The sequence below is a fragment of the Ranitomeya variabilis genome, chromosome 4 (genome assembly GCF_051348905.1).
Source record: "Ranitomeya variabilis isolate aRanVar5 chromosome 4, aRanVar5.hap1, whole genome shotgun sequence".
Lineage (NCBI taxonomy): Eukaryota > Metazoa > Chordata > Amphibia > Anura > Dendrobatidae > Ranitomeya > Ranitomeya variabilis.
In genome coordinates, this window is record NC_135235.1 from 215,928,265 (window position 1) to 216,072,443 (window position 144,179).

Here is a 144,179-nt window from a genome sequence, read left to right on the forward strand (position 1 = left end):
TGTATAGCAGAGCTGGGTGTGAGAGGCCGTGTGTGTGCGCATGTGTATAGCAGAGCTGGGTGTGAGAGGCCGTGTGTGTGCGCATGTGTATAGCAGAGCTGGGTGTGAGAGGCTGTGTATAGCAGAGCTGGGTGTGAGAGGCCGTGTGTGTGCATGTGTATAGCAGAGCTGGGTGTGAGAGCCAGTGTGTGTGCGCATGTGTATAGCAGAGCTGGGTGTGAGAGCCAGTGTGAGTGTGTGCGCATGTGTATAGCAGAGCTGGGTGTGAGAGCCAGTGTGTTTGTGTATCTAGCAGCACTAGATGTGATGCGAGCATCCATGTGCTGTGTGAGAGCGTCCGTGTGTTTTAATCACCAGTAGTATTTTTCCATCTACTGGTATATAACCCTTGGATGCAGAAAGTGGACAACCCCTTAAAACTACATTTTATGAAAAAAAATCAGATTAATACTGCAGGAGATGTGCTGTGTAACTTTGAGCCAGGTGATTTTCATTCATGCAGACTAGATATAAGCGATCTGCTGCCTCATACACATCTTTACAAAAAAATAAATAAATGATAAATTGAACAATAGCAACAAAGTCGAATCACTCAGTAAATCTCATGCTGCAGAATTAATCAGATTTTTCTAAAAAATAATTTTAAAATTCCAATTTTTGTCAAGATCGATATTCTTATGCCTTTATTTTTTTTTTATTGTTTCTTACATCTCCATTGATTTATTTCAGAGTAGCCGTCGTTTTACTTAAATTTCATAAATCAATAAATAGTGAAAATAAGAAATTTTGTAATTTTAGGAGAAATCTGCTTATTTCTCCTCCTGGACTGATCTTTCATTAGCAAATCACAGGTGAAACGTGTCCTCCGTGAATGCAGATGTTTCCATTACGGAGATAAGAGACGACAGTTGGTGCTCATAAAGTTCTATGGAGAACTGTGGCTCCTCCCACTTTCCATAGAATCTCATGAGCACCAACTGTCATCCCTGAACATAAATTTTACCCAAGAATTGAGAATGATCGATCCAGAAGATGAAAGAAGCAAATTTCTCTATTCAAAACCACACAAGGAACTTTCTAATAGATCTCAGGAAATAAAAATGTAAACAAACGTTTCTCCAAGTTAATAGTCAATTAATTATTATTTTCTTTTAAAAGGGAATATAGGAGGTAAGCAATCCTGTGTCTATGATTTTTTTAAACTCCTTTTCTGCCAGAAACATCATAAAATCCTAACAAAAAAAAAAAAAAAAAGACTGAACATTGTAAAATAAAAATAAATAAAAAAATTTAAAAAAAATTTATAAAATGGGCAAAAAGCAAATTTCTGCATAGGGCCAGGTATATTAAGACTAGTAGTGATGCAGCCTGCAGGTCATCTCTATAAGGCACATTTGTGTAGGTCTGATTGTGACGTCAAGGCGCGGGGCACGCCTCGGAAAGGTTACCATGTTTTATATATTTAAAATTATAGAAAAAAAAAAAAAAGGGGGGGGGGGGGGGGAATTTAATTAAAAAAATTCCAGTAAGCCATGTTAGTTTTTTAGTGGCCGATATCCTGCAGTGAAAACCATGGAAGAGATTATATTTATACATATATATTTTTCATTTTATTGAAGGGGCGATACATAAAACACACCACTATATATTTTTTTTAATCTTCTTGCTTTTAAAAAAAAAAAAAAAAAAATTATTAGCAGAAGGGCTAAGGGTAGAAAAGTATATATATATATATATATATATATATATATATATATATATATATATATATATATATATATATATATATATATATATATATATATATATATATATATATATATATATATATATATATATAAACTTTTTTTTGTTTTTTACAATATTATCTAAAAACGCAAAATTTGTAAGGCAACCCTCATGAATATTAATGTGTCAGATTAACCGTCTCCCTGTCGGGTAGGGGCATTGCGGGGAAGATCAGTTCCTCGGTGACACGGTTAAAAGATTAAATGATCCTGATGGCAAAAGATGGTAGCGAAAATGCCCAGGGTGAAGTGAGGGGGTGCTGCACCCCTAAAAAACCTGAGAAAGCACCAGTCTTTAGCTGGCAAAGGGCAGGGCCTGGGCATAAATAAGGAAATACCGTTTCCTTTGGATTTTTCCCACTTGTAAAATAAAAAAATAAAATTAAAAAAAAGGCGCTTTGTTTGACGTCCCAGCTTTAAGCCATGCAGATCAGGAAGCGATATTTACATATGTAAGAAATTATGGGAGTTTTTTTTTTTTTTCAGCATGAGCCACAAAATTGAGAGCGAGATCAATTAAAGCAATTTTTCTTATGTTAAAAAAATAAAAGCATTTCTACAGCGAAACCAGTAAATTAATTTTCATATCTTTTTCTCTCTTTTTCTGTCCTCACCTCCCCCCGTCAAAATAAAAAAATGATAAAATATGGGATTATAAAAAAGAAAAATGTCCTCACATCCAGGGAATTTAAGGAGTTTTTTTTTTTGTCTTGGGTCGGGGGAGGGGATTAAATTCCGCTGGATCATGATCCCGCAGAGGGAATCAATCTGCATAAAGGCGCCTAGGCTTCGCTTGGTGGGCCCAGTAAGTCCTCCATTAGGAATCTCTGCTTTCCAGTGACAGTTCTTCTGTGGCTCGCTGGAGGTCGGTACTGACCCTTCTACAGGGTGGTCCACCCGGCTGTGGGGGAAGTTTTGACTCCTCCTGATTACTTTTCACTTTTTTGTCCGACTCCTCCGCTCCTCCCTCAGCCTCCAGACGTTGATCCTCACTCCAACGGCGCTTAAAACGCAACTTAAGGGGGATACAACGGCCACTTTCGCTTCCCGCGTTGACTGTTTCTTCTTCCTTTCCAGGCGGAATAGGTGGAGGAGCTTTTTGCTCTGGTGCTGTGGGTGCCTTAAACACCTCCTCATCTTCTTCTTCTTCGCTGATGTCAGTCACCTCCACCATCAGCTCCTCCTCATCATCGGAGATGGGCTCCACTTTGATTTGTGGCACACCAGAAGAAGAAGAAGAAGAGGAGGAGGAGGTAGATGAACTGGGTTCCAAGGGTCGTTCCCGCTGCTTTTTGCCCAAAGGAGGAGGCTGGAGTTTAAATTTGAAGGGTGACTCGTCAGGAGGCAAATGGAGAGGTTTTTCGGGGCGCTGTGGTTGAGGAACCACAATACTGGGGTAGTGCAGAAATGCCCGTGGGCTGAGGTGGTAATTATACACGCTCTGCGTGTGTGCCTGAAGGTAACGCTTCATGTCTTCAGGGTTGAATGAAAAATGACTACCTCCTGGGTACATGGGACTAAGAGTGGGCGATGGGGTATAGTTCATATGATTAGGGGTCATTGGTAAGGCAGGCGAGAGCTGTGGAGGCAATAGACCAGCCGGAGCACCCATAGGTGACACTGGGAATGGGCTAAGGGGTTCTGGCACCCGTGGACGAGGGTAGACTCTGAAAATGCCCTCATGAGACAGTCGAGGAAGTGGAGGCCCTCTGAAAGCTGGGATATCAGGCCCCGGGCCTCGTCGGTGCTGCTCTTCGCTCAGGCTCTCTTCTACTTCAGAGTTAGCCGAAGTGCCATCGCTGCAGTCACTGACTGATCCACGGGCCAGACGTCGTGCCACGGAGGAGAAGAGGGTTGGTGAACGGAGCTCCTCGGTAGGAGACAACACATCTGAAGGGGTGCATGGTGGGAAACGGAAATGCGTTCCTCCGGATGGTACAGGTGGGGCACTCTGGGGTACCGGCCCTCCTAGAGAAAAAAAAAAAAAAAGGGACAAAAAGGAAGAAACATTAGTGGCAAATCACACACAACTTCAAAAACATCTAGAAATCAAGCACAGTGTTCGTCAGAATTATACTGGATGGTGCAGGTTCAGGTGTTTTCTGACTGTGGGTCTTTGTTTTTGGCACATTATTGCCTGGGAGGCAGTTAGGATTACTACAGGTACCGGGAAAACTCGCCAAACAAATAATCATCATGTAGAAGACCAAGGCCACCATGGCATTTCCTCAGCATTCAGGTCAATGACTGTCCATGGAAAACCATGTACAGCTTCATAACACCAGAACTTGAGACTACAACACATAGGCGGACCCACTGAGCAGGATCAAAACTGGAGATAGCACCATCTTGGGTCAGAGGAGTCGGAGGTTTGGCTTACCGACTCCACAGCCCTGGTAGTCGGAAGAAATAACGGTAAGTGAAAAGCGTTCAGCCGGAAGTTACTGTGTTAAGAGTCTAAGACATGCCCCCCGGGGATGGACCATCACAGGTCTCAGCAATTGGGTCTCGTGTGCAAACGGCTCTGCACAAGAAGAGGGTCTTGTCAAGTGTTCCTCTTTTCTCCTGTGGCCATCTCACATGACATGGGAACGTGCGCCTCAAACTTTCTAAAGCTCTTCCGATGGGACAGCAGTGGTGAAAAGGGTCAAAATGCCAGCGAAGACTTACCTGTCATGCCCATGTCTATGAAGGGGTAATTGACCAACACCAGCTTGTTGAAGTTAAACTTGTAGGTAAAGCGTTTGCCTTTGGTTTTGTGAAGGATTCTTTTGTTGTAGTAATACCTAAAAGAAAAAAAAAAAAGAAAAAAATCACGGTTACCGATAGAAATTAGTGTCGTCCATGATCTAGCAATTTCCTAGGGGGAAATCATCTATGTACCGACGATAGGCTGGTGCGGCAGACGGCTACTGAACTGTGCAAGAATTGATGAGTTCCCTGCAAGCATTTGGCCTATTACATACCTCCGGTCACCTCAGAGTGTTCTTCACCCTGACTTCCAGGTGTTTTCCAACAGGAAAACATTATAATCATTTGCAGATTTGGGAATTCTGGGTAATAATTGCTTTTTTCATTGGCAGTCCCTCAGAAGTTTGCTTGTCCTTCTAGTTGCAGCCCTGTTCTTTCGCATTGGGTATATTTTGCTGGCTGGAACCCAGTAATTACCCCTTTGCTTTTCAAAACACCCAGGTGTAGCAAAGACACGAGGACCTTATAATTAGATCTCGGCTCCTGCCTTCCACCCTAGGTATGAAAAGTAAATAGGCGAGGGCAGAATCGCGTCCTGCCAGCCTGTAACCCCTTCTTAGTTGGGACATAGGTAACATCAACAGTATAAAAGTGTATTCCAGGAAGAATTTATGCCCCCTAGGATGAGATTTAAAGATATTAAAACTAACAATGCTATGAGTTGCAGGGCACATAAACCTCCATTCCTTTTATTTCTGTAAAGCAGATTCTTGCTAGAAGCAATTACGGTACAGTAATTAATACTGGAACCATTGGTGGGGCAATAAATATGGATGCCACTGTAAATGTGTTATTACATAAGCATATGGCTCTTTAAAAAAGGGTTATCCCCCAGATGAAGCCGATCAGGCGAAACACTAGCGTGTTGTGTTTTACCTACATCTTGTGATTACAATAAATACATTGACCAAATGTCATCAAGTTGTTGTCCCACGCAACCGGTGGGATAAGCTATCGAAGTCCAGCACCTTGGAGCCAACTATTGACACCGTAAGGGACACCAAAGGGGAAGAGCTTAACCTTGCATCATGTTACCTTCCTCCCAGGGATTAGATGGATTCTCATCATTCAAATAACACAGTGGACAAAACAGCTATGCTATTAATGTATGCTGGGGAAAGTACCACTTGCGTGCCTCAAACAAGGGTTTTCTCTTTGTTTAGAAATTTATTTTGATGAGGCTTTTTTTATTTTTTTAAATAAAAACACAAGTCCCAAACTTAGACTGAGATGGATGAGGTACTTCGAGAACTGTCGAAATTATGTTAAGTTTTATATGTGTGCTGAAGAGTATTGGCTGCTTCTTCCAACATACAAATTTAAAAATACATTGAGATATTGAAGTGGACATGCTTCAGATGAAGCCAATTGGGCGAAACTCAAGTCAGAAAAGCAGAAAGCACTGTTTTTTCATTAAAATAAGATAAAAAAAAAAAAATTTAATAAAAAAGGTGATAAACCAGATCTTAAGAAGTTGGAAACCACTTACACCTACAGAAAGTCATGAGATTTTGGGAACCCTGACGCTCATAAGAACAATCTACATCATAGAAAACACATCACTATTAGAATCTGCCATATTGAAACGGAAACCAAAACACATCCATCCAGTGAGGTCTTTCGAGGGAAACCACATTGGACAAGGTTTTGTTGCACTAGCTAAGAAGTCCACAAAAGAGAATATATCTTACCTGAGTGCTCGGCTCAGCTTGTCATAGTTCATTTGAGGTTTGCACTTGCGCACGCCCCATAACCGCGCCACCTCATCGGGGTCCTTGATGACAAATTCTCCATAGTCTCCTTGCCAGGCGATGACATCATGATATTCCTCCTTTCTCAGAAGCTCCAGAATAAAGTGCCAGAGCTGGATCTGTCTGGAGCCAGGGCTGGACTCCGGCTTATAGGCCCAGTCAGGAAAGGCAAACCCTGGAACAAGAAGAGAATGGAATTAAAGTTACTGGACTCTAACTTTAAAAAAACAGCAAAAAAAAAAAAAAAAGTTGTACAAGGAGAAAACTGCCACCATCCATATATATTACTCAAAGAGACCATTTGGGCGCTGCATACAGGGCAGGACACGCACTGCTGGGAGGCACAAACGCTCAAGAGGGCACGCTCCTGTGGGGGGGGCACAAAAGCTCAGGCGGGCACGCTCCTGTTGGGGGGGCACAAAAGCTCAAGCGGGAACGCTCCTGTGGGGGGGGGGGCACGAAAGCTCAAGGGGCACGCTCCTGTGGGGGGGGGGGGGGGGGCACAAATACTCAAGCGGGAACGCTCCTGTGGGGGGGCACAAAAGCTCAAGGGGAACGCTCCTGGGGGGGGGGGGGGGTACAAAAGCAAGTGGGAACGCTCCTGTGGGCGGGACAAAAGTTCAAGCGGGCGCGCCCCTGTGGGAGGCACTAAAGCTCGGTGGGCATGCTACCCAGTTTCCATACCTCATTCCCTATAATGACTGAGAATGCGTGATTACTTAATTCCCACATTTTTAGGATTGGTTGTTTAGAACATTTCCCGCTGATATATAACTGAGGGATGGAGGCATGTACCGCTTGGGACATACCGCTGCAGTGGGAATTTGAGCACAGGGTACATAGGGTCCGCAGTGACTACAATATCACAGAGGGGTCCGCCGGTACATTGTACAGTGCTGACTGGGTGGCAGTAAACGGACAGGACTTCCCATGCAGGATGGGTCTGTGTGCTGCGAAACCACGTGAACTCGCTCCAAACATGTGAGGCAGTGGTGTGTGGCGCTGCCTGCCAGCTCACTGCTCCCTCCATCCACGGCGGGCGCACACCAAATAGCTCCCATCTGAGGTCACATCATCCCCACACAAAGGCCCTTTTCTTATAAGGGCAGAGAGCGGCCCGTCTCCTGCACATTCCTTCCAGGAGTACAGAAGTAAGAGGGGGCGGCGGGCACTGGTGTAAGGGGGGGCTTGTCCCATCGTCTCCACCCGCACAGCACCCATGTACTCCTGTCTCCATCGCTGGTACCAAGTCCTACCATGATGCCAAGTAACAATACTAAAGCGACAAGGAAACCAAGTCTTATCATACTACAGATACAGTGGTCCACAACCACTCGGGGGTCTTGTAATGCAATCTATATTCTGGTTCTAAAAAGTAAATAAACGATTCACCCCTTCTGGCCAATTTTATTCTTTTTGCCCACTCATTTTTTCCCACTTTTCTTCCAGGAGCCATAACTTTTTGGCTTGAGTTACTGTACTTTAGTTTTTACATTTTTCCCATAAAATTTACAGAAAATCTTTTTTTTTTTTAGTGGGGTAAAATGGCAAATTAAAAAAAAAGGATCCGATAATTCCTGAATTAATTTGATTTTCGTTTTTATGGCATTCAATATGCGGTAAAAGAACAACATTCTTCAGGTCAACTGAATTATGGAGATACCAAAACTTTTTTTATTATCACAAAAAAAAAAAAAAAAAAATTATACATATATATCCCTACATATACACCTATAAATATATACACCTATAGATAAAGAGTGTGTGTTTTTGCATGTACATATATATACACACATATACATACATATACACATACATATATACATATGCACATATACACATACATATGCACATATACACATACATATATACATATATGCATATATACATACACACATTATATAATATATAATACGTTAGCCGACATTTTCTGAGACCCATAACTTATTTTTCCGTTAATGGAGCTGTAGTTTTTATGGATATCATTTTGGGACACATGACGTTTATTGCAGATTTCGGCCATTTTGTAAAAACACTGTTGCCTATAGCCACCAATCACAGCGCAGCTTTCATTTCAAATTCTGCTTCTGGGAAGTGAAAGTTGCACTGTGATTGGTGGCTATGGGCAACCATAACAGATTCTTTTACTCGCTTTCTTAAATCTCCCAGGCTTATTAGAAAATGTACAGATCAGAGGTGGCGATTTATTGCACTGACCACCTCTCATTAGCCAAAAATGGCTGATAACGGGGAACAATACCCTGCATTTACAAGGAACAGCACATGTAGACGTACATCAGAAGGACAAAATCCAGTCCTTAAAGGGTTATCTCAAGAACGACTGAAAATATTAAATACTTTAACATCTTACCCAAGCACCCGCGCTCAACACTACTTAGAAACTATCACAGCAGTGGTGGTCGGTCTCCTAGGCAACGAGCTGTATAGATGAGTGTTAATATCTCGAGAACAGGAAACTGGAAAAGTGCATCATCTAGGGAGGTGGGAAAAACCCTTTAAAATCCACCATAAATGGATGTGCATACGGGGATTAACCTGGGTCTAAAGTAGGGGTGTACTCTATTCTCTATGGGACTGCTGGCGCTGCGCTACTCAGACACCACTGCTGATCCATTCAGAAGTGGGATGGCAGTGCAATTGTTGGATCAGTCGGGACCCTCTGCCATCCCCCGCGGTGACATGACCAATGCACCACTATACACCCGCCGATCTGTAGTCATTTCCTCGCCTGATTAGACAGAACAATCAGAATTTTAAGGGATGGATGGTTCACATGGAATATCACCCTCATCGGGAATCACGTCTTGCGATAATGGCGATTTTAATGCCAACATGAACAATCCGATAAACGAGTAAAGTGACTGCGATAGGTTTACTGGTGATTGTTGGATCGTCTAAATGGATCCTCATGCAAAAAACAAAAAAAAACAGCTGTTCATCCATTATTATTGTAATATTATAGGATAGTCCAGTGATCACTCATTGATCAGTAAATCAGACACCAATCAGCAGAATGGGGAATTTTTCATTAATCCTGGTTACAAAATGGAGCGGACGTGCAACCACCTACTACACCATTCATTCTCTATGGGGGTTGCTGGAAAAAGCAGAAGGCAGCACTCGGCAACCGCATGGAGTGCACTGCCACTCCATTCTAATGGGAATAAGTGCCCCGTTCTGTCTATCAGTGCGGGTCCCAGCAGTAGGACCCCCACTGGGCAACAGGTTATCACGTATCCTGTGGAGAGATAACACCTTTAAAAGCCGGATGCAGCACTCAGCAGCCCCCATGGAGTGCACTGTCACTCAATGACAACACCTTTAAAAACAGGTTGCAGCACTCAGGAGGCCGCATGGAGTGCACTGTCACTCCATTCCAAAGGAAATATGTGCCCCATCGTGTCGATCAGTAGTGATCCCAGCAGTAGGACCCCACCAGGCAAGAACTTTTCAACTATCCTGCTGACAGATGATAACACCTTTAAAAGACGGAAGCAACACTCAGGAGACCCCATGGAGTGCACGGCCACTCCATTCTAACGGGAATATAAGGGCCCCCATTGTGTTGATCAGTGCTGATCCCAGCAGTAGGACCCCACTGGGCCACAACTTATCACCTATCCAGCGGACAGGTGACAATTCCATTAAAAGGGAATATTGCAGATTTTATGTACCAACTAATAATTCGAGGCTCTCGTTATAGGCAAAAATATTTTTAGAGAGCAAGAAATAAGTAGAGTAGATAGAATAAACTTGAAAAAAAATCCCTTTCTTGAAGGATAATGTAGTTTCTCAGGTGGCAGCAGACTCTGCTCCCTCATCCTTCCTGTTCTCCATTTTACTGGGCGAGATCTATTGACCTGCCGGAAGAATGCAAAGAATAAAAGAAAAAATAAAATAACGCCACCGTCCACCACCTGGCAGTTCCGTTTCTCAGAGGGAAAACAAAATCCTTCCTGACTCCAGTAAATATCCTTGTCCTTCCCGATCAATAGATGAGCCCACAAGTACCTTCATCTACAGCAGAGTGCTAGGCACTTGCCAACTTTTGAAAGGGCACAAGACTGGCTGCATGATCACAACATTTTAGAATTTAGTTGAGTCTCGCCCATTAGGGTAATCAATGATAATCATACATATAGCATTACTGTGCTACAATGCCGAGACTTCTAGATCATGCAGTGCTCCCCTGGGAATTAATGGGGGAGATAAGTTAAGATACTACTTCCAAACACCTTATCTCTACTGAAAATTGGGCATTTAGACCAGGGCTGTAGAGTCTGAGTTGGTGTCCTGGAAATTGAGTCATGGGAGGTTTGGCTTCCCAACTCCACACGCCATCTTTATGTTTTTTTCAGAAGGCCAACAGTTTGCCGATCTTGCAAACTGTAGATGGTCACCTAAAGGGCTCATGCACATGGTAATCATAGCAAGGTGCATGGAGCCCAACTACTCCACCCCTAGTAGTCAACAAAGCCATTTTGTACCCTCTAGATGCTTCTAATTTCAGCATTGGCATACTCAAATGCTACATTGACCTTGTGTAACGCGGAAGCAATTCATTGTGAGCACAAGTCCGAAACCAAAAAGTCAAGTTTGGAGAAGTTCTAAACTTCATCCATGATGTAGATCTGCACTAATGTCAACACCTTGGCTTAGGGTACCGTCACACATTGAAATTTCCATCGCTACGACGTTACGATTCGTGACGTTCTAGCGATATCGTTACGATATCGCTGTGTCTGACACGCTACTGCGATCAGACACCCTGCTGAGAATCGTACGTCGTAGCAGATCGTTTGAAACTTTCTTTCGTCGCTTGATCACCCGCTGACATCGCTGGATCGTTGTGTGTGACAGCGATCCAGCGATGTCTTCGCTTGTAACCAGGGTAAACATCGGGTAACTAAGCGCGGGGCCGCGCTTAGTAACCCGATGTTTACCCTGGTTACAAGCGTAAACGTAAAAAAACAAACCGTACATACTCACCCGTCGGTGTCCTTCAGGTCCCTTGCCGTCTGCTTCCTGCTCTGAGTGCCGGCCGGAAAGTGAGAGCAGAGCGCAGCGGTGCTGCGCTCTGCTCTCACTGTACGGCTGCACTCAGAGCAGGAAGCAGACGGCAAGGGACCTGAAGGACACCGACGGGTGAGTATGTACTGTTTGTTTTTTTACGTTTACGCTGCCAGGGTAAACATCGGGTTACTAAGCGCGGCCCCGCGCTTAGTTACCCGATGTTTACCCTGGTTTACCCGGGGACTTCGGCATCGCTCCAGCGCCGTGATTGCAACGTGTGACCGCAGTCTACGACGCTGGAGCGATGATCATACGACGCTGCGACGTCACGAATCGTGCCGTCGCAGCGATGAAAATTTCAATGTGTGACGGTACCCTTATATAGCAAAGCAGATTGGGCGTGTGACATACCATTGGGCAGTCACACAGGGGACCAAGAGATAGAGGGGAGCCCACTTGCACAGTTTGATTTAATTTTGAGGTCGATGACAAACTATTGGGAGGGCATATTGTTCCTGCATAGGATCCCTCTTCTGTTCACTTGTGGTGTAATGGAAGTTGCCCTAATAGAAAGACCATCTTATCTTCTCAATAAAAGGACAATAAAATTGATTTCTAAGTATTGGATGACAAAAAAAACCATTTCCTAACTGATTTGAATTCTAATTATGGAATATCCTACATTCTTTAACGGTAACATTTTAGAGAATTGTCCCGCGAAGGAAAGTGATTAGGTCATAAGTACAAAAGAATGAGAAGAACTCCTCAGCGTAGCAAGAGACCAGGTGGCCAGATAAAAATATATATAACTAGTGTAAAACATATCCAACATTCTAGCACTAAAGGCCCTGGTCTTTTTAAGACTCATGGTTCAAGACTTCAAGTTGAGAACCTTCTCAACGTTCTAGAAAAATGACAAATCTAAAAAATTTGATCCAAGTTAATTCTCCGCCATTTATAAGGATTCTCTAGAAATATTTATCCAAAGCTTTATATCTAGAGTTCATGATTGCACAAGCCGGGTCATGTGCTTGCAGTCACATAACATGGCACGAGGTGTGCACCGACCCACACAACACACAAAGGAGTCTTTTCTTCGAAGCCTTCACTAGTCATGGTCTGCTTGAAGTTCTTCGGCTGGAAGTGGAAGGGAAGGCACTGGGTTAACGTTCCCACTTTTGTAAAGGGCTGAATTATAGGCAATAAAATGTGTACAGATGTGGCGTAGTCTACAGCTTGGGGGAGAAGAACTGGAAAATTACATCTGTGGCTGAAAATCCAAAAGTCCACTTGGCCAAAGGCAGACAAGAGGAACCACGCTCCAGCACAGCATGGATTAAACATCAACTGGACCCCTCAATGTGAGTCAACAGGAAGTGTCCAAATGCAAAGTCAGCTGTAGACACTTCATCGGCTCATAAACCCTCAGGAGAATTGTCAAGTCCATCAAGATAATTTACAGAGGTTGAAAGAATTATCAACCAACAAGGAGGGGGTGGATGGATGGTTGTGCAGTCAAATAAAATACGAGACACTCGGCCATTAGGTAATCTGGTCACAGAAGTCCAAGATCCTACCTCAGTTCAGTTATCCATTCTTGTAAAACAAGTTTGGGTTTGTAAATTTTCGACTCATTTGCTGGCAATTGGCTCTTGAGTGCCATCTTCTATTCTTTGCCCCCAGAATGTTTTTTTTTTTACCCCCTTTAAAAAAGGGTGAAAAAAGACAAACAAAAACGATATAAGGAACTCCTGAACATCCATTGAGTTCAGACGATTTAAGTCTTCCAGAAGTTGAATTGCATTACCGATCTGGTGGATGAGGAGGGTTTCAAATTGTCCAGATCACTTCCATCCTCCTGAATTGATGATTGATGATAAATTTTCTGATTACTTTGGATCAGAAATCCCCCTCAAAAACTTAGCTCTGGATTTCATCGCTTCACTCATTGTCTTCAGACAATGAATAAAGTGATTGCATTCTACAGCCTCATTTTCCAGATTGAAGGGGTGGTGGGATCCCAAGTCACCTAGCATTCTGTGATGTGGACTTTCATTCTCAGGATTGATGAGGATCCCAAAATTCAGACCCTCAAGTCAAAGTGATGGCATACCCTCAGTTTTTTTTTTTTTTTTTTAAGATGGGGATATTCCTAAGGACTATGCAGACTCCTGAAACACCCATGCTCTTGAGGAGTGTTTGGAAGCCATTCTCCACTCTCCCCATTGGAATAGTCAAAAGAGATGGCCACAACCAAAACTTAAAAAGGTTTGACCCAACGCACTAGAAGTGTTGAGGATAAATTTGTCAGATCTAACACTACGCAAGCCAAAAGGGCGGCCACATTAGCCATCATCCACTTTTTTGGGGGATAAATGTTTCCGATGACATCTTTTTTTCCCTATGATCCTTTAAGTGAAGCTCCGTGTAGGGGGAAACAAGATGAGAGAACGTACAGCAAACAATGACACACGCTCATCTATACAGATCTGGAAATAGAGCGATAAGCACATGAGTCAATCGCCGCACATGGAGGAGTGTGGAAGTGACTAATCCGCTCAATATGAGCTCACGTTTATTTATTAAGGTGGAATAATATATAGAGAGGCATTATGCGTCACCGCCAATCCTGACATAACGACTTCCAACCGGGCGACAATTTACAGTCCCTGGAACGCTTTTTAAAGTCATTACTAAATAATGACTCCGTACAAAGGCTCCGATAAGTACGTCAACGGGAGAGCTGCACCGGTCAGCGGTGCGAACAATCAGGTGCGCTAGTCAGAGAATACCGCCTCTAAAAGAACTACAGAGCCCAGCTAGGTTTGCACTGACACTAATGGACGTCTACATACAGCCATGTTTTTGGTCAGAATCGGCTTATAGAATTCCTATAGATATTCTGGTCCTACTTAAGACGTTCGAGAAACACCAAGGTTACTTACCGGTAGCCATTTTTTCCGGAACCCATGACAGCACCTGTATATTAGGTGTGCTGTCATGAGTGAAGGGAAAAACACGGTCCAAGTACAGAACGCAACGTCATGGACTGGCTGCGGGTCTCCTCACCCGTACCCGGCTCTTGCGTTCGTACAAGGAGATCCGTGGCCGGTCTACATACTAGATAGATCAGCCAAAAGGGCACAGAAGCTCCTACATACAAAGTTCAACGAGAGGTGGCATCACATGTAGGCAATAGTCATTCAACCCAAGTTGGACACTTCATTATAAAAACTTTTTTCCTCTCTACAGATGGCGCATGAACACCATGGTGACCCATGCACCTTCCAAACCACATCCCGTGCCCAAACACAGACTATTCACAACATGTCCGGACAGGACAGGGCTATTGTTACCCATGTGTAGGTGCCTGCGAGCGTAAGGCGAGAACACACTTGTACTGAGCGGTGACCTCTAATATGCCCTGTTTACGACTGCGGTCAGCAAAAAAAAAAAAAAAAAAAAAACACTTTGTCCACAGGATATTCTTAAAACCAATAACGACCCCCCCATCCCAAATCTATAACTTCCAGCATCTCCCGATGTTTCCCCGAGATGCTTCCTATCTCCGATCATTATGAAGGAGGAGGAGCAGCTCTGTGGTTCTGCCATTTCCCCAAACCCCAAACAAATCAGGAGGCATCAATAATTTAACGTCCCTGTAATGGACGCCAGGGAGCAAGACAAGACAGAAGCCAAGGACGCAGGGAAAGGCATTAAGAGGGTGAGGTCATTCGCTGGCAAGGAGGAAGGGCTCAGAGGCAGCTTCCTTAAATTATAAAGATCAAAAACCCACCATAGTAGGAAAGAAGGACAGGAGTAGCGGGAAGTGAAGGAATATATACAACTCTCATCGAGAAAGTATATTATAAAATATAAAAATTATATATTATATATACACACTATATATATATATATATATATTTATGAATGTGTAATGTATACGCACGTGCAATGTATGTGTGTGAGTGCACACGTGAGCTATATACAGCCATACGGGCAACCAGGACATTTTTAAAAAGGGACCATTCATAGAAACATTAAGTACTGCAATCAGCTGCACGTAGTCAAAATTTTAGGAAAAATATTTAGATTATTATTTTTTTTTAATTTCAAAAAGGCATGGATGGATTGATTAAAATTATAAATGGTGTGCATGCACCTTCCAGCACAAGCCACACCGTCGGTTTACACCGCTGCACCGGTGCCTGTTGATGCTGCAATGGTCAGGTGATGTTTCGCCACTGCCATACTCTTCTAATCACCCAACTACTACTAAATGATTACAAAAAGTGGAGAAAACCAGAATAAAGTCTCTTGCAGAAACTTGTCAATGTATTGAACATGTCCTTCAAGGGTTGTTTTACCCATCTTCATATATGGGTATTTTCAGATAGAGCTTGTAAATATGAGCAATTTTGCAATTTACTGCGTACTAAAATTTTCAGCCGTTCTTGAGATATCAACACTTTTCTTTTTGCTGACACCTCATCGCCTTGGATGCTGACCACCGCTGCTAGATGTTGCAGAACGTTTCCAGTCTTTACAATCTGTTCTATTAAAGCTTGGTCAGCACAGTTTTTAAGCTGTCCAAAAATCTCTTATCTCCTAGTCCCTTGCCAGCTTCAGCGCATCGCTTACAAGCTAGACAGCAGCGGTGGTCGGTTTCCTAGGCAACAAGCTGTAAAGAAAAGAAACGTGTTAATATCTCGAGAACGGCTGAAAATTTTAATAAGCACTAAATTGGAAATGTGCTTGTTTTTACAAGAACTATAAGACAATGATCATATCTGAAGATGGGGGAAAAAAACCCTTTAAGGAAAAAAAAAAAATGGAAAATTGGTTTCAGTCTTAACATTTTGTGCTTAAGGATCCAAATCAAGAAGGTGACGGAGAAAGTGTATGGTGCATGATTGAAAAATTCAAGAGGCATGGGCACAAGGCAAAAAGTGTTTGTTTTTCATTTGTTTTTGTTTCCCCCCACCCTCCCAATTTAGAGGGTCAAACATTTCACGCCTATGGGGCAGCGACCATCAGGACCCAAGGCTATCTGGACATGGGACGCCTCTCGATCACAATCGTTTACCGACCCTCACCAGAAAGGCACCCGTCGGGCCCCGTCGCCAGCAAAGAAAGGGTGCAAAGCAAATGTAAATGGGAGGCAGCAGCCATCAGAACCGGGAGGAAAAAGAGAAACGAGTGCCGGTCTCCAAGCAACGGGAAATACAGAGAAAGAAAGAGTGAAAGCCAGGCTAAAAATAAGCTACTTCAAGAATAAGAAGAAGCAAAATACACCCAGATCTATAACGGCACCAAATATACAGCGCGGATCCACGCTTAACCCCTCGCAAGCCTGCGCTCTTCATCAGTGCAATCTCCAGAAAGTTGAAAAAAAAAAATTTAAAATATTTCACCCACGCTGTAAAAAATAAAAAATAAAAATTAGATTACACCTCCCATTACGTCAATTTATACAATACAGGCGGAAAAAAAAAAAGTTTCATGCAGATTGCAAAAGTAGGCAAAACAACTGGTGACACAGAAAAAAAATTAAATAGTTGCCATTCATGTCAAGGAGATCCTACGCAGTTGCAGCGATACCTGTTGCAGCACGACCGCGGACGTATCGGCAGACAGAGCGTCGTAGCTGGAGTTTTCAGAATGAAAACCGTGTGCATGGCAACAGAACCAAAGCTGGGGAAAAAAAAAAAAAATTTTTCTTTTGCAACTTCAATGGGTCTCCTGTTGCTGTGACTTAAGCTTGTGCCGTTACCGTATTTTTATTTGAATTAAAAAAAAAAAATTATAAAAAATAATGGATGATTCGTAGCTCTTCGGAAAGAAGCAAATCTATTATTAAAACAGTTGCGGAATAAAAGCCTCGCAGACTGATTTATCGCGCCAAGGAGCTTCGCGTCCAACGGGAAGATTTATGGACGCCACAAAGGAAGAAATATGTAAATCCGTAGGCGCGTTAGAGAACACCAAAAAAAAAAATATGGAGGAGGAATTTTTTTGTGGTTCTTTATATAATAATAAAAAAAAAATTACTTTTATTTAAGGTTCCTTAAATCCCCAATTTCAGGCCATCCAGTATCACCTCTAAGACATTGAATCCTGCCGCCGCTCAACACCCAGAAGGGTTAAGCTGCCGGCCGCCCACTGGCTTGTTTGGCTCGGTGCCCGGGTGAAAACGCTCTTCGTGTCTGACCTTTTCATCTCTTTCCTCTTTAGGTTTCCTGTACGCACTGGGCCGGACAGGTGCCAAGACTCCATTACACCCCTTGTACCGTAGGACTTTATCCCCGACTGCCCTGCCGCCCAATGTTTGCTTCCAGGCTCCGCCTTCTGCGCCATTTTTTTTCTTTCTTCGGACCGCAGGGAATTTTCACAGTGGGGTAAATAGGTTATCACTACCAAATCAATAGAGATTTTTTCTTTTGCCAATGATGTACGTATGTAGTCCATTACCATAATACGCAGCCAGTAAAAGTCACAGCTGGACTTGATTAACATTTGTCCATTTCCCCCCCCCGCCCCAACTGTATTCAACTATTTTTTTTTTATTATTTTTATTTGCGCCGACATATTCCAAAAAACAGCGCCACTTCTATCCAAAGGATGTGTCTGGTACTGCATTCCTTGGGTACAAGTTTCATCCGAGACAAACGGACATCTGAAGGACCTACCAAACTATACCCCAGACAGGAGGCCAACTTATAACTGCTCCATGTAATCCCCCCAAAAAAACAAACAAAACACTTTTTGGGGTTCACGGAAGTTGCATGTGGCACATTGGAGTTATCGGTTGGGTGATATCAAAGGCAAACACCTGGCCTGTGTAGAAAAATGAAACGTGAACATAATCTAACTGTCCATTTAGACTGGCAGACCCACCACCGGTAAACGACCGAGGATCTTCTAAACACATGTCAACCAGTGGTTGTCTAGAACCACTCCAGGATCAAGATGTCCTTCTTTTGTTAACTTTATTAGTAAAGAAAAACAACGTTCCAGCAGCGCAGGGCCTTTATCAAGCCATACAAAAATATAGCTGCAACGCTCTTTTTTTTTATGGCTTGATAAAGGTCCTATGCGGCTGAAACGTTGGGAATTTTTAGCATTAATAAAGTTACCAAAAAAAGGGCGTCTGGTTCCTGGATTTCTGTCTATTACTACAACCTTATGGAAAGTTGCCCAGAAGAGTGGCGGGCGCTGGCTACACAGTGGCGGGTGCCACTCATCTATTGCAAGGATCAGTGCTCGTCTAATAGCCGGTTTAGACAGTCCAACCGCACTTCCATGAGCACAAAAATCGTTCTGGACGCAGCATAGAATATCATTGTTCTCGGCAGCACATGTTTGCACTGGACGACGAGCTGCCAAGAACGATCATATTGAGTCTGCTTCATCATTTCACCCGACGAACAAGCATATTGTTAATTCGACAGACAATTGGCCGCCTATTTGGAAACAAGTGTGAACAGTCGGTAACATGATTGTCGGACGTTGGGGAACACTCTTTGAAAGCCAAGGACATTTATCTGTAACATAAAAGGAGTAGAATCCAAAGCTGGGAGCTGTAGTTCTCCCCCCAGACACGTTCACCGGTCACGCAGCCCAGGTGCCGATTTCTTAAGACTCCGCTTGGAGTTGGCTGTGCCGAGCACACGAGTCCAGCTGGAGAAAGCACGGCCCATGGGGGGGGGGGGGGGGGTTGGGGGGTGTGACCGTATACAATGGGGCTATTGATGGGAGAACTGGCTTGGACCACTCTACTGGGGCACTTAACCCCTGGCCACCAGTCACCGTAACCTTTAACTCCTGGTGTTTACGTGGACGCTGACGATGTCGCCGGATCACGGAGACCCAAAGCATAATAAGAGGATGGAGTGATGCTAACCACGTGTGTCGTGGGATAATTCCGAATTGCGGGGGTATGCTCCCCTCACCTGGCACAGACTGGGTTAAGTGTACGGGTGGGCCACGTGTTTCATATCTGCCATGCCTGTGTGTGGCAGGCGTCCAGAAATGAGCCCCCACATCTCCTGGTGAATCACTGCGCTCTGCAGCTCGTGCTCTTCTCCCCCCCAACCTTCCTCTTGCAAAGCCCCCATCCCAAACAAGCCTCCCTCCCCCCCCTTTAGTCTGACTCAGGCACACAGTCCAGCCTGTTCTCCCTAATTAAAGGGAAAAGTTACCAGCCTCTGACATCACAGTCTGAATGTATCCTAAGAGCCGACTTCAATGGGGCTCTGTGTGCAAGACGGCGCTGCGGCACGGCACCCACGAGCGGGCGAGCGCGGGGTGGGCATCCAGCTACACAATGAGCTAATTACTAACTTTGCAGAAATGGAAAGAGAAGGGAGAGAGCGGACGGGGGGCAAAGCCCTACAATGACCACACCTTACACCCTCCGCGGGCACAGCACATCAAACAGAAGAACGAGTAATTGTGGAGACGCTGGCAGTGCCAGGATGCCCATGGGGGATGCACGTTACACTCAACTGACGGCAGCCAATGCCAAAAGCATCACATGAGCCCAGACACAAAACAACAAAAAAAAGTCCAGAAAAGGAACGAAAAACTAAACAGACCCGACTTGCCGCAGTGTTGGTGGGTGCAGCACGGTACCTATCCGTTGCGCACACCTTCAACTTATGCCTTAATTCTCTACTTCTGACAGAATGCAAAAAAAAAAAAAAAGTTTGCCTAGGCTTATGTATATAAAAAAACAAAACATTGTCTTATGATGGGCGTAGCAGCTATTAAGACAATGGCATGAATAACAAGAGGGCTTAGCAATTAAAGCGAACATTCAAGACGGCTGAATAGTGCTAATGAACAATTGAAGGACTTTAAAAACTTTACTTTTTTCTTTTTAAATAAGTGTTGGTGGTGGTGGGGGGGAATTTTCTCCGAAGAGGCGCCACTTCAGAGCATTTATAACCTGGTATTGTAGGTCAGTAGCGTCTTATTCCCAGCCTTTATTTGGATGAAACGGTCAATATTTCTTGAAAAAATTAAATAAAAAAAAAATTAAATTTTAAAATTCTTGTAAATGTATGGCTTATTAATATTGCAAAAATGAGCAACTCCTTTAAGAGTATACAGAATTAAAAGGGGTTGCCCGGGACTTTAACATTGATGGCGTATGAAGGAGCGACACTCCCGCCGATCAGCTGGCTGGAACCGCTCAGTTGTGGAGCTCCACAGTGGCCACGGCCGGGTACTGCACATCGGCCTCCTATTCAAATCAACAGGAGGTGCAGTATCAGGCCGCGGCCACTGGTCCATCGAAGGAGTGGTGCAGCTCTGGACGTTGGCATCAGGAATAGCTGATTGGCGGTGGTGCTGGATGTCACACTGCCACCAGACAATGATGACCTATCCTAAAGGCTAGGTCATCAATGTTAAAGACCCAGACAACCCTTTAAATCCATTTGAGATGACAGATTAGTCAAAGATGACATTGGTATCAGAACAGCTACTTTTTACACAAAAATATCACACTGTGGTCTATAATTGGGCGACAAAAAATAAACCTAGCCCCTCCAAATAAAAAGTGTGCCCCCATTTTTCTTCCCCCATAAGGGAATTATCATACATTAAAATATCTGGAAGTTAGTTCAAATCACATTGCCTGAAGGCAAAACACAACACGTAGACGGATGTGGAGGAGATATTGGTTTTCCGCACATCAAGGTCAAAGCAAAGACCCGAAACTAGTGCTCGGAGGCAGCCCCCGGAGAGCGACTGCAGACACAAACTAACCACACTGCGCCACTTGGCACTGCCCTGTAATCACCCACCACAAGGGCAGGGGGATAGAGTTACTGATCAATACGCAACGTCTTTCTGAAAATGCTAAGCCAAATGTGCGAGCGCTATGACCTCACCACTATCACCACCAAGGTCGACGGGGTTGGATTGTTCTGCGAAGATAAAAAGGAGGGAGGGAAAGAAAAAGGCACACAAGAAGAGTCTTCAATATGTCATAGATGTCACCAAAATGGAGAACTGGCATTCAGTGGGATATAGTAATGGTACGATAAACCAAAATATGGTACCAGTTCAACTTGATCTGTGGGTATCAAGAGTCCATCTGGTACAAACGGTCAAGACGATTTTGGCTTATCCATGGTTAAACACATGGAATAGTCAGCTGAAAGAGCAGTAGACCGTAGACTCCACTCCACCAGACCTTTCTCATCTCACCCAAGAACAAAGAATGCTGACAAGTCCGATAGAAGAAAGCACTAACTTTTGTTTTCAGGGGGTACAGTCTTGAAATTACCATACACAAGACTGTTGGTTGATCTTTTGGATACTGGCAAACTTCTCTCTCTTGGGTTTGGCCAGCATGGTTCTCCACAACTGGTCACACAAAACCGAACCAGATGATTTCGACAGGACTAGCTGACCAACTAATGTGTGCAACATTCAGCAGACAACGTTTATTTGTATAAAAACTTTAAAAAAAAAATTGGCCATGCCGAATTTCAACATGTTTGATTTTTTGTGGTCAGGGACTTACTCCATTTCCACGGAGAACAAACCTGAGAGTGCACGAGCAGGTCAGGAGGAACATATGCAGGTATGGCCACCTCGAAAACAGACATAGGATTCTTAAAAAGGACAGACTTTTAATTTTTGTTTCTTATAACATTCTCAATCCATAAAAAAATATTGTCCATGACCCATCATAAAAAGGATCATTTACATCTTCGTGCCAAATATTCTCAAAGTGGAGAAAAACCACCATCGATCGATGCTCATATTGGGCTGAAAAATCTACTCGTAAAAGACGACCCTGAGGAAGCGTTGACTAGCTGTTCATGACTCCATTGGGGGATTCTATCTGAACCCCCAAAAATGAGGATTCAAAAAACATACGCCAAACCATTTATTTTAATAAGACGAAAAAGTCCAAATTGTAAGACTTTGGCCTACTCTTTAGTGGTGTCTATCTTTTATGCCAAATTTAACCAGCAGATTATGCCTTTGTGATCACTAGAGTGAGCGAAAGTTTCATATTTTGGACTCTCGTTAGCTTTACTCAAGTCAATGGCTCCAGTGAATCATCGGAGTCTAGTTTTTCGGGGATTCAAAAAGAAGCTGCTTGATGAAGCCATGATTGGGAAGGAAATCACAGCTTGAGCATAGCCGCAGCTAACGATTTTCTTTGATCCCAGAAGAAAAGTCCTCCAGTGTCAAACATTTCTACTGTTTTTAGCCATTAATTTTTCCATGTTGAATCAACCATGCCCAGTCCCTAAAACACAATTACCATAACTGGGTGATAAATTTACGAAAAGAGCGGAACACAAAAGGGTCGGAGATCAGTTGATAACATGTGTAGGGAAATGATGTGGACCATGAGCGATGGCGCTCCGTTTTGCAACAGACACTGTCACAAATAATATCAATGTGCTCATTGTAGAAGCAGTTGCACAAATTTAGTTCTATGAGTCATCCAAGTCATCAGAAAATCAGGTGTGGCCAGATGTAATTTTTTTTTTTTTTTAAGGACTTTAATAAAAAATAAAAACAACTTAAAAACACACACTGCCTTTCAGATTAGGTCAAGTGAACCATTATTAAACTATATACTTTTCCATAATGGAAGAATTTTTAAATTTTTTTGTAGAAGAATAAATGTCAGCAAAACATACATATTTTGTATTTCAAAGACGTCATGCTACGTTGGAAATATTTTTTTTTTTTTTTTTTTAATGGGTTTCATGTCAGATCCAAGAACTCCTGGACAGAGTGAGATTATGGAAAATTAGAAAAGAAAAAAAAGAAAGCCTAGACAGGAAGACAAATGTTGAACCAGTTGAAGGAGGGTGCATTCTGGCACAGAGGCACTTTTGAGAAGGTATGGGTCATTCTCCCCCTCCACAAGTCATCAAGAAGTTGATAAGCAACAGCACACACTGTACGCAGCCTGAAGCAACCACAAGAACCTGAAACTTTTGGGACACCTGTACTAACAAGTCCAAACAGGTGTGTTATTGGAAACTGGTGGTCGACATCTTGATGGTTCTTCAGCTGTTGTGAAACTACAGCTCCCGGTGAGCTGACAACAGCTGAAGAACTAAGGGATGACCATCAGTGGCCTTCACCATCAAGACAACCAAACTTGCACATTAAAAAGAGACGAAGGAGCGGAATGTGTTACAATAGCTGGTCACGCCTCAAGGATGGTATCCTCTTGCCTCTATGTAGAGGGATCATCCTTATTCTCATTTGCACATGGAACCATGAGAATCAATGGAATGAAACCAAAAAGGAGAAGATACAGATTAGATATTAGAAAAAAATGTTTTGATGGTGAGAATGATTAAAGAGTGAAACAGGCGGCAACGAAAGGTGGCAAGTTCTCCTTCAATGGAAGTCTTCAAATAGAAGTTGGACAGACATCTGTCTGAGATGGTTAGTGGATCTTGCATTGAGCAGAGGGGTTGGACACGATGACCCTGAAGGTCCCTTCCAACGCTAACATTCGAGGATTCCATGTTCCAACCTACAACTATTTTTGTTTTATACTTGAGAGGGAGTATACGAGCAATGAAACTAAAATCCACATGGCAGTTAGGGCATTGCATAAAGGAACGTTAAACATTTTCCTCCCTTATTCGGGACCCCAAACAAATATTGCTTTGTTAAAGGCCATTTCTTCCTGGCCGCACGCCCCAAAAACCCACCCTTGGGTGTGACAATCCTTGAACAAAGCTCGGCTTGTCATCCCTGGTTAAGTTACAGAAGGCAGGAGCTGGCGTGTGTGGGTGTAATACCTGCAATGGGTCATTAACGCTTCTTCTGCCAGCCAGGTGCTCCTTGGCAGCATACAGGTTAAGTCTAGGATGATGTACTTTTGGATGTCAACAGCCAGAAATCTCAACAGCACATCTATTTCAGTCAAGGATTTCCCAGTAGGTTGCCCCTCGTGTTCCAAAGGGAATAACCCAAAGCAAGTGTGTGCAAGAGTCAAGCACATTTGGCATCGATTGTGTTAAAGGCGGATCGCACGATGAGAATGCAAACCTGATCAAGAAGAGCGAGTAAACAGCGCAAACAAACCCAAATGAAATGGGCACAGATATGGGAGGTAATCAGGGAGCAGCATGGCGTGTGCGGGCAGGCTGGGCATAAGTGCGGAGGAGGGATGCAGAGGGCTCAGCAGTGCAAACACAGCAGAAGCCAAACACACCAATGCAAACTCAGAAAAAGAAAAAAAAGTTTGTTGGAAACTTAAAAAGAATAATAATAAAAAAAAAAAGATATAAACTTTAAGTTTAAAGCCATGTGCACACGTTCAGTATTTTTCGCTTTTTTTGCTATAAAAAACGTGATAAAAACGCGAAAATAACGCTTACATATGCCTCCCATTATTTTCAGTGTTTTCCACATTTCTTGTGCAAATGTTGCATTTTTTTCCGCGAAAAAAATCGCATCGAAAAAAAAAGCAACATGTTCATTAAATTTGCAGAATTGCGGGGATTCCGCACACTTAGGAAAGCATTGATCTGCTTACTTTCCGCATGTGGCTATGCCCACCATGCGGGAAGTAAGCAGATCATTTGCAGTTGGTACCCAGGGTGGAGGAGAGGAGACTCTCCTCCACGGACTGGGCACCATATAATTGGTAAAAAAAAAAAAAGAATTAAAATAAAAAAAATAGTGATATACTCACCTTCGATGGCCCCCGGAGTCTTCCCGCCTCTCAGCGGTGCATGCTGCCGCTTCCGTTCCTATAGATGGTGTGTGTGAAGGACCTGCGATGACGTCGCAGTCACGTGACCGCGACGTCATCGAAGGTCCTGCAGACACCATCTATAGGAACGGAAGCCGCTGAGGAGATCGGCTGTCTGCAGGTGAGTATAACCATTTTTTATTTTTTTTTATTATTTTTAAACATTCTATCTTTTACTATTGATGCTGCATAGGCTGCATCTATAGTAAAAAGTTGGTCACACTTGTCAAACACTATGTTTGACAAGTGTGACCAACCTGTCAATCAGTTTTCCAAGCGATGCTACAGATCACTTGGAAAACTTTAGCATTCTGCAAGCTAATTACGCTTGCAAAATGCTAAAAAAAAAAAAAAAAAACGGGAAAAAAAAACGCAAAAAAAAAAAAAGCGGATTTCTTGCAGAAAATTTCCGGTTTTCTTCAGGAAATTTCTGCAAGAAATCCTGACGTGTGCACATACCCTTATGGGCAAGGCAAGGTTCCAAAAAGGTCTCCACACCGGGAATGAACAATGCAGGTTTTTTTTTTTTGTCAACTCTTGGAAGATGTGAAGCCACCCCATTTGTTTCAAGCTGGGAGGGCGTCTAAAGGAAGAGATGGAAACAGCAGGCAAGAATGTAAACAAGAAAACAACTTGTCAATGTAATTATCCTCCCAGGGTAGGGTCACTCCCCCCTTGAAGATGGAGAGATTAGTCATTAGGACCTTTAAACCATAATGTCTGGGATGTAGATCAAAGGGGGCACAGACTACCTACAAAGAGATGGGCGGGAAGAGATATTTCTAAACAGAGTGTGAGGGTCCTCCATACACAATGTTAGCTGAAGGAAGATCCACTTTGTACAAGCTTAGATGGATCTACACCATTATCTTGATAGTATCAAACCATTGGGTTTCTGTCTTCCTCTTGGCCAAAGGAACCCCATACACAATAGATCACTGTCAGCTGAAGGAAGATCCACCAAGGTCTTCACCATTATCTTGATAGCATTAAGCTAGAGGGTTGTTGGTTTTCCTCTTGGCCAAGGGAACCCCATACACAATAGATCACTGTCGGCTGAAGGAAGATCCACCAAGGTCTTCACCATTATCTTGATAGCATTAAGCTAGAGGGTTGTTGGTTTTCCTCTTGGCCAAGGGAACCCCATACACAATAGATCACTGTCAGCTGAAGGAAGATCCACCTGGTACAAGCCTAGATAGGTCTACCAGGGTCTTCACGATTATCTTGATAGTATCAAGCCAACGGGTTTGTTGGTCTTCCTCTTGGCCAAGGGACCGCCATATACAATAGATCACTGTTGGCTGAAGGAAGAGCCACCTTGTACAAGCCTGGTCAAGCAGGGTCTTCTCCACTGTTATCTTGATAGTATCAAGCCATCGGGTTGCTGGTCTTCCTATTGGCCATGCTCCTTCTATTGGAGGCTTTTCTTGCAGAGATACATGAAGGAAGACCTTACAAGTGCGAGACAAGTAATGACCGACAGTCTGCTCTTTTGATCTACATATAACGCCCCCTTTGAACAAGCCCTAGAGGCAAATTCTCTGGAAGATCTATGTCCGGCCCAGAGATCTTAACAGCTCATAAACATATTAAGAAAAACGTGGATTTCTCTAGAATAAAACATCGAATCGCAGATATCAAGGTGTCAATTTATTCAGCTTCCTATGACCAGCGTGTCCATATAGACGTCTAGGGGACTGATCCTACAGACAGACTCCCTTCTCTGTGACCAAGCTAAGACAAGGTGCATTGACCGGAGAGATGGAGATGTTTGAGATTCCAAGAACGGAGTTCACTTTGTGTATGGAAGAACATACATACGGAATCCGCACCAATTATGGATAATAAGGAGGCAAAACAGATCTGGTTTACAATAGGAGGAGGAACACGAGAGCAATTCGTTACCATATGGCAAAGGGAACAGAACACGCAGCGCTAATTGCCTGATTAATGGGGGACAAACGAGAATTGATCATACACAACTGTATATAGAAAACCACTTTTTCTACGAGTCAGCGGATCCCCGATTTCCAGTTATAACATTAGAGAAGTTACCCAGGAATTTAATTTGATAAAACAATTATTACGCTAGAGTTCAACCCCTGGCCGTAATGGTGACGTAGGGCCCAGATATAGCCGCAACTAGTGAACCCCTTTAGCGACAGCCCCAATTTCATTACAAAATCAGTTGTTTTTTAAGCATTTTTGTCCTTGGATTTCACAATATTACATAGATCTTTAGACCAGATGAGGCTGATGTACTTACTTTGAAAATCAATTTAAAACTTTAAGGAGGAGCATTTTACGTACCAAGCCAAAGCTCTGTTAGGCAGTGAAACTGTCACGTCCCATTCAGACAGGTACTCAAAAGTAAGTAAGCCAGCCTCATCAGGTCCAAGAAATCTATTGAACTTATGCACTTTGTGTTGGGGAATCCGGTGACCGATCTACTTCAACCGCACCTCTTCAAGAGGATTAAGCCCAAAAGAGTCAAGTCATTAGCACTTGCAGAGTCACTCCACCGCAACACCAGTCTGCATGTTCATACCTGATGCGACCGCGTACGTCAGCATGTATACGGCAGCAGCACACCACACAAGTGCAGTGACCTGTAAAGTTACAGTTCAGAACTACAGTGCCCGGGTACAAATTCCAATATTATCTCCCTTTCTTCACATTCCTGCTTTCTTCTTATCCTTATGCATTTAAAGGGACGGGAAGCAAATACGAGATACCAAAGCTTCGAATCAACCTCTGAAGACACAATAAATGCAAAGTGACGTATGGAAAAATGTTACATGGGATCCCTGCGCATTGTAATGGCACATTGTAAACCTGACAGTGTATTACTCGCGGGCCAGCCCCGGGGGGCGCTCCCTCTCTCCCCGGGGGGCGCTCCCCCTCTCGCTCTCCCCGGGGACCAGCCCCAGGGGGCGCTCCCCCTCTCGCTCTCCCCGGGGACCAGCCCCAGGGGGCGCTCCCCCTCTCACTCACCCCGGGGACCAGCCCCAGGGGGCGCTCCCCCTCTCACTCACCCCGGGGACCAGCCCCAGGGGGCGCTCCCCCTCTCACTCACCCCGGGGACCAGCCCCCACGTTCTGCTTTATAGAACCTAAAGGGTTCCCATTTTCATTCAGGAGATTTACAGTCTGGTCCGCGTGTTGCCACTGTCATTCAGATCCTATAATATACATGATATTTGGATTCAATCTGGTCATAAAAAAGGGAAAAAATAAAAATCTCCCGGCATCGGGTGCAGTCTCATACCGCTGGGAGTTAACCTGCCTGGCATACATACATGGCAGCAGTGGAGGTAGACGGGCCTGTCATAGTCCATGTAGGGGTAGGAACATTTCAGGCCTGCTGTCTGAGTTTGATTTAATTACCTTTGTATAAATAGGATTTCAGTGACTGTAATTAGCCGCATGTTCTGCAAAGCAAAAATGCGAGTTCGAACTGCGAGTGCAAGTAGCCGAGGACAAGAGGGCGCTGCGCAACGGGTAAAGCGCAATGTCAAGGTCTTACGAGTGAGGGAACGTTTATGATTGTTCTTCCGGTAGAAGGACGGTGACAGATCATCCCAAACGTACAGCGAGCCTCCGACGTCACGGCCTTTGGGGGACACATTGGATGGCCCCTTATTCTCCTGACTTCCTTAATCATGTCGGCGGCATCATGGTCGCAAAGTGTGAACAGCGCCTTAGAAAAGTGACGAACTCCAAAGACCGGGAGTCAACAGGGTTGCCGACATGTCATACCCACCCACCCGGCCGGCCGGCCCCGGCAGATAGACATTTGTCAAAGAGCCTATAAATCAAGATGGGTCTAGAATCCATTCCCGATCTGAATCATTTTTTCCTCTTTAAATCGAACATTTGCGGAAACTGTAAGAACACATTTGTTACGGGGGCCAGAAAGAAAAGATCTTTTCATGTGACGAGCCAACAACGTGAACGCCCCAGCCCTCTTCACCAGCCTTGTTCCAAGACTCCTCTCTCCCACATTCGATCACCCCCTCCATATCACAGCCTGAGATGTGGGGGCACACAACATGGATCCCACACAGCTCTCCTCCACACGAAGGGAGCGTGACTGCTGAAGAGCGGCCTCGGAATCCAGAGCGGATCCCACCACTGTCACCTGGACAAACTTAACCCCTGATGGACGAGGCGCGTTCGGCGGTGCCAAAGTGACGGGCGAAGCTTCAAAAGGGCCAACGGGGAAGTGCCTGCTCACATCGCAGCTGTCACATTCGGGGGGGGGTTTAGGGGAGGGGAGAGCCGCTAGCCAGTACCGAGGATTGTAAGTTTTTCGAGCACCTAATTCTTCCCTAAGGAAGACTCATAACAAAACGCAAGGCTAAGAAAAACCAGAAGTGTCTCGAGAACTGTCAGCTCAATCCATTTAAAGGGAATCTGTCTGGTAGTACACGAAGTCCCAAGTGTGGGCAGCAATGTATAGAGAAGAAACTGAGCAGAATGATATAGAGCATCAACAATGCAGTATATATGTAGCTTGCCTCTTTTGGCATGCTTGTCATCCTCAATTTTGTCTTTTCTTACATTAGGTGGTGTGCTTCCTGCACCATTCTATATTAGGCATTTAATGTGTTCCCCGCCAATGTGGTGGTTATACCATCGCAATAGGAGTTGCACACTAGCTCCATCTGGGTACAGCATGGAGGATGGCCTTTGTCACGACACATGCGCGCACATTGTATGTGTCGGTGCCCTCCTTTCTTAACATCATGTCTGTTGGCACTTAAAACCCAAAAGAACCGTATATATTTGACTTATTCGTTGTTGGTTCTGAGAGTGGTGAACTAAGCAACAGGGACTTGCACAATCTGTGTATGTTTTTTGCAATCGTATAATGGGGTCCGGGTGGTCCGCTGGATGTTCCTGTGCGCACGAACCTATTTACCATCTGTATTTACGCTGTACCGCCAGCGAGCCGCATCGTAACCTTGTGTGGTCTCAGAAGCTGTTTGAACAGCGATGGGTCTTGTTATACCTTAGCGCATGCGCCTACTGTGTTCCTTAAGACTCAGCACTGTGTTCATTTAGGCTGTGTATGGGCTCAGAAGCTGTCTGAACAGCGATGGGTCCTGTCATACCCTAGCGCATGCGCATATTGCGATCTTCCAGACTTAGTACTTTGATCATTCAGGCGCTTGCGCAGTGGGATCCGGCTGATGCTGGATACCTGTGTGCGCAGGCGCACATCTAATCTTTTCGCCAAACCGGATATACAACCGGCCGAACACATGGGGAGATGATCTCACACGCCGCAGCACCCTCACAGGTGACTATTATTGTATTCATTAGCTTTGTATATAAAGGGGCTTCGTTAGGACTGTTTTCTCACACTTCCCCTGATGAAGACGCTCTAGCAGCGTCGATACGCGTGGGGCCCTGATCCCCCCAGGATTTTTGGTAACCCTTTATGCATTTAGCACTTCCAGTGCAGCATGAAGCAACTACCGGCTAAGGGATGATCTAGGGATTTGCTGATACCCTTTTATTTATCTGACCTAAGGCTGGGTTCACACTGCGTTAGCAGGAGCCCGTTCAGCACATACGCTAACGGGCTGCTGTTAACGCAAGTGCCGAAGTTATATAGCGCTAGCGCAGATAGAGCATCTGCTAGCTCTATCTGCGCTAGCAGTGACGGACCCGGAAACGCTGCAGCCCGCGTCTCAGGGTCCGTCACTCGATGACGGCACATGGCTAGCGCACGCCCATTGTGGGCGTGCGCTAGCGATACGTCAGACATTTAATTCAATAGCGGCGTTAACAGACTACGTTACACCGCGTTATGCCGCGGTGTAACGTAGTCCGTCTAACGGACGCCAAGAACGCAATGTGAACCTAGCCTAATACATTATAAACTTTTCTAGGTCCAGACTATTTGGTCAACCACTTTGTATTATATGTTTATTGGCTGTGGCAGGGCCTGGGTTAGTGTACACTATTCTGACAATTGATATTTTGTTACTTTGGTTATCCATGCATGTTACTAAGGCCTCTTTCACACTTCAATTGTTTGGCGTCAGTCTAAATCCGACATTTTCCTCAAAAAACGGATCCGTTTTTTTTTCCGACGGATCCGTTTTTTCCCCATAGACTTGCATTAGCGACGGATTGTGACGGATGGTCGTCCGTTCCATCCGTCATGCGACGGATCCGTCAAAATTTGGCGGACGTCATCTAGACATTGACAGTCATTGCAACGTTTTTTGTCTGCGATGAAATGGCGGATCGCGACGAATCTGTCACGTCCGTCATTTCATAGAATGGCCACCTATGGGCGACGGATCCGTCGCGACCGTCATTTTGGCGGATCCGTCGCCCCAATCCGTTTTTTCAATTTTTTTCAATTGCGCATGCTCCAAAAAGTATATACAACCCCCGAGTAACGGATCCGTCAAAAAAACGGATCCGTTACATCCGTTTTTTCAACTATTGTGACGGCTCCGTCGATCCGTCATTATGTCGGAAGTGACTGACGCCAAAAAACTGAAGTGTGAAAGAAGCCTAAGGGGTTACCTATTTGTGTATGGGCTGGTGGCATGGGATTGAGGTCAGCTGGCAGCACAGGACATTAGTATGTATAATGCAACCTATTTATTTTGATGTGTGTTAGCCTGCTCATTGTATTCACTGCCAGATTTGCTTGTACTTAAATCTGTATATACCAATTTTTTTCCTGGGGGATCTTCGTTGGTTCATTCGGCCCTTTTTGGCCGTTTTAAATTGTGTGTTCTTTTCTTAGCTCCTGTTTTTGTACTGTCATTCAAAATAAAGAATATTATGGTTGGTTGATCCCACTAGTGTGCATATCTTTCTTCTCTCTTGTATTGAATGATATAGAGGCTTCTTGGAAAAAGATTATACTTACGTCATCGAGATCTCTGATGTTAGTACAAACAGAAGTCCAGTGGGCGGGGCTACTAGTGAGTGACAGGTATCCCGACATGCAGTCAGACTACGAAGACCGTTAATCTCTGAATAATAACAGTGATAGACTGATCGAATCAGCTACCCCTGCCTGCAGATCAGATCCCATTATGATTGTCATAATAAATATAAATATATATATATATATATATATACACACACACACACACACATCTCAAGTGTTGCTCCATAAAGTTTTTTGGAGCGTGACAGAACCCTGTACCCTTCCTTGAGCATAAGCAAAGTTCATGAAAGTTAGTGGCATCACAAAAACGGCAGCTGCAGTGTGAACGCAGCCCTATCGCCCCATCCACCTTTATGGAAACGTGTTTTATTTTGCAGGCCGAGTGGAAGCTTCCAAAGACACAGCCTGTATCGCGCTGGCGATGGCATGCATGGTGGCGCAGTGGATAGCACAGCAGCCTTGCAGCGCTGGAGTCCTGGGTTCTAATCCCACCTTGGACAACATCTGCAAAGAGTTTTTATGTTCTCTCCGTGTTTGCGTGGGTTTCCTCCGGGTTCTCCGGTTTCCTCCCACATTCCAAAGACATACTGATAGGGTATTTAGATTGTGAGCCCCATCGGGGACAGCGATGATAATGTGTGCAAAAAATGTAAAGCGCTGCGGAATATGTTAGCGCTATATAAAAATAAAGATTATTATTATGTAACAGATAAGACGGTTTCCATCCACAATCCTGAACTTCCACTTTCTATCTAAACTAGAAGGATTTTTTTTTTCTTTACCAAAACTTATTTAAAGGGCCCTACTCAGAAATGCACACTACCCCTTTATAATGCGGCACTGGAAGTTTTGTTGTAGGTCAAACTGTATAACAATCATACCTTAGGGGTATTTTTTCCCCCAACAGGAGGCAGCACATGCTTATGTGCATATTATCACCAACTGGATCTTCTAGTGTTAATACCAGAGCACCTTTTTGTGTTTATTTAAAAGGGGGGGGGGAATGGAGCTGGTAATAAAGGGACATAAAAAGAGGGAATTTACAATTGGGAAAGCCCTCTTCACCTTCTGTACAATCTGCATATCTAAAGCACACAAACAGGCCACTCACTCTATATACTGCCCTTTGTCTAGCACAGTCTGACAGGCACCAACCCCCCCCCCCCCCCCCACTACGGTCCCCTTCCAGGTCCCGTAACACCACAAGATAACTCTTTAATGCAAGTCCTTGTGACTTCCCAGACAAGGAAGCAAAGCTTTGGAAAAATATAAACCCATAACTACACAGCACAAGTTGTTCCTGGAAGCAACTCTGATGTTGCTATCTCTTTAAATGCACCCCCTCCCTTCAACTATCCCTCCCTCTTCCCCATCCCAAACCACACCACCCTCTCTAATCCCTTGAGCCAAAAGCTAAAAGGCTGGAATTCAATCTCTGTTTCAAAAAACCAACATTACATCACTCCTGATTCCAGGACAGCTTTAAAGACACAGAGACCTCAGGAGCAGCGCTCACTCACACACTCCACATTTATACATTTAAACAGTGGAAAGTTTACAAGGAATTTCCATCTGTCTGGGCCTGCAAGTTAACGCAAGGTCTTAACTCCTTACGCACTGGTGAGACAGAACAATTTTATGTTTCGGGAGTTAATTGGTAAGGAAGAAGAATAATAATCAGACGGGCGTGCAATTTTCTTGCCAACGGAAAGGGTTAAGAATTTGAAACTTAAAAAAATGCCAAGTTATTGTCCATTGATCTAATATGTATCTGGGCATTAAAAAAAATTAAGGAATATATTTCAAAAAGCCTCATACCCCGCAAATTGGTAATTGGGACTTAGCTCAGCAAAAAAGAATAATAATAATTAAAAAAAAAAAAAAAAAAATGAATATTTCAGGAGCCTCACAATTAGGGACAAGTCTTAACAGAAGCAGAGTAGAGTTTAGGAAGAGAGAAGAGGAGGAGGGGGAAAGGCTTCAAATTCCAAAAGACAGACAATCAGGCTGCCCAAGGGAGGGGGGTGGGTTTAAGGTGGCGCCAAATAAAAAGGAAAGGGGGGATACTAAACAACATTTACAAAAGAGGAGAAAAAAAAATAAAGGAGGGAGATCGGACACCAGAAATGACAGCTTGTGTCTTAAGGAGTAGGACACCTGGAAACAGTTTGGTTGGGGTCCAAACTGACCGAAACTCCAAAGAAACAGGCCAAATTAAAGAGCGATGATTAGATTAATACATCTTATAAGTGATCACTGATTTGCTGTATGTAATTGGATATCAGATTGATTTTTTTAAAAAATTTTCAATGGTTCGCATAATAAAAACTGATCATATTGACTGAAGAAAAGTAAATAAAAAAACTACATAAATGAAAAAAAATATATATATATATAATATAAAATAAAAAAATATAGAATATAATAAAAAAATATATAAAATAAAAAATTTATAATAATAATACAAAAAAAAGTTATATAGGCACCATTTTAGAAAATATGAAAACATTACAGCATTACCTCCTGGATTAATCTGACATAATATTGGGGGGTACAAGCACTAAATGCCAATGGGGCCAAGTGAGGTGACAAGCAGTTCTCCCAACACCATCACTCCAGGAGCTTTTATCAAGACAAGGAAGTAAACTAATCAAAGAAGTAACAGATATATATATATATATATATATATATATATATATATATATATATATATATATTATATTATATGATTGAGCTGACCATATCCCATGTGCTGCAGCCACCCAGGGGTTAATCCGGGGAGCAGGCTGAGCTCATGGAAAGTAAATTGCCATTAGCAGCTTCTGGACAAAGTTTAGAGCTTTAACCCCTGCACTCCCGGCCACCTTAAGAGCACGTTGTGAGCAAGAAACAAAAAAAAAAAACGAAGTTCCATTTGGAACGTTGAGAATCGGATACATTGTATCCGCCCGGGGAAAGGGGGGAGCTAGAAACCGAGCGGTGTTAAGGATCCCCCCTCACGTCGGGTGACAGATCCACAGTGCACATGACCGACAACCCGCCCCGCTGTATAACGCGATCTCCCAACTAAACTACAGGGACAGAACCGGGGGCTGAGCGCGCTACATAAAGTCTCCAGTGAGAGGACACAAAGTACCGAACCAGCAGCAGTGACACCGGCGGCGCAATCACAGCCCGGACAAAGTTGTGCAGCAACAAGTGCGCTGTGGTGCGGCGGGCGGGCGCCATGTGGCCGGGGCTCACACTTGGCGGAGTTGTTGTTCTCCTCACCTGGCTCGCCGGCCGGGGTCTTCATGGCTGTGTCCCGCTGACTGCTGCTCTCCTCTCGGTGCCTGGCTCCGGTGTGAGAAGCGTCTCCACCTCCCGCTCGGGCCCCGGGCTCTCCTCCTACCTCCCCCCCCCCGCGCTCACATTACACCCGCGGGACGCCCACGCCGTGGGGAGCCGCCCCCTCATGACGTCACGCAGCACACAGCGTCGCTATGGAGACCGACCCCCTCCTGAACGACGCGCGGTACACGTCCTGGTGACGGGGAACTGTGAGTTGTGTGTAGTGCAGGCAGCGGGTGTGAGGGGTGACATGTTATATATGTGTAGTACAGGCAGCAGGTGTGAGGGCTGACATGTTATATGTGTGTAGTACAGGCAGCGGGTGTGAGGGGTGACATGTTATATATGTGTAGTACAGGCAGCGGGTGTGAGGGGTGACATGTTATATATGTGTAGTGCAGGCAGAGGGTGTGAGGGGTGACATGTTATATATGTGTAGTACAGGCAGCGGGTGTGAGGGGTGACATGTTATATATGTGTAGTACAGGCAGCGGGTGTGAGGGGTGACATGTTATATATGTGTAGTACAGGCAGCGGGTGTGAGGGGTGACATGTTATATGTGTGTAGTACAGGCAGCGGGTGTGAGGGGTGACATGTTATATATGTGTAGTACAGGCAGCGGGTGTGAGGGGTGACATGTTATATATGTGTAGTACAGGCAGCGGGTGTGAGGGCTGACATGTTATATGTGTGTAGTACAGGCAGCGGGTGTGAGGGGTGACATGTTATATATGTGTAGTACAGGCAGCGGGTGTGAGGGGTGACATGTTATATATGTGTAGTGCAGGCAGAGGGTGTGAGGGGTGACATGTTATATATGTGTAGTACAGGCAGCGGGTGTGAGGGGTGACATGTTATATATGTGTAGTACAGGCAGCGGGTGTGAGGGGTGACATGTTATATATGTGTAGTACAGGCAGCGGGTGTGAGGGGTGACATGTTATATGTGTGTAGTACAGGCAGCGGGTGTGAGGGGTGACATGTTATATATGTGTAGTACAGGCAGCGGGTGTGAGGGGTGACATGTTATATATGTGTAGTACAGGCAGCGGGTGTGAGGGGTGACATGTTATATATGTGTAGTACAGGCAGAGGGTGTGAGGGCTGACATGTTATATATGTGTAGTACAGGCAGCAGGTGTGAGGGGTGACATGTTATATGTGTGTAGTACAGGCAGCGGGTGTGAGGGGTGACATGTTATATATGTGTAGTACAGGCAGCGGGTGTGAGGGGTGACATGTTATATATGTGTAGTACAGGCAGCGGGTGTGAGGGGTGACATGTTATATATGTGTAGTGCAGGCAGCGGGTGTGAGGGGTGACATGTTATATATGTGTAGTACAGGCAGCAGGTGTGAGGGCTGACATGTTATATGTGTGTAGTACAGGCAGCGGGTGTGAGGGGTGACATGTTATATATGTGTAGTACAGGCAGCGGGTGTGAGGGGTGACATGTTATATATGTGTAGTACAGGCAGAGGGTGTGAGGGCTGACATGTTATATATGTGTAGTACAGGCAGCAGGTGTGAGGGCTGACATGTTATATGTGTGTAGTACAGGCAGCGGGTGTGAGGGGTGACATGTTATATATGTGTAGTACAGGCAGCGGGTGTGAGGGGTGACATGTTATATGTGTGTAGTGCAGGCAGCGGGTGTGAGGGGTGACATGTTATATATGTGTAGTGCAGGCAGCGGGTGTGAGGGGTGACATGTTATATGTGTGTAGTACAGGCAGCGGGTGTGAGGGGTGACATGTTATATATGTGTAGTGCAGGCAGCGGGTGTGAGGGGTGACATGTTATATATGTGTAGTACAGGCAGCGGGTGTGGGGGGTGACATGTTATATGTGTGTAGTACAGGCAGCGGGTGTGAGGGGTGACATGTTATATGTGTGTAGTACAGGCAGCGGGTGTGAGGGGTGACATGTTATATATGTGTAGTACAGGCAGAGGGTGTGAGGGGTGACATGTTATATATGTGTAGTGCAGGCAGCGGGTGTGAGGGGTGACATGTTATATGTGTGTAGTACAGGCAGCGGGTGTGAGGGGTGACATGTTATATATGTGTAGTACAGGCAGCGGGTGTGAGGGGTGACATGTTATATGTGTGTAGTACAGGCAGCGGGTGTGAGGGGTGACATGTTATATATGTGTGTAGTACAGGCAGCGGGTGTGAGGGGTGACATGTTATATGTGTGTAGTACAGGCAGCGGGTGTGAGGGGTGACATATTATATATGTGTAGTACAGGCAGCGGGTGTGAGGGGTGACATGTTATATATGTGTAGTACAGGCAGCGGGTGTGAGGGGTGACATGTTATATATGTGTAGTACAGGCAGCGGGTGTGAGGGGTGACATGTTATATATGTGTAGTGCAGGCAGCGGGTGTGAGGGGTGACATGTTATATGTGTGTAGTACAGGCAGCGGGTGTGAGGGGTGACATGTTATATATGTGTAGTACAGGCATCGGGTGTGAGGGGTGACATGTTATATATGTGTAGCACAGGCAGCGGGTGTGAGGGGTGACATGTTATATATGTGTAGTGCAGGCAGCGGGTGTGAGGGGTGACATGTTATATATGTGTAGTACAGGCAGCGGGTGTGAGGGGTGACGTTATATATGTGTAGTACAGGCAGCGGGTGTGAGGGGTGACATGTTATATGTGTGTAGTACAGGCAGAGGGTGTGAGGGGTGACATGTTATATATGTGTAGTGCAGGCAGCGGGTGTGAGGGGTGACATGTTATATATGTGTAGTACAGGCAGCGGGTGTGAGGGGTGACATGTTATATATGTGTAGTGCAGGCAGCGGGTGTGAGGGGTGACATGTTATATGTGTGTAGTGCAGGCAGCGGCTGTGAGGGGTGACATGTTATATATGTGTAACACAGGCAGAGGGTGTGAGGGGTGACATGTTATATGTGTGTAGTGCAGGCAGCGGGTGTGAGGGGTGACATGTTATATATGTGTAGTACAGGCAGCGGGTGTGAGGGGTGACATGTTATATATGTGTAGTACAGGCAGAGGGTGTGAGGGGTGACATGTTATATGTGTGTAGTACAGGCAGCGGGTGTGAGGGGTGACATGTTATATATGTGTAGTACAGGCAGCAGGTGTGAGGGATGACATGTTATATATGTGTAGTACAGGCAGCGGGTGTGAGGGGTGACATGTTATATATGTGTAGTACAGGCAGCGGGTGTGAGGGGTGACATGTTATATATGTGTAGTGCAGGCAGCGGGTGTGAGGGGTGACATGTTATATATGTGTAGTACAGGCAGAGGGTGTGAGGGCTGACATGTTATATATGTGTAGTACAGGCAGCGGGTGTGAGGGGTGACATGTTATATGTGTGTAGTACAGGCAGCGGGTGTGAGGGGTGACATGTTATATATGTGTAGTACAGGCAGCGGGTGTGAGGGGTGACATGTTATATATGTGTAGTACAGGCAGAGGGTGTGAGGGCTGACATGTTATATATGTGTAGTACAGGCAGCAGGTGTGAGGGGTGACATGTTATATGTGTGTAGTACAGGCAGCGGGTGTGAGGGGTGACATGTTATATATGTGTAGTACAGGCAGCGGGTGTGAGGGGTGACATGTTATATATGTGTAGTACAGGCAGCGGGTGTGAGGGGTGACATGTTATATATGTGTAGTGCAGGCAGCGGGTGTGAGGGGTGACATGTTATATATGTGTAGTACAGGCAGCAGGTGTGAGGGCTGACATGTTATATGTGTGTAGTACAGGCAGCGGGTGTGAGGGGTGACATGTTATATATGTGTAGTACAGGCAGCGGGTGTGAGGGGTGACATGTTATATATGTGTAGTACAGGCAGAGGGTGTGAGGGCTGACATGTTATATATGTGTAGTACAGGCAGCAGGTGTGAGGGCTGACATGTTATATGTGTGTAGTACAGGCAGCGGGTGTGAGGGGTGACATGTTATATATGTGTAGTACAGGCAGCGGGTGTGAGGGGTGACATGTTATATGTGTGTAGTACAGGCAGCGGGTGTGAGGGGTGACATGTTATATATGTGTAGTACAGGCAGCGGGTGTGAGGGGTGACATGTTATATATGTGTAGTACAGGCAGCGGGTGTGAGGGGTGACATGTTATATGTGTGTAGTACAGGCAGCGGGTGTGAGGGGTGACATGTTATATATGTGTAGTACAGGCAGCGGGTGTGAGGGGTGACATGTTATATATGTGTAGTACAGGCAGCGGGTGTGAGGGGTGACATGTTATATGTGTGTAGTGCAGGCAGCGGGTGTGAGGGGTGACCTGTTATATATGTGTAGTACAGGCAGCGGGTGTGAAGGGTGACATGTTATATATGTGTAGTACAGGCAGCGGGTGTGAGGGGTGACATGTTATATATGTGTAGTACAGGCAGCGGGTGTGAGGGGTGACATGTTATATATGTGTAGTACAGGCAGTGGGTGTGAGGGGTGACATGTTATATATGTGTAGTGCAGGCAGTGGGTGTGAAGGGTGACATGTTATATATGTGTAGTACAGGCAGCGGGTGTGAGCGGTGACATGTTATATATGTGTAGTGCAGGCAGCGGGTGTGAGGGGTGACATGTTATATGTGTGTAGTGCAGGCAGCGGGTGTGAGGGGTGACATGTTATATATGTGTAGTGCAGGCAGCGGGTGTGAGGGGTGACATGTTATATATGTGTAGTGCAGGCAGCGAGTGTGAGGGGTGACATGTTATATGTGTGTAGTGCAGGCAGCGGGTGTGAGGGGTGACATGTTATATATGTGTAGTGCAGGCAGCGGGTGTGAGGGGTGACATGTTATATGTGTGTAGTGCAGGCAGCGGGTGTGAGGGGTGACATGTTATATGTGTGTAGTACAGGCAGCGGGTGTGAGGGGTGACATGTTATATATGTGTAGTACAGGCAGCGGGTGTGAGGGGTGACATGTTATATATGTGTAGTGCAGGCAGCGGGTGTGAGGGGTGACATGTTATATATGTGTAGTGCAGGCAGCGGGTGTGAGGGGTGACATGTTATATATGTGTAGTACAGGCAGAGGGTGTGAGGGGTGACATGTTATATATGTGTAGTACAGGCAGCGGGTGTGAGGGGTGACATGTTATATGTGTGTAGTGCAGGCATCGGGTGTGAGGGGTGACATGTTATATGTGTAGTACAGGCAGCGGGTGTGAGGGGTGACATGTTATATGTGTAGTACAGGCAGCGGGTGTGAGGGGTGACATGTTATATATGTGTAGTACAGGCAGCGGGTGTGAGGGGTGACATGTTATATGTGTAGTACAGGCAGCGGGTGTGAGGGGTGACATGTTATATATGTGTAGTACAGGCAGCGGGTGTGAGGGGTGACATGTTATATATGTGTGTAGTACAGGCAGCGGGTGTGAGGGGTGACATGTTTTATATGTGTAGTACAGGCAGCGGGTGTGAGGGGTGACATGTTATATATGTGTGTAGTGCAGGCAGCGGGTGTGAGGGGTGACATGTTATATATGTGTAGTGCAGGCAGCGAGTGTGAGGGGTGACATGTTATATATGTGTAGTACAGGCAGCGGGTGTGAGGGATGACATGTTATATATGTGTAGTACAGGCATCGGGTGTGAGGGGTGACATATTATATATGTGTAGTGCAGGCAGCGGGTGTGAGGAGTGACATGTTATATATGTGTAGTACAGGCAGCGGGTGTGAGGGGTGACATGTTATATATGTGTAGTGCAGGCAGCGGGTGTGAGGGGTGACATGTTATATATGTGTAGTACAGGCAGCGGGTGTGAGGGGTGACATGTTATATATGTTAAGTACAGGCAGCGGGTGTGAGGGGTGACATGTTATATATGTGTGTAGTACAGGCAGCGGGTGTGAGGGGTGACATGTTTTATATGTGTAGTACAGGCAGCGGGTGTGAGGGGTGACATGTTATATATGTGTGTAGTGCAGGCAGCGGGTGTGAGGGGTGACATGTTATATATATGTGTAGAACAGGCATCGGGTGTAAGGGGTGACATGTTATATATGTGTAGTACAGGCAGCGGGTGTGAGGGGTGACATGTTATATATGTGTGTAGTGCAGGCAGTGGGTGTGAGGGGTGACATGTTATATATGTGTAGTACAGGCAGCGGGTGTGAGGGATGACATGTTATATATGTGTAGTACAGGCATCGGGTGTGAGGGGCGACATGTTATATATGTGTGTAGTGCAGGCATCGGGTGTGAGGGGTGACATGTTATATATGTGTAGTACAGGCAGCGGGTGTGAGGGATGACATGTTATATATGTGTAGTACAGGCATCGGGTGTGAGGGGTGACATGTTATATATGTTAAGTACAGGCAGCGGGTGTGAGGGGTGACATGTTATATATGTGTGTAGTACAGGCAGCGGGTGTGAGGGGTGACATGTTTTATATGTGTAGTACAGGCAGCGGGTGTGAGGGGTGACATGTTATATATGTGTGTAGTGCAGGCATCGGGTGTGAGGGGTGACATGTTATATATGTGTAGTACAGGCAGCGGGTGTGAGGGGTGACATGTTATATATGTGTAGTACAGGCAGCGGGTGTGAGGGGTGACATGTTATATATGTGTAGTACAGGCAGCGGCTGTGAGGGATGACATGTTATATATGTGTAGTACAGGCATCGGGTGTGAGGGGTGACATGTTATATATGTGTAGTACAGGCAGCGGGTGTGAGGGGTGACATGTTATATATGTGTAGTACAGGCAGCGGGTGTGAGGGGTGACATGTTATATATGTGTGTAGTACAGGCAGCGGGTGTGAGGGGTGACATGTTTTATATGTGTAGTACAGGCAGCGGGTGTGAGGGATGACATGTTATATATGTGTGTAGTGCAGGCATCGGGTGTGAGGGGTGACATGTTATATATGTGTAGTACAGGCAGCGGGTGTGAGGGGTGACATGTTATATATGTGTGTAGTGCAGGCAGTGGGTGTGAGGGGTGACATGTTATATATGTGTAGTGCAGGCAGCGGGTGTGAGGGGTGACATGTTATATATGTGTAGTACAGGCAGCGGGTGTGAGGGGTGACATGTTATATATGTGTAGTGCAGGCAGCGGGTGTGAGGAGTGACATGTTATATATGTGTAGTACAGGCAGCGGGTGTGAGGGGTGACATGTTATATATGTGTAGTGCAGGCAGCGGGTGTGAGGGGTGACATGTTATATATGTGTAGTACAGGCAGCGGCTGTGAGGGATGACATGTTATATATGTGTAGTACAGGCATCGGGTTTGAGGGGTGACATGTTATATATGTGTAGTACAGGCAGCGGGTGTGAGGGGTGACATGTTATATATGTGTAGTACAGGCAGCGGGTGTGAGGGGTGACATGTTATATGTGTGTAGTACAGGCAGCGGGTGTGAGGGGTGACATGTTATATATATATGTGTAGTACAGGCAGCGTGTGTGAAGGGTGACATGTTATATATATGTGTAGTACAGGCAGCGGGTGTGAGGGGTGACATGTTATATATGTGTAGTGCAGGCAGCGGGTGTGAGGGGTGACATGTTATATATATGTGTAGTACAGGCATCGGGTGTGAGGGGTGACATGTTATATATGTGTAGTGCAGGCAGCAGGTGTGAGGGGTGACATGTTATATATATGTGTAGTACAGGCAGCGGGTGTGAGGGGTGACATGTTATATATATGTGTAGTACAGGCAGCGGGTGTGAGGGGTGACATGTTATATATATGTGTAGTGCAGGCAGCGGGTGTGAGGGGTGACATGTTATATATATGTGTAGTGCAGGCAGCGGGTGTGAGGGGTGACATGTTATATATATGTGTAGTACAGGCAGCGGGTGTGAGGGATGACATGTTATATATGTGTGTAGTGCAGGCAGCGGGTGTGAGGGGTGACATGTTATATATGTGTAGTACAGGCAGCGGGTGTGAGGGGTGACATGTTATATGTGTGTAGTACAGGCAGCGGGTGTGAGGGGTGACATGTTATATATGTGTAGTACAGGCAGCGGGTGTGAGGGGTGACATGTAATATATGTGTGTAGTGCAGGCAGTGGGTGTGAGGGGTGACATGTTATATATATGTGTAGTACAGGCAGCGGGTGTGAGGGGTGACATGTTATATATGTGTGTAGTGCAGGCAGTGGGTGTGAGGGGTGACATGTTATATATGTGTAGTACAGGCAGCGGGTGTGAGGGGTGACATGTTATATGTGTGTAGTACAGGCAGCGGGTGTGAGGGGTGACATGTTATATATGTGTGTAGTACAGGCAGCGGGTGTGAGGGGTGACATGTTATATGTGTGTAGTACAGGCAGCGGGTGTGAGGGGTGACATGTTATATATGTGTAGTACAGGCAGCGGGTGTGAGGGGTGACATGTAATATATGTGTAGTACAGGCAGCAGGTGTGAGGGGTGACATGTTATATATGTGTAGTACAGGCAGCGGGTGTGAGGGGTGACATGTTATATATGTGTAGTACAGGCAGCGGGTGTGGGGGGTGACATGTTATATATGTGTAGTACAGGCAGCGGGTGTGAGGGGTGACATGTTATATATGTGTAGTGCAGGCAGCGGGTGTGAGGGGTGACATGTTATATATGTGTAGTACAGGCAGCGGGTGTGAGGGGTGACATGTTATATGTGTGTAGTACAGGCAGCGGGTGCGAGGGGTGACATGTTATATATGTGTAGTACAGGCAGCGGGTGTGAGGGGTGACATGTTATATATATGTGTAGTACAGGCAGCGGGTGTGAGGGGTGACATGTTATATATGTGTAGTACAGGCAGCGGGTGTGAGGGGTGACATGTTATATGTGTGTAGTACAGGCAGCGGGTGTGAGGGGTGACATGTTATATATGTGTAGTACAGGCAGCGGGTGTGGGGGGTGACATGTTATATATGTGTAGTACAGGCAGCGGCAGGGCCGGACTGGGACTAAAATTCAGCCCTGGCATTTGAAGTCACACAGGCCCACTTGTCACATGGTGACTGTATAATATCTTTGTACACTTGTAGGCTACAAGAAGTGAGGGGAGTGTAACACGACTATATAACATATAATTACAGCTGTATCCAGCATTATAGCTCAGCCCCCATAGAATGCAATACAGCACAGCCCCATAGAATGTAATACAGCCAGCCCCCATAGACTATAATACAGCACAGCCCCATAGAATGTAATGCTGCACAGCCCCCATAGAATGTAATACAGCACAGCCCCCATAGAATGTAATACAGCCAGCCCCCATAGACTATAATACAGCACAGCCCCATAGAATGTAATGCTGCACAGCCCCCATAGAATGTAATGCAGCACAGCCCCCATAGAATGTAATGCAGCACAGCCCCATAGAATGTAATACAGCCAGCCCCCATAGAATGTAATGCAGCACAGCCCCATAGAATGTAATGCAGCACAGCCCCATAGAATGTAATGCAGCACAGCCCCCATACAATATAATGCAGCACAGGCCCATAGAATGGAATGCAGCACAGCCCCATAGAATATAATGCAGCACAGGCCCATAGAATATAATGCAGCACAGGCCCATAGAATATAATGCAGCACAGGCCCATAGAATATAATGCAGCACAGCCCCATAGAATATAATGCAGCACAGGCCCATAGAATATAATGCAGCACAGGCCCATAGAATATAATGCAGCACAGGCCCATAGAATGGAATGCAGCACAGCCCCATAGAATATAATGCAGCACAGGCCCATAGAATATAATGCAGCACAGCCCCATATAATATAATGCAGCACAGGCCCATAGAATGGAATGCAGCACAGCCCGCCCCCCCCCCAGCTCCACAATCCAGTCATCACTCATTGATAAAAAAACAAACAAAAAAAAACACTCTACTCACCTTTCCTCCTGCCCCGCGCTGCTCTGGCTCTGGTCTCAGCAGTCGCAGTCTGCCCGCCCGGTCACACAGCAGGTGCGCGATATGACGTCATCGCGCACCCGCAGTGTCAGCGGCAGGCAGAGCGGGGAATGATGGGAGAGGAAGCGTCAGCAGACGCTCTCTCCTCCATCAGTGCATTCAACTGTACCGGCGTCTATGACGCCGGTATAGTTGAATGCGGGGCCGGGAGTGCGCCGACAGCGGGGAGAGTGTGCCGACAGCGGCACACTCGAGCGGCCCACTACTGCCACCGGCCCTTCTGGCATTTGCCAGAACTGCCCGATGGCCAGTCCGGCCCTGGGCAGCGGGTGTGAGGGGTGACATGTTATATATGTATAGTACAGGCAGCGGGTGTGAGGGCTGACATGTTATATGTGTGTAGTACAGGCAGTGGGTGTGAGGGGTGACATGTTATATATGTGTAGTACAGGCAGCGGGTGTGAGGGGTGACATGTTATATATGTGTAGTACAGGCAGCGGGTGTGAGGGGTGACATGTTATATATGTGTAGTACAGGCAGAGGGTGTGAGGGGTGACATGTTATATATGTGTAGTACAGGCAGCGGGTGTGAGGGATGACATGTTATATATGTGTAGTACAGGCAGCGGGTGTGAGGGGTGACATGTTATATATGTGTAGTGCAGGCAGCGGGTGTGAGGGATGACATGTTATATATGTGTAGTACAGGCAGTGGGTGTGAGGGGTGACATGTTATATATGTGTAGTACAGGCAGTGGGTGTGAAGGGTGACATGTTATATGTGTGTAGTACAGGCAGTGGGTGTGAGGGGTGACATGTTATATATATATGTGTAGTACAGGCAGCGGGTGTGAGGGGTGACATGTTATATATGTGTGTAGTGCAGGCATCGGGTGTGAGGGGTGACATGTCATATGTGTGTAGTACAGGCAGTGGGTGTGAGGGGTGACATGTTATATGTGTGTAGTACAGGCAGCGGGTGTGAGGGGTGACATGTTATATATGTGTAGTACAGGCAGCGGGTGTGAGGGGTGACATGTTATATATGTGTAGTGCAGGCAGCGGATGTGAGGGGTGACATGTTATATGTGTGTAGTACAGGTAGTGGGTGTGAGGGGTGACATGTTATATATGTGTAATACAGGCAGCGGGTGTGAGGGGTGACATGTTATATATGTGTAGGGCAGGCAGCGGGTGTGAGGGGTGACATGTCATATATGTGTAGTACAGGCAGTGGGTGTGAGGGGTGACATGTTATATGTGTGTAGTACAGGCAGCGGGTGTGAGGGGTGACATGTTATATATGTGTAGTACAGGCAGCGGGTGTGAGGGGTGACATGTTATATGTGTGTAGTACAGGCAGCGGGTGTGAGGGGTGACATATTATATGTGTGTAGTACAGGCAGCGGGTGTGAGGGGTGACATGTTATATGTGTGTAGTACAGGCAGCGGGTGTGAGGGGTGACATGTTATATATGTGTAGTACAGGCAGCGGGTGTGGGTGGTGACATGTTATATATGTGTAGTGCAGGCAGCGGGTGTGAGGGGTGACATGTTATATATGTGTAGTGCAGGTAGTGGGTGTGAGGGCTGACATGTTATATATGTGTAGTACAGGCAGCGGGTGTGAGGGGTGACGTTATATATGTGTAGTACAGGCAGCGGGTGTGAGGGGTGACATGTTATATATGTGTAGTGCAGGCAGCGGGTGTGAGGGGTGACATGTTATATATGTGTAGTGCAGGTAGTGGGTGTGAGGGGTGACATGTTATATATGTGTAGTACAGGCAGCGGGTGTGAGGGGTGACATGTTATATATGTGTAGTGCAGGCAGTGGGTGTGAGGGGTGACATGTTATATATATGTGTAGTACAGGCAGCGGGTGTGAGGGGTGACATGTTATATATGTGTAGTACAGGCAGTGGGTGTGAGGGGTGACATGTTATATATGTGTAGCACAGGCAGCGGGTGTGAGGGGTGACATGTTATATATGTGTAGCACAGGCAGCGGATGTGAGGGATGACATGTTATATATGTGTAGTGCAGGCAGAGGGTGTGAGGGGTGACATGTTATATATGTGTAGTACAGGCAGCAGGTGTGAGGGGTGACATGTTATATATGTGTAGTGCAGGCAGCGGGTGTGAGGGGTGACATGTTATATATGTGTAGTACAGGCAGCGGGTGTGAGGGGTGACATGTTATATATGTGTAGTGCAGGCAGCGGGTGTGAGGGATGACATGTTATATATGTGTAGTACAGGCAGTGGGTGTGAGGGGTGACATGTTATATATGTGTAGTACAGGCAGTGGGTGTGAAGGGTGACATGTTATATGTGTGTAGTACAGGCAGTGGGTGTGAGGGGTGACATGTTATATATATATGTGTAGTACAGGCAGCGGGTGTGAGGGGTGACATGTTATATATGTGTGTAGTGCAGGCATCGGGTGTGAGGGGTGACATGTCATATGTGTGTAGTACAGGCAGTGGGTGTGAGGGGTGACATGTTATATGTGTGTAGTACAGGCAGCGGGTGTGAGGGGTGACATGTTATATATGTGTAGTACAGGCAGCGGGTGTGAGGGGTGACATGTTATATATGTGTAGTGCAGGCAGCGGATGTGAGGGGTGACATGTTATATGTGTGTAGTACAGGTAGTGGGTGTGAGGGGTGACATGTTATATATGTGTAATACAGGCAGCGGGTGTGAGGGGTGACATGTTATATATGTGTAGTGCAGGCAGCGGGTGTGAGGGGTGACATGTCATATATGTGTAGTACAGGCAGTGGGTGTGAGGGGTGACATGTTATATGTGTGTAGTACAGGCAGCGGGTGTGAGGGGTGACATGTTATATATGTGTAGTACAGGCAGCGGGTGTGAGGGGTGACATGTTATATGTGTGTAGTACAGGCAGCGGGTGTGAGGGGTGACATATTATATGTGTGTAGTACAGGCAGCGGGTGTGAGGGGTGACATGTTATATGTGTGTAGTACAGGCAGCGGGTGTGAGGGGTGACATGTTATATATGTGTAGTGCAGGTAGTGGGTGTGAGGGCTGACATGTTATATATGTGTAGTACAGGCAGCGGGTGTGAGGGGTGACGTTATATATGTGTAGTACAGGCAGCGGGTGTGAGGGGTGACATGTTATATATGTGTAGTGCAGGCAGCGGGTGTGAGGGGTGACATGTTATATATGTGTAGTGCAGGTAGTGGGTGTGAGGGGTGACATGTTATATATGTGTAGTACAGGCAGCGGGTGTGAGGGGTGACATGTTATATATGTGTAGTGCAGGCAGTGGGTGTGAGGGGTGACATGTTATATATATGTGTAGTACAGGCAGCGGGTGTGAGGGGTGACATGTTATATATGTGTAGTACAGGCAGTGGGTGTGAGGGGTGACATGTTATATATGTGTAGCACAGGCAGCGGGTGTGAGGGGTGACATGTTATATATGTGTAGCACAGGCAGCGGATGTGAGGGATGACATGTTATATATGTGTAGTGCAGGCAGAGGGTGTGAGGGGTGACATGTTATATATGTGTAGTACAGGCAGCAGGTGTGAGGGGTGACATGTTATATATGTGTAGTGCAGGCAGCGGGTGTGAGGGGTGACATGTTATATGTGTGTAGTACAGGCAGCGGGTGTGAGGGGTGACATGTTATATATGTGTAGTACAGGCAGCGGGTGTGAGGGGTGACATGTTATATGTGTGTAGTACAGGCAGCGGGTGTGAGGGGTGACATGTTATATGTGTGTAGTGCAGGCAGCGGGTGTGAGGGGTGACATGTTATATGTGTGTAGTACAGGCAGCGGGTGTGAGGGGTGACATGTTATATGTGTGTAGTACAGGCAGCGGGTGTGAGGGGTGACATATATATGTGTAGTACAGGCAGCAGGTGTGAGGGGTGACATGTTATATATGTGTAGTGCAGGCAGCGGGTGTGAGGGGTGACATGTTATATATGTGTAGTACAGGCAGCGGGTGTGAGGGGTGACATGTTATATGTGTGTAGTACAGGCAGCGGGTGTGAGGGGTGACATGTTATATGTGTGTAGTACAGGCAGCGGGTGTGAGGGGTGACATGTTATATATGTGTAGTGCAGGCAGCGGGTGTGAGGGGTGACATGTTATATGTGTGTAGTACAGGCAGCGGGTGTGAGGGGTGACATGTTATATATGTGTAGTGCAGGCAGCGGGTGTGAGGGGTGACATGTTATATGTGTGTAGTACAGGCAGCGGGTGTGAGGGGTGACATGTTATATGTGTGTAGTACAGGCAGCAGGTGTGAGGGGTGACATGTTATATATGTATATTGTACAGGCTGCAGATATGATGGGTGACATCTTATGTGTGTGGTTCACCAACATTTACGGCTGCAGACCAAATTTTCACTTTCGGAAAGTAATGAATGGGGTTTCCCGCTGTGTCAGCAGTGCTCCACTGTGTTTATGAGGAGGGGGTTGATGTGCAATTTTTGATAGCATAGTTTATAGGAGATTACTATAGAGTATCACATAGTATACAGTTAAAACCAGAAGTTTCCATACACTCTATGTAAAAAGACACATCTGCAGGTTTTTCTCAATATCTGACATGAAATCAGAATAAACCCTTCCCGTTTTAGGTCAATTAGGATTACCATTATTATTAATATTTGCCAAATGCCAGAATAATGAGAGATAGAGAATGGTTTAAGGCATTTTTATTACTTACTGCAAAGTCAAAAGTTTCCATACATTAAGATTACTATGCCTTTAAAGGGAACCTGTCACCCCCCCCCCCCCCCCAGGCGTTTGAAACTAAAAGAGCCATCTCGTGCAGCAGTAATGCTGCATTCTGACAAGGTGGCTCTTTTAGTTCTGGGTGCTGTAACTGCAGAATTAATCCGTTTTGTAATTTGTCCCAAATACCTTTCTTCAGTCCTGGAGGCAGGCCTTTCCCCCCCTGCTGCAGACGCCACACAGCCGTCACTCAAATCCTCTTGGCACCGGGCGCCGCCGCCTCAGCCCTGTTTTGAAATGAGCCGGCGCCTGCGCTCTTTTCTCCTGCCTAGTGCAGGCGCAGTGAGCGCTGCCCGTCTGTCCTCATATGCAGTCTAGCTGACTGCGCCTGTGTGGCCGCCCTGCCTGTGAATCCCCGCCCCGCAGTGTCTTCTGATTTATTCACATTGCGGGGCTGGGATTCACAGGCAGGGCAGCCGCACAGGCGCAGTCAGCTGGACTGCATATGAGGACAGAGGACGGGCAACGCTCACTGCGCCTGCACCACGCATGAGAAAAGAGCGCAGGCGCTGGCTCATTTCAAAACAGCACTGAGGAGGCGGCGCCCGGCCCCAAGAGGATTTGAGTGACGGCTATGGGGCGTCTGCAGCAGGGAGGGAAAGGCCTGCCTCCTTGACTGAAGAAAGGTATTTGAGACAAATTACAAAACGGATTATTTCTGCAGTTACAGCACCAATAACTAAGAGCCCCCTTGTCAGAATGCAGCATTACTGCTGCACAAGGTGGCTCTTTTAGTTTAAAACGCCTGGAGGGGGTGACAGGTTCCCTTTAAACAATCCTGGACTGCCCATATGATGATGTCATGTGTTTGGAAGCGTCTGGTTTTTTTTACAACATCTGAGATAATTAGAGACACACGTGTGTGTATTTTAATGCACACCTGAAACACACCGCTTCTTTGTGTAGCATCATGGGAAAATCTCAAGAAATCATCCAAGATATCAGGAAGACAATTGTGGACTTGCACAAGTCTGGCTCATCCTTGAGTATAATTTCAAGATATCTGAAGGTGCCTCGTTCATCTGTACAACAATTATACACAAGTATAACCAAGATGGCAATGTCCGGTCATCATACCGCTCAGGAAGGAGATGGGTTATGTGTCCCAGAGATGAACATGCTTTGGTCCGACATTTGAATATCAACCCAAGGACAAAAGGAAAATACCTTGTGAAGACGATGGTGGAAGCTGGTAAGATTGTGTCACTATCCACAGTGAAACGAGTACTGTATCAACATGGGCTGAAAGGCCACTCTGCCAGCAAGAAGCCATTACTCCAAAAGAAACATAAAAAAGCCAGATTAACATTTCCAAATGCGCAGAGGAACAAAGACCTTAATTATTGGAGATATGTCCTGTGGTCTTATGAAACTAAAATTGAACTTTTTGGGCATAATGACCATCGTTACCTTTGGAAGAAAAATAAGGGAGAAGCTTGGAAGCCTAAGAACACCATCCCCACTGTGAAACATGGTGGTGGTAGCATCATGTTGTGGGGTTGTTTTCGTGCAGGAGGGATTGGTGCACTTCACAAAATAGATGGAATCATGAGAAAAGAAGATTTTGTGGCAATACTGAAGCTACATCTCAAGACATCAGCCGCGAGGATAAAGCTTGGGCTGAAATGGGTCTTCAAAATAGACAATAACCCGAAGCATACTGCCAAAATAGTAACAATGTGGCTTAAGGATAACAAAGTCAATGTTTTGGAGCGACCATCATAAAACCCTGATCTCAATCCTATTGAATATTTATGGGCAAAACTGAAAAGGCCGGTGTGAGCAAGGCGACCTACAAACCTGGATCGGTTACACCAGTTTTGTCAGGAGGAATGGGCCCAAATTCTGACCAACTATTGTGAGAAACTTGTGGAAGGAGATCCCATACATTTCAGCCAAGTCACTCAATTTAAGGGCAATGATAACTCTAATCCAGGTAGGTCAATCCCTGAGATACCTACATCCATAACGACTGGGCACCTATATGGTTAGAAGAAGGGAGTTTTTGCCAACTACAGGAACATATGTCAGTTATCGAATAAAAACCTTTTAGAAATGAAGCAACTGATCATTTCTTTCTGCCTCTCATTGGGAAACAGGATGTGTTAAAGGAATTCTCCTATTTGACGGTTTGCATGGAAGAGTTCCCAAGAGTATAAACTTTAGGAAATCCAGCGATTAGTTGTAATCTATGAAGAAATGTAGTAGTAGGTGTTATGTTTCCCCACAGCACAACCGCAGGGCAAATCAAGTATTACACTTTGCTTATTCATATTTAGTGTTCATCTGTATGGTAAAGGACAGGTCCTCCATAACGAGAGACACTCTTTGTAACCATTTTCCACTGGGACCATGAATTTAGGATCCAGAACTTCGTGCCCCCTCTATTCACTAAATGGGATTAAGCAATTATTCGGAGAGGAATCTTATCTATCAAAGTAGAAAAAAGGTAAAAGCCGTGTCTTTATCTGGAGGACCTGGCAGATCTGTGCATTACCTGCAATGCCTATTGCTCTGAATTGGACCGCTGTAATACTTCATTTCGCCTGCGGGGGTGCTGCAGAGAAAATAAACACATACTGAGTTCCCCGATCATTAGGGATTTCACCAGCAGGACCTGATCAGCTTATGGTTGGAGGATTCTTAAAAAAAAAAAAGCGATTTCCATACCCAAATATTCCCTAATTTACAAATACTATGAGATGAACTAGCCTCATATGGTTCCGTTAGATGGCAATTTACACCAATTTTTTTTTTTTGAGAGGGGGGGATATTTTTTAGGAGACTTCAGAGTCTTGCCAGGACTTGTGGCGCAGGGGTGTAAATCCCATGTCTGTGTGGGGGTCAGAGGTCCTGCACCAGGAAATGACCAGGCTCCAGTAACATTACCCAACAATAATAGCACATTCCACCACATTCCCTTCATGTGCAGACAGCTGGGGGGTAGGAAGGACTCCGACATGCTCAGAAACGAAAACTTTTATGTCCATCAACATCATGCATTAACCCTTTGCGCAGAGGATTAATGTAAATCACGGCTCTCATCCAAGCAAACCATAGGTGCATTGGCATTTCCCGACATTTGAGATTCTGGAATAGCCGGAGAGGGATGATAAAACGCAAAATAAACATATTCTGACGGTATAGAAATGGGGCAGTGGTCACATGAATGATGTAGGTGCCGTAATAGGTGCTGGACCATCTTTAAACCCTTCCAAAATCAGCCATATACAGTATGTATGGTGGATGTGGGCTGCACATGCTCCATACACAACGGATGCCTGCTGCGTAATACAGCCAGCAACTGCCTCTAACAGCAGCAAGCTCTTAATGCATATACAGTAGATAACACAGGATCCACCATTCATAATAGATGTCACAGCTCACCTCCCCCTCCTGTACAATGACTGATAACACCTCTATATACAGTAGATAACACAGGATCCACCATTCACAATAGATTATATCACAGCTCACCTCCTCCCCTGTACAATGACTGATAACACCTCTATATACAGTAGATAACACAGGATCCACCATTCTTATAGATAATGTCACAGCTCACCTCATCCTCCTCCTGTACAATGACTGATAACACCTCTATATACAGTAGATAACAAAGGATCCACCATTCACAATAGGTGATGTCACAGCTCACCTCCTCCTCCTGTACAATGATTGATAACACCTCTATATACAGTAGATAACACAGGATCCACTATTCACAATAGGTGATGTCACAGCTCACCTCCTCCTCCTGTACAATGACTGATAACACCTCTATATACAGTAGATAACACAGGATCCACCATTCACAATATGTGATGTCACAGCTCACCTCCTCCTCCTCCTGTACAATGAACGATAACACCTCTATATTCAGTAGATAATACAGGATCCAGCATTCACAATAGGTGATGTCACAGCTCACCTCCTCCTCCTCCTATACAATGACTGATAACACCTCTATATACAGTAGATAACAAAGGATCCACCATTCACAATAGGTGATATCACAGCTCACCTCCTCCTCCTGTACAATGACTGATAACACCTCTATATACAGTAGATAACACAGGATCCACCATTCACAATAGGTGATGTCACAGCTCACCTCCTCCTCCTGTACAATGAATGATAACACCTCTATATACAGTAGATAATACAGGATCCACCATTCACAATAGGTGATGTCACAGCTCACCTCCTCCTCCTCCTGTACAATGACTGATAACACCTCTATATACAGTAGATAACAAAGGATCCACCATTCACAATAGGTGATGTCACAGCTCACCTCCTCCTCCTGTACAATGACTGATAACACCTCTATATACAGTAGATAACACAGGATCCACCATTCACAATAGGTGATGTCACAGCTCACCTCCTCCTCCTCCTGTACAATGAATGATAACACCTCTATATACAGTAGATAATACAGGATCCACCATTCACAATAGGTGATGTCACAGCTCACCTCCTCCTGTACAATGACTGATAACACCTCTATATTCAGTAGATAACACAGGATCCACCATTCACAATAGGTGATATCACAGCTCACCTCCTCCTCCTGTACAATGACTGATAACACCTCTATATACAGTAGATAACACAGGATCCACCATTCACAATAGGTGATGTCACAGCTCACCTCCTCCTCCTGTACAATGACTGATAACACCTATATACAGGAGATAACACAGGATCCATCAATCACCATAGGTGATGTCACAGCTCACCGCCTCCTCCTGTACAATGACTGATAACACTTCTATATACAGTAGATAACACAGGATCCACCATTCACAATAGGAGATGTCACAGCTCACCTCCTTCTCCTGTACAATGACTGATGATGCCTCTTTATACAGTAGATAACACAGGATCCACCATTCACAATAGGTGATATCACAGCTCACCTCCTCCTCCTGTACAATGACTGATAGCACCTCTATATGCAGTAGATAACAAAGGTTCCACCATTCACAATAGGTGATGTCACAGCCCACCTCCTCCTCCTGTACAATGACTGATAACAGCTCTATATACAGTAGATAACAAAGGTTCCACCATTCACAATAGGTGATGTCACAGCCCACCTCCTCCTCCTGTACAATGACTGATAGCACCTCTATATACAGTAGAAAGCACAGGATCCACCATTCACAATAGGTGATGTCACAGCTCACCTCCTCCTGTACAATGACTGATAACACCTCTATATACAGTAGATAACAAAGGTTCCACCATTCACAATAGGTGATGTCACAGCCCACCTCCTCCTCCTGTACAATGACTGATAACACCTCTATATACAGTAGATAACAAAGGTTCCACCATTCACAATAGGTGATGTCACAGCCCACCTCCTCCTCCTGTACAATGACTGATAACACCTCTATATACAGTAGATAACACAGGATCCACCATTCACAATAGGTGATGTCACAGCTCACCTCCTCCTGTACAATGACTGATAGCACCTCTATATACAGTAGATAACACAGGATCCACCATTCTCAATAGATGATGTCACAGCTCACCTCCTCCTCTATAATGACTAATAACACCTCTATATACAGTAGATAACATAACATCCACCAGGCACAATATGAGATGTCACAGCTCACCTTCCCTTCACAATGCCTTTTTCACACCCTCATTAGATGCTTCACAAAAGGTAGGGTCTGAGCCTATTCATTGCTGCTAATGTACATAAGTTGTTTCTTGAAACAACATAAAGTTAGAGTCTAAAAAAAAAAGCCCCGGTGGCCGGTGTGAGAATTGCAAGATTCATATTTTTTTATTTTAATACATATGGAATACAAATGGCAAAAATAAAACCTGATATAAAGAAGAAGTCATTTTGTGACGATTATTTCCATCTTTTTTGAGCGTGTGGTCTTTTATTGACGTCATTGTGTCCCTGCGGTTGCAGGTAGTAATTAATCACCAGCCCTATCCATTACTATAATTACCAGGCGGTATTAATCGTGATACGCTCTTGTTCACATGAGTAAAAGGTTACCGCAGACACCTGCAAGTTAGAGCGGTCAGTGACATTTATAATTTATAGGATTCCTGCATTATTCGTGTTTTAGAAATAGAAATCTGCTGAAATGTGGGATATGGAAGACACGGGAGGCTTCTCCATGAATTAGTCCTATGGCGCCTGTGCTTGAAATGCAGGAGGGTCTGATTCATAATTCTCAGGGTCCCTGGAACAGGAAAAAGTGGTTGAAAGTGATTAGAAAAAGGTTTTATCATTTTCTGGAAACAGCGCCACTCTTCTTCAGTGATTTCATCCGGTATTGCAGCTTATGTCTAATTATATTAATGGGAAGGATCTATAACTGACCATAGCAGGAGTGTTACTAGTCCGTATGGTGAACCTCCTGATAATGAAGCATCTGTCGTATATACTAAGCCATATTGCCTCCTTTTTTAATGAGGGCATATGTGATATTATCAGTTTGTTTTAGTTTCCAAGATATATGCTATCCAAATACAATGGCAGATGTGCCAGCAAAGTTACAATTGCTATTTAGACCCTCGAAGGACGCTACCTAGTTTGGACCCTAAAGGGACACTATCAACAGAAAATGACCTATCGTTTTAGGTCTTTATGTTAAACTAGATGGTGGCCCGATTCTAACGCATCGGGTATTCTAGAATATGTATGTCCACGTAGTATATTGCCCAGCCACGTAGTATATTGCCCAGTGACACATCATATTGATATTTCCAGCAAAACGATACCTCGGATTATAATACTATAGTCAAGTACACTAATCAGAAGGTGCTATAATGGTATCTAAATTAGTACTAATGGGAAACAGGTTCAACGTGAAAGCAGATATTTAAACATACAAAAAGACACGTATGCAAGAACAATGATAGAAAACTTTATTAATACATATAAAAAGTCAGTAAAATATTGTAGCCAATAGTGCTTAATGAGCCAAAAATAGCAACAAAAGGCGTCACCAACAGGAGGGCAAGATATTAACAAAAATAAATAAATAAACACATAGCAAGACCACAATGGGAAAAAAAACAAACAAAAAAAAAAAAACACAAGCCAAGTCCTAGTACCCAGGTACATAAAACCCAAATGTACAACTAAATCAATCAATGTGGTCAGCATAAATAAGTATGAATGAATCTTACCAGCACATGTGTGGAGACGCCGCAACCCCTATGCGCATTTCGGCAGAGTGCCTTCCTCAGGGGGAATGCTTTCCCCCTGAGGAAGGCACTCTGCCGAAATGCGCATAGGACTTGGCTTGTGTTTTTTTTTTGTTGTTTTTTTTTCCCCTAAGTCTTTACACTATGCACCTTTATTCTTACCCATGGTCCAGAATCCATTTCCATCATTCCTAACACTGGGGTATATATTTATACTTATTTATATTTATCTCTGGTAACTATTTTATACTAACCCTTTGTGTACGATCCCTTTTTTCCTATTCATCCCATTGTGGTCTTGCTATGTGTTTATTTATTTATTTTTGTTAATATCTTGCCCTCCTGTTGGTGACGCCTTTTGTTGCTATTTTTGGCTCATTAAGCACTATTGACTACAATATTTTACTGACTTTTTATATGTATTAATAAAGTTTTCTATCATTGTTCTTGCATACGTGTCTTTTTGTATGTTTAAATGCCCAGTGACGTAGTATATTGCCCAGCCACGTAGTATATTGCCCAGCGACGTAGTATATTGCCCAGCGACATAGTATAATGCCCAGCGACGTAGTATAATGCCCAGGGACGTAGTATATTGCCCAGCGACTTAGTATATTGCCCAGCGACGTAGTATATTGCCCAGCGACGTAGTATATTGCCCAGCGACTTAGTATATTGCCCAGCGACTTAGTATATTGCCCAGTGACGTAGTATATTGCCCAGTGACGTAGTATATTGCCCAGCGACGTAGTATATTGCCCAGCGACGTAGTATATTGCCCAGCGACGTAGTATATTGCCCAGTGACGTAGTATATTGCCCAGCGACGTAGTATATTGCCCAGCGACATAGTATAATGCCCAGCGACGTAGTATATTGCCCAGCGACATAGTATAATGCCCAGCGACGTAGTATATTGCCCAGCGATGTGGTATATTGCCCAGCGACGTAGTATATTGCCCAATGACGTAGTATATTGCCCAGTGACGTAGTATATTGCCCAGTGACGTAGTATACAGCACAGAGCCACGTAGTATATTGCCCAGTGACATAGTATACAGCACAGAGCCACGTAGTATATTGCCCAGTGACGTAGTATACAGCAAAGAGCCACGTAGTATATTGCCCAGCGACGTAGTATATTGCCCAGCGACGTAGTATATTGCCCAGCGATGTAGTATATTGCCCAGCGACGTAGTATATTGCCCAGTGACGTAGTATACAGCACAGAGCCACGTAGTATATTGCACAGCGACGTAGTATACAGCACAGAGCCACGTAGTATATTGCCCAGCCACGTAGTATATTGGGCAGCACGTAGTATATTGCCCAGCTACGTAGTATGTTGCCCAGCCACATATGTCACAGGTTAAAAAAATAAAAAATAAACATACTCACCTTCCGCAGGCGCGTTGTAGTTCTGTCGCCTGTGTGGGGTGCAGGCAGCAGCTTCTGGTCCCAGGGTGTGATGACGTCGCGGTCACATGACTGTGTCGCGTTCACACGACCGTGACGTTACGGCACGTCCTTCTCTCGCAGGTGCGCAGGACTTGTGATGACGTCGCGGTCACATGACCGTGACGTCATGACAGGTCCTTCTCCCAGACCATCCTTGCCACCGGAACGTGCCGCTTGCATGGACCGTCCGGAGCATCGCGAGGAGCGGGAAAGGCGGCGGAAGGTGAGTATCTAATGATTTTGTATTTTTTTTATTATTTTTAACATTAGATAATTTTACTATTGAGGCTGCATAGGCTGCGTCAATAGTAAAAACTTGGTCACACAGGGTTAATAGCGGCGGTAACGGAGTGCGTTACCCGCGTCATAACGCGGTCCGTTACCGCCGGCATTAACCCTGTGTGAGCGGTGACCGGAGGGGTGTATGCGGGCGCCGGGCACTGAGTGCGGGGAGTAAGGAGCGGCCATTTTCTTCCGGATTGTGCGCGTCGCTGATTGGTCGTGGCAATGGTCGTGGATGTTTTGCCACAAGCAATCAGCGACTTGGATTCCATGACAGACAGAGGCCGCGACCAATGAATATCCGTGGCAGACAGAAAGACAGACAGAAAGACGGAAGTGACCCTTAGACAATTATATAGTAGATGTATTAATTTATTATATTATTATCTATTTTAGTTCACAATCTGTATTTAACAACGCAAAATAAAAATCTTGTAATTCTCACATCGGCCACTGGGGCTGTTTTAGACTCTAACACCCTGTTGCATAAGGAAACAACACATGCACATTAGCAACAATGAACAGACTCCAATTCAATAGTTTATATTAAAGTGTCGAAAGATCGTGTGCAAAAGTCATTGTTAAGGAAGAAAGAGGAGGAGGATCCTGTGTTATCTACTGTATATAGAGGTGTTATCAGTCATTGTACAGGAGGAGGAGGTGAGCTGTGACATCACTTATTGTGAATGGTGGATCCTGTGTTATCTATTAAATATAGAGATGTTATCAGTCATTGTACAGGAGGAAGAGGAGGTGAGCTGTGACATCAGCTATTGTGAATGGTGGATCCTGTGTTATCTACTGTATATAGAGGTGTTATCAGTCATTGTACAGGAGGAGGAGGTGAGCTGTGACATCACCTATTGTGATTGTTGTTTCCTGTGTTATCTACTGTATATAGAGGTGTTATCAGTCATTGTACAGGAGGAGGAGGAGGTGAGCTGTGACATCACCTATTGTGAATGGTGGATACTGTGTTATATACTGTATATAGAGGTGTTATCAGTCATTGTACAGGAGGAGGAGGTGAGCTGTGGCATCACCTATTGTGAATGGTGCATCCTGTGTTATCTATTGAATATAGAGGTGTTATCAGTCATTGTACAGGAGGAGGAGGAGGTGAGCTGTGACATCACCTATTGTGAATGGTGGATCCTGTGTTATCTACTGTATATAGAGGTGTTATCAGTCATTGTACAGGAGGAGGAGGTGAGCTGTGGCATCACCTATTGTGAATGGTGCATTCTGTGTTATCTAATGTATATAGAGGTATCAGTCATTGTACAGGAGGAGGTGAGCTGTGACATCACCTATTGTAAATTGTGGATCCTGCGTTATCTACTGTATATAGAGGTGTTATCAGTCATTGTACAGGAGGAGGAGGAGGTGAGCTGTGACATCACCTATTGTGAATGGTGGATCCTGTGTTATCTACTGTATATAGAGGTGTTATCAGTCATTGTACAGGAGGAGGAGGTGAGCTGTGACATCACCTATTGTGAATGTTGAACCCTGTGTTATCTATTGAATATAGAGGTGTTATCAGTCATTGTACAGGAGGAGGAGGTGAGCTGTGACATCACCTATTGTGAATAGTGGATCCTGTGTTATCTACTGTATATAGAGGTGTTATCAGTCATTGTACAGGAGGAGGAGGTGACCTGTAACATTACCTATTGTGAATAGTGGATCCTGTGTTATCTACTGTATATAGAGGTGTTATCACTCATTGTACAGGAGGAGGAGGAGGTGAGCTGTGACATCACCTATTGTGAATGGTGGATACTGTGTTATCTACTGTATATAGAGGTGTTATCAGTCATTGTACAGGAGGAGGAGGTGAGCTGTGGCATCACCTATTGTGAATGGTGCATCCTGTGTTATCTATTGAATATAGAGGTGTTATCAGTCATTGTACAGGAGGAGGAGGAGGTGAGCTGTGACATCACCTATTGTGAATGGTGGATCCTGTGTTATCTACTGTATATAGAGGTGTTATCAGTCATTGTACAGGAGGAGGAGGTGAGCTGTGGCATCACCTATTGTGAATGGTGCATTCTGTGTTATCTAATGTATATAGAGGTGTTATCAGTCATTGTACAGGAGGAGGTGAGCTGTGACATCACCTATTGTAAATTGTGGATCCTGTGTTATCTACTGTATATAGAGGTGTTATCAGTCATTGTACAGGAGGAGGAGGAGGTGAGCTGTGACATCACCTATTGTGAATGGTGGATCCTGTGTTATGTACTGTATATAGAGGTGTTATCAGTCATTGTACAGGAGGAGGAGGAGGTGAGCTGTGACATCACCTATTGTGAATGTTGAACCCTGTGTTATCTATTGAATATAGAGGTGTTATCAGTCATTGTACAGGAGGAAGAGGTGAGCTGTGACATCACCTATTGTGAATAGTGGATCCTGTGTTATCTACTGTATATAGAGGTGTTATCAGTCATTGCACAGGAGGAGGAGGAGGTGAGCTGTGACATCACTTATTGTGAATTGTGGATCCTGTGTTATCTACTGTATATAGAGGTGTTATCAGTCATTGTACAGGAGAAGAAGGAGGTTAGCTGTGACATCATCTATTGTGATTGATGGATCCTGTGCTATCTACTGTATATAGAGGTGTTATCAGTCATTGCACAGGAGGAGGAGGAGGTGAGCTGTGACAGCACCTATTGGGAATGATGGATCCTGTGTTATCTACTGTATATAGAGATGTTATCAGTCATTGTGCAGGAGGAGGTGAGCTGTGACATCACCTATTGTGATTGTTGTTTCCTGTGTTATCTACTGTATATAGAAGTGTTATCAGTCATTGTACAGGAGGAGGTGAGCTGTGACATCACCTATTGTGAATCGTGGTTCTGTGTTATCTACTGTATATAGAAGTGTTACCAGTCATTGTACAGGAGGAGGAGGTGAACTGTGACATCACTTATTGTGAATGGTGGATCCTGTGTTGTCTCCTGTATATAGAGGTGTTATCAGTCATTGTACAGGAGGAGGAGGTGAGCTGTGACATCACCTATTGTGAATGGTGGATCCTGTGTTATCTACTGTATATAGAGGTGTTATCAGTCATTGTACAGGAGGAGGAGGTGAGCTGTGACATAATTTATTGTGAATGATGGATCCTGTGTTATCTACTGTATATAGAGGTGTTATCAGTCATTGTACAGGAGGAGGTGAGCTGTGACATCACCTATTGGGAATGGTGGATCCTGTGTTATCTCCTGTATATAGAGGTGTTATCAGTCATTGTACAGGAGGAGGAGGTGAGCTGTGACATCACCTATTGTGAATAGTGGATCCTGTGTTATCTACTGTATATAGAGGTGTTATCAGTCATTGCACAGGAGGAGGAGGAGGTGAGCTGTGACATCACTTATTGTGAATTGTGGATCCTGTGTTATCTACTGTATATAGAGGTGTTATCAGTCATTGTACAGGAGAAGAAGGAGGTTAGCTGTGACATCATCTATTGTGATTGATGGATCCTGTGCTATCTACTGTATATAGAGGTGTTATCAGTCATTGCACAGGAGGAGGAGGAGGTGAGCTGTGACAGCACCTATTGGGAATGATGGATCCTGTGTTATCTACTGTATATAGAGATGTTATCAGTCATTGTGCAGGAGGAGGTGAGCTGTGACATCACCTATTGTGATTGTTGTTTCCTGTGTTATCTACTGTATATAGAAGTGTTATCAGTCATTGTACAGGAGGAGGTGAGCTGTGACATCACCTATTGTGAATCGTGGTTCTGTGTTATCTACTGTATATAGAAGTGTTACCAGTCATTGTACAGGAGGAGGAGGTGAACTGTGACATCACTTATTGTGAATGGTGGATCCTGTGTTGTCTCCTGTATATAGAGGTGTTATCAGTCATTGTACAGGAGGAGGAGGTGAGCTGTGACATAATTTGTGAATGATGGATCCTGTGTTATCTACTGTATATAGAGGTGTTATCAGTCATTGTACAGGAGGAGGTGAGCTGTGACATCACCTATTGGGAATGGTGGATCCTGTGTTATCTCCTGTATATAGAGGTGTTATCAGTCATTGTACAGGAGGAGGAGGAGGAGGTGAGCTGTGACATCATCTATTGTGAATGATGGATCCTGTGTTATCTGCTATATATAGAGGTGTTATCAGTCATTGTACAGGAAGAAGAGGAGGTGAGCTGTGACATCGCGTATTGTGATTGTTGAATCCTGTGTAAAAAAAAGCAGAACTCCTCCAAAACAGCTATAGGAAAAAAAAATGCTCCAAAACCTACTAAAAAAGGAGAGATTTAAGTAGTTTCTGTTTGAAAATTGATGTTTTTTTTTAACTATTTAAAGTAAAGCCTCAGTGTGAATGTAGCCTAATGAGCTCCAGTCTTCCACCACGGAGGAAACTAACCGAGACGAGCTTACATGGATTTCCCCTACTTACTCCTTACGTTCAGTAAGTCTTGGGTTGCCGTGTCTCTGCTCTATTTGAGAAGGACTCATTCCTCAAATTCTTGTCATTCATCTGCTGAAACCACTTAAAAGATTTTCATTTCCCTTTAAGTTATGCTTAAGAAAATACTGCATATTAAGTAATGAGCATTTGTCCCAGCGTGCAGAAAAGAGACATGATAGCAGAAGAGCTGAGCGTCAATAGGAAATTTACATACTGGGGATTGTTTCCCTGATGGCACCCAAAAATTTGAGTATATTTCTGGCGATCTATTTAGGTATCCTTTAAATCACGGCATGGTGAATCCACCTTAAAGTGGATCTGTTGCCAGATCTAAAGTGACCAGTTATTGGTCATATTTTATTGCCGCTGATCCCCTTAGTATTCCTGTTTTTATTTCTTTCAAATCCGACATACGGTTCCAGAGATATGAGCCTTTTTACATAGTACTAATTTTGATGCCCTTTAAAAGAAGGCGTTGCTCATGATTCTCCATGGGCGTGTCTATGCATAATTACCTCATTAGAACCACGCCTTTTTTATGAAGATAGTAAAAATGTGCTTTTTACGATAAGGCTCCTATCTCTGGAACCGTGTGGCGGATTTGAAAAAAATAAAAAGCAGAATACTCAGGAGAGCGGCGGGATTAAAACAAGAGCAAAAATGGCCATTTATAACATGGTGACTGATCCCTCTTAAATTGAATGAAAATTTTGCTCTCGATTTTTTTTACACCTTTTTACTTCCCAGAATCAAATTTACTAGATGCTAAAGTTTGAGGTGGGAGAGTTTGGACACATTTAGGGGGATTCAAGACAGAACACTGAGGTGTAGTATCTTGGAATGGCCCCAAACCCAAGAAGATCCCAAACTGGATAGAAATGACAACTTTTAGGCTGGGCTTGTACAAACTCGTACCTCTTGACTAGGATAGCTCCACATTTTCGGGGATAGTATGCAAACTTTTGGTCCCCTATGGTCTCCAGGGCCTTTGTGAGACTTCCCCCGCTGCACCCCCTATGGGTATGTTTTTGTTCCTCGGTAATAGAGTATGTACTGGAACTGTAACTACTGGAACAACACGTCTACCTTGAACTGTCCTCCCATCTCTCTTCTTGCTCCCTCTTTGACCGCTTACAATATGGCTTCCGGTCACACCATTCCACTGAAACTGCCCTAACTAAGGTCACCAATGACCTCTTAACCGCCAAGAGCAAGCGACACTACTCCGTTCTCCTCCTCCTCTACCTGTCGGCTGCCTTTGACACAGTGGACCATTCCCTATTATTACAGACGCTCTCATCCCTTGGCATCACAGACTTGGCCCTATCCTGGATCTCCTCATACCTAATAGACCGGACATTCAGCGTCTCCCACTCACACACCACCTCCTCACCTCGCCCCCTATCTGTCGGAGTCCCACAAGGTTCAGTCCTTGGGCCCCTGCTCTTCTCCATTTACACCTTTGGCCTGGGACAGCTCATAGAATCTCATGGCTTTCAGTATCACCTCTATGCTGACGACACACAGATCTACATCTCTGGACCTGATATCACCTCCCTACTAACCAGAATCCCTCAATGTCTGTCCACTATTTCATCCTTCTTCTAGATTTCTCAAACTTAACATGGACAAAACAGAATTCATCATCTTTCCCCCATCTCACGCGACCCCCCCAACGAACCTATCCATTACAGTAAATGGCTGCCCACTCTCCCCAGTCCCACAAGCTCGCTGCCTCGGGGTAATCCTTGACGCTGATCTCTCCTTCAAACCACATATCCAAGCCCTTTCCACTTCCTGCCGCCTTCAACTCAAAAATATCTCACGAATCCGTTCATTCCTCAACCAAGAATCTGCAAAAACCCTAGTCCATGCCCTCATCATCTCTCGCCTCGACTACTGCAACCTCCTGCTCTGTGGCCTCCCCTCGAAAACTCTCGCACCCCTCCAATCTATTCTAAACTCTGCTGCCCGACTAATCCACCTGTCCCCCCGCTATTCTCCGGCCTCTCCCCTCTGTCAATCCCTTCACTGGCTCCCCATTACCCAGAGACTCCAGTACAAAACCCTAACGATGACATACAAAGCCATCCACAACCTGTCTCCTCCATACATCTGTGACCTCGTCTCCCGGTACTTACCTACACGCAACCTCCGATCCTCACAAGATCTCCTTCTCTACTCCCCTCTTATCTCCTCTTCCCACAATCGTATACAAGATTTCTCTCGCGTATCACCCCTACTCTGGAACCCTCTACCACAACACATCAGACTCTCACCTACCATCAGAATCTTCAAAAAGAGTCTGAAGACCCACCTCTTCCGACAAGCCTACAATCTGCAGTAACCACCGATCAACCAACCGCTGCATGACCAGCTCTATCCTCACCTACTGTATTCTCACCCATCCATTGTAGATTGTGAGCCTTCGCGGGCAGGGTCCTCTCTCCTCCTGTACCAGTTATGACTTGTATTGTTTAAGACTATTGTACTTGTTTTTATTATGTATACCCCTCCTCACTTGTAAAGCGCCATGGAATAAATGGCGCTATAACAATAAATAATAATAATAATAATAATAATGTACTGTATATATAATATGATCTATGTATATATATATATATATATATATATATATATATATATATTGCACATATGATACGTTTGTGCTTCTTACCTCGGCCAGAGATGACATGGTACCTTCTCTTTTCTCTGTGGCAGAACATGCTTCATTCTAAACCAGGAGAGTCAATTTTCAGTTATTCCAGAATTTTCTTACAATTTGTATTGTAATCAAAATATATATTTCTGCAGTGATAATTTAATTATACATGGAGCAGGGCTGCTGGATGTGAGGTTTCAGCACCCCAGAATGAACTATTGGATCGATGGTGATCAGTGCGACCATCGTGCCTTTGCAACGGGGCAGTGAGAAGCCTTGTTCTTGGGATCCCAAGCAATCGGCACATTATCACCTATCCTGTCGATAGGAGATACATAGTTGCTAACATTTCAGGGAAGGTTTAGCCCCCTCTGAGAATACCCCAATCTCACCTATTTAATATCGCCGTACAATGCCTATATAATACTGCCATACAATGCCTATATAATACCACTCAACAAGGCCCATATAATACCGTCAAACAAGGTCTATATAATATCGCCATACAATGCCTTTATAATATCACCAAATAAAGCATGAATAATGCCACCGTACAATGCCGTCAAGCAAGGTCAATCTAATGCTACCAAACGAGGCCTATATAATACTGCCATACAATGCCTATATAATACCGCCAAACAAGACCTATAATATTGTACCAAACAAGACCTATATAATACCATCAAACAAGGCCTATTTAATACCACCAAACAAGGCCTATATAATACAGCCAAATAAGTCCTATATAATACTGCCAAAAAAGGCCTATATAATACCGCCAAACATGGCTTATATAATACAGCCAAACAAGGCCTATATAATACAGCCAAATGATTCCTAGATAATACCACCAAACAAGGTCTATATTGTACTGCCAAGCAAGGCCTATATAATACCGCCAAACAAGGCCTATATAATACCGCCAAACAAGGCTTATATAATACCGCCAAACATGGCTTCTATAATACCGCCAAACAATGCTTATATAATACCGCCAAACAAGGCCTATATAATACCGCCAAACAATGCCTATATAATACCGCCAAACAATGCCTAAATAATACCTCTATGGACTGTTCACATAGCAGTATATATACAGTTTGCATAATAGTGCAATATGGTCCAAAGTCAACACTGCTACATATAACCTGTGCACAACTCTCACTTAAAGGGACCTTAACATAAAGGGGCTGTGTGAGAACTAAGTGAAATAAATCCTATCAGTGATTGGTCTATGTGCCGTCCATAGACATAAAGTATAGACCCACCGAAATCTATTGCATAGTTGCCAACTGTCCCCCATTTTCCCGGGACCCCTGGGATATGGCGAGGCTTGCACATCCCCAGCAATGTTGTCAGGCTCCAGGGGGCATCACTATGTTTTCCCTACAGCTGCTAATGACGGCACATTGTAGCCCCCCTATACGCCGCTATCTCCTGTCGCCGCAGACCAGGCGCATACATGGGCAGCATTTTTTTTCCTGAAATTGAGGGGAGAATAAAAGACTATATAATTGGGCCAATGGACGTGAGATCAATCGTTCCCGGCCGGAACACATACGCCGGCCACATGCTGCATTGCTCCTGCGCTCGTCACAGACATGCAGTATGCACAATATGGCGGTGTTACGTCCAATATCACGATATTCCAGGACCGGAGCCAGCGCATAGGATAACATGCAATGGAATGTGTCTCCAATTATCTCCCTAATAATTCTTGAAAGGGGATATGTAGGCCGCATGCTCGCAGTGATTGCACTTACTGGAACGCTGTGTGTGGCAGTCATTTAAGGAATCTGGAGAGAAACAGATGTGTGATATCCCAGCGGAGGCTCACCCCTGCACCCAGGACACATGGCGCGCCGACACACCAGGGACTGATCCCGCGACACGTCATGTCGCCACATCGGATAATACCACAGATATCAGTATAGCGATACAATTGTAACCGTGTTTCTCCATTGCTTCTAAAAATTCTGAAAATAGTATGTTGTAAAATAAGCTTCCGTTTTATGTTCACAGCTCCTACGCACATCCATGCATCTCTAAGGGCAATGACTACCTTCTGCAGGGTAAGTTACATAGTTACATAGGTTGAATAAAGATCAAAGTCCATCAAAGATAAGTGAACTCTGTCGATCTAGGCGGTAGAAAATTTTTCAGCAAGATGTGCCACACAATTTAGTCCTTAAAGGGTTTTTTCCCCGTTTTGATAAATTGATATTATTGGATAGAGCTTGTAAAAAGCAGAATTTTGCAATTTACTGCTTGTTAAAATTCTCATTCGTTCTTAAGATATTAATATTTTTCTTTTGTTTACAGTTCGTTGCCTTGGAGATTGACCACAGAACATGCTCAGTACTCACAAGATCTTTTCTATTGAGCTTGTAAGTACTGTATGACGCTGACGAGGATTGCTGGAGCACGTTGTTGCTTCCTAATCCCAGACAGTTTCAGCACAGTGCTTGCAAGCTATACAGCAACGGTGGTCGGTCTCCTCGGCAACAATATAAACAAAGGAAGAGTGTAATGAGCAGTAAATTGCAAAAGTGCTTGTTTTTATAAGCTCAGTCAGACAATAGCCATCTATATAGGAAAAAACCCTTAACCCCTTCACGACCTATGACATATAGGTACGTCATAGGTCGTAACCCCGCACCCCATGTGTTCTCTGGCGCTAAGCACACATGTTTTCCAGCATTCATTAGCTGACATGTGCTCCTAACAGCCGCAGGTGGAATCATGATCCACCCGCGGCTGTTAACATGTTAAATGCCGCTGTCATGATCTCAATGGCAAGAGATCATAGCATCAGCATATAAAGGAACTAGCTCTTGGAAGATGGGAACTGAGCTGACCATGAACTAAACCTAACGCACAACTAGCAGTGGCCGGGTAGCATGCCTACGTTGATTCTAGATGCCCAGCACCAGCCGGAGGACTAAATAATGCTAGCAGAGGAAAATATTAGTCCTAGCTCACCTCTAGAGAAATACCCCGAAAGGAGACAGAGGCCCCCCACATGTATTGGCGGTGAATTAAGATGAAATAACAAACGTAGTATGAAAATAGGTTTAGCAAATTTGAGGTCCACTTACTACATAGCAGAAGACAGAAAGGACACTTTCATGGTCAGCTGAAAACCCTATCAAAACACCATCCAGAAATTACTTTAAAACTCTGGCATTAACTCATAACACCAGAGTGGCAATTCCTGTTCACAAGAGCTTTCCAGACACAGTAACGAAACTACAGCTGTGAACTGGAACAAAAATGCAAAAACAAACATGGACAAGAGTCCAACTTATCTAGTAGTTGTCTAGGAGCAGGAACAAGCACAGAGAGGCTTCTGATAACATTGCTGACCGGCAAGCAACTAACAGAGCAGCAAGGTTATATAGCGACTCCCACATCTTGATGGGAACAGGTGAACAGAGAAGATGAAGACACCAGTTCAATTCCACCAGTAGCCACCGGGGGAGCCCAGAATCCAAATTCACAACAGTACCCCCCCCTCAAGGAGGGGGCACCGAACCCTCACCAGAACCACCAGGGCGATCAGGATGGGCCCTATGAAAGGCACGAACCAGATCAGAGGCATGAACATCAGATGCATTCACCCAAGAATTATCCTCCTGGCCGTATCCCTTCCACTTGACCAGATACTGGAGTCTCCGTCTGGAAACACGAGAGTCTAAGATTTTCTCCACAACGTACTCCAACTCACCCTCAACCAACACCGGAGCAGGAGGCTCAACGGAAGGCACAACCGGTACCTCATACCTGCGCAATAATGACCGATGAAAAACGTTATGAATAGAAAAGGATGCAGGGAGGTCCAAACGGAAGGAAACAGGGTTAAGAATCTCCAATATCTTATACGGGCCGATGAACCGAGGCTTAAACTTAGGAGAAGAGACCCTCATAGGGACAAAACGAGAAGACAACCACACCAAATCCCCAACACAAAGCCGAGGACCAACACGACGGTGGCGGTTGGCAAAAAGCTGAGTCTTCTCCTGGGACAACCTCAAATTGTCCACCACCTGCCCCCAGATCTGATGCAATCTCTCCACCACAGCATCCACTCCAGGACAATCCGAAGATTCCACCTGACCAGAGGAAAATCGAGGATGAAACCCCGAATTACAGAAAAACGGGGACACCAAAGTGGCAGAGCTGGCCCGATTATTGAGAGCGAACTCCGCCAATGGCAAAAAAGCAACCCAATCATCCTGGTCAGCAGACACAAAACACCTCAGATATGTCTCCAGGGTCTGATTAATCCGCTCGGTCTGGCCATTCGTCTGAGGATGGAAAGCGGACGAAAAAGATAAATCTATGCCCATCCTAGCACAGAATGCCCGCCAAAATCTAGACACGAATTGGGTCCCTCTGTCAGAAACGATATTCTCAGGAATACCATGCAAACGAACAACATTTTGAAAAAACAGAGGAACCAACTCGGAAGAAGAAGGCAACTTGGGCAGAGGAACCAAATGGACCATCTTAGAGAAACGGTCACACACCACCCAGATGACAGACATCTTCTGAGAAACAGGCAGATCTGAAATAAAATCCATCGAGATGTGCGTCCAAGGCCTCTTAGGAATAGGCAAGGGCAATAACAATCCACTAGCCCGAGAACAACAAGGCTTGGCCCGAGCACAAACGTCACAAGACTGCACAAAGCCTCGCACATCTCGTGACAGGGAAGGCCACCAGAAGGACCTTGCCACCAAATCCCTGGTACCAAAAATGCCAGGATGACCTGCCAACGCAGAAGAATGAACCTCAGAGATGACTCTACTGGTCCAATCATCAGGAACAAATAGTTTATCAGGTGGGCAACGATCAGGTCTATCCGCCTGAAACTCCTGCAAGGCCCGCCGCAGGTCTGGAGAAACGGCTGACAATACCACTCCATCCTTAAGGATACCTGTGGGCTCAGAGTTACCAGGCGAGTCAGGCTCAAAACTCCTAGAAAGGGCATCCGCCTTAACATTCTTAGAACCCGGTAGGTATGACACCACAAAATTAAACCGAGAGAAAAATAATGACCAGCGCGCCTGTCTAGGATTCAGGCGCCTGGCAGTCTCAAGATAAATCAAATTTTTGTGGTCAGTCAATACCACCACCTGATGTCTGGCCCCCTCAAGCCAATGGCGCCACTCCTCAAAAGCCCACTTCATGGCCAAAAGCTCCCGATTCCCAACATCATAATTCCGCTCAGCGGGCGAAAATTTACGGGAAAAGAAGGCACAAGGCCTCATCACGGAGCAGTCAGAACTTTTCTGCGACAACACTGCCCCAGCTCCGATCTCAGAAGCGTCGACCTCAACCTGAAAAGGTAGAGCAACATCAGGCTGACGCAACACAGGGGCAGAGGAAAAACGGCGCTTGAGCTCCCGAAAGGCCTCCACAGCATCAGGGGACCAATCGGCAACATCAGCACCCTTCTTAGTCAAATCGGTCAATGGCTTAGCAATATCCGAAAAACCAGCAATAAATCGACGATAAAAGTTAGCAAAGCCCAAAAATTTCTGAAGACTCTTAAGAGAAGAGGGCTGCGTCCAATCACAAATAGCTTGTACCTTGACAGGATCCATTTCAATGGAAGAGGGGGAAAAAATATATCCCAAAAAGGAAATCCTCTGTACCCCAAAAACACACTTAGAACCCTTCACACACAAAGAATTAGACCGCAAAACCTGAAAAACCCTCTTGACTTGCTGGACATGAGAGTCCCAGTCATCCGAAAAAATCAGAATATCATCCAGATACACAATCATAAATTTATCCAAATAATCGCGAAAAATATCATGCATAAAGGACTGGAAAACTGACGGAGCATTTGAAAGACCAAAAGGCATCACTAAATACTCAAAATGGCCCTCGGGCGTATTAAATGCGGTTTTCCACTCATCCCCCTGCCTGATTCGCACCAAATTATACGCCCCACGAAGGTCAATCTTAGAGAACCACTTGGCCCCCTTTATGCGAGCAAACAAATCAGTCAGCAACGGCAATGGGTATTGATATTTAACAGTGATTTTATTCAAAAGCCGATAATCAATACATGGTCTCAAAGAGCCGTCTTTTTTTGACACAAAGAAAAAACCGGCTCCTAAGGGAGATGACGATGGACGAATATGTCCCTTTTCCAAGGACTCCTTTATATATTCTCGCATAGCAGCATGTTCAGGCACAGACAGATTAAATAAACGACCCTTTGGGTATTTACTACCCGGGATTAAATCTATGGCACAATCGCACTCTCGGTGCGGAGGTAACGAACCAAGCTTGGATTCTTCAAAGACGTCACGATAGTCAGACAGGAACTCAGGAATTTCAGAGGGAATAGATGATGAAATGGAAACCACAGGTACATCCCCATGAGCCCCCTTACATCCCCAGCTCAACACAGACATAGCTCTCCAGTCGAGGACTGGGTTGTGAGATTGCAGCCAAGGCAATCCTAGCACCAAATCATCATGTAGATTACACAGCACCAGAAAGCGAATAATCTCCTGGTGATCCGGATTAATACGCATAGTTACTTGTGTCCAGTATTGTGGTTTATTATTAGCCAATGGGGTGGAGTCAATCCCCTTCAGAGGAATAGGAGTCTCCAAAGGCTCTAAATCATACCCACAGCGTTTGGCAAAGGACCAATCCATAAGACTCAAAGCGGCGCCAGAGTCGACATAGGCGTCCGTGGTAATAGATGACAAGGAGCAAATCAGGGTCACAGATAGAATAAACTTAGACGGTAAGGTGCAAATGGAAACAGATTTACCAAGCTTTTTAGTGCGCTTAGAGCATGCTGATATAACATGAGTAGAATCACCACAATAGAAACACAACCCATTTTTCCGTCTAAAATTCTGCCGCTCGCTTCGGGACAGAATTCTATCACACTGCATACTCTCTGGCGATTCCTCAGTGGACACCGCCAGATGGTGCACTGGTTTGCGCTCCCGCAAACGCCTATCGATCTGAATAGCCATTGTCATGGACTCATTCAGACCCGCAGGCACAGGGAACCCCACCATAACATCCTTAATGGCATCAGAGAGACCCTCTCTGAAAGTCGCCGCCAGGGCGCACTCATTCCACTGAGTAAGCACAGACCATTTACGGAATCTTTGGCAGTAAATTTCCGCTTCATCTTGCCCCTGAGATAGGGACATCAAAGTTTTTTCTGCCTGAAGCTCCAAATGAGGTTCGTCATAAAGCAACCCCAAGGCCAGAAAAAACGCATCCACATTGAGCAACGCAGGATCCCCTGGTGTCAATGAAAAAGCCCAGTCTTGAGGGTCGCCCCGGAGCAAGGAAATCACAATCCTGACCTGCTGTGCAGGGTCTCCGGCAGAGCGAGTTTTCAGGGACAAAAATAATTTGCAATTATTTCGAAAATTCTGAAACCCAGATCTATTCCCCGAGAAAAATTCCGGCAAAGGAATTCTCGGCTCAGATACAGGTGCATGACAAACAAAATCTTGCAAATTTTGTACCTTCGTGGCGAGATTATTCAAACCTGCAGTTACACTCTGAAGATCCATTACAAACAGGTGGACACAGAACCATTCAAAGATTAGAAGGAGAGAAAAAAAAAAAAAAATTTCAGCAGACTACTTATTTCTCTCCTTTCTCAGCCAAGGATTTTAACCCTTTAGTGGGCCGGTCAAACTGTCATGATCTCAATGGCAAGAGATCATAGCATCAGCATATAAAGGAACTAGCTCTTGGAAGATGGGAACTGAGCTGACCATGAACTAAACCTAACGCACAACTAGCAGTGGCCGGGTAGCATGCCTACGTTGATTCTAGATGCCCAGCACCAGCCGGAGGACTAAATAATGCTAGCAGAGGAAAATATTAGTCCTAGCTCACCTCTAGAGAAATACCCCGAAAGGAGACAGAGGCCCCCCACATGTATTGGCGGTGAATTAAGATGAAATAACAAACGTAGTATGAAAATAGGTTTAGCAAATTTGAGGTCCACTTACTACATAGCAGAAGACAGAAAGGACACTTTCATGGTCAGCTGAAAACCCTATCAAAACACCATCCAGAAATTACTTTAAAACTCTGGCATTAACTCATAACACCAGAGTGGCAATTCCTGTTCACAAGAGCTTTCCAGACACAGTAACGAAACTACAGCTGTGAACTGGAACAAAAATGCAAAAACAAACATGGACAAGAGTCCAACTTATCTAGTAGTTGTCTAGGAGCAGGAACAAGCACAGAGAGGCTTCTGATAACATTGCTGACCGGCAAGCAACTAACAGAGCAGCAAGGTTATATAGCGACTCCCACATCTTGATGGGAACAGGTGAACAGAGAAGATGAAGACACCAGTTCAATTCCACCAGTAGCCACCGGGGGAGCCCAGAATCCAAATTCACAACATGCCGCTGTCAATTTCTAACAGCGGAATTTAAAATGCTCGCACTAGATGCACGTCATAAACCCCGCCCATCGATGCCTGTGTCACGTGACCACGGGTCGCTGATGATTTGGCATGACAACCCGGGGTCTGTAGGAGACCCCTGTGGTTGTCATTACCAGAATGCTATGAGCACTGCCCTGTGGCCGGTGCTCACGCTAAGTTAGCATTTTAGCTACACAAAGTAGGGCTGAAGATCGCAGCTTCTATTGAAGCCAGTAAAAAAAAAAATGGTATATAGCCCTTGAAATGCAATAGTGAAGAACATAAAATTGCTTAGTCCTTAAAGAAAACCTGTCACTTTCCATAAATATGTATTTTTTTAATCTGGTATAATTGCCGCTGTTCTCTCGAGTCCGGTGTTGTTTTTCTTTTGTTCCTGAGACTTTCCATGCCTGAGATATGGCCTCCTCTTCCTTATATATAAATCTAGCCATATTATCCAAGTGGGTGTGGCCATGAGGATCCCATCCCCATTAGTAATGATACTAGATTTATATACAGGAAAAACAGGGCCATATCCCAGGAACGGAGAGTCGCAGCAGCAAAAGAAAAACAGCTCCGGATTCAGGGGTACCACAGGATTTACACCAGGTACAAACATTACATATTTATGACAAGTGACAGGTTACCTTTAACACCCAAAATAGGCCTTTCCTTAAAGGGGTTATGTATTAAAAAACATTTCTTACCTATTCATGGGATAGCTGATAAATGCATGATTACCAGGGGTCCCCACCAATCACAAGAACAAGGGGGTAGTGCATATGAATGACCAATGAGTGTTTAAGGGAGAGGTGGTCATGTATGCGCCCTAAGGCTCCATTCACACAGGGGATGTAGGATTCCTGCACGTCCTCTCACAGGGAATGTAGGACCCCCATTGCAGTACCTCACATGTCCTACGGGGAAGGGAGGCAGTGTTTCTGGGAATAAAGTCCCTTTTTATAACCCTTCTAAACTTTTGATAGAACCCCCAAAACATTGGAAGCCATGTACAGTGCTGCCACCCTGTAGCAGATGGAACTTTGGGCACCGCCATGGGCCTCATGCATCTCCCTCCTCTGCAGCCACTGCTCCATAATTCCTATGTGTAACTTTAGTGAAGACTTTTTCTCCAGTCTGACTGACATCCCTATCTTATTAGTCTGGGAAATGCGGGTAATCTCCCACTGGGACTTTGCATTTCTCCATCTGAGCTCTGAAGTCTCATTTGACACAAATACAAAAATCTGGAGAACATGTGCAGTGTCCTGAGTAATATGGATATTATGCTTCTCCCGCGGACCCCCATGCCGGCCTCAGACAGAAGAGGACTTGGTGAGGAGATGCTGGCTGCCGTTCTGTGTTTGTGCAGACATTACATCACGCAGTAGTATATACCCCGCAGATGTATTACATCGCGCTGGAAAACACCACGGTACACAGAGCAGCACAGACCCCATCGCTGTTTATTTCCCTAATCGTCAGAAAGCGACATCTGATTCCTGGAGTTTATATAATGATCATATTATATGTAAGAGTATAGGCGGCTTATTATTAAAGAATATCTCACATAGAAGTGCCGCTCACACCAGAGCTATAGATCTGCGGGACTGACAAATGCTATCAGTGGGACAACAATAGCCAAATAACGGAAACACCTGTCGAGGCCTGTCATATAAAGGGAACACTCCCACTAGACCTGTCATATACCAGGAACACCCCACAAGACCTGCCATATACCAGGAACACCCCACAAAACCTACCGTATACTGGGAACATCCAACAAGACCTACCGTATACCGGGAACACCCCACTAGACCTGCTGTATACCAGGAATACCACACAAGACCTGCCATGTACCGGGAACACCCCACAAGACCTGCCGTATACCGGGAACACCCCACAAGACCTGCCGTATACAGGGAACACCCCACAAGACCTGCCGTATACCGGAAAAACCCCACTAGACCTGCCATATACCAGGAACACCCCACAAGACCTGCCATGTACCGGGAACACCCCACAAGACCTGCCGTATACCGGGAACACCCCACAAGACCTGCAGTATATCAGGAACACCCCACTAGACCTGCCGTATACCGAGAACACCCCACAAGACCTGCCGTATAACGGGAACACCCCACTAGACCTGCCATCAACCAGTAACACCCCACAAGACCTGCCGTATACCGGGAACACCCCACAAGACCTGCCGTATACCGGAAACACCCCACTAGACCTGCCATATACCAGGAACACCCCACAAGACCTGCTGTATACCAGGAACACCCCACAAGACCTGTCATATACCGGGAACACCCCACAAGACCTGCCGTATATCAGGAACACCCCACAAGACCTGCCGTGTATCAGGAACACCCCACAAGACCTGCCGTATACTAGGAACAATAGCTGCTGTATACAGGGAACACCGCTCAAGACCTGTCGTATACCGGGAACACCCCACAAGACCTGCCATATATCAGGAACACTCCACAAGACCTGCCGTATACCGGGAACACCGCACAAGACCTGCCGTATACCAGGAACACCCCACAAGACCTGCCGTATACCGGGAACACCCCACAAGACCTGCCGTATATCAGGAACACCCCACAAGACCTGCCGTATACTAGGAACAAGAGCTGCTGTATACAGGGAACACCGCTCAAGACCTGTCGTATACCGGGAACACCCCACAAGACCTGCCATATATCAGGAACACTCCACAAGACCTGCCATATACCGGGAACACCGCACAAGACCTGCCGTATACCGGGAACACCCCACAAGACCTGCCGTATACCGGGAACACCCCACAAGACCTGCCGTATATCAGGAACACCCCACAAGAACGGCCATATACTGCGAACACTCCACAAGACCTGCCGTACACCGGGAACACCCCACAAGACCTGCTGTATACTGGGAACCCCCACAAGACCTGCCATACACCAGGAACACTCCACAAGACCTGCCGTATACTGAGAACACCCCACAAGACCTGCTGTATACTAGGAACATCCCACAAGACCTGCCGTATACCGGGAACATCCCACAAGACCTGCCGTATACCGGGAACACCCCACAAGACCTACCGTATACTGGGAACACTCCACAAGACCAGCTGTATACCGGGAACACCCCACAAGACCTGCCGTATACCAGGAACACACCACAAGACCTGCCGTATATCGGGAACACCCCACAAGACCTGCTGTATATCAGGAACACCCCACAAGACCTGCCGTATACTGCGAACACTCCACAAGACCTGCCGTATACCGGGAACACCCCACAAGACCTGCCGTAAACTGAGAACTCTCCACAAGACCTGCTGTATACCGGGAACATCCAACAAGACCTGCCGTATACCGAGAACACCCCACAAGACCTGCCGTATAACGGGAACACCCCACTAGACCTGCCATCAACCAGTAACACCCCACAAGACCTGCCGTATACCGGGAACACCCCACAAGACCTGCCGTATACCGGAAACACCCCACTAGACCTGCCATATACCAGGAACACCCCACAAGACCTGCTGTATACCAGGAACACCCCACAAGACCTGTCATATACCGGGAACACCCCACAAGACCTGCCGTATATCAGGAACACCCCACAAGACCTGCCGTGTATCAGGAACACCCCACAAGACCTGCCGTATACTAGGAACAATAGCTGCTGTATACAGGGAACACCGCTCAAGACCTGTCGTATACCGGGAACACCCCACAAGACCTGCCATATATCAGGAACACTCCACAAGACCTGCCATATACCGGGAACACCGCACAAGACCTGCCGTATACCGGGAACACCCCACAAGACCTGCCGTATACCGGGAACACCCCACAAGACCTGCCGTATATCAGGAACACCCCACAAGAACGGCCATATACTGCGAACACTCCACAAGACCTGCCGTACACCGGGAACACCCCACAAGACCTGCTGTATACTGGGAACCCCCACAAGACCTGCCATACACCAGGAACACTCCACAAGACCTGCCGTATACTGAGAACACCCCACAAGACCTGCTGTATACTAGGAACATCCCACAAGACCTGCCGTATACCGGGAACATCCCACAAGACCTGCCGTATACCGGGAACACCCCACAAGACCTACCGTATACTGGGAACACTCCACAAGACCAGCTGTATACCGGGAACACCCCACAAGACCTGCCGTATACCAGGAACACACCACAAGACCTGCCGTATATCGGGAACACCCCACAAGACCTGCTGTATATCAGGAACACCCCACAAGACCTGCCGTATACTGCGAACACTCCACAAGACCTGCCGTATACCGGGAACACCCCACAAGACCTGCCGTAAACTGAGAACTCTCCACAAGACCTGCTGTATACCGGGAACATCCAACAAGACCTGACGTATATCAGGAACACCCCACAAGACCTGCTGTATACTAGGAACAAGAGCTGCTGTATACAGGGAACACTCCACAAGACCTGCTGTATACCGGGAACACCCCACAAGACCTGCCATATATCAGGAACACTCCACAAGACCTGCCGTATACCGGGAACACCGCACAAGACCTGCCGTATACCGGGAACACCCCACAAGACCTGGCGTATACCGGGAACACCCCACAAGACCTGGCGTATATCAGGAACACCCCACAAGACCTGCCATATACCGGGAACACCCCACAAGACCTGCCGTATACCAGGAACACCCCACAAGACCTGCCGTATAACGGGAACACCCCACTAGACCTGCCATATACCAGTAACACCCCACAAGACCTGTCATGTACCGGGAACACCCCACAAGACCTGCCGTATACCGGGAACACCCCACAAGACCTGCCGTATACCGGGAACACTCCACAAAACCTGCCATATACTGGGAACACCCACAAGACCTGTCATATACTGGGAACACCCCCACAAGACCTGTTGTATAACGGGAACACCCCACTAGACCTGCCATATACCAGTAACACCCCACAAGACCTGCCATGTACCGGGAACACCCCACAAGACCTGCCGTATACCGGGAACACCCCACAAGACCTGCCGTATACCGGAAACACCCCACTAGACCTGCCATATACCAGGAACACCCCACAAGACCTGCTGTATACCAGGAACACCCCACAAGACCTGTCGTATACCGGGAACACCCCACAAGACCTGCCGTATATCAGGAACACCCCACAAGACCTGCCGTATACTGGGAACAAGAGCTGCTGTATACAGGGAACACCGCTCAAGACCTGTCGTATACTGGGAACACCCCACAAGACCTGCCGTATATCAGGAACACCCCACAAGACCTGCCGTATATCAGGAGCACTCCAGAAGACCTGCCGTATACCGGGAACACCCCACAAGACCTGCCGTATACCGGGAACACTCCACAAAACCTGCCATATACTGGGAACACCCCAACAAGACCTGTCATATACAGGGAACACCCCCACAAGACATGCCGTATATCAGGAACACCCCACAAGACCTGCCGTATATCAGGAATACCCCACAAGAACAGCCGTATACTGCGAACACTCCACAAGACCCGCCATACACCGGGAACACCCCACAAGACCTGCCGTATACTGGGAACCCCCACAAGACCTGCCATACACCAGGAACACTCCACAAGACCTGCCGTATATTGAGAACACCCCACAAGACCTGCTGTATACTAGGAACATCCCACAAGACCTGCCGTATACCGGGAACATCCCACAAGACCTGCCGTATAACGGGAACACCCCACAAGACCTACCGTATACTGGGAACACTCCACAAGACCAGCTGTATACCGGGAACACCCCACAAGACCTGCCGTATACCGGGAACACACCACAAGACCTGCTGTATATCAGGAACACCCCACAAGACCTGCCGTATACTGCGAACACTCCACAAGACCTGCCGTATACCGGGAACACCCCACAAGACCTGCCGTATACTGCGAACACCCCACAAGACCTGCCGTAAACTGAGAACTCTCCACAAGACCTGCTGTATACCGGGAACATCCAACAAGACCTGACGTATATCAGGAACACCCCACAAGACCTGCCGTATACTGGGAACACCCCACAAGACCTGCCGTATACTGGGAACACTCCACAAGACCTGCTGTATACTGGGAACACCCCACAAGACCTGCCGTATACTGGGAACAGCCCACAAGACCTTACGTATACTGGGAACACCCCACAAGACCTGCCGTATACTGGGAACACCCCACAAGACCTGCCGTATACTGAGAACACCCCACAAGACCTGCCGTATATCAGGAACACCCCACAAGAGACCTGCTGTATACCGGGAACACCCCACAAGACCTGCCGTATACGGGGAACACCCCACAAGACTTGTCGTATACCGGGAAGATCCCACAAGACCAGCCGTATACTGGGAACACCCCACAAGACCTCGTACATATCAAGCCTCCATTATTAACTGAATCTCTACATTCCTCGTGAAATACCAGTTTAGGAGTACCTTACCTTATAACTCAGTGCTGTTCCTCTGTTATTCCTCCAGGAAATGCATAAATAAACAATGTGGCATTACAATATGTCTCGTTAATGGGGCTTGTTCCTATGGGGTCTGACATTGTTAGCATTGATTGGACGGTATCTGACAAGGGAAATAGAAATACTGAGTTATCAATCCAACTGTACATTTCCAGGAGGAGTAACAGAGGGCCGCACAGTGCAGCATTGGGAAAGATACTTGTTATTTTATGAGCAATGGCGATGCAGACACGTGACGTCAGGCTCCTCACTCCCCTTGTATGATTCGGACCCCCTAATGACATGATGCCGTGTGACTGCTCCAGAAAAGCGTAAAACATCCCTTTAATCATCGGCAGTGGGTATTGTGTGTAGCGCTGGCGCGATATGTATGTGGTGTAATATATACGGTATATATATGTGTGTGTACTGGAGCAGATGGGATGTCAGGACTCACGCCAGGGTCTGATGAATTTCGTTAGGAAGTTCTTAATTAGAAGACATTGTCACACTAACAAGCTGAAAATTGCTGTGAGTTGGAGATAAAATCTCCCGAGGCCAAAAATTAGAGCGGCAGCGGAGGAATGCGAGGATGATGAGGATTATTCCTGGTTACGGACTGGAAGGTGATTGCAGTCACAGGTTGCAGACACATGGAAAGATTACAGACGTGTCAGATTTTGTGGGTTCACTATCACATGTCTGATGTTCACAGTCCGAGCATGAAGCGTGACATCTGGACTGGTCGTAGGGTTCCGGTCTCGAACTTACCGGTTTCGTAGACACATATGAGGCTGTTGGCAACACCGCGGACCATCAATGTCAGATGTGTACAACCAGAATTAGTGCAGAGTCAGTGTAAATCGGGGAGAGATCAAAACGCAGTGCGCGGACTGGCCGTTGAGGAAGCAGTGGGGGTGCCTTTTGACCTCCTTTCAGCCTCTATGCCTTTTGACCTCCTTTTTTTTTTAACAAATCTGTAGAAAAGCGCTTATCTATAGAGAGGCAGCTTTGTGGGACATTTCCATGGAGTCCCTCATCTTCTCTATTCACCCTGCCCTGGTCCAACACTGAGTTTCCACCACAGCTCCCTGCATTTGCCATTGTCTGCAGCGCTGTCGTCAATGATTGGCTGTAGCGCTGTCAATCTGACGTCAGCGCTACAGACCAAAATAAACGCCAGCAAATAAAAAATGGTCACTTTATCCATTAACGACAATCAAGGCTCAGCGCTTCCATAGTTGCGGTGGTCCGGGCCGTGATTTCGGAGCCGGCGACTATTCGGTAGTATACGGCCCCCAGAGCCAGTGTTCTGCACCCCATATGTTCTGCGCTGCCCATAATCAATTATTCCCTGCTCCGATTTCCCCTTGGTGTCGCGGCCTGATCCCCCTGCCCGTCCCCCTATAATTGCTCCGTCTCCCTGTAGCCGCTGCGCTCGCTGTGTTTATTTGATAATAATATCCCCCGAGGACGCCCTGGTCCCTTTGTGAGCGGATCTGCGCCCTGTCACACGCCTGTCACACCATCACGCGGCTGTTCAGGCTATGATCTCCGTGAAATCCCAGACACAATTGCTGGTGTCAGCGTATGAAGGCGGCGAGTCAGGGGTCAGCGCGGTCGTACTGGGAGAGTATGCTCAAGATCAGGGGGCACGATGGGAGCGGAGGGTACGTCACTGACATGTGTGCCATATACCTTGTCACATATCGGAGGGTAGAGAGCGGGCGTTACTGTATGGCGGTATTAATGTAGTGCAGGCAAGGGTCCCGGAAAGCAGAGCGTACAGTGTATCAGAGCAGGCGGGGAGCAGCCAAAGGCCATGTCTGCTGTTTGCTGCAGTGTGTCAGCCCAGCACCATTTGTCTCTCTGGCCCCAGGGGTGTGCGGCCCATGTAGTCACACATCTAAGGTGGGGTTCAAAGTCAGCACCCCATAATCATCAGCACTAGACGGAGAAAAGTATCAGGACACGTCTCATCACTGAACTCCAGTTTGTCATCCATCCCCATTTTCCCTGGAAAATAACATCTGTCCCCCCATATATAACATCCTCGCCCCCCAGTGTATAACACCAGCTCCTCGCCCCCCAGTGTATAACACCAGCTCCTCGCCCCCCAGTGTATAACACCAGCTCCTCGCCCCCCATATATAACATCCGGCACCACTGCCCCCATGTATAACACCAGCTCCTCGCCCCCCAGTGTATAACACCAGCTCCTCGCCCCCCATATATAACATCCGGCACCACTGCCCCCCCATGTATAACACCAGCTCCTCGCCCCCCAGTGTATAACACCAGCTACTCGCCCCCATATATAACATCCGGCACCACTGCCCCCCATGTATAACACCAGCTCCTCACCCCCAGTGTATAACGTCCATTCATATTTTTGCATTATTTTGAGGATTGGTCTATGCCTGGAAGGCACCATAACATTGCAATTGTGTCGTGTAGTGCTCCTGTCACATCTATTATCTATCTATCTATCTATCTATCTATCTATCTATCTATCTATCTATCTATCTATCTATCTATCTATCATCTATCTATTATCTATCTATCTATTATCTATCTATCATCTATCTATTATCTATCATCTATCTATCTCTTATCTATCTATCTATCTATCTATCTATCTATCTATCTATCTATCTATCTATCTATCCATCTATCATCTATCTATTATCTATCTATCTATCTATCTATTATCTATCTATCTACAGTATCTATCATCTATCTATCTATCTATCTATCTATCTATCTATTATCTATCTACTATCTATCTATTATCTATCTATTATCTATTATCTATCTATCATCTATCTATCTATAATAATAATAATAATAATAATCTTTATTTATATAGCGCCAACATATTCCGCAGCGCTTTACAGTTTAACAGTTTCAAACACAACAGTCATAGGTAACAATGTTAACAATACAGCAATAAAGCAAAATAAGACGACCCTGCTCGTGAGAGCTTACAATCTACAATGAGGTGGGGAGATACAAAGTACAGGTGTGTATTTACAATGATGTATTTACAATGATGGTCCAGCCATCTTCAGGGGGTGGGGGGTAGGTGAGATAGTGAATGGGCTACACACACACACACAAACATAAAATGACTGATTAGGGAACGCGATAGGCCGCTCTGAACAAATGAGTTTTGAGTGAGCGCCTAAAGCTATGCAAGTTGTGGATGGTCCTAATATCTTGGGGTAGAGCATTCCAGAGGATTGGCGCAGCACGGGAGAAGTCTTGGAGTCGGGAGTGGGAGGTACGGATTAGTGCAGAGGTTAGTCGAAAGTCGTTTGCAGAGCGCAGAGGTCGGTTAGGCCGATAGACAGAAATGAGGGAGGAGATGTAAGGGGGTGCCGCACTGTGGAGAGCTTTGTGGGTGAGAACAAGTACTTTGAATTGTATCCTGTAATGAATGGGCAGCCAGTGTAATGACTGGTGAAGAGCGGACACGTCCGAGTAACGATTAGCCAGATGGACGACCCTGGCTGCTGCATTAAGGATAGACTGGAGAGGGGAAAGTCGCGTGAGGGGGAGGCCAATTAAAAGAGAGTTACAGTAGTCCAGACGGGAGTGGATTAGGGCGACAGTGAGAGTTTTTGTTGTCTCCATGGTGAGAAAAGGGCGGATTCTAGAGATGTTCTTTAGGTGTAAGCGGCACGAGCGGGCAAGAGATTGTATATGGGAGGTGAAGGAGAGATCGGAGTCAAACATGACACCCAGACAGCGTGCCTGCTGCCGGGGTGTTATTATGGTGCCACCCACGGAGAGGGAAATGTCAGATCTATCTATTATCTATCTATCTACAGTATCTATCATCTATCTATTATCTATCTATTATCTATCTATCTATCTATCTATTATCTATCATCTATCTATCTATCTATCTATCTATCTATCTATCTACAGTATCTATCATCTATCTATTATCTATCTACCTATTATCTATCTATCTATCTATCTATCTATCTATTATCTATCTATCTATCTATCTATCTATCTATTATCTATCTATCTATCTATCTATCTATCTATTCTCTATATATATCTATCATCTATTATCTATCTAATATCTATCTATCATGTATCTATCTATCATCTGTCTATCATCTATCTATTATCTATCTATCGATCTATTATCTATCATCTATTATCTATTTTCTATTATCTATCTATTATTTATCTATTATCTATCTATCCATCTATCATCTATTATCTATCTATTATCTATTATATATTATCTATCTATATATCTATCTATTATCTATCTATCTATTATGTACTATCTATCTATCTATCTATCTATCTATCTATCTATTATCTATCATCTATTATCTATCTATGATCTATCTATCATCTATCTATTATCTATGTATCTATCATCTATCTATTATCTATCTATTATCTATGTATCTATTAGCTATCCATCTATTATCTATCTATTATCTATTATTTATCTATCTATCTATTTGTCTTTATCTATCTATCTAACACATCTGCAAGCAGTTTGTATGTACTCCCCGTGTTTGCGTGGGTTTCCTCCGATTTCTCCGGTTTCCTCCCATACTCCAAAGACATACTGATAGGGATTCTAGATTGTGAGCCCCAATGGGGACAGTGCCGATAATGTGTATAAAGTGCTGTGGAATTAATGGCGCTATATAAGTGAGTAAAATAAATAAATACTGAAGGTTCATGTCTTTATATACATTACACGCAGGAATATGCGGCCCGACCTCCCCATTTAAGCCATAAATAAACCTATCTGTATTTCAGAAGGATAACGAGAATGTATATTTAATGAAGAGGGAGGAGCGCTAAGACCCAGTATCATCCACATGGAGCCCCCAGAACAGGTCATCAGTATCAGATCGGTGGTGATCCAGCTTCTGGCATCCCCACGATGGAAGGTACCTGGGCACATGGGAAGTGGTACAGCGCCACACATTATGTAGTGGCTATGACTGATACTGCAAGCTCGTGGTCACGTGTATGGGGGAGAGATGCAGGACTGGTGGTATATTTTTACAGCACAGGATTCAGAGTCACGAGTCCTGTTCTTACGAGTAATACCGCTATAATAATGCCATACAGTGCCAAGATAATTCTACAATCAGGGCCAGGGTGGCAAACTGGGCAATTCCCAGTGCTATTAATAGAAGATCTCCAGGTCAAGACCCCAGTTAGCAAACAAAATCTTTCAGTACTATTTAGCAGTGTACGGTGGTATTATTTAGTAACTACAGAATTGTGTGTGATCTTTATGTCTGCATTATGTGGAAGTTTTATTTTTATCCTACATATTATTTGAACACTAGATAGCAGTGTTATCTAGCCTGATACTGTATTATATCCTTGCTACTAAATGGAAGTATAATGTATCTTGGCACTAGTGGTATTATGTTACGGTATTATCTTAGTGCTATATGGTGGCATCATGTACATAGCATTATTATCTTAGCACTAAATGGTGGTATTATGTGCAGTTTTATGGTATTATTATCTTGGTACTATATGGTGGTATTATATAGACTGGTGTGGCATTTTTTGGTACTGTATTATGGTATTATGTAGGCTGTTACAGTGTTATTATCATGGTACTGTATTTTGGTATTATGTAGGCTGTTACAGTATTATTATCTTGGTACTGTATTATGGTATTATGCAGGCTGTTACAGTATTATTATCTTTGTACTATATGGTGGTATTATGAAGGCTGTTACAGTATTATTATCTTTGTACTATATGGTAGTATTATGAAGGTTGTTACAGTATTATCTTGGTATTATATGGTAGCATTCTGAAGGCTGTTACAGTATTATTATCTTGGTGATATATGGTGGTATTATGAAGGTTGTTACAGTATTATTATCCTGGTACTATAAGGTGGTATTATGTAGGTTGTTACAGTATTATTATATTGATAATATATGGTGGTATTATGAAGGTTGTTACAGTATTACTATCTTGGTACTATATGGTGGTATTTTGAAGGCTGTTACAGTATTATTATCTTGGTACTATATGATGGTATTATGAAGGTTGTTACAGTATTATTATCTTGGTACTATATGATGGTATTATGAAGGTTGTTATAGTATTATTATCTTGGTACTATATGGTGGTATTATGAAGGTTGTTACAGTATTATTATCTTGGTACTATATGGTGGTATTATGAAGGCTGTTACAGTATTATTATCTTGGTCTATATGGTGGTATTATGAAGGCTATTACAGTATTATTATCTTGGTACCATATGGTGGTATCATGAAGGTTGTTACAGTATTATTATCCTGGTACTATAAGGTGGTATTATGTAGGTTGTTACAGTATTATTATATTGATAATATATGGTGGTATTATGAAGGTTGTTACAGTATTACTATCTTGGTATTATATGGTGGTATTTTGAAGGCTGTTACAGTATTATTATCTTGGTACTATATGATGGTATTATGAAGGTTGTTACAGTATTATTATCTTGGTACTATATGATGGTATTATGAAGGTTGTTATAGTATTATTATCTTGGTACTATATGGTGGTATTATGAAGGTTGTTACAGTATTATTATCTTGGTACTATATGGTGGTATTATGAAGGCTGTTACAGTATTATTATCTTGGTCTATATGGTGGTATTATGAAGGTTGTTACAGTATTATTATCCTGGTACTATATGGTGGTATTATGTAGGTTGTTACAGTATTATTATATTGATAATATATGGTGGTATTATGAAGGTTGTTACAGTATTACTATCTTGGTACTATATGGTTGTATTTTGAAGGCTGTTACAGTATTATTATCATGGTACTATATGATGGTATTATGAAGGTTGTTACAGTATTATTATCTTGGTACTATATGATGGTATTATGAAGGTTGTTATAGTATTATTATCTTGGTACTATATGGTGGTATTATGAAGGTTGTTACAGTATTATTATCTTGGTACTATATGGTGGTATTATGAAGGCTGTTACAGTATTATTATCTTGGTCTATATGGTGGTATTATGAAGGCTGTTACAGTATTATTATCTTGGTCTATATGGTGGTATTATGAAGGCTGTTACAGTATTATTATCTTGGTCTATATGGTGGTATTATGAAGGCTGTTACAGTATTATTTTCTTGGTACCATATGGTGGTATTATGAAGGCTGTTACAGTATTATTATCTTGGTACCATATGGTGGTATTATGAAGGCTGTTACAGTATTATTATCCTGATACTATATGGTGGTATTATGTAGGTTGTTACAGTATTATTATATTGATAATATATGGTGGTATTATGAAGTTTATTGCAGTATTATTATCTTGCTATTATATGGTGGTATTATGTAGGCTGTTATAGTATTATTATCTTGGTACTATATGGTGGTATTATATAGTCTATTACAGTATAATTAGCTTGGTACTATATGGTGGTATTATGAAGGCTGTTACAGTATTATTATCTTGGTACTATATGGTGGTATAATGAAGGCTGTTACAGTATTATTATCTTGGTCTATATGGTGGTATTAGGAAGGCTGTTAACAGTATTATTATCTTGGTACCATATGGTGGTATTATGAAGGCTGTTACAGTATTATTATCTCGGTCTATATGGTGGTATTATGAAGGTTGTTACAGTATTATTATCCTGGTACTATATGGTGGTATTATGTAGGTTGTTACAGTATTATTATATTGATAATATATGGTGGTATTATGAAGGTTGTTACAGTATTACTATCTTGGTACTATATGGTGGTATTTTGAAGGCTGTTACAGTATTATTATCTTTGTACTATATGATGGTATTATGAAGGTTGTTACAGTATTATTATCTTGGTACTATATGATGGTATTATGAAGGTTGTTATAGTATTATTATCTTGGTACTATATGGTGGTATAATGAAGGCTGTTACAGTATTATTATCTTGGTCTATATGGTGGTATTAGGAAGGCTGTTAACAGTATTATTATCTTGGTACCATATGGTGGTATTATGAAGGCTGTTACAGTATTATTATCTCGGTCTATATGGTGGTATTATGAAGGTTGTTACAGTATTATTATCCTGGTACTATATGGTGGTATTATGTAGGTTGTTACAGTATTATTATATTGATAATATATGGTGGTATTATGAAGGTTGTTACAGTATTACTATCTTGGTACTATATGGTGGTATTTTGAAGGCTGTTACAGTATTATTATCTTTGTACTATATGATGGTATTATGAAGGTTGTTACAGTATTATTATCTTGGTACTATATGATGGTATTATGAAGGTTGTTATAGTATTATTATCTTGGTACTATATGGTGGTATTATGAAGGTTGTTACAGTATTATTATCTTGGTACTATATGGTGGTATTATGAAGGCTGTTACAGTATTATTATCTTGGTCTATATGGTGATATTATGAAGGCTATTACAGTATTATTATCTTGGTACCATATGGTGGTATCATGAAGGTTGTTACAGTATTATTATCCTGGTACTATAAGGTGGTATTATGTAGGTTGTTACAGTATTATTATATTGATAATATATGGTGGTATTATGAAGGTTGTTACAGTATTACTATCTTGGTATTATATGGTGGTATTTTGAAGGCTGTTACAGTATTATTATCTTGGCCCTATATGATGGTATTATGAAGGTTGTTACAGTATTATTATCTTGGTACTATATGATGGTATTATGAAGGTTGTTACAGTATTATTATCTTGGTACTTTATGATGGTATTATGAAGGTTGTTATAGTATTATTATCTTGGTACCATATAGTGGTATTATGAAGGCTGTTACAGTATTATTATCTTGGTACCATATGGTGGTATTATGAAGGCTGTTACAGTATTATTATCCTGATACTATATGGTGGTATTATGTAGGTTGTTACAGTATTATTATATTGATAATATATGGTGGTATTATGAAGTTTATTGCAGTATTATTATCTTGCTATTATATGGTGGTATTATGTAGGCTGTTATAGTATTATTATCTTGGTACTATATGGTGGTATTATATAGGCTATTACAGTATCATTAGCTTGGTACTATATGGTAGTATTATGAAGGCTTTTACAGTATTATTATCTTGATACTATATGGGGGTATTATGGAGGCTGTTACATTATTATCTTGGCAGTATATGGTGCTATTATGAGGGTTGTGTTGTGGTGCATTATTTTTTGTATTAAAATAAAGCATGTTTTTGTATCTAAAAATACTCTGTGACCCTTTTTGTCTGAATTGACGCTTAAGGGTATTCATTGAATATGGTGGTATTATGAAGGCTATTACAGTATTATTATCTTGGTACTATATGGTGGTATTATGAAGGTTGTTATAGTATTACTATCTTGGTACTATATGGTGGTATTTTGAAGGCTGTTACAGTATTATTATCTTGGTACTATATGGTGGTATTATGAAGGTTGTTACAGTATTATTATCTTGGTACTATATGGTGGTATTATGAAGGTTGTTACAGTATTATTATCTTGGTACTATATGGTGGTATTATGAAGGCTGTTACAGTTTTATTATCTTGGTCTATATGGTGGTATTATGAAGGCTGTTACAGTATTATTATCTTGGTAATATATGATGGTATTATGAAGGCTGTTACAGTATTATTATCTTGGTCTATATGGTGGTATTATGAAGGCTGTTACAGTATTATCTTGGTACTATATGGTGGTATTATGTAGGCTATAACAGTATTATTTTCTTGGTACTATATTGTGGTACTATGAAGGCTGTTACAGTATTATTATCTTGGCAGTATATGGTGGTGTTATGTAGGCTGTTGCATTATTATCTTGGCAGTATATGGTGCTATTACGAGGGTTGTTACAGTATTATTATCTTGGCAGTATATGGTGGTATTATGAGGGTTATTACAGTACTATTATCTTGGCAGTATATGGTGGTATTATGAGGGTTGTTACAGTATTATTATCTTGGCAGTGTATGGTGGTATTATGAGGGTTGTTACAGTACTATTATCTTGGCAGTATATGGTGGTATTATGAGGGTTATAAGGGTATGTGCACACGTCAGGATTTCTTGCAGAAATTTTCCTGACAAAAACCGGACATTTCTGCCAGAAAACCACATGTGTTTTTTCATGCGTTTTTGATGCGTTTTTTGTGCGTTTTTTCCAAATGCATAGAATTTCGAGAAAAACGCGGAAATTCCGCAAAATTAATGAACATGCTGCTTCTTTTACCGCGATGCGTTTTTTTCATGGAAAGAAATGCACCATGTACACAAAACATGCAGAATGCATTCCAAAGGATAGGATGCATAATGTATGCGTTTTTAATGAGTTTTTATAGCGTTTTTATTGCGAAAAAACGCGGAAAGAAACGAAAAAACCTGATCGTGTGCACATACCCTTACAGTACTATTATCTTGGCAGTATATGGTGGTATTATGAGAGTTGTTACAGTACTATTATCTTGGCAGTATATGGTGGTATTATGAGAGTAGTTACAGTACTATTATCTTGCCAGTATATGGTGGTATTATGAGGGTTATTGCAGTACTATTATCTTGGCAGTATATGGTGCTATTATGAGGGTTGTTACAGTATTATTATCTTGGCACTGTGTGGTAGTTTTATATGGCTTGCAAAACTGTCCACACTAAGCCAGTCTGTGCTCATATAACCCATCCATTTTATTTTGCCTGTTGAAGGCGTGAAGGAAATTTCCCCTTTTACCCATGATATAATCTGTGTCTGAAATTCATTGAGCGGCCATTAACAGTCCATAATAATCTCTCTGGTCAGAATCCGTCCAGTCCTTCCTGCGGCGTCAGTGCTCGTCTCCATACAGAAACCACATTCACACCGCACATTTTGCTCCTCCATAGAAGCGCTCACTATTCTGTGGCCATTTTTAAATAGCCCCTTTTGCACAGCTGACCCTTCTTATGCTATTAATGTAACCCCCCCCATCATTGCTCCTATTTGGGTGGGTAATTATGCTCCGGCCCCTTTGCTGTGGTATCTGGTATGGTTGCAAGTAATGTGAAGAATGTCATTTATTATTACAGAGCTTTATAAATAATATCCAATTACTATATCTGTCATGGCCAGAAATATAGACGTGTGCGCGGGGGGGGGGGAACAGATTTGCTTGGTATCACACGTTGTATCAGGATTACTGGGGACAGAAAATATTTCCGGCAAAGAATTCCTCATTTCTGTCTTAAGAGCAACTCATTGTAAAATTATAATAAAACTGAAAATAATTGATCATCAACATACGGCAAAAAAAGTTGAAAAAGTTTGTGCCAAGTTTTTAAGTTATCACCAGTTGGTGGCTAATCAGAAGGACTGATCCCATTAACGGGGGAATTAAAAGTTGAAAAAGTTTGTGCCAAGTTTTTAAGTTTTGCCCAGTTGGGGGCTAATCAGAAGGACTGATCCCATTAATAGGGGCAATAAAAGATGAAAAATTTGGACCGCTGCAGAGAGTGCTACACAGAAGACAGGCAATTTTTACTTTCCACGTGGTTTAGTATAAATCCATTTACATGGTCGGCCAGCACTTTCAGGTGACTGAGGCAGATCTAGAGGATCAAAAATGTAATTACGGTAACTACCTTGCCACAACTGTGGAATCCTTTGACATTTAATGTAAGCCTATCAGAAGGGTGTCACGTCCTCCTGGAAGACCTGGAGTTAGAGGGCTACATCGGGTAATAAAGTGCAGGTCTTCTTTAGAGATGTTGTGATTTGTGTCCTGTATTAAATGGATTTGGTTTCCTCTGGTACTGAAGAGGTAAACGACCTTCTCTATGCTGGTCAGAAACATGCAGCTCTATTTCAGCTGCTTCTGATCTGGTCATTATCTTTTCCTATAAAAACTGGTCAGACCTTCTTGTCCCTGCTGGTGAAAGATTCGTCTTCCAGTGCTGAGTACTAAAGCTAAATGGTTGGAGTAGAATTGTTGTAGTAATGATCTGTAGTTTGCTGTAGTGCATGTGTGTTTATCTCCTGGTCCCTGGTCCCATTTAGTTTATTCCTCCCCGTCCCTATCCTCCTCCCTATTGTTGGTTAGTGCCTTTGTATTATAGAGGGGTTCTGTTATCCCTGTTTTGTCTTTGTGTCTTATTCACCTTACATTTCTGTCCCATGCCTCATGGGGTGGAGGAGAGGACAGACCAGGGTTTAACAGGAGCATAGTATGGTTGGAGACTCAGGCCTCTCTACCTTCAAGAGTACCCCTGAGACAGAGATAGCTAGGTTCCCAGTTCCAGGGACAGTTCGAGACCCCCCTTCCTTACCGCAGACCGATATTATTGCCGTGTTTGTCTATGGAGTTTATATGGCTGTGTGCTTGATTTTACATTCCTGTTTGCAATATTGGAGGGTGGTCCATAATATAGACCTCCCTTCATCTTTGGTTCTAAAGTATGAGGATTCATCAATGCTAAGTGGCCAAGTGAGTGAGTGTCTTGATGTATCATTTAAAGACCAAACCATTAAAGGGAACATTTGTTTTACGTTGGGGAATGTAGTCTAATTTTCGTGAGAATTAGCTGTACCCAGGTGGCTCGTCCAAACCGAACAGATGCGAGACGAGGATTTATGACCGCTGCCCGCACGTTTCTGTGAATTGGTAACTCCACTGTTACACACACTGGTCGTGTTTTTTCTACGCAGTGGTCACTCCTAGATGATGGATCCTAAAGCCCCAGAGATCCGGTTGATCCCATAATGGCAAGGATTTGCCCTATTCTTGTAGGTTTTGAACACAGGCTCGAATGGTAGGTATATAACCATAGCCTTATAAGTGATAGTTAGTCTTAAAGGGGGGTTTCCAGTTTCACAATATTGGTGGTTTATCTGATTTGTTGGGGTTCCGGCTCTCAGCTTCCCCACCAATTAGCTGTTTGACGGGCCGCTGGGGATCGTCTCTGCTGAATATTGCAAAATTGTCCCCAGGGAAGCAAGACAACAAGCAGGTAGACAGAGCTGCTGAGGCTGCCGCGATCACAGTGCCATCAAACAGTAAGTGGGGCCCAAAGTCGGACCACCACCATCAATTAGGATCATACACATTAGATAGCCGCTCCGCCGACTACTACATCTTTTCCGCACATAGGGGGGCTCAGTTCCTGTGCTCTCTATGAGAGAGAAGTCTGGCAGAAGCTTACCTACAAAAGGACTGACTATTCAGATTAGGTCGGATCTTTTTATCCTTTATTTGGTGAGAGTCAGGAGACCCCCATACATATAAGACGGCCAGACAACCTTTATCCAATGTATATGGGTCCTAAAGGGGGTTTTCCGATTTTGGAAAAACTCCTGTCCCCTGGCTGCAGTATATATATATATATATATATATATATATATATATATATATATATATATATATATATATATATATATATATATATATATATATATATATATATAAAAAATCACTTTACTCACCCTCCCCAGGTCCAACATTGAGTCTATGCTGCTCTCTGTATTTTTTACGGTCTTAAGAGCTGATTTTACATGGACGGCGCCGCAGCTTTGAGTGGCTGGTGCCGAGCCGTGGAGCTCACTGATTGGTCACAGTGCCGTCAGCAGGTGGAAACTTTGTGTTGGACCTGGGGAGGGTGAGTAAAGCTCAATTTGTTTTGTTTTTAGAAAACCAGATAAGCCGACAATATTATAGAACTGGAAAATCTCTATGTAACAGGAAACCAATCGAATTCCGAATGGATTGTAGATGAGAAAAGTCACAAAATCCAGAATTAATACTGACCTAATTTGTATTTAGACTCCAATTTTGCAATGTTACGTTTCACCTGCAGGCATATCATGGCAATTTCCTGAGAAAACATACATGACACTGCATGGAGACAAATATTTCCCTCCCTGCACCCTTCTATTTCCCCTATGGAGAGAAGTCTTGTCTGGACAAGACTGGGAGCTCAGGGCAGACTCTTTGATCCGCAGACAAAGCTATCACCTAATTACTGATTGCACACTGGTCTATTGTTCTAGAGCAGCGGGATAGAGGACGAAACGTTGGATCTGTCCACAAGCTTTCCGATAAGGGTGATACGCATTTGGGGGAAAAAAAGGCATATCAAAGAAAGATATAAAGATACTATAATTTGGAGCCCCAAAAAATGTACAGGACAAGGGATAAACAATTTAATCAATTAAACTATGCCTAAATGGTACAATAAATATATAAATAGTACACAACAACTATGAAAAAAAGCCATTAGAAATCTCCAAAGCAAAAAAAAATAAAAATAAAGTTTTACCCTTGCCTAAGCCAGGGTTTCGCCCTTCAAGCTTTGTCTAATTACAAAGCCGGAAGGGCGAAATGTTGGGTCAAGTAAGTTCCATGAGGCAGGGTTTATGGATTTTTGAAGTGCTGTTTAATCTATGTGAGTAACATATACTGGACCTAATAAATCAATCCTTACTGGTTAATAGTATGGTTGGATGATGGTTTGCACCAGAGCGGACTCCGACCCATGGTGGTTTAAATGAACACATGTATTATATGTGGGCGTGAGGGGATACTAAAATCTGAATTATGTTTTGAGATCTCAAGGGAGATAAGGATCGGGCAGATGGATTTCCAATATGCCTGATCCGGGCAGCAGCTTTTTCTACCTAGGAGCACATTTACGCCCTGCCAAGCTGTATAAAAGGGCTAGAGAGAGATAGTTGTTGGCCAACTATGTAACCTTGTAGGACCAACAATGACTTCAGCTAAACTTTTTTTTGTAGTATGCGTCGGGTTTAGATGCTGCGGAACCTCTTGAGGATTTCTCGAGTTCCTAGACGCAGATACTAATTATAATTTATGAATCTGTAAGCTGACCAAATTAAAAAAAAAGTTCCCACATGACCCAGAACTTTTATCTTCTCAGTCTCATGAGTCATTGCCCCCTACAGCTCTCATAAGTCCGGCCGTGCCAGGGATCTGTGTCACAGCATTACAGACCACCGGCCGGGGATTTACCAGACTCTATGTGGTATCTCCGCGATGGAAGCCGCGAGGACATGCCCCTCTTATGACTTGGCTTCGGTTATGACAATACTTTCCCGGTTGTTTCCCCTCTACCCCCCCTTTTACTGTAACTTTTCCAACTTTTGAACCCCCCCTTTTGCTATAACTTTTCCAACTTTTGAACCCCCCTTTTACTATAACGTTTCCAACTTTTGAACCCCCCTTTTACTATAACTTTTCCAAATTCTGAACCCCCCTTTTACTATAACTTTTCCAACCTTTGAACCCCGCCTTTTACTATAACTTTTCTAACTTCTGATCCCCACTTTTACTATAACTTTTCCAACTTCTGAACCCCCCCTTTTACTATAAGTTTTCCAACTTTTGAAACCCCCCGTTTTACTATAACTTTTCCAACTTTTGAACCCCCTCTTACTATAACATTTCCAACTTTTGAACCCCCCTTTTACTATAACTTGTCCAAGTTTTGAACCCCCCTTTTACTATAACTTTTCCAACTTTTGAACCCTCCCTTTTACAATAACATTTCCAACATTTGAACCCCCCTTTTACTATAACATTTCCAAATTTTGAACCCCCTTTTACTATAACTTTTCCAACTTCTCAACCCCCCTATTACTATAACTTTTCCAACTTTTGAACCCCCCTTTTATTATAACTTTTCCGACTTTTGAACCCCCGCTTTTACTATAACTTTTCCAACTTTTTAAACCCCCCTTTTACTATAGCTTTTCCAACTTTTGAAAACTTTTCCAAACTTTTTTCTATTGTGCGCGACTCGAACTTGTGAAACCCCTTATAATCCCCCCCACCTAAAAAAAAAAAAAAAGGTTAGAAAAGGAGACACCCGTGTCGTAACTTACAGGAGAAAGGGTGGGATCCTTCGGACCGCCAAGGAGTGTATCCCAAATGAGAAGCGTCCACAGCAGGCATTATAAACAGAAGGAGAGGCAGCCGAGGGTGGGGATTGGGAAAGACGAGACCGATTCCACACACGGGACACAAATTTTTTTTTTATGGGAAGGGTATTTTTAGTAGTCTCCGTCGCTCTCGCACTAGAAACCCCTAGACCCAGGGTGCGGTTCTTGTTTGACAGACTTTGCGGCAGGACGCCAGGCGGAATTCTAGCAGAAGGACGCCAAGAGAAGGGAAGGTGGTGGTGGGGGGCGACGCTGGGATAGACATGTATCAGCCGGGTGGGAGGGCGAGAGGAAAAGTTTGTTCCTAAGTCAGGATATAGAAACAGAGTTTATAATAAACCATCTGCCGATAGAAGCCGAGCCGGCGGCTATTTATAGGGGCTGGTTGGGTCAGGACAGTTTCCTACTTCTTAAATCCAGACAACTCCTCTTACAACTCCAGAGACTGGCAGGGACATGTCATACCGGATTGTTTATATCCAGGCGAGCCGGGTGATCAAAAGAGAGCATGCCTAGTACTGAGCACACCCGCACCCATCATACAAGAGGTACCCGGTTAAGTGAAAGTATCTTTTATTACCACCCGCTGGTTAAAAAAAAAAGCCAATTATTGTTGAAATATGACCCGAAAAAGGTGGCTATAATGGCAGAAAAAGTGATCAAAATGATCAAAAAGTGATCAAAAATGATAAAGATGAAAGTATTGTAGCAGTGATCACAAATGATCAATAGAGGAATCCCAAGAGGAAGTGTTTGCTTTTCCTGCACTGCCCCCGCAGGAGGGATGAAGCATTACACGTCGCTCATTGCAATGTTTTTGTGTAGAGAGAGAAAGAAGCGATTTCAGGGCCTGAATTACAAACACTCAAGAGTATCCAAATCCTACAATATTAGGGGACGATCAGGGACCTTTAAATGCAAATTGTATGGGAATTAACAATACATGATGTATATTACAGTCTTTTTTAGGGCAAATAAAAGATGCAACGTGATCGGGAATGAGCACTCTCGTCAACGTTTGTCATTAGATTTGCACGTGGTTCCAAGCTGTACTTCCTCCATAGATCTGGACAGGACAGGTTTCATCCATGATCCTCCATTGTCCAAGCCTCCCTCATCCAGGGGTGTAACCATAGATGTTGTAGTCATCCTCACTCTGAAAACCTACAGTAGGTTGCCCAAAACAATTAGTTGGGGGCCCTGTTGGAAGATTTTGCATTGGGACCCACAACCTTCAAGTTACAGCACGGCCAACTTCTTCACGCTTCAAGTTACGGCACGGCCAACTTCTTCAAGCTTCAAGTTACGGCACGGCCAACTTCTTCTTCTGTACATCCACCCAAGGTGTAAGCAATGGAATCTTGGCTTTGGAAGGAGGAAATTAGCCTTTTATTGGGAGATTCATTACCTCTTCCTATTAAAACTGGTCAGATCGTCTTATCCCTGCCAGTGAAAGATTTGTCTTCCTGTGCTGAGTGCTAAAGCTAAGTGGTTGGAGTAGAGTTGTTGTAGTAGTGATTTGTGGTTTGCTGTACTAACTGTCTGTTTATCTCCTGGTCCCTGTTCCGATTTAGTTTATTCCTCCCTGTCCCTATCCTCCTCCCTATTGTTGTTTAGTGCTTTCGTATGATAGAGGTTTTCTGTTATCCCTGTTTTGTTTTTGTGTCTTATTCTTATTAGATGGTGTGATTTGTGTCCTGTATTAAATGGATTTGGTTTCCTCTGGTTCTGAAGAGGTTAACAACCTTTTCTATGCTGGTCAGAAAAATGCAGCTCCATTTCAGCTGCTTCTGATCTGGTCATTACCTCTTCCTATAAAAACTGGTCAGATCTTCTTGTCCCTTCTGGTGAAAAATTTGCCTTTCTGTGCTGTGTGCTAAAGGTAAGTGGTTGTAGTAGTGATCTGTGGTTTGCCATAGTACGCGTGTGTTTATCTCCTGGCCCCTGTTGCCATTTAGTTTATTTCTCCCTGTCCCTATCCTCCTCCCCATTGTTGTTTAGTGGTTTCGTATGATAGAGGTTTTCTGTTATCCCTGTTTTGTCTTTGTGTCTTATTCACCTTACATTTCTGTCTTCTAGAACATTCTTGGACTGAAATGACCCAAGAAAGATCAGGAAACGTTATGAGCAACTCAACTGAAGACGATGGTGCAGTTTTGGCCATCAGGCGACCTTCCCCGATAGGTGTATTACCTGTGCCAAGTGTGAGTTGACACTAAAAGCCCACCACCACCAAGTCCAAATACCACAACATCAAAGCAATTGAATTAATAAAGCAGAAAACAAACAGCCAAAAAAAAGTTCACACCAAGCATCATGAAAGGTAAAACAGACAGACTCAAGAGCACCAGGACCAAGACCCTAGGAGTGATAAAATGGTCAGACCCCCACAGGGCTACATGAAAGGCAGTCTGAGGCCGAAAGGTCACCTCCAGGTCATCAGTTCATGACCTAAAAGTCACCCGCTCATCTAAAGGGAAGGGAGGGTCTTCTGTGGCAGAAGGGAAGGCTCAGCAGTCAGCACCAATGGAAGGTGTGAGTGAGATGGATAGAATGTGCAACAATGTAACAATCCATCGTATGTTATCATTTAACCCACACCTGATAGCATTTAGCCCTATAACCCCGTGAGAGCCAATGGGGCTCAGAGCCCCGGAATGGAATGTTGGAAGCGATGACATCATCAAATGGAATGTTGAGATCATCAGAGGCAATGATCACACAGTGTGGGGGGTCCGACCTCTCATCACATCAGGTCACATATATTTAGGGGCCCATCAAAAGTCACCAGGGTAGGATGGAAGGAGTGATATAATGATAATATGACTTCTGGAGATCCTGGGGGGCTCGCCTCCTTCATCACCCCTCCATTGCTATCTTTTGACTTGTGTCTTTAGGATACAAACCTGTTTATTTTTAAAGGGTTAACCTATGCTCACAAACAGATGATTTTTTTTCTGTGTTTTTCAGTACCAGCAAAGTGAATGAGATTTCAAAAATCTCATGCAGACGCTTGATTCTTTTACTTGCGGATTTTTTTTATCAATTCTTTCAGTATTTTTGCATAATTTTTCTAATGAACGAGAAAAAAAACCCCACAGCATTAAAAACGCACATGTGAACATAACCTTAAGAGTTTTTTGGAGCTGATCCACTCCAATTCCAATTTCAGCAGCTGCTCTCCCTAGTGGAAAATATAATAATAATAATAATAATAATAATATTTATTTATATAGTATATATTTATAAAATATAATAATACTCTTTATTTCTATAGTATAGTATATATTTATAAAATATAATAATAATAATAATATTTTTTATTTATATAGTATATTATATATTTATAAAATATAATAATACTCTTTATTTCTATAGTATATATTTATCAAATATAATAGTAATTTATATAGTATATATTTATAAAATATATTAATAATATTAGTTTATATGGTATAGTATATACTTATAAAATATAATAATAATCTTTATTTATATAGTATAGCATATATTTATAAAATATAATAATAATAATTATAATCTTTATTTATATAGTATAGTATATATTTATAAAATAATAATAATCTTTATATATAGTATAGTATTTATTTATAAAATGTAACAATAATAATAATAGTAATAATCTTTTTATATAGTATATTATTTATTTATAAAATAATAATAATAATCTTTACATAGTATAGTATATATTTATACAATAATAATAATAATCTTTATCTATATAGTATAGTATATATTTATAAAATATAATAATAATGATAATATTTAGTTATATAGTATAGTATATATTTATATAATAATAATAATAATAATAATAATAATAATAATTTATTTATATAGCTCCAACATATACTGATATACATTTTTTTTACATTATTTTCATATTTTAGTCCATTGAAAACAAACGATAATATTAAAAAGTAGTAAAAGTAAACCGTTATCAATTACATTTTTTCAATTGTTTCAAATTTTTTGGCTGAAAAAAAAAAGAAAGAAAAACACTTCAGCAACGCTTGGAAAACTTTTCTTCATTTTTATGGGAAATCCTCTTTTGTGCTCCTACAAGAATTTTTTTTTTGAGCATTTATAGTTTTCCAAAAACGCCTGCTGGAAAAAAAAAACAGTGCATGTTACTTGTTATCAATGTTTTCAAGTGGATTCTGATGGAATCTGCTCTACAGGGTATATATAAAAAGCTTTTTGGGGGGATTCTAACTACCCCCCCCCCCCCCCAGTATTTGCTGGGGCTGGAGCTCTGGACATGGAAGAGAGTCGCCACCTTCTGGTTACCAGTGAGGACTGCACATTGGTAGTATGAAGATTTAGCTTTATGAAATAGTTTCCCTTATTGAAATTTCCCTGAAGGCCAAGATTTGATTATCCTGTGACTATGGCACCTATATGGGGTGGGATATCGCTCACTGCCCATTTTCACCCATAGGGTGAGACAACCCCTTTAAGATATGCTGCTAAGATCTTGGGGCCATACAACGCCCAGACGGCGGTATAACTAATAATAATAATAATCTTTATTTATATAGCGCCAACATATTCCGTAGCACTTTACAATTAAGCGGGGACATGTACAGACAGATTCAATACAAGTTAAGACAATTTAAACAGTGACATTAGGAGTGAGGTCCCTGCTCGCAAGCTTACAATCTACAAGGAAATGGGGGGACACAATAGGTGAAAAGTGCTTGTTATGTCAGGTCTGGCAATTATAATAAATAGGGATCTATAATATAACGTTGGGAGCGTCACTCTGTCCGAAGCCTTTATAGACTGCGCAAGCGCAAGCGCCGGCGCAGTCTGGACCCCACAGAGCGACGCTCCCAGGAGATCGCGGTATGCGTAAGCGCTGAACGCACACCGCGATCTCCAACAGAGAAACAGGGAAGAGCCAGGAGGCGGAGGGTGAGTATACTTACCTGTCCCGTTCCACCGACGCCATTCCGGGCCATGACTATCCCCCTGCTCCCGGAATCGGCGCCTGCGCAGTCCGCGCTTTCCGGCGCCATTTTCTTGAAGACACATTGCAGTGTGTCTTCAAGAAAATGGCGCCGGAAAGCGCGGACTGCGCAGGCGCCTTTTCCGGCACCAGGAGGACACCGAAAATCTGTCCTCCTGGTGCCGGAAAAGGCGCCTGCGCAGTCCGCGCTTTCCGGCGCCATTTTCTTGAAGACACACTGCAATAATGTGTCTTCAAGAAAATGGCGCCGGAAAGCGCGGACTGCGCAGGCGCCGATTCCGGGAGCAGGGGGATATTCATGGCCCGGAATGGCGTCGGTGGAACGGGACAGGTAAGTATACTCACCCTCCGCAAGTAACAAATTGCTGTGCCATGAGGCTGTGGCACTTCATGCCACAGCTATTTGTTTCTTACGCCACTTACGTCCACAGCCACCGCACCCACCACAGCCACCGCACCCAGCACAGCCACGCACAGCCGCCGCACCGAGCACAGCCGCCGCACCCAGCACAGCCACCGCACCCAGCACAGCCGTCCACAGCCGCCGCACCCAGCACAGCCACGCACAGCCGCCTACAGCCACGCACAGCCGCCGCACCCAGCACAGCCACGCACAGCCGCCACACCCACCACAGCCACCGCACCCAGCACAGCCACGCACAGCCGCCGCACCCAGCACAGCCGCCTACAGCCACGCACAGCCGCTGCACCCAGCACAGCCGCGCATAGGTGCCTACAGCCACGCACAGCCACCACACCCAGCACAGCCACCGCACCCACCACAGCCACCGCACCCAGCACAGCCACGCACAGCCGCCGCACCCAGCACAGCCGCCTACAGCCACGCACAGCCGCTGCACCCAGCACAGCCGCGCATAGGTGCCTACAGCCACGCACAGCCACCGCACCCAGCACAGCCGCCGCACCCAGCACAGCCACGCACAGCCGCCCACAGCCACGCACAGCCGCCGCACCCAGCACAGCCGCCACAGCCACGCACAGCCGCCGCACCCAGCACAGCCGCTGCACCCAGCACAGCCACGCACAGCCGCCGCACTCAGCACAGCCGTCCACAGCCGCCGCACCCAGCACAGCCGCCGCACCGAGCACAGCAGCCGCACCCAGCACAGCCACCGCACCCAGCACAGCCGTCCACAGCCGCCGCACCCAGCACAGCCACGCACAGCCGCCTACAGCCACGCACAGCCGCCGCACCCAGCACAGCCACGCACAGCCGCCACACCCACCACAGCCACCGCACCCAGCACAGCCACGCACAGCCGCCGCACCCAGCACAGCCGCCTACAGCCACGCACAGCCGCGCATAGGTGCCTACAGCCACGCACAGCCACCGCACCCAGCACAGCCGCCGCACCCAGCACAGCCACCGCACCCAGCACAGCCACCGCACCCAGCACAGCCGCCGCACCCAGCACAGCCACGCACAGCCACCGCACCCAGCACAGCCACGCACCGCCGCCGCACCCAGCACAGCCGCCGCACCCAGCACAGCCACGCACAGCCGCCGCACTCAGCACAGCCGTCCACAGCCGCCGCACCCAGCACAGCCGCCTACAGCCACGCACAGCCGCCGCACCCAGCACAGCCGCCGCACCCAGCACAGCCGCCGCACCCAGCACAGCCGCTGCACCCAGCACATCCACGCACAGCTGCCGCACCCAGCACAGCCACCGCACCCAGCACAGCCGTCCACAGCCGCCGCACCCAGCACAGCCACGCACAGCCGCCTACACCAACACACAGCCGCCTACAGTCACGCACAGCCGCCGCACCCAGCACAGCCGCCGCACCCAGCACAGCCGCCCACAGCCACGCACAGCCGCCTACAGCCACGCACAGCCGCTGCACCCAGCACAGCCACCGCACCCAGCACAGCCGTCCACAGCCGCCGCACCCAGCACAGCCACGCACAGCCGCCGCACCCACCACAGCCACCGCACCCAGCACAGCGAAGCACAGCCGCCACACCCAGCACAGCCGCCCACAGCCACGCACAGCCGCTACACCTAGCACAGCCACCGCACCCAGCACAGCGACGCACAGCCGCCACACCCAGCACAGCCGCCCACAGCCGTCCACAGCCGCCGCACCCAGCACAGCCACCCACAGCCACCCGCACCCAGCACAGCCACGCACAGCCGCGCCACATACAGCCGCCCGCACTCAGCACAGCCGCCGCACTCAGCACAGCCACCGCACCCAGCACAGCCACCCACAGCCACGCACAGCCGCCTACACACGCACAGCCGCCGCACCCAGCACAGCCACGCACAGCCGCCGCACCCAGCACAGCCACCGCACCCAGCACAGCCGTCCACAGCCGCCGCACCCAGCACAGCCACGCACAGCCGCCCACAGCCACGCACAGCCGCCTAGAGCCATGCACAGCCGCTGCACCCAGCACAGCCACGCACAGCCGCCGCACCCAGCACAGCCGCCACACCCAGCACAGCCCCGCACAGCCGCCGCACCCAGCACAGCTGCCGCACCCAGCACAGCCGCCGCCCACAGCCACACACAGCCGCTGCACCCAGCACAGCCACCGCACCCAGCACAGCCGCCCACAGCCGCCCGCACCCAGCAGCGCCACGCACAGCCGCCCGCACTCAGCACAGCCGCCCGCACTCAGCACAGCCGCCCGCACTCAGCACAGCCGCCCGCACTCAGCACAGCCGTCCACAGCCGCCGCACCCAGCACAGCCACGCACAGCCGCCGCACCCAGCACAGCCACCGCACCCAGCACAGCCACGCACAGCCGCCGCATTCAGCACAGCCGTCCACAGCCGCCGCACCCAGCACAGCCGCCTACAGCCACGCACAGCCGCCGCACCCAGCACAGCCGCCGCACCCAGCACAGCCGCCGCACCCAGCACAGCCGCCGCACCCAGCACAGCCATGCACAGCTGCCGCACCCAGCACAGCCACCGCACCCAGCACAGCCGTCCACAGCCGCCGCACCCAGCACAGCCACGCACAGCCGCCTACAGCCACACACAGCCGCCTACAGTCACGCACAGCCGCCGCACCCAGCACAGCCGCCGCACCCAGCACAGCCGCCCACAGCCACGCACAGCCGCCTACAGCCACGCACAGCCGCTGCACCCAGCACAGCCACCGCACCCAGCACAGCCGTCCACAGCCGCCGCACCCAGCACAGCCATGCACAGCCGCCGCACCCACCACAGCCACCGCACCCAGCACAGCGACGCACAGCCGCCACACCCAGCACAGCCGCCCACAGCCACGCACAGCCGCTGCACCTAGCACAGCCACCGCACCCAGCACAGCGACGCACAGCCGCCACACCCAGCACAGCCGCCCACAGCCGTCCACAGCCGCCGCACCCAGCACAGCCACCGCACCCAGCACAGCCGCCCACAGCCACGCACAGCCGCCTACACACGCACAGCCGCCGTACCCAGCACAGCCACGCACAGCCGCCGCACCCAGCACAGCCACCGCACCCAGCACAGCCGTCCACAGCCGCCGCACCCAGCACAGCCACGCACAGCCGCCCACAGCCACGCACAGCCGCCTAGAGCCATGCACAGCCGCTGCACCCAGCACAGCCACGCACAGCCGCCGCACCCAGCACAGCCGCCACACCCAGCACAGCCCCGCACAGCCGCCGCACCCAGCACAGCCGCCGCACCCAGCACAGCCGCTGCCCACAGCCACACACAGCCGCTGCACCCAGCACAGCCACCGCACCCAGCACAGCCGCCCGCACCCAGCAGCGCCACGCACAGCCGCCCGCCCGCACTCAGCACAGCCGCCCGCACTCAGCACAGCCGCCCGCACTCAGCACAGCCGCCCGCACTCAGCACAGCCACCCGCAATGATGGGGGCGCAGGATGGAGCAGCACGTGATAGGATGGGGGCGCAGGATCGGAGCACATGACAGGATGGGGATGCAGGATGGAGCAGCACATGACACGGTGGAGCAGCACATGACAGGATGGGGCGCAGGATGGAGCAGCACATGACACGGTGGAGCAGCACATGACAGGATGGGGATGCAGGATGGAGCAACACATGACACGGTGGAGCAGCACATGACAGGATGGGGGCGCAGGATGGAGCAGCACATGACAGGATGGGAGAGCAAGATGGGAGCAGCACATACCAGGATGGAGACCATATACCAATATAAATGCTCGCCACCCGGGCGTAGAACGGGTTCAATAGCTAGTTTTCATATAAAGCTGCATGATCCGGTCATCAGCCCGTGTGTTTAAGTGCAATAGTCAAGTATCAAGTGCAGTTATCATGTGCATGGAGGGTGTGGAGACAGATGAATAGTAGGGTGCAGATTCAGAATAATATTTGGAAGGAGGGAACAGGGCAAAGTTAGTTTACTGAGTAATTGATGTGGTAGGCTTGCTTGAAGAGATGGGTTTTTAGAGCGCGCTTGAATAGGTCGGGGCTAGGTATCAGTCTGATCGTCTGGGGAAGTGCATTCCAGAGAGCTGGCGCAGCACGAGAGAAGTCTTGGAGACGGAGGTGTGAGGTCCGGATTACAGGGGATGTTAGTCTTAAGGTACCTTCACACTAAACGATATCGCTAGCGATCCATGACGTTGCAGCGTCCTGGATAGCGATATCGTTGAGTTTGACACGCAGCAGCGATCTGGATCCTGCTGTGATATCGCTGGTCGTTGAATAAAGTTCAGAACTTTATTTGGTCGTCAGATCGGCGTTTATCGTCAGGTATGACACCAAAAGCAACGATACCAGCGATGTTTTACGCTGGTAACCAGGGTAAATATCGGGTTACTAAGCGCAGGGCCGCGCTTAGTAACCCGATGTTTACCCTGGTTACCAGCGTAAAAGTAAAAAAAACAAACAGTACATACTCACCTGCGCGTCCCCTGCCGTCCGCTTCCTGCTCTGACTGAGCGCCGGCCCTAAAGTGAAAGTAAAAGCACAACGGTGACGTCACCGCTCTGCTGTTAGGGCCGGCGCTCACACAGTGCAAGGAAGCGGACGCCGGGGGACGCGCAGGTGAGTATGTACTGTTTGTTTTTTTTACTTTTAGGATGGTAACCAGGGTAAACATCGGGTTACTAAGCGCGGCCCTGCGCTTAGCAACCCGATGTTTACCCTGGTTACCCGGGGACCTTGGCATCGTTGGTCGCTGGAGAGCGGTCTGTGTGACAACTCTCCAGCGATCAAACAGCGACGCTGCAGCGATCGGCATCGTTGTCGCTATCGCTGCAGCGTCGCTTAATGTGAAGGTACCTTTAGGTCATTTGTAGAACGGAGGGCACGTGTACTGCGATAGACAGAGATGAGAGAGGAGATATAAGGCGGTGCAGAACTGTGGAGAGCTTTGTGGGTGAGAGAGATGAGTTTATACTGGACCCTGTAGCGAATGGGTAGCCAGAGTAATGACTGGCACAAGATGGAGGCATCGGTGAAGCGGTTGGACAGAAATATGACCCTGGCTGCCGCATTCAAGATGGATTGGAGAGGAGAAAGTTTGGTAAGAGGGAGACCGATCAGAAGAGAGTTGCAGTAGTCCAGACGAGAGTTAATAAGAGCGACAGTAAGAGTCTTAGCAGTTTCAAACGTGAGAAAAGGTCGGATTCTGGAGATGTTTTTAACCTCTTCATGACCCAGCCTATTTTGGCCTTAATGACCTTGCCGTTTTTTGCAATTCTGACCAGTGTCCCTTTATGAGGTAATAACTCAGGAACGCTTCAACGGATCCTAGCGATTCTGAGATTGTTTTTTCGTGACATATTGGGCTTCATGTTAGTGGTAAATTTAGGTCGATAATTTCTGAGTTTATTTGTGAAAAAAACGGAAATTTGGCAAAAATTTTGAAAATTTCGCAATTTTCACATTTTGAATTTGTATTCTGTTAAACCAGAGAGTTATGTGACACAAGATAGTTAATAAATAACGTTTCCCACATGTCTACTTTACATCAGCACAATTTTGGAAACAATTTTTTTTTTTTGCTAGGAAGTTACAAGGGTTAAAATTTTACCAGTGATTTCTCGTTTTTACAACAAAATTTACAAAACCATTTTTTTTAGGGACCACCTCACATTTGAAGTCAGTTTGAGGGTTCTATATGGCTGAAAATACCCAAAAGTGACACCATTCTAAAAACTGCACCCCTCAAGGTGCTCAAAACCACATTCAAGAAGTTTATTAACCCTTCAAGTGTTTCACAGCAGCAGAAGCAACATGGAAGTAAAAAATGAACATTTAACTTTTTAGTCACAAAAATGATCTTTTAGCGAAAATGTTTTTTATTTTCCCAAGGGTAAAAGGAGAAACTGGACCACGAACGTTGTTGTCCAATTTGTCCTGAGTACGCTGATACCTCATATGTGGGGGTAAACCACTGTTTGGGCGCACGGCAGGGCTCGGAAGGGAAGGAGCGCCATTTGACTTTTTCAATGAAAAATTGGCTCCAATCTTTAGCGGACACCATGTCGCGTTTCGAGAGCCCCCGTGTGCCTAAACATTGGAGTTCCCCCACAAGCGACCCCATTTTGGAAACTAGACCCCCCATGGAACTTATCTAGAAGCATAGTGAGCACTTTAAACCCCCAGGTGCTTCACAAATTGATCCGTAAAAATGAAACAGTACTTTTTTTTCACAAAAAAATTATTGTAGCCTCAATTTTTTCCATTTTCACATGGGCAACAGGATAAAATGGATCCTAAAATTTGTTGGACAATTTCTCCTGAGTACACCGATACCTCACATGTGGGGGTAAACCACTGTTTGGGCACATGGTAAGGCTCGGAAGGGAAGGAGCGCCATTTGACTTTTTGAATGAAAAATTATCTCCATCGCTAGCGGACACCATGTCACGTTTGGAGAGCCCCTGTGTGCCTAAACATTGGAGCTCCCCCACAAGTGACCCCATTTTGGAAACTAGACCCCCCAAGGAACTTATCTAGAAGCATAGTGAGCACTTTAAACCCTCAGGTACTTCACAAATTGATCCGTAAAAATGAAAAAGTACTTTTTTTCACACAAAATTTCTTTTAGCCTCAATTTTTTCATTTTCACATAGGCAACAGGATAAAATGGATCCTAAAATTTGTTGGGCAATTTCTCCTGAGTACGCCGATACCTCATATGTGGGGGGGTAAACCACTGTTTGGGTGCACGGCAAGGCTCGGAAGGGGAGGCGTGCCATTTGACTTTTTGAATGGAAAATTAGCTCCAATCGTTAGCGGACACCATGTCGCGTTTGGATTGCCCCTGTGTGCCTAAACATTGGAGCTCCCCTACAAGTGACCCCATTTTGGAAACTAGACCCACCAAGGAACTTATCTAGATGCATAGTGAGCACTTATAACCCCCAGGTGCTTCACAGAAGTTTATAATGCAGAGCCGTGAAAATAAAAAATAATTTTTCTTTCCTCAAAAATGATTTTTAGCCCAGAATTTTTTATTTTCCCAAGGGTAATAGGAGAAATTGGACCCCAAATGTTGTTGTCCAGTTTGTCCTGAGTACGATGATACCCCATATGTGGGGGTAAACCACTGTTTGGGCGCACGGCAGGGCTCGGAAGGGAAGGCACGCCATTTGGCTTTTTGAATGGAAAATTAGCTCCAATCATTAGCGGACACCATGTCGCGTTTGGAGAGCCCCTGTGTGCCTAAACATTGGAGCTCCCGCACAAGTGACCCCATTTTGGAAACTAGACCTCCCAAGGAACTAATCTAGATGTGTGGTGAGCACTTTGAACCCCCAAGTGCTTCACAGAAGTTTATAACGCAGAGCCATGAAAATAAAAAATAATTTTTCTTTTCTCAAAAATGATTTTTTAGCCCACAATTTTTTATTTTCCCAAGGGTAACAGGAGAAATTGGACCCCAAAAGTTGTTGTCCAGTTTCTCCTGAGTACGCTGATACCCCATATGTGGGGGTAAACCACTGTTTTGGCACATGTTGGGGTTTGGAAGGGAAGTAGTGACGTTTTGAAATGCAGACTTTGATGGAATGGTCTGCGGGCATCATGTTACGTTTGCAGAGCCCCTGATATGCCTAAACAGTAGAAACCCCCCACAAGTGACCCCATTTTGGAAACTAGACCCCCCAAGGAACTTATCTAGATGTGTGGTGAGCACGTTCAACCACCAAGTGCTTCACAGAAGTTTACAACGCAGAGCCGTGAAAATAAAAAATAATTTTTCTTTCCTCAAAAAAGATGTTTTAGCAAGCAATTTTTTATTTTCACAAGGGTAACAGGAGAAATTGGGCCCCAATATTTGTTGCCCAGTTTGTTGTGAGTACGCTGATACCCTATATGTGGGGGTAAACCACTGTTTGGGCACACGTCAGGGCTCGGAAGGGAAGTAGTGACATTTGAAATGCAGACTTTGATGGAATGGTCTGCGGGCGTCACATTGCATTTGCAGAGCCCCTGATGTGCCTAAACAGTAGAAACACCCCACAAGTGACCCCATTTTGGAAACTAGACCCCCAAGGAACTTATCTAGATGTGTGATGAGCACGTTCAACCCCCAAGTGCTTCACAGAAGTTTACAATGCAGAGCCATGAAAATAAAAAATAATTGTTCTTTCCTCAAAAATTATGTTTTAGCAAGTAATTTTTTATTTTCACAAGGGTAACAGGAGAAATTGGACCCCAACAGTTGTTGCCCAGTTTGTCCTGAGTACGCTGGTACCCCAAATGTGGGGGTAAACCACTGTTTGGGCGCACGTCGGGGCTTGGAAGGGAGGGAGCACCATTTGACTTTTTGAACGCAAGATTGGCTGGAATCAATGGTGGCGCCATGTTGCGTTTGGAGACCCCTGATGCGCCTAAACAGTGGAAACCCCTCAATTCTAACTTCAACACTAACCCCAACACACCCCTAATCCTAATCCCAACTGTAGCCATAACCCTAATCACAACCCTAACCCCAACACACCCCTAACCACAACCCTAACCCCAACACACCCGTAGCCCTAATTCCAACCCTAACCCTAATCCTAACCCTAATCCCAACCCTAACCCTAATCCCAACCCTAACCACAACTGTAACCCCAACACACCCCTAACCCTATCCGTAACCCTAACCACAAGCCTAATCTTAACCCTATTTCCAACCCTAGCCCTAATTCCAACCCTAACTCTAATTCCAACCCTAACCCTAAGGCTATGTGCCCACGTTGCGGATTCGTGTGAGATTCTTCCGCACGATTTTTGAAAAATCTGCAGGTAAAAGGCACTGCGTTTTACCTGCGGATTTACAGCTGATTTCCAGTGTTTTTTTGTGCGGATTTCACCTGCGGATTCCTATTGAAGAACAGGTGTAAAACGCTGCGGAATCCGCACAAAGAATTGCGGAAAATACAACGCAGCGTTTCTGCACGGAATTTTCCGCACCATGGGCACAGCAGATTTGGTTTTCCATAGGTGTACATGGTACTGTAAACCTGATGGAAAACTGCTACGAATTTGCAGCGGCCAATCCGCTGCGGATCCGCGGCCAATCCGCTGCGGATCCGCGGCCAATCCGCTGCGGATCCGCAGCCAAATCCGCACTGTGTGCACATGCCATAACCCTAACCCTATCCCTAACCCTACCCGTAACCCTACCCCTACCCCTAACCCTACCCCTAACCCTAGTTCTAACCCTAGTTGAAACCCTAACCCTAGTGGAAAAAATTATTTCTTTATTTTATTATTGTCCCTACCTATGGGGGTGATAAAGGGGGGGGTTTATTTATTATTTTTTTATTTTGATCGCTGTGATAGAACCTACCACAGCGATCAAAATGTACTTGTAACGAATCTGCCGAACGGCAGATTCGGCGGGCGCACCGCGCATGCGCCCGCCATTTTGGAAGATGGCGGCGCCCATGGAGAAGATGGACCGACACCGGGAGCCTCGGTAAGTATAAGGGGGGGGAGATCGGGGCACGGGGGGGGGGGCATCGGAGCACGGGGGGGGGTGACATAGGAGCACGGGGGGAGCGGACAGGAGGACGGGGGAGCGGAGCACAGGACGGAGGGGACTACGGGACAGATCGGTGGCTTGGGGGGGCGATCGGTGGGGTGGGGTGGGGTCACTTCAGTATTTCCAGCCATGGCCGATGATATTGCAGCATCGGCCATGGCTGGATTGTAATATTTCACCAGTTTTTTAGGTGAAATATTACAAATCGCTCTGATTGGCAGTTTCACTTTCAACAGCCAATCAGAGATCGTAGCCACAGGGGGGGGTGAAGCCACCCCCCCCTGGGCTGAAGCACCACTCCCCCTGTCCCTGCAGATCGGGTGAAATAGGAGTTAACCCTTTCACCCGATCTGCAGGGACGCGATCATTCCATGACGCATACGCTGCATCACAGGTCGGGTTGGCACCGACTTTCATGACGCAGCGTATGCGTCAAAGGTCGGGAAGGGGTTAAGATGCAGGTGACAAGAGCGAGTGAGTGATCGGATATAGGGAGTAAAGGAAAGTTCGGAGTCGAATATGACCCCAAGACAGCGGGCATGCTGCTTGGGAGTTATGGTTGAACCCTCCAGGGTAATTTCGATGTTGGGAAGAGTGAGGTTAGTAGAAGGGAGAAACACAAGAAGTTCCGTTTTGGAGAGATTTAGTTTCAGATAGAGGGAGGACATGATGTTAGAGACAGCAGACAGACAATCCTTGGTATTTTGAATTAGGGTAGGGATGATGACAGGGGAAGAAGTGTATAATTGGGTGTCATCAGCATAGAGATGATACTGGAACCCAAATCTGCTGATTGTTTGTCCAATAGGGGCCGTGTATAGAGAGAAGAGGAGGGGGCCTAGGATTGAGCCCTGCGGAACCCCGATAGTAAGGGGACGAGGAGAGGAAGAGGAGCCGGCAAATGATACAGTGAAGGAGTGGTCAGAGAGGTAGGAGGAGAACCAGGAGAGGGCTGTGTCCTTGAGGCCTATGGAGCGGAGCATAGTGAGAAGGAGCTGGTGATCCACAGTGTCAAATGCTGCAGAGAGATCCAGGAGAATCAGCAGAGAGCAATGACCTTTGGATTTAGCTGTTATTAGATCATTACAGACTTTAGTGAGGGCAGTTTCAGTGGAGTGTAAAGAGCGGAAACCAGATTGCAAGGGGTCGAGAAGAGAGTTATCCGAGAGATAGCAGATTAGACGGGAGTGGACCAAGCGTTCCAGGAGTTTAGAGATGAAGGAAAGGTTAGATACAGGTCTGTAGTTAGCAGTGCAGTTCTGGTCCAGGGATGGCTTTTTAAGTAAAGGGGTTATGATGGCATGTTTAAATGAGGAGGGAAAGATACCTGACGAAAGAGAGAGGTTAAATATTTTAGTCAGGTGAGTGGTGACCACTGGTGAGAGAGACTGCAGGAGAGGTGAAGGAATGGGGTCACTGTTGCAGGTTGTAGGCCGAGCAGAAGCGAGGAGCTTGGAAACTTCTTCTTCTGAGACAGGCTCAAAGATGTCTAGTGAGCTTGAGGTGTGGGAGGGAAGGGGATCCAGGCACTGAGGAGATTGGGCTGAGATATCCTGATGAATGTGGTTGATTTTTTCTTGGAAATAAGTGGCCAGATCCTCACCACTGAGATTGGTGATGGGGGCCTGTACTTTAGGTTTCAGGAGGGAGTTTAAGGTTTCAAAAAGTAGTTTTGGGTTGTTGGATAGTGAGGTGATGACGGTGGTGAAGTAGGATTGTTTGGCCAGATAAAGGGCAGAGTTATAGGTTTTGAGCATGAACTTATAGTGGATGAAGTCTTCTGCTAAGAGAGACTTTCTCCACTGCCGCTCTGCACACCTTGAACAACGCTAAAGAAAGCGTGTTTGCATAGTGTGCCAGGGCTGCCGTTGTCTGTGTCGGGTCTTTCTGCGTGTAGAAGGTGCTGCTTCATCTAGGGCATTGTTCAGTGTATTATTGAAGTGTGACAATGCTAAGTCTGGACAGGAGAGGGAGGAGATGTGTGGAGATTGTCCATAAGCAGCTGGGTATTAATGGAACGTGTATTCCGATAAGTGTGGTAAGTGGGGGTGTCCTGAGTGAGGAGTCAATTCTTGACAGAGAAGGAAAGAAGGTTGTGGTCCGAAAGCGGGAGAAGGGAGTTAGTAAAGTCGTGCAGCGATCCGGGACGGGAGAAAACCAGGTCCAGAGTATTCCCGTCCTCATGCTGTCATGTCGGACGCTGTTCATACCAGGGCGTTCGACAGACAGCGGTAATTCCGCTTTTGTCCACTGTGAGTGCAGCGCCCCAGAGTCCTGGTCGTTGCAGTACTGTGGCTCTGCCACTAAGGGGAGCCATGGTACGTTCGATGGCACTGAAGGAGTTCCTCCAATCAGGTATCACAGACACCAATATGTTTCACAGCAGGGCCTCCGGGGGGAGCTAAGGGTGCTATTCATTAGGCCACTCCCCACCATAGTGGATAAACTGGGGGTCAGGCAGGAAGTTAGAGAGAACGCTGACGGGATTGAACAGAGCAACACCCTGTGGCAGAGGGTGTTGTGAAGGGAGAGACTGTAGGGTCTCTGCCAGGGGTGGGATCCTGGCAGAGGCTTGGCATAGAGAGAACGTAACGGGACCGTGCCTGCTCAGCTTAGCGGCGGTGCCCAAGAAAGGACTAGAAGCGAGGCAGATTGTGCTGAGTGAGAAACGAGATCAAGCAGAAGGAGAATACCAGCAGGGGTTTTGTTGAAAGAGGCAGCACCCTGCTGAGGCGCAATACCGGTGGCCGGAACGCCGAGGGAGTGGATTAGAATACAGCTTCAAGCCATACTCCAAACAGCGGCAGGACAGTCGGTCTCAGGCGGGCTGTCTACCACATATCACCTATGAAGTCTTGGGGGGCAATTGCGGGAGAGGGGCGTCTCTAGGGTCCCGGAAGAACTCCAGGCCTACCTGACAAATGGGTGCCATTCCAACCTGAATACAGGGAGGGGTGGATTACAGAGGAACATCAAATCGAGTTGTGAGGGAACTTAAGAAACAGACACAACCGTTGTGGGGTCACTTTCCGTGAGCACAGCAGGGAAGGACTACAACACATAGCGCTAGAAGGAAGGCACAGATTTCCACCTGAGAGGAGGACTCTGGAGGTGCCATTAGACCGGCTGGACTTGCGTAGCCTGGTGAACCGTGTTCTGGACTGAGGACTCAGAGATCTCCAGTAAAGAGGTAAAGAGACTGCAACCTGGTGTCCTTGTTATTTACTGCGACCTGCACCCCACAACTGCACCGCTACATCGCTATCATTACTACCAACACCCACACCTTGCATTCTACTGTGCGCCCCACGGCAGGGTCACGGACCGGGGCCTAGCCGCCGTGACAACCCCAGAAGCAGAGACTCAGAGGCCCGGTACCGGGTACCCCTCGGCCCTGCGGCGGTGGAGGGGGCGCTACAGAACTTGGCGTCACGAACAGGATCTACTTAAGCCTGAAGAATCAGGTCATGTGTGCCTAGAGACTGTGATTTACTGTGCTTGGACTGTACTTTATTGTAAGACTGTGCCGCGCCATTAGCCGCCAAAAGTTCCCGCCAAAAGGCGCCGCCATTGCTACATCCAAGGGGAAGGAGGGCGTGTTATGGGCGGAGACTCCCAGTGTGGCGCGAGAAATGGCTACCGCCCCCTGCACTTCTGGTTGCAGAGGAATGACCTGCCCCAAAACGGAAGAGAAACACCCCTTGATATGCAACAGCGAGGGGCTGGGGACGGAGAAGCCCGACCTCGGAGAAATGGCGGAGTTAGGTGCATGCACTGCCACCGACTATCGGGCAGCGATGATGAACAGCGAGTGCCTGAGCGAGGAGGAAGCGATTCCGGCTTGTCCTCCTTCACCAACGATGGACCGGAAGCCTGCGGACCCGACAGCGGGGCTACGTCCACCAATCCCGGCTTCGGAGTTAGAGGAGGAGGAACTACAGCAAGCGGAGCCGAATCCGAGAATCCTATTGGAGGAGCCGCAGTCCGGGCTGCAGCCGACTCCAGCGCCCTTGTTAGCGGACCGGAGCGACATCGGTGGAACCACATCAGGCGTAGGTACGGAAGACACCCCTGCCTCCCCGCTCGATCCCGCTCTCGCGACCGACCCCTCTCACAACAGTAGCCGCCTCTTCATGGCGGGAATGGTGGCATCATCCCCCGAAGTGATGAAGGGTCTGGTACCCCTGCCACCGACCGCAATGGGAGAGTTCCTAGATGTGAGCTCGGAGGGAGTGATTCTCCGGTGGGAGGCCCCCCGGATTAAGTCGAATGGGGTTTGGAGAAGAAGCCACGCCGTTGCCGTGCTCACTTGGGAACAATATAAACAGTGTCTGATTTCCCAATGGAAAGACTGGAAAGAGATGGGACAAATCCCCGCTGCATTAGCCGTGAACCAGGGTCTGAAGCCTGCATGGTCAGGAGATACCCGCCATCGGAGTGCCCGGGAAGAGTGTGCTCGCAACGTTCGCCGATGTGGATCTGAGAGAGTGTCATCTACTACCTCAGCTGCGACTGAACTAAATGTAGCGGAACTTACCAACATTGCCACCGCCCATATCATTGCAGCAACTGAGCTGGCAGCCAGGATCCGTCTTCAGGTTCAGGCGTCAGGTGGTCTGACTGCACTGGGAAGACCCACCGCGGACACTGGCGCTACAGTGGCCGGGGTCCCGGAACCAAAGCCACCTGAAGAAGAATAAACCTCGGAAACCTGAAAAATGTAAATAGTTTTCCTTTAACTGTTCCTGATTGTTTGTTGCTAAACCCGTCCAGGGTAAACTTTAAAAGGTGACCCCTTTGTTGACCCGGGGTCACTATTGTTGTTTTCCAGAAGTTTTACACAAACTGCAGTAATCATGGACTGTGCATGATTCGAACTTCCTTGTAAATAGTTGCACCTTCTTAAGGGTGCCTCCTACTGGTTTTAGTTAAAAGACACTTTGCGAAGATACCTTTCCTACTGGTTTTAGTTAAAAGACACTTTGCGAAGATGCCATTCCGGAGCCTTTGCGTGGACTGGTAGGCTGAGAAGACGAGCTACCTCAGAAAGGCTTGGTCCCCTCTTAAAGGGGATGCGTGGAATTGAACTTGAAAGCGATACTGTTTTAGAACGGTAATATGATGATGCTTTGAGAAAGAATGTAACTGTTTTACATGAAAAGTTATATGTGTTTAAATTGTTTGAATTGTGAAATCTGAAAATAATGTTTTGTGAAAGGAAAAGATGCAGAGAGCCCGCAGGGGTAGAAGTAGAGATCTGCATAGTTGAAAGTAAAGAAGTAATGATGAAGGTGAGGATAGAAGGTAAACCCTGCGTCCCCATAGAAAGTTACTTTGTTACTAAGGACAGAAAGCGAACCCGTAGGGGTTAGAGAGTGAGTCCTTAAAGGAGCCGAGTAGAGCTGGCTCAGAGTTCTTTAAACGAAAGGAATGTTATGTCTATACTATGTATAGTAGCGAAAGGCAGTAGGCCCTGGCTGAACGGGGCGGTCCTGTAAAAGAAAGGAGAGGCAGTAGGTCTGGTGCCATAGGGACAGGCGGTCCTGCAGGTTCAAAGTAGGAGAATGTGAAGTTACCCTACCCTGTAATGTGATTATAGGAAGGCCTTTGGTAAACTAAGAGTGTATGTTTCTTAAAGGCAATGTTAATTTATTGTTCCAGAATTTGCACTAAGTAGAATACCCGGTTGGGTAACAGGAGTTATGTATAGCCTGTAATTTATAATGTTGACTATGTTTGTAACGTTAAAAGTGTCCTCACCTCCCATAAAGGGAAGCCTGTTCAAGTATACTTATTGTTTTGCACTCAACAAAATTGTATGTCTGTTTGCTAATCTGTATTGTTGTTTTTCTTCCCAGTCCCAGAGTACTGTGTTTAACCAGGGGGGAGTGCAGCGCCCCAGAGTCCTGGTCGTTGCAGTACTGTGGCTCTGCCACTAAGGGGAGCCATGGTACGTTCGATGGCACTGAAGGAGTTCCTCCAATCAGGTATCACAGACACCAATATGTTTCACAGCAGGGCCTCCGGGGGGAGCTAAGGGTGCTATTCATTAGGCCACTCCCCACCATAGTGGATAAACTGGGGGTCAGGCAGGAAGTTAGAGAGAACGCTGACGGGATTGAACAGAGCAACACCCTGTGGCAGAGGGTGTTGTGAAGGGAGAGACTGTAGGGTCTCTGCCAGGGGTGGGATCCTGGCAGAGGCTTGGCATAGAGAGAACGTAACGGGACCGTGCCTGCTCAGCTTAGCGGCGGTGCCCAAGAAAGGACTAGAAGCGAGGCAGATTGTGCTGAGTGAGAAACGAGATCAAGCAGAAGGAGAATACCAGCAGGGGTTTTGTTGAAAGAGGCAGCACCCTGCTGAGGCGCAATACCGGTGGCCGGAACGCCGAGGGAGTGGATTAGAATACAGCTTCAAGCCATACTCCAAACAGCGGCAGGACAGTCGGTCTCAGGCGGGCTGTCTACCACATATCACCTATGAAGTCTTGGGGGGCAATTGCGGGAGAGGGGCGTCTCTAGGGTCCCGGAAGAACTCCAGGCCTACCTGACAAACGGGTGCCATTCCAACCTGAATACAGGGAGGGGTGGATTACAGAGGAACATCAAATCGAGTTGTGAGGGAACTTAAGAAACAGACACAACCGTTGTGGGGTCACTTTCCGTGAGCACAGCAGGGAAGGACTACAACACATAGCGCTAGAAGGAAGGCACAGATTTCCACCTGAGAGGAGGACTCTGGAGGTGCCATTGGACCGGCTGGACTTGCGTAGCCTGGTGAACCGTGTTCTGGACTGAGGACTCAGAGATCTCCAGTAAAGAGGTAAAGAGACTGCAACCTGGTGTCCTTGTTATTTACTGCGACCTGCACCCCACAACTGCACCGCTACATCGCTATCATTACTACCAACACCCACACCTTGCATTCTACTGTGCGCCCCACGGCAGGGTCACGGACCGGGGCCTAGCCGCCGTGACAACCCCAGAAGCAGAGACTCAGAGGCCCGGTACCGGGTACCCCTCGGCCCTGCGGCGGTGGAGGGGGCGCTACATGTGCTCAGTGGGGTCGGCTAGATTTTATCTAGCTGGTCCGGGGTTAATTTAGCTGGTGCTCGGATTGGTAGCTGGGCCACGCCCACTGCCTTTAAATAGTTCTTCTGAACATTGGGCGCCGCCGATTATAGCTTCTGTCTAGTGCTTGGTTATCTCGGTCTGGAGTGGTGAGCTAGTAGTTGGAGTATCGTATCTGGTGGTGTATTTCCCTTTGTCTTATTTACTCCTTCCTATATTTGTATTTGTTTTGCCCTGTGCATTTATAGTGTACTCATGAGTGACTGCGGCGTGGTGTATATTTTTCCGTTATCCTTGTCTGTGCTTACTGTGGGTATTGGTGTATGATCTCTTCACTGGGTGGTGGGTTGTGGTTTCAGCCTAGGGTTGAAACAGGAGACAGGGTGAGGGTGGAGGCCTAGACATGCACACCATCAGTGTAAACTCTAGGCAGAGGGTCAGTCAGGATTTCCCTAGTCTGAGGGAAATTGCAGGGGCCCGGGTTATTAGCTCTTACCCACCTAGGCTTCCCGTAACATTATAATCGGCACTAAAATAAAAAAAAAAGAAAAAGGGGTTTCCTTTTTTTTTTGTTATGGATCCCATGACTTCCATAACCCGCCAGTTGGAGGCGCTGTCCCTACAGGTCACTGAGTTGAGGGGGGCAGTGCAGCAACAGGGACTAGCAGTATCTAATGTGCAAGCTGGAGCGACAGGTAGAGTTGCTGAGCCTAAGTTTCCTTTGCCTGAAAAGTTTGCTGGGGAACGCAGTAAATTTGTTTCTTTTCGTGAAGCTTGCAAACTATATTTCCATATGCGCCCGATCTCCTCGGGTAATGAGGCTCAGCGTGTGGGCCTGGTGTTGTCATTGTTAAGCGGGGATCCCCAAGCATGGGCGTTTTCTTTGCCATCTGATTCTGCTGCATTTGACTCTGTGGAGAGTTTTTTTTCCTTTCTTGGAAACATTTACGATGAGCCTGACAGAATGGCTCTAGCAGAATCTAAGATACACACTATTCGCCAGGGGAAGCGAGTTGCAGAGGATTACTGTTCTGAATTTCGTCGCTGGGCGGTCGACACACAGTGGAATGATCCAGCGCTGCGGAGTCAGTTTATTCATGGGGTTTCTGGAAGAGTTAAAAAAGCCCTTCTGATGTACAAGACTCCTGCTTCTCTAGATTCCGCTATGAGTCTGGTTGTCCGCATTGATCGCCGTTTGCGTCAGGGGGAGCATGAGACACCGCCTATGGGAGAGGGTTTAGGTTCACGTGAGGTTGCTGCAGGTGAGCCCACGGAGCCTATGCAAATCGCAGGGGTGTCTCATGTTAAGCATCGAGCCCCTGTGCTCAGGAAGCAGGGAGCCTGTTTTTACTGGTCATTTTGTTAAAATCTGTCCTCTGCTGTCTAAGAAAAACGCAACGGTGGAAAACTTCAAAGCTCAGAGGGTGTGGAGGAGGCCAATCTGAGCTTATGTATATCCTCCATGGTTGTTTCTCAATGCATGCTTCCTGCTAAGGTTATTATCGCTGGCAGTGAGCTGCCAATTACTGTTTTTGTGGATAGTGGTTCTGCCACAAATCTCATTGATGAGGAGTTTGCGCGCACAGCAGGTTTTAGGATTGAAAAACTGCCTCATCCTATCCGCGTGGTCACCATCAATGCTGCTCCTCTCTCACAGGGGGAGATTACTGAGTTTGTGGCTGAGGTGAAACTCCACATTGGGGTTCTACATTCCATGCAGGTTACATGTAAGGTGCTCAGGAATCTTCCTGCACAGGTGGTTTTGGGTTTTCCATGGTTGTCTATGCACAACCCGGTAATTGACTGGAAAACTCAGGACATAATTCAGTGGAGCGAGTTCTGCCAGGAGAATTGCCTGGCCACATGTGTGTCTGCTGTGACTTCAAGCGTTCCGGCGTCACTTCTGGATTTTGTGGATGTGTTCTCTGAGAAGGGTTGTTCAGAGTTGCCACCACATCGTCCCTATGACTGTACTATCAGGTTTAAACCAGGGGCCAAATTGCCTAAAGCAAGGATGTTTAACATCTCCGGTCCAGAGAGACAAGCGTTAAAGGATTACATTGCTGAAAGTTTGAGCAAAGGGCACATCAGGCCTTCATCCTCGCCTGTGGCAGCAGGGTTCTTCTTCGTGAAGAAGAAAGATGGTGGATTACGCCTGTGTCTGGATTTCAGGGAGTTGAATCAGATTATGGTTCGTGATCCATACCCTATGCCATTGATATCGGATTTGTTCAACCAGGTGGCAGGTGCTAAGTGGTTTACCAAGCTTGACCTCAGGGGGGTGTACAACCTCATAAGAGTCCGTCAAGGTGATGAGTGGAAGACGGCTTTTAATACCCCTGAGGGTCATTTTGAAAATTTGGTGATGCCATTTGGGTTGACTAAAGCACCTGCAGTGTTCCAACATTTCATTAATGATGTGTTCTCGCATGTTTTGGAGTAATTCGTTATCATGTACCTAGATGACATTCTCATATATTCTTGTGATCGTGATACTCATTTAGGTCATGTCAGGCAGGTGTTACAGCTTCTCAGAGAGAATAAGCTGTATGCTAAACTTGAAAAATGTGTATTTTCTGTTCAAGAATTGCCTTTCTTGGGTTATATTGTGTCTGCTTCTGGTTTTAAAATGGACGCCGCTAAGGTGCAAGCGGTGCTGCATTGGGAACGGCCTGATAACCTGAAAGCACTTCAGCGGTTCCTTGGGTTTTCTAACTACCATAGGAAATTTATCAAGGATTTTTCTATCATTGCTAAACCGCTAACTGACATGACTAAAAAGGGTACCAATTTCTCCGTTTGGCCTGAGGCTGCTGTTCGCGCATTTTAATTTCTCAAGAACAGTTTTGTTTCAGCCCCCATTCTTGTGCAGCCAGACGTATCAAAACCTTTTGTTGTGGAAGTCGATGTGTCTGAGGTTGGTGTGGGGGCGGTACTATCACAAGGCTCATCTTTGAGTGATTTGCGTCCATGCGCCTATTTTTCCAAGAAACTGTCGCCCACCGAACGTAACTACGATATCGGCAACAGGGAGTTGTTGGCTATTAAGTTGGCCTTTGAGGAATGGTGACACTTCTTGGAGGGGTCGGTTCATCAGGTTACTGTTATTACCGATCATAAGAATTTGCTTTATTTGGAGTCTGCCAAGCGTCTGTCTCCCAGGCAGGCTCGCTGGGCATTGTTTTTCACGCGGTTCAACTTTGTTGTTACTTACAGACCGGGGTCTAAAAACACTAAGGCGGATGCTCTGTCCAGGTGTTTTCCGGGGGGAGAACCTCGGGAGGATCCAGTACCCATCCTCCAAAAGGGTGTTGTGGTTTCGGCTCTCACCACCGAGGTTGGGGCTGAGATTGCCAAGGCTCAGGAGGAGGTACCATCTGAGCTTCCCATCAACAAATCTTTTGTACCGCTTCATCTCCGCTTAAAGGTTTTGGTGGAGCATCATGATGCTGTCCTGGCTGGCCACCCAGGGGTTAGGGGTACCTTGGAGTTGGTGTCACGTCGGTTTTGGTGGCCCAAGATCCGACAGGACGTGGTCTCATACGTGTCAGCTTGTGCCACGTGTGCTAGGGCTAAGACGCCCCGCTCCCGTCCTGTTGGCACACTACTTCCTCTTGAGGTACCTAGTAAGCCATGGACAGAAATCTCCATGGATTTCATCACTGATTTGCCCTCCTCAGCTGGGAACACGGTCATCTTGGTGATTGTTGATCGGTTCTCAAAAATGTCGCACTTTGTGTCTTTGCCTTCATTGCCTAACGCTAAGACTCTGGCTCAGGTATTTGTGCAGGAGGTGGTCAGACTTCATGGGGTTCCGTCTGACATCGTGTCTGATAGGAGGTCTCAGTTTGTGGCAAAATTTTGGAAAGCATTTTGCTCACGGCTGGGGATCAAGTTGTCTCATTCTTCGGCGTTTCATCCTCAATCAAATGGTCAGACCGAGCGTATGAACCAAAATTTGGAACAGTACTTACGCTGCTTTGTCTCTGATAACCAGGAGGAGTGGTCAACGTTCCTTCCTTTGGCTGAGTTTGCCATCAATAATCACCGCCAGGAGTCATCTGGGGAGTCTCCGTTTTTTTGTGTTTACGGGCTACAGCCTCAATTTTTTACTTTGAGTCAGAGGGGCTCTTCCGCCGTTCCAGAGGAAGACCAGTTAGGAGCACAATTGTCATCAGTCTGGAGGAGAGTTAAACAGCGCCTGTTGAGTGTGGGTGCTAGGTACAAACGTGTGGCTGACAGTAGGCGTGTGCCAGGTCCGGACCTGAGTGTGGATGACTGGGTGTGGTTATCCACAAAAAACATAAGACTCAAGATACCATCCCTTAAATTGGGTCCAAGGTTTATTGGTCCATTTAGGGTCGCCGCCGTCATTAACCCAGTAGCGTACCGATTGAAGCTTCCTACGGTGTATAAGATACACAACGTGTTCCACAGATCGTTGCTAAAAAAGACGGTGGGTCTTGTGGACGCAACACCTATGCCTTCTCCAGTCTTGGTGGATGGTAATTTGGAATTCGAAGTCTCCAAGGTGGTTGACTCTCGTGTTGTGCGCCGCACTTTACAGTACTTGATACACTGGCGTGGTTATGGGCCTGAGGAAAGGTCCTGGGTACCAGCCTCGGACGTTCATGCGGACCGGCTGGTCAGTATGTTTCACCGCCATCATCTGGACAAGCCGGGTCCTATAAGCCGTGAGGGCCCTGGGGTCCCTCGTAGAAGGCGGGGTACTGTCATGTCGGACGCTGTTCATACCAGGGCGTTCGACAGACAGCGGTAATTCTGCTTTTGTCCACTATGTGCTCAGTGGCGTCGGCTAGATTTTATCTAGCTGGTCCGGGGTTAATTTAGCTGGTGCTCGGATTGGAAGCTGGGCCACGCCCACTGCCTTTAAATAGTTCTTCTGAACATTGGGCGTCGACGATTATAGCTTCTGTCTAGTGCTTGGTTATCTTGGTCTGGAGTGGTGAGCTAGTAGTTGGAGTATCGTATCTGGTGGTGTATTTGTGTATTTCCCTTTGTCTTATTTACTCCTTCCTATGTTTGTATTTGTTTTGCCCTGTGCATTTATAGTGTACTCCTGAGGGACTGCGGCGTGGTGTATATTTTTCCGTTATCCTTGTCTGTGCTTACTGTGGGTATTGGTGTATGATCTCTTCACTGGGTGGTGGGTTGTGGTTTCAGCCTAGGGTTGAAACAGGAGACAGGGTGAGGGTGGAGGCCTAGACATGCACACCATCAGTGTAAACTCTAGGTAGAGGGTCAGTCAGGATTTCCCTAGTCTGAGGGAAATTGCAGGGGCCCGGGTTATTAGCTCTTGCCCACCTAGGCTTCCCGTGACACATGCGTAGGAGAATTAGTAAACTGTGAGAGGCCGAATGAAGAAGTTAGAGAAAGAAGATGAGAGGCAGATTGGGAGAGGGGATCATTGATGGGGATGTTAAAGTCTCCCATGATGAGGGTGGGGATGTCACAGGATAGAAAGTGAGTAAGCCAGGTGGCAAAGTGGTCTAGAAACAGGCGGGAGGAGCCTGGAGGGCGGTAAACAACCGCCACCCCCAAGGAGAAGGCCTTAAAGAGTCTGACAGCGTGGACTTCAAAGGAAGGAAATGTAAGTGAGGGAACCGGGAAAGCACATTGTGATGAAAGGAGCAAACCAACACCCCCACCCTGTCTGTTTTCAGGTCTGGTGGTATGTGAAAATTTTAGCCCACTAAACGAGAGAGCGGCAGCAGTGGTGGTGTCTGAATGCTGGATCCAGGTTTCTGTAATAGCCAGAAGGTTAAGGGAATTAGAGAGGAAAAGATCGTGAATGTAAGTTAGTTTGTTACACACAGACCGAGCATTCCAGAGTGCACATTGGAAAGCTATAGGAGAAGGCATGCACTGAATGTTAATAAGATTAGCAGGGTTTCTATATGCAGCTGGAGGAGATTAATGTATGCTAGTGGAGGGTGGCCCAGGGTTCGGGGAGATGTCACCTGCAACTAGTAGAAGGACAAAAAACAGAAAGAGCAGGTGGTGGGATGATTTGTATGAACGTTTTGAGTGCTGCATGGCGGTAGTGGCTGGTTTGGAGTGGGTAAGAAATGTCAGTAGAGCCTCAGAGTTATACATGGGAGAGGGGGGAAGGGAGGTGTGGATATAGAGAGAGTGGCCAGAATGTGTTAAAGGGCGGGCGAGTTGTGAGAAAGCAGAAGTTAAAACAAATAAGAAGCAGATTGATATGATCAACGCATAATGTAGTATGACTGACCAAGAAGCATGATTGTTTGAAAAACTTATGCACCTTACCTGTCTCCTGCCCTGTCCAACTGCCATTGTCCAACTGCCAAGCACTTTAAACTGTTGCACTTAAAATCTGTTGCACACGCAACCCCGCACGCGTGCTATCCCAGCCATACTAAATATATATGAATGGAGTGACTGCTAGCACCATGAACCAAATGGTCACAATCAGCAATTAACCAATTAGCATAAGGCCAGAGCAGGCATTACTATGCAGGGTAAACAACCAATGCGGGCAAGGCCATAAAACTACTTAGTATATACTCATGTTCCTTATCAGGATTAACCAGACAAATACTTTCACTAACTGAAAAACACCCTGAGACACATTAGATTAAAGGGGATGACATTCTTTTTTGTATTTGTGGTTACAAACTCTCCCGACTGAACGAGCTCGCTGATGGATCCGCAGTTAACTCCTTCTTGCAGCCGGTAATAGGGGAACACACAGAGGCGATAGAAAGGAGATGGTGCAATAGTTTTATTTCATGATTTTTAGCCACAAATACAAGAATGTAAGAAAAACAAGATGACCCCAAAAGTGTAAAACCCCTTTAAATACATCTGGGACTTTGAACCAAGTGATTATGTGAATGAGGAGCAGTCTGGAGAGATTGGCCAAAGCAGTATACAGAGATACCGATGGCATCAGGGAAGAGTAATCGTTCTGTCACTTCTTATTGAGGGTCTTCAGGGTCCCCCTGCTCTTATACCATAGAAAAGCATAGTGTGTTAACACATGACTTCCACTAGAGGGCAGCAGGGTGCAGTACCGATGTGTATACAGTGTATAGAGGGAGCTGTATATGCTCCATATGGAGAAAAGTATCAGGTGGCATCATATGGCGGGATTATTGTTCTGCATTCAGTCTTATTGCCACGGTACCAACTGGCCCCTCATACTGTGCAGTATAATTTTTGACCCCTCAACCCCCCAGAGTTTATAACATCAGGCCCCATTTCCACCGGTGTATAATATCCGGCCCCATTGCCCCTGATATATAACATCCGACCCCATTGCCCCTGGTGTATAACATCCGGCCCCCCAGTGTATAACATCCGGCCCCATTGCCCCTGGTGTATAACATCCGGCCCCCCAGTGTATAAGGTCCGGCCCCATTGCCCCCAGTGTATAACATCCGGACCCCCAGTGTATAACATCCACTATCTGGACCCTGTAATAAATAGATTTTGCGGCCAGGCTGGACTTTCGGTTTGTGCTGGATGCAGATCTGCCCCTCGTCTCCGGGTTCCCTCCATCTGCCATGTTAGCAGCGCTGTCACGGATCACGCGGCCAGTGAGGAGGTAATGGCTTCTGTATGATTTGATTTTGCCGGAGTGAAGTGATTTCTGATGGGTTTATTCCCCCCATTGATCTCTATAGGAGGGACGCAGGGCAAGTGCGGCATCAAATCTGCTGGACGGCGTCACCTGGGAACCTGACATTTACCACTTTCTGCACCTCGATAACGTAGCTCGGCCATAACACACCTCTGCACCGGCATCATTCCTAAGAAAACCCAAAATCCATGATATTGTAAATGGAGGGACGTGATTTTATTGTTTTGCTTCTCCCTCCTTAAAATAAACATATAGAGATTAATCTATAGAACTGTAGAAATACGTCCTGCAAAAATGTGGCAACATCAGAATTAAAGGAACGCTTCCACAAAGTCTGTAACTAGAGTCCCATGGGCCCCGGTGCAAAATGTGGACCCCTTCCTTGTATAATGTCCCCATACTATAACAATGTCCCCTATCCTGGGCCCCTTCCTGATATAATGACCCCCATCCTGGTATAATGACCCCCATTGTGAGCCCCTTCCTGGTATAATGTTCCTTATCCTGGGCCCCTTCCTGGTATAATGTCCCCAGGCTTTTTGTCCTTCCTGTAACAATGTCCACTATCCTGGTGTGATGTCCATCTTGAGCTCCTTCCTGGTATAATGTCCCCATTATAGGCTCCTTCCTGGTATAATGTCCCCCATCCTGGGCCTCTTCGTCCTATAATGTATGTTCTGCCGCTCTTTTTATTACAAAATTGATGTGCAGCGCCCCAGAGTCCTGGTCGTTGCAGTACTATGGCTCCGCCACTAAGGGGAGCTATGGTGCGTCTGATGGCACTGAAGGAGTTCATCTGATCAGGTATCACAGACACCAATACATTTCACAGCCGGGCCTCCGGGGGGAGCTAAGGGTTCTATTCACTAGGCCACTCCCCACCATAGTGGGTAAACTGGGGGTCAGGCAGGAAGTTAGATCAGAAAGCTGACTGGGTTGGAACCAGGCAACACCTTGTGGCAGAGGGTGTTGTGGGGGAAGATACAGTAGGGTCTCTGTCAGGGGTGGGATCCTGACAGAGGCTTGGCAACTTGAACGAACGTAACGGGACCGTGCCTGCTCCGGGTAGCGGCGGTGCCCAAGGAAGGATTAGAAGAGAGATAGATTGTGCTGAGTGAGAAACGAGATCACGCAAAAGGAGAAATACCAGTAGGAGTCGTGCTGTAAGACCGAAGCAACATCCTACTGAGGCGCACTACCGGTGGCCGGAACGCCGAGGGAGTATAATAACATTCAGCTTCAAGCAATACTCCAAACAGCGGCAGGACAGTCAGTCTAAGGCGGGCTGTCTAACTTTAATCACCTATGCAGTCTTGGGGGGCAACTTGTGGAGAGGGGCGACTCTAGGGTCCCGGAAGAGCTCCGAGCCTACCCGTCAAACGAGTGCCGTCCCAACCAGAACACCAGGGAGGGACGGAGGATTAGCAGAACATCATCTAATCGAGTTGTGAGGGAACTTAAGAAACAGACACAACAGTTGTGGGGACTTTCTGTAAGCACAGCAGGGAAGGACCACAACACATAGCGCTAGAAGGAAGGCACCGATTTCCACCTGTGAAGAGAACTCTGGAGGTGCCATTGGACCGGCCGGACTTGCGCAGCCTGGTGAACCGTGTTCTGGACTGAGGACCCAGAGATCTTCAGTTAAGAGGTAAAGAGACTGCAACCTGGTGTACTCGTTATTTACTGCACCGCACCACTACAGCCTCATCACCACCATCATCCATCATATCTTTCACTGTACGCCCCTCGGCAGGGTCACGGACCAGGCCTAGCCACCGTGACAACCCCAGAGCAGAGACTCAGAGGCCCGGGACCGGGTACCCTTCGGCCCTGCGGCGGTGGGGGCGCTACAACTTGGCGTCACGAACAGGATCTACTTAAGCCTGAAGAATCAGGTCATGTGTGCCTTGGAACTGTGATTTGTTGTGCTGGAACTGTACTTTATTACAAAGACTGTGCTGCGCCATTTACTGCCAAAATCCGCCGCCATTATAGCGCTGAGGAGAGCGCGGGAGAAAGAAGAGGGGCGTGGAGTGGGCGTAGGCAAGCTGGAGAGCGCGAACAACAATGGCCGCCCAGTCTAAATATTTCTGCACTGTGAGGACGTGTCCGTCAGCAGCAGAGATCCGCCTCCTAATCCTCAATGGAGGACGGAGACCGAGAAAACGACACCGCCCACGAAGGAGAGAGCGGGAAAAAGACCAGGAAGCGACCCACGTGGAGGACGCTATGGCCAGCAGCTCCGAACCCGACAGTGGGGTTGAAGTGGAAGTCTCCCCCAACTACCCGGATGAGCACAGCAACCCGTTCTCCGTGGACAGCACTGAACTTCTGCGGGTCGAGATGGAGAGCCTGATCGACCAACTCCTCCAACTGAACATGAAGGCCCAGGCTCCGCACCAGGCAGCGCCGGAAGAAGGTCCTCAGGTGTCGGATCCTGCACCGTCACCGGAGCAGCTGCTGAGATCCTCGTCGACACCGCCGGAGGAATCTGCCGCGGAGGAGGCCCCTGCATCGGCTGGTGAGTCCGCCGACCCCGTCCCACCGGCCGAGGGCTTACTAGTAGGCCCCGTTGCGGCACCCCCTCTCCCCGGGACCCATAGACTCCAACGCCTGTTACCCTGGGAAGAGGCCACGGGCATGGAACACCGCATGAAGGCCCCGATCACACCAACCACCCTGCTGTGTGAAGTCCGTGCAGAGCGCACAGTGTGTCGCTGGATGAACCCGGGCTCTAACCTTATGGGGTTCCCCGGGGTGAAGACCCAGGAAGGGGAGATGGTACAGGCCCTAAGCTGGGAGGAATACCGGGTCCAGCTAGAGCAACAGTGGAAAGAGGAGAAGAAGACATACCAGGCCGGGCTGGAGGCTCACCATCAAAAAGACCTGGCGGTTAAGGACCGGGCCCGCAAGGATCCCACTGCTCAGCAGGCCCCGTGCAGGCAGGGCACCGTCATTGACTTTAAGCTCCGTGGAGGCTGGGGCTTTATAAAGGAACCGGGTCTATATGCCGAAGTTTTTGTTAACCGGCGGGATGTAGAGTCGCATCTTAGAGAGGGCCACCCAGGCCGGGATCTTTATCCGGGGGATGATGTCGTTTACACCCGGCACCTTGGGGAGAAGGGGTGGTTTGCCCTGAACGTTCACAAGAGGCACAGTTCCACGACCCCCTTGCCTAGGGTGTCCGAAAAATTGTCACCCGTGGCCAGGGTGCCCCCTTGTGACCGGCCCACAATTGTCACCGAGACCACCGTGGTCACCCCAACAGACACAATTGTGAAGACCACGACTTGCCGCGTCATGACCTCCACCGCTGTTGTGGCCACGCAGGAACCTCCTCAGGTGACCAGCGTGTCTACTGCTCAAAGACTGAAGACTGTGGGTACACAGACCCCCAGATGGGACGACAGACCCCCTTATGCAGTACCGGGCGGCTCGCAATACCCAAAGGGGTTGCCCCCGCCGGTGCTGCCTCCTGGGTGGTTTGAGTAGATGTTCCCGTACACTGCTTTGAATATGTAAATAGTTACTGTTTTCTTATGTTGCTGCTAAAAAAAACAACCGTCCAGGGTTAACTTTTAAAGGGATCCTTCTGTTGACCCAGGATCCTTGTTGTTTTGTTTGTTTTTCTAAGTTTTTGCACAAGTTTCCAGAACTGCTGAAATCATGAACAGTGCATGATACGAACTTTTTGTACATAGTTTGCACCTTATTAAAGGTGCTCCCTACTGGTTTTACTTAAAGAAGGACTCTTTGTGAAGATACCACACTGGAACCTTTGCTGAGTATGGACTGGTAGCTTGAGAAGGCGTGCTACCTGTTGTGAGTTTGGTTTTTGGGCTCCCCCGGTGGTCACTGGTGGTACTGGACTTGTGTGCTTCACTTTCTCTGTTCACCTGTTTCCATCAGGATATGGGTGTATCCTATTTAGCCTTGCTGCTCAGTTATTCTAGTGCCGGCCATCAATGTAACCAGAGCCTTTCTGTTGCATGTTCCTGCTTCTAGACTACTATCAGCTAAGTTGGACTCTTAGTCCTAAGTTTGTTTTGCATTTTTGTTCCAGTTCACAGTTATGTTATTTTTCTGTAGCTGGAAGCTCTTGTGGGCCGAAATTGCCACTCCGGTGTCATGAGTTGACACATGAGTCTTAAAGTAATTTCGGGATGGTACTTTAATAGGGTTTTCAGCTGACCGTGAAGTTCCCTATTGTATCTTCTTGCTATCTAGTAAGCGGACCTCGCTTTGCTGAACCTACCTTCATACTGCGTATGTCTTTTCCTCTGAACTCACCGTCAATATATGTGGGGGGCTTCTGTCTCCTTTTTGGGGGAATTTCCCTAGAGGTAAGCCAGGTCTGTCTTTTCCTCTATTAGGGTTAGTTAGTCCTCCGGCTGGCGCTAGGCGTCTAGGGATAAAACGTAGGTACGCCACCCGGCCACTGTTAGTTGTGTGGTAGGTTTAGCTCACGGTCAGCTCGAGATTCCATCACCCAAGAGCTGTTCTGTTATTTATGTTCTCTGACGTTCCCTTGCCATTGGGAACCATGACAGTATGGCCGGCCCAGTGTTAAAACCGTTGGCAGAAGAAAGGAGAGAAAAAGAAGTCTGCAGATTTTTTTTTTTTTTTTTCCTCTGAGCTTGCTCTATAGTTGACTTAGTTGCATTTCTGCTCTAATTGCAGCCTTTGTCTCTCTCTCTCCTTCTAATCCTTGAATGGCTCTGATCTCACCTGATTAAAATGGATCCTCAGAGTTTGGCTACAGGTTTGAATAATCTTGCTACGGAGGTTCAAAATTTACAGGATTTTGTTGTTCATGCTCCTATGTCTGAGCCTAGAATTCCTATGCCAGAATTTTTCTCCGGGGATAGATCTCGTTTCCTGAATTTCAAAAATAATTATAAATTATTTCTTTCCCTAAGATCTCGCTCCGCTGGAGATCCCGCACAGCAGGTTAGGATAGTAATTTCCTTGCTGCGGGTTGACCCTCAAGACTGGGCATTTGCATTGGCACCCGGGGATCCTGCGTTGCTCAATGTGGATGCGTTTTTTCTGGCTTTGGGGTTGCTTTATGAGGAACCTAACTTAGAGATTCAGGCTGAAAAAGCCTTGATGGCCCTATCTCAAGGGCAAGATGAAGCTGAAATATACTGCCAAAAATTTCGTAAATGGTCTGTGCTTACTCAGTGGAATGAGTGCGCCCTGGCGGCGAATTTCAGAGAGGGTCTCTCTGATGCCATTAAAGATGTTATGGTGGGGTTCCCTGCACCTACAGGTCTGAATGAGTCCATGACAATGGCTATTCAGATTGATCGGCGTTTGCGGGAGCGCAAACCTGTGCACCATTTGGCGGTGTCTTCTGAGAAGGCTCCAGAAAATATGCAATGTGATAGAATTCTGTCCAGAAGCGAACGGCAGAATTTTAGGCGAAAAAATGGGTTGTGCTACTATTGTGGTGATTCAACTCATGTTATATCAGCATGCTCTAAACGTACAAAAAAGGTTGATAAGTCTATTTCAATTGGCACTTTACAGTCTAAGTTTATTCTGTCTGTGACCTTGATTTGTTCATTATCGTCAATTACCGCGGATGCCTATGTCGACTCTGGCGCCGCTTTGAGTCTAATGGATTGGTCCTTTGCCAGGCGCTGTGGGTTTGATCTAGAGCCTCTGGAAGTTCCTATACCTCTGAAGGGTATTGATTCTACACCATTGGCTAGTAATAAACCACAATACTGGACACAAGTGACTATGCGTATGAATCCAGACCATCAGGAGATGATTCGCTTCCTTGTGTTGTACAATCTACATGACGTTTTGGTGCTCGGATTACCATGGTTACTGTTATGGTTCTCAATGGCAAGAGAACATAGCCCAGCAAACATAAGAACTAGCTCTTGGAAGGATGGAAACTAAACTGACCATGAACTAAACCTGCCGCACAACTAACAGTAGCCGGGTAGCGTAGCCTGCGTTTTATCCCTAGACGCCCAGCGCCGGCCGGAGGACTAACTAATCCTGGCAGAGGAAAATATAGTCCTGGCTCACCTCTAGAGAAATTTCCCCGAAAGGCAGACAGAGGCCCCCACAAATATTGGCGGTGATTTTAGATGAAATGACAAACGTAGTATGAAAATAGGTTTAGCAAAATTGAGGTCCGCTTACTAGATAGCAGGAAGACAGAAAGGGCACTTTCATGGTCAGCTGAAAACCCTATCACAACACCATCCTGAAATTACTTTAAGACTCTAGTATTAACTCATAACATCAGAGTGGCAATTTCAGATCACAAGAGCTTTCCAGACACAGAAACAAAACTACAGCTGTGAACTGGAACAAAATGCAAAAACAAACAAGGACAAAGTCCAACTTAGCTGGGAGTTGTCTAGCAGCAGGAACATGCACAGAAAGGCTTCTGATTACAATGTTGACCGGCATGGAAGTGACAGAGGAGCAAGGTTAAATAGCGACTCCCACATCCTGATGGAAACAGGTGAACAGAGAGGATGATGCACACCAGTTCAATTCCACCAGTGGCCACCGGGGGAGCCCAAAATCCAATTTCACAACAGTACCCCCCCCTCAAGGAGGGGGCACCGAACCCTCACCAGAACCACCAGGGCGATCAGGATGAGCCCTATGAAAGGCACGGACCAAATCGGAGGCATGAACATCAGAGGCAGTCACCCAAGAATTATCCTCCTGACCGTATCCCTTCCATTTGACCAGATACTGGAGTTTCCGTCTGGAAACACGGGAGTCCAAGATTTTTTCCACAACGTACTCCAACTCGCCCTCAACCAACACCGGAGCAGGAGGCTCAACGGAAGGCACAACCGGTACCTCATACCTGCGCAATAATGACCGATGAAAAACATTATGAATAGAAAAAGATGCAGGGAGGTCCAAACGGAAGGACACAGGGTTAAGAATCTCCAATATCTTGTACGGGCCGATGAACCGAGGCTTAAACTTGGGAGAAGAAACCCTCATAGGGACGAAACGAGAAGACAACCACACCAAGTCCCCAACACAAAGCCGAGGACCAACCCGACGCCGGCGGTTGGCAAAAAGCTGAGTCTTCTCCTGGGACAACTTCAAATTGTCCACTACCTGCCCCCAAATCTGATGCAACCTCTCCACCACAGCATCCACTCCAGGACAATCCGAAGATTCCACCTGACCAGAAGAAAATCGAGGATGAAACCCCGAATTACAGAAAAAGGGAGACACCAAGGTGGCAGAGCTGGCCCGATTATTGAGGGCAAATTCCGCTAAAGGCAAAAAAGCAACCCAATCATCCTGATCTGCAGACACAAAACACCTCAAATATGTCTCCAAGGTCTGATTCGTCCGCTCGGTCTGGCCATTAGTCTGAGGATGGAAAGCAGACGAGAAAGACAAATCTATGCCCATCCTAGCACAGAATGCTCGCCAAAATCTAGACACGAATTGGGTACCTCTGTCAGAAACGATATTCTCCGGAATACCATGCAAACGGACCACATTTTGAAAAAACAGAGGAACCAACTCGGAAGAAGAAGGCAACTTAGGCAGGGGAACCAAATGGACCATCTTAGAGAAACGATCACACACCACCCAGATGACAGACATCTTCTGAGAAACAGGAAGATCCGAAATAAAATCCATCGAGATGTGCGTCCAGGGCCTCTTCGGGATAGGCAAGGGCAACAACAATCCACTAGCCCGAGAACAACAAGGCTTGGCCCGAGCACAAACGTCACAAGACTGCACAAAGCCTCGCACATCTCGAGACAGGGAAGGCCACCAGAAGGACCTTGCCACCAAATCCCTGGTACCAAAGATTCCAGGATGACCTGCCAACGCAGAATAATGAACCTCAGAAATGACTTTACTGGTCCAATCATCAGGAACAAACAGTCTACCAGGTGGGCAACGATCAGGTCTATCCGCCTGAAACTCCTGCAAGGCCCGCCGCAGGTCTGGAGAAACGGCAGACAATATCACTCCATCCTTAAGGATACCTGTAGGTTCAGAATTACCAGGGGAGTCAGGCTCAAAACTCCTAGAAAGGGCATCCGCCTTAACATTCTTAGAACCCGGCAGGTAGGACACCACAAAATTAAACCGAGAGAAAAACAACGACCAGCGCGCCTGTCTAGGATTCAGGCGTCTGGCGGACTCAAGATAAATTAGATTTTTGTGGTCAGTCAATACCACCACCTGATGTCTAGCCCCCTCAAGCCAATGACGCCACTCCTCAAAAGCCCACTTCATGGCCAAAAGCTCCCGATTCCCAACATCATAATTCCGCTCGGCGGGCGAAAATTTACGCGAGAAAAAAGCACAAGGTCTCATCACGGAGCAATCGGAACTTCTCTGCGACAAAACCGCCCCAGCTCCGATTTCAGAAGCGTCGACCTCAACCTGAAAAGGAAGAGCAACATCAGGCTGACGCAACACAGGGGCGGAAGAAAAGCGGCGCTTAAGCTCCCGAAAGGCCTCCACAGCAGCAGGGGACCAATCAGCAACATCAGCACCCTTCTTAGTCAAATCAGTCAATGGTTTAACAACATCAGAAAAACCAGCAATAAATCGACGATAAAAGTTAGCAAAGCCCAAAAATTTCTGAAGACTCTTAAGAGAAGAGGGTTGCGTCCAATCACAAATAGCCTGAACCTTGACAGGATCCATCTCGATGGAAGAGGGGGAAAAAATATATCCCAAAAAGGAAATCTTTTGAACCCCAAAAACGCACTTAGAACCCTTCACACACAAGGAATTAGACCGCAAAACCTGAAAAACCCTCCTGACCTGCTGGACATGAGAGTCCCAGTCATCCGAAAAAATCAAAATATCATCCAGATACACAATCATAAATTTATCCAAATAATCACGGAAAATGTCATGCATAAAGGACTGAAAGACTGAAGGGGCATTTGAAAGACCAAAAGGCATCACCAAATACTCAAAGTGGCCCTCGGGCGTATTAAATGCGGTTTTCCACTCATCCCCCTGCTTAATTCGCACCAAATTATACGCCCCACGGAGATCTATCTTAGAGAACCACTTGGCCCCCTTTATGCGAGCAAACAAATCAGTCAGCAGTGGCAACGGATATTGATATTTAACCGTGATTTTATTCAAAAGCCGATAATCAATGCACGGCCTCAAAGAGCCATCTTTCTTAGCCACAAAGAAAAAACCGGCTCCTAAGGGAGATGACGAAGGACGAATATGTCCCTTTTCCAAGGACTCCTTTATATATTCTCGCATAGCAGCATGTTCAGGCACAGACAAATTAAATAAACGACCCTTAGGGTATTTACTACCCGGAATCAAATCTATGGCACAATCGCACTCCCGGTGCGGAGGTAATGAACCAAGCTTAGGTTCTTCAAAAACGTCACGATATTCAGTCAAGAATTCAGGAATCTCAGAGGGAATAGATGATGAAATGGAAACCACAGGTACGTCCCCATGCGTCCCCTTACATCCCCAGCTTAACACAGACATAGCTTTCCAGTCAAGGACTGGGTTATGAGATTGCAGCCATGGCAATCCAAGCACCAACACATCATGTAGGTTATACAGCACAAGAAAGCGAATAATCTCCTGGTGATCCGGATTAATCCGCATAGTTACTTGTGTCCAGTATTGTGGTTTATTGCTAGCCAATGGGGTGGAGTCAATCCCCTTCAGGGGTATAGGAGTTTCAAGAGGCTCCAAATCATACCCACAGCGTTTGGCAAAGGACCAATCCATAAGACTCAAAGCGGCGCCAGAGTCGACATAGGCATCCGCGGTAATAGATGATAAAGAACAAATCAGGGTCACAGATAGAATAAACTTAGACTGTAAAGTGCCAATTGAAACAGACTTATCAAGCTTCTTAGTACGCTTAGAGCATGCTGATATAACATGAGTTGAATCACCGCAATAGAAGCACAACCCATTTTTTCGTCTAAAATTCTGCCGTTCACTTCTGGACAGAATTCTATCACATTGCATATTCTCTGGCGTCTTCTCAGTAGACACCGCCAAATGGTGCACAGGTTTGCGCTCCCGCAGACGCCTATCGATCTGGATAGCCATTGTCATGGACTCATTCAGACCCGCAGGCACAGGGAACCCCACCATAACATCCTTAATGGCATCAGAGAGACCCTCTCTGAAATTCGCCGCCAGGGCGCACTCATTCCACTGAGTAAGCACAGCCCATTTACGGAATTTCTGGCAGTATATTTCAGCTTCGTCTTGCCCCTGAGATAGGGACATCAAGGCCTTTTCCGCCTGAAGTTCTAACTGAGGTTCCTCATAAAGCAACCCCAAGGCCAGAAAAAACGCATCCACATTGAGCAACGCAGGATCCCCTGGAGCCAATGCAAAAGCCCAATCCTGAGGGTCGCCCCGGAGCAAGGAAATCACAATCCTGACCTGCTGAGCAGGATCTCCAGCAGAGCGAGATTTCAGGGACAAAAACAACTTGCAATTATTTTTGAAATTTTGAAAGCAAGATCTATTCCCCGAGAAAAATTCAGGCAAAGGAATTCTAGGTTCAGATATAGGAACATGAACAACAAAATCTTGTAAATTTTGAACTTTCGTGGTGAGATTATTCAAACCTGCAGCTAAACTCTGAATATCCATTTTAAACAGGTGAACACAGAGCCATTCCAGGATTAGAAGGAGAGAGAGTGAGAAAGGCTGCAATATAGGCAGACTTGCAAGAGATTCAATTACAAGCACACTCAGAACTGAAGGAAAAAAAAAAAAAAAAAAAATCTTCAGCAGACTTCTCTTTTCTCTCCTTTCTCTGTCAATTAATTTAACCCTTTGTGGCCGGTCAAACTGTTATGGTTCTCAATGGCAAGAGAACATAGCCCAGCAAACATAAGAACTAGCTCTTGGAAGGATGGAAACTAAACTGACCATGAACTAAACCTGCCGCACAACTAACAGTAGCCGGGTAGCGTAGCCTGCGTTTTATCCCTAGACGCCCAGCGCCGGCCGGAGGACTAACTAATCCTGGCAGAGGAAAATATAGTCCTGGCTCACCTCTAGAGAAATTTCCCCGAAAGGCAGACAGAGGCCCCCACAAATATTGGCGGTGATTTTAGATGAAATGACAAACGTAGTATGAAAATAGGTTTAGCAAAATTGAGGTCCGCTTACTAGATAGCAGGAAGACAGAAAGGGCACTTTCATGGTCAGCTGAAAACCCTATCAAAACACCATCCTGAAATTACTTTAAGACTCTAGTATTAACTCATAACATCAGAGTGGCAATTTCAGATCACAAGAGCTTTCCAGACACAGAAACGAAACTACAGCTGTGAACTGGAACAAAATGCAAAAACAAACAAGGACAAAGTCCAACTTAGCTGGGAGTTGTCTAGCAGCAGGAACATGCACAGAAAGGCTTCTGATTACAATGTTGACCGGCATGGAAGTGACAGAGGAGCAAGGTTAAATAGCGACTCCCACATCCTGATGGAAACAGGTGAACAGAGAGGATGATGCACACCAGTTCAATTCCACCAGTGGCCACCGGGGGAGCCCAAAATCCAATTTCACAACAGGTTACAATCTCATAACCCAGTCCTTGACTGGAAAGCTATGTCTGTGTTAAGCTGGGGATGTCAGGGGGCTCATGGGGACGTACCTTTGGTTTCCATTTCGTCATCTATTCCCTCTGAGATTCCGGAATTTTTATCTGATTATCGTGATGTTTTTGAGGAGCCTAAGCTTGGTTCACTACCTCCTCACAGAGATTGCGATTGTACCATAGATCTGATTCCGGGCAGTAAATTTCCAAAGGGTCGTTTATTTAATCTGTCTGTACCTGAACATGCTGCTATGCGAGAATATATTAAGGAGTCCCTGGAAAAGGGACATATTCGTCCTTCTTCATCTCCCTTAGGAGCCGGTTTTTTCTTTGTATCTAAAAAAGATGGCTCTTTGAGGCCGTGTATTGATTATCGACTCTTGAATAAAATTACAGTCAAATATCAGTATCCTCTGCCACTGCTGACTGATTTGTTTGCTCGAATAAAAGGGGCTAAGTGGTTCTCTAAGATTGATCTCCGTGGGGCGTATAATTTGGTGCGAATTAAGCAGGGGGATGAGTGGAAAACCGCATTTAATACGCCCGAGGGCCATTTTGAGTATTTAGTAATGCCTTTTGGTCTTTCAAATGCCCCTTCAGTCTTTCAGTCCTTTATGCATGACATTTTCCGTGAATATTTGGATAAATTATGATCGTGTATCTGGATGATATTTTGATTTTTTCGGATGACTGGGATTCTCATGTCCAACAGGTCAGGAGGGTTTTTCAGGTTTTGCGGGCTAATTCCTTGTGTGTGAAGGGTTCTAAGTGTATTTTTTGGGGTTCAAAAGATTTCTTTTTTGGGGTACATTTTTTCCCCCTCTTCCATTGAGATGGATCCTGTCAAGGTTCGGGCTATTTGTGATTGGACGCAACCTTCTTCTCTTAAGAGCCTTCAGAAATTTTTGGGCTTTGCTAATTTTTATCGTCGATTTATAACTGGTTTTTCTGATGTTGCTAAACCTTTGACTGATTTGACCAAAAAGGGTGCTGATGTTGCTGATTGGTCCCCTGCTGCTGTGGAGGCCTTTCGGGAGCTTAAGCGCCGCTTTTCTTCCGCCCCTGTGTTGCGTCAGCCTGATGTTACTCTTCCTTTTCAGGTTGAGGTCGATGCTTCCGAGATCGGAGCTGGGGCGGTCTTGTCGCAGAAAAGTTCCGACTGCTCCGTGATGAGACCTTGTGCGTTCTTTTCTCGAAAATTTTCGCCCGCCGAGCGAAATTATGATATTGGTAATCGGGAGCTTTTGGCTATGAAGTGGGCTTTTGAGGAGTGGCGTCATTGGCTTGAGGGGGCTAGACATCAGGTGGTGGTATTGACCGATCACAAGAATTTGATTTATCTTGAGTCTGCCAGGCGCCTGAATCCTAGACAGGCGCGCTGGTCGTTGTTTTTCTCTCGGTTTAATTTTGTGGTCTCATACTTACCAGGTTCTAAAAATGTGAAGGCGGATGCCCTTTCTAGGAGTTTTGAGCCTGATTCCCCTGGTGATTCTGAACCTACAGGTATCCTTAAGGATGGGGTGATATTATCTGCTGTTTCCCCAGACCTGCGACGGGCTTTGCAGGAGTTTCAGGCGGATAGACCTGATCGTTGCCCGCCTGGTAGACTGTTTGTTCCTGATGATTGGACCAGTAGAGTCATCTCGGAGGTTCATTCTTCTGTGTTGGCAGGTCATCCCGGGATCTTTGGTACCAGGGATTTGGTGGCTAGGTCCTTCTGGTGGCCTTCCCTGTCTCGAGATGTACGAGTTTTTGTGCAGTCTTGTGATGTTTGTGCTCGGGCCAAACCTTGTTGTTTTCGGGCTAGCGGATTGTTGTTATCTTTGCCTATTCCGAAGAGGCCTTGGACTCACATCTCTATGGATTTTATTTCTGATCTCCCTGTTTCTCAGAAAATGTCTGTCATCTGGGTGGTGTGTGACCGTTTTTCAAAGATGGTTCATTTGGTGCCCTTGCCTAAGTTGCCTTCCTCATCCGAGTTGGTTCCTCTGTTTTTTCAAAATGTGGTTCGCTTGCATGGTATTCCGGAGAATATCGTTTCTGACAGGGGGACCCAGTTCGTGTCTAGATTTTGGCGGGCGTTCTGTGCTAGGATGGGCATTGATTTGTCTTTTTCGTCTGCGTTCCATCCTCAGACTAATGGCCAGACTGAGCGAACTAATCAGACCTTGGAGACTTATTTGAGGTGTTTTGTGTCTGCGGATCAGGATGACTGGGTTGCCTTTTTGCCGTTGGCGGAGTTTGCCCTCAATAATCGGGCTAGTTCTGCCACTTTGGTTTCTCCTTTCTTTTGCAATTCGGGGTTTCATCCTCGTTTTTCTTCCGGTCAGGTGGAGTCTTCGGATTGTCCTGGAGTGGATACTGTGGTGGATAGGTTGCATCGGATTTGGGGACAGGTGGTGGACAATTTGGAGTTGTCCCAGGAGAAGACTCGGCATTTTGCTAACCGCCGTCGTCGTGTTGGTCCTCGTCTTCGTGTTGGGGACTTGGTGTGGTTGTCTTCTCGTTTTGTCCCTATGAGGGTTTCTTCTCCTAAGTTTAAGCCTCGGTTCATTGGCCCGTATAAGATTTTGGAGATTCTTAACCCCGTGTCCTTTCGATTGGACCTCCCAGCATCTTTTTCTATCCATAATGTCTTCCATCGGTCATTATTGCGCAGGTATGAGGTACCGGTTGTGCCTTCCGTTGAGCCTCCCGCTCCGGTGTTGGTTGAGGGTGAATTGGAGTACGTTGTGGAGAAGATCTTGGACTCCCGTGTTTCCAGACGGAAACTTCAGTATCTGGTCAAGTGGAAGGGCTACGGTCAAGAGGATAATTCTTGGGTGACAGCCTCTGATGTTCATGCCTCTGATTTGGTCCGTGCCTTTCATAGGGCTCGTCCTGATCGCCCTGGTGGTTCTTGTGAGGGTTCGGTGCCCCCTCCTTGAGGGGGGGGTACTGTTGTGAGTTTGGTTTTTGGGCTCCCCCGGTGGTCACTGGTGGTACTGGACTTGTGTGCTTCACTTTCTCTGTTCACCTGTTTCCATCAGGATATGGGTGTATCCTATTTAGCCTTGCTGCTCAGTTATTCTAGTGCCGGCCATCAATGTAACCAGAGCCTTTCTGTTGCATGTTCCTGCTTCTAGACTACTATCAGCTAAGTTGGACTCTTAGTCCTAAGTTTGTTTTGCATTTTTGTTCCAGTTCACAGTTATGTTATTTTTCTGTAGCTGGAAGCTCTTGTGGGCCGAAATTGCCACTCCGGTGTCATGAGTTGACACATGAGTCTTAAAGTAATTTCGGGATAGTACTTTAATAGGGTTTTCAGCTGACCGTGAAGTTCCCTATTGTATCTTCTTGCTATCTAGTAAGCGGACCTCGCTTTGCTGAACCTACCTTCATACTGCGTATGTCTTTTCCTCTGAACTCACCGTCAATATATGTGGGGGGCTTCTGTCTCCTTTTTGGGGGAATTTCCCTAGAGGTAAGCCAGGTCTGTCTTTTCCTCTATTAGGGTTAGTTAGTCCTCCGGCTGGCGCTAGGCGTCTAGGGATAAAACGTAGGTACGCCACCCGGCCACTGTTAGTTGTGTGGTAGGTTTAGCTCACGGTCAGCTCGAGATTCCATCACCCAAGAGCTGTTCTGTTATTTATGTTCTCTGACGTTCCCTTGCCATTGGGAACCATGACAGCTACCTCATAGAGACTTGGTCCCCTCTTAAAGGGGATGTTCATTTGTCGCACTTAAACGATGATATTGCTTCAAGACAGGTAGCAATAATGTTTTGACGGAAGAAAGTGAAAGATGGAAGAAAGTTCAATGTTTTATAGGAAATGCTTGATAATGTTGATAGACAATGGGGGTAGAAGGTGAACCCTGAGTCCTCATAGGAGTCATGTAGAGATGGCTCAGTGCTCTTAAACTGAAAGTAATGTTATGCTCTATACTGTGTATAGTAGTGGAAAAGGCAGTAGGCCCGGGCTGAACGGGGCGGTCCTGCATAGAAAGGAGAGGCAGTAGGTCTGGTGCCGTTAGGACAGGCGGTCCTGCAGATTTACAGAAGGAGAATGAAAAAAGTTAAATTGCCTTATAATGTGATTATAAGAAGGTCTTTAGTGGATTTAGAGTGTATGTCCTTAAAGGCAATGTTAAATTATTGTTCAACAATTTTGCACTTAGTAGAATACCCGGTTGGGTAAAAGGAAAGTTATTTGTAGCATGTTGCTATGATCTTCAACCATGTTTGTAACGTTCAAGTGTCCTCACCTCCCATAAAGGGAAGCTCTGTTCAAATATGCTTATTGTTATTGCACTCAACAAAACTGTATGTCTTTTTGCTAACTTGTATTGTTGTTTTCTTCCCAGTCCCGGAGTACTGTGTTTAACCAGGGGGGAGTGCAGCGCCCCAGAGTCCTGGTCGTTGCAGTACTATGGCTCCGCCACTAAGGGGAGCTATGGTGCGTCTGATGGCACTGAAGGAGTTCATCTGATCAGGTATCACAGACACCAATACATTTCACAGCCGGGCCTCCGGGGGGAGCTAAGGGTTCTATTCACTAGGCCACTCCCCACCATAGTGGGTAAACTGGGGGTCAGGCAGGAAGTTAGATCAGAAAGCTGACTGGGTTGGAACCAGGCAACACCTTGTGGCAGAGGGTGTTGTGGGGGAAGATACAGTAGGGTCTCTGTCAGGGGTGGGATCCTGACAGAGGCTTGGCAACTTGAACGAACGTAACGGGACCGTGCCTGCTCCGGGTAGCGGCGGTGCCCAAGGAAGGATTAGAAGAGAGATAGATTGTGCTGAGTGAGAAACGAGATCACGCAAAAGGAGAAATACCAGTAGGAGTCGTGCTGTAAGACCGAAGCAACATCCTACTGAGGCGCACTACCGGTGGCCGGAACGCCGAGGGAGTATAATAACATTCAGCTTCAAGCAATACTCCAAACAGCGGCAGGACAGTCAGTCTAAGGCGGGCTGTCTAACTTTAATCACCTATGCAGTCTTGGGGGGCAACTTGTGGAGAGGGGCGACTCTAGGGTCCCGGAAGAGCTCCGAGCCTACCCGTCAAACGGGTGCCGTCCCAACCAGAACATCAGGGAGGGACGGAGGATTAGCAGAACATCATCTAATCGAGTTGTGAGGGAACTTAAGAAACAGACACAACAGTTGTGGGGACTTCCCGTAAGCACAGCAGGGAAGGACCGCAACACATAGCGCTAGAAGGAAGGCACAGATTTCCACCTGTGAAGAGAACTCTGGAGGTGCCATTGGACCGACCGGACTTGCGCAGCCTGGTGAACCGTGTTCTGGACTGAGGACCCAGAGATCTTCAGTAAAGAGGTAAAGAGACTGCAACCTGGTGTCCTCGTTATTTACTGCACCGCACCACTACAGCCTCATCACCACCATCATCCATCATATCTTTCACTGTACGCCCCTCGGCAGGGTCACGGACCGGGACTAGCCACCGTGACAACCCCAGAGCAGAGACTCAGAGGCCCGGGACCGGGTACCCTTCGGCCCTGCGGCGGTGGGGGCGCTACAGATGCAATGATGCAAAATGAACATGGTACACGGAGATGTCATCGATGTATCACGCGTCGTTCACCGAGCCCGGGCATCTTCTAGATGACGTGATCTGATCTACATGACATTGGCTCAACCACAGAAAGCGATCAGGGCTGGGCACAGTCTCCTTACCAAGAGAACTGTTCATGCCAGGAGGAAACATGACGATCCGGTCTGTAAGGATCCAGCTTGGGTTGCATTTTTGCAATTGTGTTTTATCCAAATTTTTGGCTTTTACAGGCTCTTTATTTCCAGGAACATTCAACTTTGATGTGGTCTGTGGCCATAAATCAGCTGAGAAACGGAACACATCAAAGAAATACAAATTCTCCCCAGAATGAGCTCACTGACGGATTCTCAGTAAGCTCATTCTGCAGC

The 144,179-nt window shown here is 46.0% G+C and overlaps 1 protein-coding gene and 1 long non-coding RNA gene across 4 annotated transcripts; one reads left to right on the forward strand and one right to left on the reverse strand.

Annotated features, from left to right (window-relative positions):
- Positions 1-1,843: 1,843 nt before the first annotated feature.
- On the reverse strand, positions 1,844-97,033 carry ERF (ETS2 repressor factor). Of its 3 annotated transcripts, none has more exons than XM_077259937.1 (4): positions 96,949-97,033; positions 6,230-6,464; positions 4,458-4,573; positions 1,844-3,755 (listed from the first exon to the last, which is right to left on the reverse strand). In XM_077259937.1, exons 1-4 carry the CDS (start codon positions 97,016-97,018, stop codon positions 2,605-2,607), a joined length of 1,572 nt encoding a protein of 523 aa, XP_077116052.1. In that variant the 5' UTR covers positions 97,019-97,033; the 3' UTR covers positions 1,844-2,604. The 3 variants fall into 3 exon arrangements, with proteins under 3 accessions (XP_077116052.1, XP_077116053.1, XP_077116054.1); XM_077259938.1 differs by lacking the exon at positions 96,949-97,033 and adding an exon at positions 66,102-66,160; XM_077259939.1 differs by lacking the exon at positions 96,949-97,033 and adding an exon at positions 35,280-35,570.
- On the forward strand, positions 34,733-99,287 carry LOC143770364 (uncharacterized). Its single transcript, XR_013214620.1, has 4 exons — positions 34,733-35,126; positions 68,109-68,158; positions 85,846-85,979; positions 99,085-99,287. It is a non-coding gene; the product is annotated as an uncharacterized LOC143770364 (long non-coding RNA).
- The last annotated feature ends 44,892 nt before the right edge of the window (positions 99,288-144,179 follow it).

Coding starts and splice junctions, on each gene's coding strand:
- ERF (XM_077259937.1), bottom strand. CDS start 97,018: ATGCCTGCTGTGGACGCTTCTCATTTGGGATACACTCCTTGGCGGTCC. Junction 4,574..6,229: donor AAGCTGAGCCGAGCACTCAG/GTAAGATATATT, acceptor TTTTTCTTTTAG/GTATTACTACAACAAAAGAA. Junction 3,756..4,457: donor CATAGACATGGGCATGACAG/GTAAGTCTTCGC, acceptor TTTTTTCTCTAG/GAGGGCCGGTACCCCAGAGT.